The sequence below is a fragment of the Canis lupus genome, chromosome 11, assembly GCF_048164855.1.
Source record: "Canis lupus baileyi chromosome 11, mCanLup2.hap1, whole genome shotgun sequence".
NCBI lineage: Eukaryota > Metazoa > Chordata > Mammalia > Carnivora > Canidae > Canis > Canis lupus.
The window spans coordinates 23,599,881-23,712,581 of NC_132848.1; the positions used below are offsets into that span (position 1 = coordinate 23,599,881).

The 112,701-nt window shown below is 55.6% G+C and overlaps 1 protein-coding gene and 2 long non-coding RNA genes across 5 annotated transcripts; 2 read left to right on the forward strand and 1 right to left on the reverse strand.

Annotated features, from left to right (window-relative positions):
• Positions 1–13,044: 13,044 nt before the first annotated feature.
• Positions 13,045–97,313, forward strand: PHF21B (PHD finger protein 21B). 3 transcript variants are annotated; one of them, XM_072843574.1, is made up of 13 exons: positions 13,045–13,188; positions 14,133–14,198; positions 73,056–73,148; positions 75,535–75,882; positions 77,920–78,060; positions 85,701–85,752; positions 86,848–86,924; positions 88,157–88,211; positions 89,250–89,272; positions 91,240–91,398; positions 92,839–92,914; positions 93,246–93,349; positions 95,176–97,313. In XM_072843574.1, the coding sequence occupies exons 1-13, from the start codon at positions 13,135–13,137 to the stop codon at positions 95,392–95,394; spliced, it is 1,467 nt and encodes a 488-aa protein (XP_072699675.1). In that variant the 5' UTR covers positions 13,045–13,134; the 3' UTR covers positions 95,395–97,313. The 3 variants fall into 3 exon arrangements, with proteins under 3 accessions (XP_072699675.1, XP_072699676.1, XP_072699677.1); XM_072843576.1 differs by lacking the exon at positions 13,045–13,188 and adding an exon at positions 13,851–13,932; XM_072843575.1 differs by lacking the exon at positions 14,133–14,198 and having other exon boundaries at positions 13,108–13,188.
• LOC140642675 (uncharacterized) lies at positions 32,976–36,062 on the reverse strand. Its single transcript, XR_012039087.1, has 3 exons — positions 35,749–36,062; positions 34,801–35,211; positions 32,976–33,153 (listed from the first exon to the last, which is right to left on the reverse strand). It is a non-coding gene; the product is annotated as an uncharacterized lncRNA (long non-coding RNA).
• LOC140642676 (uncharacterized) lies at positions 36,071–41,878 on the forward strand. Its single transcript, XR_012039088.1, has 3 exons — positions 36,071–36,327; positions 39,643–39,904; positions 41,448–41,878. It is a non-coding gene; the product is annotated as an uncharacterized lncRNA (long non-coding RNA).
• Positions 97,314–112,701: the final 15,388 nt, after the last annotated feature.

Below are 112,701 nucleotides of genomic sequence, written 5' to 3' on the forward strand. Positions count from 1 at the left end.
AAAAATATGCTGACTGTGTGCATGAATAATTGAACTCGACTTTCTAAGCCGGCAAACATGGGCTACGGAAGCGGGAACTCGCAGGATCAGAGAACAATGGGCACCAAGGTTGCGGGCGGCTCTAAACAGAAAGTCTGGGGTCGGAAACCCAGGTGTTAGCAGAGCTGTGCTTCCTCTGCAGGCTCCTGGGCGGAATCTGTTCATGCTTCTCCTGGTTTCTGGGGTTACAGGCGCCCTAGCAGTTCTCTGCATCTGTCACCACACGATGGCCTCTGGTCACCCTCCCAGGTGACAGGATCAAGGCGGAGCTCAATCGGGGCCGGCCCCAGGAGGCCATGGGTGGGGCCTCCAACTTTGCATTCAGTTACTCCTCTGTTCTTGGATTCCAGCTTTACTGGGTTGCAATTTTATTTTATTTTTAAGGAAACGAGGCTGTTTAGAGGATTTATGGCCACATCATGAGGAGGGCCTGCTGTGTGCTGTGACTCGAGAAAGCAGTGCCACCCAGCCACCCCATTGCTCTGCTGCCCGCCCCGCTGTCGGGAGATGCCTGCTGCCCTCTCGGGGTGCGGGCCAAACACATGAGCTCGGCTTTGCTGTGGCAAAGGGGATGCCAGGCTGGCCTTGCCATGTCTCTCCTGTGCCACATCTGAGCTGTGTTGGTAAAGCCGTAGGACACTTTTTTTTAAAAAGATTTTATTTATTTATTCATGAGAGACAGAGAGAGAGAGAGAGAGGCAGAGACCCAGGCAGAGGGAGAAGCAGGCTCCATGCAGGGAGCCCGACGTGGGACTCCATCCTGGGTCTCCAGGATCATGCCCTGGGCTAAATGTGACGCTAAACCACTGAGCCACCCGGGCTGCCCCCGTAGGACACTTTTTAATAATTATTTTGAAAATAAAAATAATACTAATAGCAATAGTAAGGACACCAGTCATTGGACTTGGGGCCCATCCTCCTCCAGGATGACCTCATCCTAACTTGGGCACATCTTCATCTATTTCCAAATGAGGCCATGTTCTGGGGTTCTGGGAGTGATGTGAATTTTGTGAGGGCATATCCAACTCCGTACAGGGAAGAAAACGACCCCCAACCTCACTTCCTTTCCCCCTGCCTGCCTCCCCCAGCACTGAAACTCGGCCCTTTATGGGTCACAACGTGTCCCCCAGACAAGCCTGCCTTAGCTCAGGCCTCAGGGCCTTAGCTCCCCAACCTCATCATCTCTCCAACCTCCCCAATCCCACTCTACCGTCTAGTTACCCACCTCTCCTACCCACCATTACCTTCACCCATGGGTCCCACTGCTTCATTCCTGTTCCAGCCACCGGGGTTGGGGGCCACCACCCCTTCATCGAGGACAGCCAATGACCCACAGGTCCTGGCCCCAAACCTTTAAGGCCCATCTTCTTGGCCTCTAAAGCCAGGTCCTCTGCTAGGTGGCTGCCTCCCAGGTGTGCTGTCTACACTTTGGGATCCAGCTGAGCCCAGGACAAACAGTCCTGCGTCACCGAGAATTAGGCACTCACTCCATTGACTCACTTTACATTCCCACTGGCACATGGTGTGCACTCTCAGCTGACTCCTGAATGTCTCCTCCGCTGTGTAGGAGGAGAAATGGGGTCTCGGGGCAAGCAGCTGCCCAGACGTCATTCAGCCAGGGTGACAGCCAGGCTTCAGAACCCTCCTCCCCAGACCTCAGCCTGCTGGGCTGTCCCACTCCTTTACCTCTCAGAAAGGACATGTGCAGGGTCCCAGAGGGATGTCCCGGGAGCACCATCATCAGCCCCTGGGGAGGCTAAAATCCAGGGCAGTTTCGAGGCATCATGTCGGGGACAACTGAGCATCCCTGAGTTCGTCCCTTGGCGCTCTGGACCAAACCTGCAGCTGTCCACTCCACATCCCGCCCAGGCGCCCGGCCATCTGCCTGGGCCACAGCCCCTCCCAGACCTGCCTCCCGGCTCGCCCACCCAGGTTGTGTGGGGGCAGCTCATTGCCCACTTGGTCCCACAGTCAGGCCGGCAGAAGCATTGCGGAGCCTCTTGTCCGGGTGCTCACCACATCCATGTGGCCTCCAGCCTCTGCTTTCACTGCACAGCTCCTCGCCCCAGCTGCCTCTCCCACCTGTGCTACCGGAGCAAGGTCTAGATGGTCTAGACGGCCCCCTCACCCCCTCGTCTGAATTCCGCAGACATGAGCACGGAGCGCTTCCCCGCTTCCCCATCCATGCCTGCCACTGTCTAACTGCCTTAGGGGGCATTTGGCGTCTGTCTCCGTTCCCCGTGTATCTCTGATCCTATCTTGTTGGGCAGATGCTGCGGCACCCTGGCCCGTTCCTCCCACCCTCCTGCCTTCCTTCCGTGTGCCCTGAAGCTCCTACTGTGCTCATCTGCAATGCTGCAGCCTCGGAAGCAGGTGTGAGGAGAATGTCCCCTGGGAGCAGCTCTTGACCATTGCCAGGGAGAGAGTTGGGGGAGAACCGCCCCAGCTCTCTCCTCTTGAGTAGGACGAGTCAGAGGTGAGGGCCTCGTGGTCTCCCAGATAGAGCCTGTGGCCCTGCGAACCTGCTCCTTGTCTCACCTTGCTTGGGCTTCCTTCCTTTCCCCGGGCCATTTCCCATACCCACAGGTGCTTCCTGGGATCACCTCCCTGGATCCCCTCCCACCTCACCGCTCAGATCCTACTCGGGGCCATCTTCTGGCTTAGATCCCAGCTAAGCCACCATCGCTCTCCTCTCTTGGCACATCTGTGCCCAAACCTACCTGTGCATTCGTGCCTCTGCACCTAAATTCTCACTGACGTCCAGCAACTAGGTGACTTGTGAATAACCTAACTGCTTGGAGCCTCAGTTTCACCCAGGAAGGGTGGAGGCGACAGCAATACCCCACCTCCTCCCCAGGGTGTTGAAGGGGCCAAATGATGGTGTATGAAGGCTGCCAGTGAGAATGGGGACTCCCTCCTGGGTGCTTTCCAGGCCCTGTTCATTCCTCTCGTCAGCATCTGTTTGGGGCCCACCTGTGAGGTGGTGGGTGGGAACCTGTCCCCATCAGACTGGGAGCCCCTAGAAGCATCCCATGTCCTCATAGGTTCCAGCACGATGCCTGAAACATAGTAGGACCCACGCAAGATGCCTTGGAATGAAATCCCATTTTTCCTCCCTCTGTCCTTCAATAATTACTCCCCCAGATGCACCTTAGCTTTGTCCAAAGATGTTCCAGGGTGAGAGTCACTGCTTGGCCAGAAGCCTGGAAGTAAAAACATCACCCAGTGTGAGCAAGAAAATCAGAGAAGCGATTCTACCCTTGCGACTTCTTGAGTCTTCCAGGCGTAAAGGTGGGAGAGAAATAAGGCTTAGCCCACAGTGGGTTCCGGGGGAACTTTACTTCTCCTTATAAAGAGCATCCTACATATATGTACAACACATTGACTCATTCTCAAAAGAGAATTGAACCTCTGACTTAGAATCTACGATGTGGGTGTGAAAGTACTAATTAGGATGGTTCTGCTAATAATAGAAGCTTTGGGACAGAAACATTTTAGGCGGTACCAGGGCCTGGCTCCTGTGGGGGATTGCACTTGTCTCTGCGGCTCCTGCGGTGGGGCTGCAGGCGGTCGGGCTGCACCTGGAAAGCCCCTGTCCTTCCCTGGCCATTTTCCTACTGGATGCCCACATCAACCGCTTTTACCAGGAGGAATCTGAGCTCCCAGAGGTGAAGCCAAGAGTCCACAGGCACCTGCCAGGCCGCCAGCCCACAGTTTCTGACTCTGAGGATGATGGGATAGGTACCTGCCTCCCCACTCCCTCCTTCCCTCCAGGGAAACTCGTACTGGGAGGTGGTGAGGATGGTTCCCCCCGAGGCTGTCAGCATGGTGGCCACACCTCCCAGAAGAAAGGCTGAAGATTCCAAACGCTGGGCTCCCCCCACTCCCCCGATCACCTGCTACAACTCCCAACCCTGGGGACCGGAGACCTTTCCTTTAGCAGGTGCTTCTCTTGAATTGGGAGCTGCCATTTGGGGATCCAGCAGACCTGGATTTGAACATAGGGCTCCCACCTGATGTATAGACTGGGTGTCTTTGGGTTGTTGAGTCACATTGGTACACCTCAGTTGTCTCCTCTGTGAACAGGCACAGTGTTAAAACTTCCCGGGGCTATTATGGAATCGTCCATCACATAGCATGTGTGCATGCATGCATGCTAAGTCAGTGGTCTCCTCCCCATCCAGCTGCCACCTGGTCAGTTCTGACCCTCTCTCTCAGCCCAGTCCACATGTCTGTTCCCCCTTTCAGGGCTGAGTCCATGGGGGAATGAAGATGTTCACAGGGGGCTGAGGCAGAGGGACACAGGCCTACAGTTAGCAATACCAGCCTGTGCAATCAAAATTTTGCCAAGGTGCAAGATCCCACGTTATGTGCCGTCATCACAAAAGAAAAAAAGTAAAATTTTAAAAAGTCTTAAATAACAAGGGCAGCGGGAAATGTTTGGAGATGCTGGGTCAGTTCATGGCCCTGACTATGGTGATGGCCTCACGAGTACACACTTCCCAGCTCACCAAGTCACGCACGTTGAGTGTACAGCTTTCTACATGTGAGCCAGGCATGCTTCACTAACGTGGTTTCTCTGGGTTTTGAATCTGGCCTTTGAAAACTACTGTTGTTCGCAGGGGAGGTAAGAAGATACATCGGGGGGATAGGAAATAAACCCTTTGAAAGGCTTTTTTTTTTTTTTAAGATTTTATTTATTTATTCATAGAGACACAGAGAGAGAGAGAGTGTGAGAGAGGCAGAGACATAGGCAGAGGGAGAAGCAGGCTCCATGCAGGGAGCCCGATGTGGGACTCGATCCAGGGTCTCCAGGATCACGCCCTGGGCTGCAGGCGGTGCTAAACCGCTGCGCCACCAGGGCTGCCCTGAAGGCTTTTTGACTCCAAACTTGAAATGATACCAGGGTGGAGACCCAGCTAGAAGGGGAGGTGGCCAGAGGCAGTGGAACCGGCCTGGCTTTGCAATCAGACAGCCCTGAGTTTGAATCCTGAGTCTAGCACACACAGGCCAAGATCTGGGACGACACTTTAGCCTCCTTGGGCTTCCTTTCCAAATAGTGAGCAATTACACCTGCCAGTCAGGGGGCAGGACACAAGATTGGTATAAACGATGATGTGGTGAAACAGTCCGTGAGCCTGGGGTAGGTGCACCCAGTGAGGGGTGACCTGTCCGTGCTGGCTCCTTCCTCATCTCCTACCTCTCCAAATATCCAGGGAGGCTCAGCCTTGGACTAGACCCACCAAACATTTTCCCCAGCCTGGAAAGGGGCGCCCCCCTCCCCCGCCCTGCGGGCACTCACCCAGCCTCCAGAGCAGTTTGAAGGGGATTTTGGATGGCAGGAACAAGCCAGTCTCCAGTTCATCATCAACATACAATCCATAACACGGAGGACTTGTCTTACATCTTTAGCTGACTTAGCAATAGGTATATAGTTTAGAAATGCCCCGCAGAGCAATGTAAGCTTTGAGACTTCTGGGAATAACTGTGTTTAGAAAAAAAAAAAAAAAAAAAAGTCAAACTGTAGGGGTGCCTGGCTGGCTCAGTTGGTAGAGCATGTGACTCTTGATCATGGATTTGAGCCTAACGTTAGGTGTAGCGGTTACTTTAAAAAAAAAAATTAAGACTTATTTATTTGAGAGAGAGTAGGGGAGGGGCAGAGGGAGAGGGAGAGGAGACTCTCAAGCGGACTTGTGATGAGCGCAGAACCTGACACAGGGTTCAATCTGAGGACCCTGAGATCATGACCTGAGCTGAAACCAAGAGTTGGATGCTTAATTGACTGAGCCATCCAGGTGCCCTCAATTTATTCATGAGAGTCACACAGAGAGAGGCAAAGACACAGGCAGAGGGAGAGGCAGGCTCCCTGCCTCCTGCCTGATGCGGGACTTAATCCCAGGACCCCAGGATCATGCCCTGAGCTAAAGGCAGCCGCTCAACCACTGAGCCACCCAGGTGCTCCAGAAACAGGGTTTTCATAAAAGTCACCACATTAAAATGATGTCATTAGGGTTGCCCCTGGTCCAACAAGACTGGTGCCCTCATGAAGAGGGGAAATTTGGACACAGAGGCATGTCCAGAGGGAGACTGTCATTCAGAAGTGGAGGCAGAGATTGGGGTGATGCTAAAGACGCCAGAAAACCCCAGAAGCTGGGAGAGGCCTGGAATGGAGTGTCCCCCACAGCCTCAGAAGGAACCAGCCCTGCCTCCCCTTGTTCTTGGACTTCCAGCCGCCGAGCTGTGAGAGGACAGATCTCTGTGGATGAAGACCCCCACCCCAACAGTGTGTGGTGCTTCGTAACAGCATCCCCCCGCCCCGAACGAATACATGGGCCGGGGACTACTACTTCTGCTCTGGGCCGGTCACACACTGAGTTATTCCCATCAGGTGAGGAGGGCTCTAACCAACCACTGAGCTGCTGGATTTCTCTCTACGGAGAGGCAAGGGGTGGGGGGGATTCAGTGAGGGCCGCTGGTGGACCGACACTCAATGGAGGAACTTTCTTCTTGGGAACGTTTTGCTCGGAGAGAAAACAGCACTTTGAGAAAGAGGAGGCACAGGTATCTGTGCTTGGAGCAGATGCCCCGACCTGATGGCCACAGGGGGGGTGGGTGATGTCTGGTGCCTGGACAGGGCGGGAGCATCGGCGAGGGTCCACGGTGCGGAGGCTGTGCTATCCTGGGCTCTGGGCGATGGCGAGGGGGTCCCATTAACTTCTCCTTGCCTCAGTTTCCCCACTGGTAGCAAGAGAGCAATAATGCCTTTCCTCCTGGGAGCTGCTGTGTGTATGGATGGAATCGGTTAGAGATGCAGTGGGGCCAGCGCCAGGGAGGTGACTAAGGGAAATCAATGAGTTCTCAGCGGGCAGACTGTGTGCACGGTCCCTTATGTGTTCGTCTGAGGCCCCAAACGTGCTCAGTTTCATGCTGGTAGGTTTGAAGTTCACACTTATTTGGCAGCGAACGCTGACCTGAGCTGACAGGACGTCACTCAGTGGCTCTCGTTCCCCTTCCGGTGGGTGTTTGTATGTTTGGCTGTGGAAATACCGAGGTGTGTGATTACTGGGTGATGCACTGGTCCCCTAGAGACATTGGAAGCGTTTGGTACACACATCACATGATTCTAGAGCCTGAGAGGCTCTGGGTCACGTTGGATCTGAATATACCCCGCCCTGTGCTCGTCTCTTCTCCCCAGGAGACGCAGGAGCGAGGGTCTGGGAAAGGCCCATGAGCCCACAAGGCTGCAGGGCGGGGGGACCTGGACCCGAGCCTGTCTGCGCATCAGAAGGGAGGCCCATGCTGCTTGTGGGTTTCCCAGGCTCCCCTGATGAGGTACCACACGATGGGGGCTTAAAAAATAGAGGTATTCTCTCTCTTTTTTAAAAAAGATTTTATTTACTTATTTGTGAGAGAGAGCTTGAGAGAGAGAGAACCTGAGCAGGGAGGAGGGGTAGAGGGAGAAGCAGACACATCGCTGAGCAGAGAGCCCAATGCAGGACTCGATCCCAGGACCCTGAGATCATGACCTGAGCTGAAGGCAGACGCTTCACCCACTGAGCACCCAGGCGCCCCAGAAAGGCATTCTTTCACAGTCCGGAGGCCAGAAGTCCTAAATCCAGGTGTCCACGGGGCTAGTCCTTCCGGAGGAGGAGGATCCTACCCAAGCTTCCTCCCTCCCAGCTTCTGACAATCCTTGGCATTCCTTGGCTTATGGACTCTGATCTCTGTCTCTGTCATCACATGGCATCATCCCTGTGTGTGTCTGGGTCCCTCCTCTCCTCTTCTGACAAGCACACCGGTCCTATTGGAGTTAGGGCCCACCCTGATCCAGTACCATCTAAACTTAACTAGTTACCTGGAGTGTGTGTGATACGGGACCTCCGAGGAGAGGGTGACTCCAGGATCAGGGGATGGCGTTCCTGTCCCTCGGGGCTGGTGAGCTTAGAGCGAGGCTTGTGCAGCCACATCCCAGGAGATGCTCGCAGGCAGCTGACTCCAGGCCCAAGCCTGTCGGTGTGTGGCAGGTGCCTCCCAGATACACTGTGCAGGCTCTGAGCTGGTGCGCTAGCGACCGGATGGGGCCTGGCCACCCGTTTGCAGGAAGCAGGGTCATAGTCTGTGACGCTGAGGTTGTCCTGTGGCCCGGCCCTGCTGGAACCTGAGTCCCCTGCACCCGTGCCCCAGCCTTAGATCCTGACCTCCGGCCGCTGCTCTAGATAATGGGGCACCAGGCCGGGGTGAGACGAAGTGGAAGACAGCAGGCTCTGGAGCCATGAAAACTGGAGGGGCTTGAATTCCACCCCTTTCCTGCAGCGGGCTGGCCATACAACTAGCCATCTGGGATGGGACACGTTGGAGAGTAAAACAGGCCACTGCTAAATATCACACAGGGTGGCAATCACGAATGGGACTGTGTCGGGCACCGATGTGCGTGGATGCTGCAGCTGTAGCTATGCAGCTTGGGCAGGTCACGGAGCCACTTTGGGCGCCAGTGTACTCATCTGTAAAGTGGGGATGGCTGGACTCACCTCTTTGGGGCCACAAGAAATAGAGGGTGCCTTCTGCAGAGGGCACAGGGAAGGCTCTTGGGAAATGGAGCCTACAACAGGAACACTCATGAGAAGTCAAATCCGTACCATCCCAAGTCCCCTCCTGCTACTCTGCATGCTTCCTCTATGTGGGGAGGCCACGGTGGCCCCAGGAATCTGCACCTGCCTCCTTGCCTTCTCCTTCAGGCCAGGTATGGGGGTCTCTCTCCTGGATCTTGGCCTCCACCTCCCAGCTGACCCCACCTTGTCCTGCACCCTTCACATCACTGCGCAGTAATCTCAGAGCACAGACCTGAGCAGAAGCATGCAGAAGCCTTGGGCAGGTCCCCCTGCCTGCGTGCTGCAGTGAAACAGCAGCCTGGCACTGTTGACCATGTGGTCTGGTCCTATATCTTTTTTTTTTTTTTTTTAAGATTTTATTTATTCATGAGAGACACACAGAGAGAGGCAGAGACACAGGAAGAGGGAGAAGCAGGCTCCATGCAGGGAGCCCAACGTGGGACTCAATCCCGGGACTCCAGGATCAGGCCCCGGGCTGACGGCAGGCGCTAAACCGCTGAGCCACCCAGGGATCCTCATCCAGCCCCTATCTTGTCCATCCAACTTCTCTCCAACAGTAGAGCAGAGCTTTGAAAGGGTAAGAATGCCACTTGCCCTGGGTTTTACCATTCACCGAGCATTCTCCATATCTGTGATCTCACTGACCCTCAGCAGAGTTCCGGGATGTGGGTCACATACCCCCAATTTTAGAGGTCTCTGAGATCTCTGCCTCAGGACCTTGGCTTATGTTGCTTCTTCAGTAACGTACCCATCCCTGTCTTTGAAAACCAACCTATCCTCAGCCAACTTGCCCAAGATGACGCAGACCCTAAGCGGAAGAGCTCAGGTCTCCTCTGCCTCTGTCTATGCATCCAGCCCAGGCAAGCTGGAGCCCTCAACATTGGTCCTCCAACCTGTAAAATTGGGGGTACCCGACCCACATCCTGGAACTCTGCTGAGGTCTCAGTGAGATCACGGATATGGAGAATGCTCGGTGAATGGTAAAACCCAGGACAAATGGCATTCTTACCCTTTCAAGGCTCTGCTCAAATGACTCCTCAACAAGCCCCTCTCAGACCACCCTTCCCAGAATTAACCCTTCCCTCCCCCACTCCCCCTTTCCCCTCACTCTGTGCTATTTTTAATGCAGGGCCCCTGGGATTATCATTCCTTACATCTGTGTTTTCTTTCTTGGAGCCTCACCACACCACAGTCTCCCAGGGCCTGGGACGTGTCTAATTGGACGTGTGTCACATAGCACCTGGTGTACGGCCCTATACAATGTTGGTGCATATTCAATGCTTACTGGGCTGCTTTTGAGGTCCTCTTTCTTTTTTTTTTTTTTTTTTGAGGTCCTCTTTCAAGATGCACCTTGTTTTGTTTTGTTTTGTTTTAATAGGAAACTTTCATGCAGGGGGGAGACCGAAGACCAGTTCTTGAGTCTGAGAATCATCACCAACACTTTTTCAGTTCTTTCCAGTGTTCGAAGGGCTTTCTTAGATGTGAGCTCATTAATCCTCACCAAAACCCTGTAGCTATTCCCCTTCTTAGCCAGGGGGACCTTTGAAGACAGAGGTAAAACGAAACTTCAGGTCTATTTTTGGGGGTGCAATCCAAGGGCAGGAGGATGAGGGGAAAGAGCGGAAGGAAGGAAAGCAAAATTATGGTGATGGATTATTGCAATGCCTGCTGCTTCACACAAAGAGGATCCGACCCAGAGCATCCAACCAGCCAAGGAAGGGATCGATCCTGCTTTGCTGGCTCCCTTTCTTGAATCCTGTTTCTGGTTGCTTCAAGTTTATTCGATGGGAGTCCTAGCCAACTCCCCAGGACTCCTGCATTTGTGTGACTTGGCCCTTTTTGGGTCAGCGTGGAGGCCAAGTCCTCGTCCAGGGTGTAAAGCTTCACTCAGAAACCAGCAGGGGAGGCGGGGAACAGCCAGGTCCCCATGGGTCCACAGGGCTGGGCTAGGTGCTGGGGCTGCTGTGGCAGCCAGGTGGTGAGTCTGTCCTGCGGGCTGGCCCTCACCTCTGACTGGTTAAGCCAGCAATGGATGGATGGATGGACTGTGACTGGGTCTCCCCCAGGGAGGGGAGAGAAGAATTCATGTATAGAAACTAGAGTAAGTCTCCCAGAAAAGGTGGCATTTGAAGTGAATCTGGGAAGACGAAGAGGATCTGTAAAAGGCAGGTTCTAAGGGACGGGGCATTCCCCATGGAGGGCACCCCGCGGGCAAAGGGAGGGCGGCCTGGGTCCAGGAGGTAGGCAGAGAAGTCTGTCTGCCGTGGCAGCACCGGATCCCTGCAAGTTTGCTGGCAAGAACTTCAGCTTTGGTTTCCCTCCACATGACCAACTCCCCGGATGTCAGAGATCGCCCCAGCCCTGGGCCTTTGTTGCTTGCTCAGGAATTAGGTAGCAAGTAAAACAACAGAGGGCCAAGCAGACGACGACTACTGTGGCCTGAATTAATTAGCAGGAACTTACGGACAGCACTTCAAAGTCTCCGCAGCAGAAAACACGCTCCCCTCTGGCCAGCACCCCGGGCGCTGTTGATTTAATTACGTACGTGGCCAATGAAATTATTATGAAGTTTTACCAAAATGCCGGTGACATTTACCGACATTACAGTAGGGATGCTCTCACATGCCCACTCTCCCCGGCTCTCTCAACGCTGCTCCCCTGGCCGGTCCACTTTCCCAGGCGCTGTCCAGGCGGGCGAAAGCACTAAAGAGGAAGGATGCCACCCTGAGTTGGGCTGAACTCAGAGTGGAAGGAGCCAGAGCGTCTTCAGGATACCCAGACTCAGCCCTTTTGTTTTGCATTCAGTGAACCAACCGTGCTTCTCCCTGGTCGGTGCTAGACCAAATGGATCATGACCACTTAGAACATGGGTTAGTCCTGCGTTGGATAACAAAGCTCACCCATTAACCAGTGATCTGCTACTGAGTTTTTCCTAAAGGCTGGCTGCTGGGGGCAAAGGTGAGAGGCCCCTGGTATCCGGGGGCCCAGGGGACAAACATGTAAGTCACTTATGGCAAAAGCCCTAATGGAGGCCAGAGCCACATTGGGGTCTTGACCCAACACCCCCAAAATCCCAACAACTTCTGACAGTAGAAATGAGGTGTGGTGCGTGGGCATATGTCGAACAGAGCATTTGCTGATTGTGTGCGCCTGAGTACTTCTTGTGCTGTGCAGGAACACGAAGTTACCACGATGGGTCAGTTTAAATGCTTCCTTTGAAAGACTACTGCATCGTCCCCACCCCACCCCACCCCCGCCCCCATCGCTTTCCAAACCGTCGGGGATGCTATCAATAGGGTACCGAGCACTCCGACGTTAATTGATGAGGATGGTAACTCTACCATGGTAATATCGACTCTGGAGACACCAAGCTCCCGGCTGTGGGCTGGGAGTTTTGGAATACGACCTCGGCAGCTCTAGTTATAACTGTCTTATGTCACACTGACCGGGTGTGTTTACGATTTTTAACAACAGCCTTAAAAAAGAGTCCAGGGACATCTGTTGAGAGTTTAATTGTGAGTGTAAAAAAAAAAAAGAAAAATGAAATCATTAAAGGGACAGTCAAGAGATCAATTTTCCTACTGTTCAAACGCCACGGTGGCCATCGGGCGTCGGGAGAGGCGGGCAGTAAGGCTGAGGCTGCGGGGAGCAGCAAGGGGGTGCAGGGCAGGGAGGGGAGGGCAGGCAATTTAAATAAAGTAGGAGAGGGAGCCGGGAGGGGGGAGCAGGGCAGAGAGGGAGCACCGGGAGCCAGAGGAGAAAAGAAATGGGAGGAAAAGCAAAAAAAAGGATTTTTGTTTTTCCTCCCACCGGAAAGTCTCCAAGCCCGGGCTCGGGCCGCGCGGCGCGTCTTCCTCGCGTCCGCACCCCTCGGCGCCCCCGGCTCCGCCACTTTTGTTCTCCGCTCGCGGTGCGGGGCCGCGGCGGGGCGGCAGTGCGCACGCGCGGGCGGGGCGGGGCGGGGGCGGGGCGGGGCGGGGCGGGCGGGCTCGGCGCCGCCCCCCGCCCCCCGCCCCCGCCCCCCGCCGCCCCGGCCCGCTCCATCCGGGCACTGCCGAATTAGCATCGTGCCGAGGCACAACTTTGCCGAGGCCCAGCGAGATCCAGGCGCGCGCCGGAGGAAATATAGTCCCTGCCGGCCGGCGGCGGGGCGGGCGCGGGGCTGCGCGGGGCGGGCGCGGGGCTGCGCGGGGCTGCGCGGGCTCCCGGAGCCTGGGGCCATGCGCCGGCCAGCGCGGGCGGCCCGGGGACCCGGCGCAACTTGCCGGGCAGCCTGAGGAGTTGGAGCGGCCGCGGCGCCCGGCCGCCTTTCTTCCCGCTCTCGCCAGGCGCCCCCGTCCCTCCCGCTCGGCCTTGGGGGAGGGGGCTCGTGTCCCCCACCCCCTCCCCGGAGGCCCGGCCCGGCCCGCCCCGCCCCCCGCGGAGTCGCGCAACTTCCCGGGGGCCGGGGCCGAAGTGAGCGCAAAGTGCTGCCCAAGTTGCCGGGATGGAGCTGCAGAGCCGGCCCGAGGCGCTCGCCGTGGAACTCGCGCGCCACCAGGTAGGCGGCCGGGGGCCCCGGGCCGGGAGTGGGGGCGCCTCGGGGACCCGCGCCCGCCGTGCTCCTCCTCGTCGCCGCACGGTCTGGTCTGCGCGGCCGGAGGTGTGCCTGGCCGGGGCTCCTCCTCCAGGCTGCCCCGGGGCCCGGGGAGTCTCCAGCGTGCACGGCCCCCCCTCGCCACCACGGGCTGCTCCTCCTTCCTTCCTCTCTAGCCATTTGGCACAGTTTGGGGGTGGGGGTGGGGGTGAGGGTGGGGGTGGGGGTGGGGTCCGGAGCCCGGGGGACCTGAGCCCCGCGCCTTCGCCGCCGCGTCCGCGGGACCGGGGGTGCCAGGCGGCGACCCCTTCGCGAGCCCGCCCCGGGGTGTCTGTGGGAGAGCGTGCACCGGCCCCCACCCGGCCCCCTCCCCCGCGCAATCCCGCACAGTTTGCAAAAGTACTTTTGGCGGCCGTCGCTCGGGCCAGCGGCGGCGTGGCGGCCGGAGCCCGAGAGGAACTGCGGCGTGCGCGTGTGTGTGTTGGGGAGATTAGGACGCGACTTGAATATTTATGAGCTTTGCTCGACACGGACTCGCCGTGTTTACTTGGCTCTTTGTTCCTCCCCCCTCCCCCGGCACACAGTCACACTCGCACTCACTCGCACACGCACCCCTGCCTGCAAACTTGCACGGCTCGGGGCGCGCCGCCGGGTGGCCGCGGCCCCCGCCCCGCCCCGCGAGCTGCCCCGATGAGGCGGCAGCCACAGGTAAGCGGCCCCGCGCGGCACTGCCCGGCCGCCGCGCGTGCGGGACGCGGCCCGGGGAACTTGGGGCGCGCCGCGTGCGGACCGCCGGGCCCGCGGGCTGCCGGGCGGGGCGGGGCGGGGCGGGGGCGGGGGGCCGCGGGCCCGGGGCGCGCTCCACCCCCCGGGCGGCCGGCCTGAGCCCGCTCCCCGTGTTTCCGCAGAACGGCGACCTCAAGAAGCAGCTCCACGAGAGGCAGCCGCGGGGCGCCGCGCTCAGCGACAAACAAGTAAGCGAGCGGAGCCTGCGCCCCCCAACTCCGCCCGGGGCGCGGCGGGCGGGGGTCGCCCGGCACTTTGGCTGCACCCTGAAAAGTGCGGCCTCGGCGCCGCGCGCTCCCGCTCCCCAGGGAGCCCGGGTGCGGCCGCAAAGTTGCCCGCCCCCCTGCTTTTCTGGAAAGAAAGAGCCGGGTCCTTGGCGGCCGCGGGGGAGAGCCGGGCTCCGGCAGTGGCCGAAACAGGCGCTGCGCTCGGAAGGCGGCGAGCAGCCCGGCGTCCATTTTGAGTTGGTGGACAGGGTTTTGGAATGCGGCGATCTCTCCGGGCTCGGCCCCCCCCGGCGGGAGGGTAGGGGCGGGCGGGCACGGTGCTGGCGGGGTGCTGGTGCTGGGGGGGGGGGGACGACGGTGTTTGGGGCCTGGACGCCGCAAACTCCTTGGACGCGGTTTCTGGATTCCGTGGCAAATCCGCCTCGAAGAATCGCTCCCGCGGGCTCCCCCTCCCCGCCCCTTCTCCGGCATCACTTTTTATTCTCGGAACCTGACGCCAGCTCCCGGGGAACAAAAGAAAGGCGCCCCCGGGACCCCCCCAGTTCTGCCCCAACTTTGGTCTCTGGCTTCAGGCGGACACGGGGACCCCCGCCGAGCGCCTCGCGGAGGGGGGGCCCCGCCGCCGACCCCCCCGCGCCCCTCCCGGCCCCTCCGGGGAGGAAAAGTTGTCCATTGTGACTTAGTTGCGCTGAGCTCAGCGCTCGGGGTTTCAGCACCACGAACAGATGCCGCCGCCAGAGCGCGGCCGGCCGCGCGCCCCCGCCCCCGCTCCCTCCCCTCCCTCCCCGCCGCGCGCGCCCCTCCCCCTCCGCTCCTCCCCCTGCGCGCCCCGCTCCCCGCACTCGCGCTCCCGCCCCTTCCCCGCGCCGCCCGGAGCCGAGAACTTTGAGCGGCGCAGCCAATGGCGCTCCCGGGGCTCCGCGGCGGGCGGGGGCGGGGCGGGGGCGGGGGCGGGGGGCGCCCGCGCCCCTCCCCGGCCCTCCCCTGCGCCGGCCCGCCCCCGCCGCGCCCCCTGGCCATCGATCGCGCTTCCTTCGGAATGCCGGCGCCGCCGCCAGCTCCAAACTTGGACAGCGGCCCCCGCCCCCCGCCCCCGCCCCCGCCCCCCGCTCCCGGCCGCGGCCCCCGCCCGACGCGCCCCACCCCGCGGAGGGCCTTCGGGGGGAGGGGGAGGCGCGGCCGCCCCGCGGGGGGGGGCGGGGGCGGAGCGGGGGAACTCGGAGGCCGGGTGTAAATCTCGAGTCTTTAAAGTTGAAAAGTGGAGGGAGGGGGCGCGCGGCCGAGGGGGAGGGCGCGGGGCTGCGCGGGGGAAGACGGCAGTTCCCGCGGGTCCGCGCCCGGTCGGGGGCGCCCGGCTGGACCGGAGGGTTGGGACGAACGCGTTAACCCCTTTCTGTCGGTGCCGCGGCCCCCCCTCCCCGGCCGCGCGCGCCCGGCCCGCGCCCCCGTCCAGGCGTGGAAGCTTCCATTCCCGCCGGAGGGGGGTCCGGCGCGCGGCCCCGGCGAAGTCGGGGAGTTCGCGGGGGGAGGGGACCCAGGCCCGGCATTACCATTTTGATTGCTTTGATGCCATTTTTGGAGGGGGAGGGGTTGGGAGACCCTTCGCTGAGCACAAAGATGTTTAATCACTGTGTGCAATCAAATCAGAGACTTTATTTATTTTTTAAGAAAAAAGGAAAAAAAAAAACCCATCACCAAATCCGGTACGGTGTGATAGCTGAGGGTTGCTAAGCCCCTTTTTTTTTTTTTTTTCTTTTCCGCTGGGTAAAACGGCAAGTTGTTGACTCTTAGGCTCTGAGTGGAAGATTTAAGAGAGAGGGGGCGGGGGGAGAGGGAGAGAGAATCCAGTAATCCAGCAGCTTTTATTGCAACAATGTCTTTATGTGTGCTTCTGCGTGGCAATAGTTTTACTATTTGGAGTGGCTTTTCAGAGCTTGGGTTTGATCATGTCTTCTGTATTGTGGCAACTGTTTCAAGGCTGTTTAAAATTTTATGATGATAGTAAATGAGTAGCTATTTATTATCTGTCATGCCGGAATTTAGATGAGGCTGAGAGAAACATTTGGAAATTCGGTTTGGAGGCTCCCGTGCAGCTTGGGAGAAGGAGCTGTCCTACTCCAGGCTGCCTTCGCCTTTAAATTTGAACTCGGGGAAGGAAAGATGCTTGCGGATGGCATGTACCTCCATCTTTTTGTGTGTGTGAGTGTGTGTTCAAAAAGAAAGGAAACAAGGAAAACTTTTGTTCTCCGGTCTTTTAAAAATGTTTCTCTTTTAAACGACTAAATATAACACCTGGGAAGCAGCCAGCGCGTCGGGCCTGGCCATCGGAACTTGTGTTTGGAACTGTCGGTTGTTTTTCCTTTTCCCTTTGTGGCATTTTATATAACAAGGGCTCATAAAAGAGGGAGGGGAGGGGGCCGAGGCGGTGGTGCAGCATGCTAATAAAGCTGCCTTGTCTCTCCCAAGCTCCGCGGTGAAATCTTTTCAGAGGTCACCTATGAAATGAGTTGGGTAGACTTAACATTTACCGTCTCGCCCTCCTTGGGAGAGTTTGGTGGTGATTGGCAGCTCGGCTTGGGGAAAGGTCTAGGAAACAAGCTCTTGGAGGCGATTCTGGGCTGCACCCACGGTCTCGAAGAGGAGCAGCGGGGGCTCTGCTTGGTCACCTCGGAACCTGCCCGGGAGTAGCAGGAATGTGGGAGCAGGTACGAAAAGGCCAGTATCTCAGAGTTTGTTTTTTGACTCGACACATAAATCACAGGTAGTGCTCATTTATAGATTCGCTGGGGAAGAAACTCCTACCGTTTGCACTTCCGGAGATGTGTTTTTGTGCTGCTCCTTCTTGGAACGTGGGATGTAAAGGTTAAGTTTCAATTAAAAGTGCATAGGTGGATGATGAACTAGATAGTAAAGCGAAACGGATGACCCCATTATCCACATCTGTTAGAAATACAATAGCAGCCGAGTAATATCTTTTGGTGCCCAGCCATCAATTTCCCATTCATGCCCTTGACACTGGGATTTTTTTTTTTTCCAGCAATTTCTAGAAACATGGACAAGTGGTTTAAGGATGTTGATCGAGGACTTGTAGAAGTAAATAGATTGGTTGTGGGTCAGAAGTAGACAGATGCAGATCCTGTAGAACTCTCCAGTGTGTCTCCCACCATCCGTGGACTGGGGGATAAACAGGAAACCAGCTTCCCTAGGATCTTGCTGTTTCAGAGTTTGTATTCTTTCCTTTAAAAAGGGGGCTGGGGGGGGAGGTGTGGGGAGTTGGTCAGAGCTGAGTTTTGGCCAGGCTGCATTCCCAGGTGTGGCATGTGCCCGGCTGCCAGGTTTTGAATTCCAGTGGAGGACGGACTCCTCGTCTTTAACAAGATATGATGTGTGAAGACTCCATTAGTTGCTTCAGTGGTTTTACGCCATGAATTTGCAGCACATGCAGAGAGGCAGTAACATTTTTATCTAAATTGTCAAGCAACAAGCACTTCCATGTAAATAACAGACCCATCATAAATACTGTTTTTAAAAAATTTTTTCTTCCCTCTCTGGAGTTCTCAGTACAACGTTCAGATGCCCACGTGTAGCAGGCACCTCCAGACCTGAACTTCATGAAGTTCAGCTTCACCGCCAAGTGCGAAGAACCTTCTGTGTTCACTGTGCCCCATGCTGGTGTGGTCTCCTGCGAGAGAGAGAGACCCCGGGAGGTGAACCTGGGGCCTCTCGTGCCGCTCGATCCATCGATTTGATGGACTCTGGGTTCCGAGGGGCTGTCCTTAAGTGCAGCAATAAAAATATGTCTTCTTGAAAGGTATTATGTATGTGGCACGCACCCGGGCACTGAATCATGTCTTTGCCGTGATTCACTAGCCACGTCGGACACCAGAGGGACCCCGCCTTGGAAGTATCCACCAAATGAAATTGTAGGCTGGGTTTATTCAGAAAGCTCCCGCTGGTGTGCAGTCCTTTCGTAAAAGGACATGCTTTTTTTCCAAGATTTTCTTCAAGTCTGTCCCCATCCAGGAGGGTAAATTTTCATCTTCCTGACTTCAAGGGGAAGGTCTGGTGGTTCTCATAGCATCGTTGCACACTAAAGAGAAAGGCGTCCCAAAGCTCCACACTCCATCCCCTGTGGGGAAGAGTATGGACTAGGACAGCTGTACCCAGCCCTGGCTTCCCCTGCCACCACCCTGACCCCCCAGCAGCCCACAAGTCTGCCCCCTCCAGGCCCACACTCACCTGAGCCCTGTGCCTGGAGCGCCTCCGCCCTCCCCCTTCACCACTCTGGTCCCTCCCCTATCTTCTCTTAGTTGAAGATTCCAGTAGCCTCCTCAGTGCATCCACTGTAAAAACCCAAAACCGCATTACTGAAGTACAGTTTACCCATCGCATACTTGACCTATTTAAAAACGCACAAATTAGTGATTTTTTTGTATATTCACAGAGATTTGCAACTGTCCCCACCATCAACGTTAGAACATTTTCATCTCTCAACACCACCACCCCCGCCCCAGCTCTCACTCGCCACCCACCCCCACCCAACCCTAAGCAACCACTGATCTGTCTCTAGAGTTGCCTGTTTGGTTTTCCTGTGATGTAATCACACGATGTGTGGTGTTCTAGACCAGCTGCCCTCACCAAGTGGGACTTTTCAAGGCTCATCCAAGGTGTAGTACGCGGTGGCACTTCAGTCCTCTTTTTTTTTTTTCTTTTTTAAAGGTTTTTATTTATTTACTCATGAGAGACACAGAGAAAGAGGCAGAGACACAGGCAGAGGGAGAAGCAGGCTCCATGTAGGGAGCCCGACCTGGGACTCAATCCCGGGTCTCCAGGATCATGCCCTGGGCTGAAGGCAGGCGCTAAACCGCTGAGCCACCTGGGCTGCCCTCGGTCCTCTTTACACCTGAATAATATTCTGTGGCACAGAGGGACCACACTATGCTTGTCCATTCACCAGTTGATGGGCGTTTGGGTGGTTTCCTTCTCTTGGCCGCATGAACAACGTACTGCATTGCCTCTTGGCCCCTCTGGTATGTTCTGCTTGGTGTCCACTCAGGGCACTGTCCAGGGTATGTTCTGCTTGGGTCCACTCAGGGCACACTCAGGGCACTGTGTCCACTCAGGGCACATGTCCACTCCTGCACATGGCAGTGCCACCTCCGTGGTTGCTTTCCAGCAGCTTCTCTGGCGCCTCAGGCATTTCCTTGCCTCCAGAGAGTGCTGGCGGTTGTCTGTCTCAAGTTTTTCCTGTCTGCTTTGTCCTAGACCATAAGCTCCATGCAGGGGGGTGGCGCTCTGTCTGCTTTACCTCTCTCCCTGTATTCTCAAGGCCATGCTCTGTAGGGACTGAATGCACATTTGTTGAGCGAGTGGATGACCTTGTAATAAGATGGGCGTGAGGATAGCAGTGATTGACCTAACGGTCTTGGCAGAACGCTTGGCCTGTAGTAGACATGCAATAAATGGCAAGTTGTCACATGCTTGAGATGAGCAGACAGGGAAATGAGTAAGACCCACAGCTCCCGGCCCTTGGGAACCTCACAAAAGAGGAAGGCAGAGATAACCATGTTTCAAAAAAATCCCAGAGAAGTTCAGGGAACATCATGCTGTGGGAGCACCTGCGTTGTTCCTGGTCTGGAGACTGAGGCTAGCTTCCTGGAGAGGGTTGGGGTGGAGGTCCTCAAGGACACCTGGGGCTGTGGGCCCAGAGAAGCTGGTGGCCAAGCCTGTTAAGGGACAATGGCCCGAAGACACCTGCAGGTGCTGTGGGTTTTCTTGGCGGTAAGACCGTGGGAGTGAGCAGGAGAGGAACCTTAGAGAAGGTGAGCTGGGGCCAGAGCAGGGAAGGCATCACTTGCCAGGATGAAGGCCTGAATTTTACTTAGTAGCCTCAGAAATAGCCAAGGCCATTAGGCATGGGTCAGGATGGTACGGGAATGGTGCTGAGGGCAGGTGGGAAGGGAGGAGTGAAAGGGAGGCCCAGCCAGGCCATATGAGCTCTTTAGATGTTTGTCACCTGCATAGGAAGGCTCTCACATGGACGATGGGTCCCGTGCATGACATGGGGGAGGAGGCCGGGAGACTGCTGGCCCTGTAGCCCTGGATGACAAGCACCTAACAGGCCATGAGGGCAGGGGGCCGCTTGGTGATGTTCTTCTTCCTGTTCACTAGGGCTTCCTAGAACTGAGCAATTAGTTGGGACTGGTGGCGTTTCTGGAAACCCAGTTAGCAGCTCTGGTCCATTGGTTTAAAAAAAGTATGTATGTGCGTATATGCATATACGTGTGTTTATCAGTTATGTCTGTGTGGTCTTGTTTTGGCCTGTAAAGTCTAAAATGAAATAAGTGACAAACACGTCAATATGTACCAATAAATATATATGAAGTCTGTGTAACACGTGCATACATAAATCGGTTAGTAACTTTCCAGGAACATATGCTGAAAATGAGAGGATTTGTTTTTGAACTAAGAAAATAATTGCCATTCTCCCGAAGTGAAAACCTTTAACAGAGGAGGGTGGTGATCAATGTTATTACTTCTCTCAACAATGAGGAGCTAAAGAAGAGGTCTGCTTTTTAAAAAGTTTTTGTGGTAAATGCAACACCTGCTTGCTAGAAAAAAGGCTCACGGTACAAATCCGAAGGTCCGAAAACCGTAAGTCCCCTTCTTTCCATCCCATCCTCCCTTGAGGGTGAGAACAGTGCTGTGCCCTTTAGGTGTGTTCTGTGCGCACACAAATATCCATAACACGGATGAACACGCGTGGTGCATTCGCTAACCATACCATGCCTCAACTTGCTTTTTACACTTGACATCGTATGGTGCACATCTCTCTTGGGAAAAACTCGGTTTGATTCCACAAACGTTTAACAAGCATCCACCAAGTATTAGGGGTATGGAGGAGATGGGGGGGGTGCTGTTAGCAACAGGGATGTCTCATTTTATGAAGCTTTACGCTTACAAAATGCTTTCACCAGTGTCTGCAAACATTTTCACATAGAGTTGGGGAGACAGGTGTATCCACAGTTGCTTTTCCCTTGAAGCCCAATGAGGGGTCTGCATGTGATGTTTAACCACCAGGCTCACTCGGGCAGCAGACGCGATCGTGTGCTCTGAAGGGGTGGGTGCTTGGGGATCGCGCCAAGGAGGTGACATTTCCACCTGTAGAGAAGCAGAGAATCAAAGTGCACAGAGACACAGTGCCTTGGCTACACAGCCCCATACTCTTCAACAGGTCTGTGTGTTCCATCACCTCTTTGATGCTATCTTTTTATTTGATTGTTAGGATAATCCCATCACTTGGGTCAGGCCGGGCAGGGGAATCTTTCCTGCCCGACTGATCAGAAAAGGGCAGCTTCCCAAGGTCAAACAGCTTGGGGCCACTGAGACAATGCCCTCTGTTTCTCTGTTTTACCAATGCCTCATCGCTGACCGGTTCCCTGCACTGTAGGGTCTAACATGATATAGCCTCAAGAGCAGAAGTCCTAAAGTCACACACCAGCTCCCGCATCTGGCGGAGTAGCCTTGGACAAGTCCTTTTGCTTCCTTGAGCCTCCTATCTGTAAAGTGGGTGTAGTGATAGGACCTGTCTCCACCAGGAAGCCAAGGGGTTGATTGAAGGGACGTGTCCCTGCATCTGAGACCCCAGGGGATACCTGCTGTGCCTGGGGGAGCTGCCACCTTTCCTTTGCTGCTCCCCACTGTTCCCTGTTCCCTGCGTTCTTCTCCAAGCGAGGGTGTCCTGTTGCTCTGTGGCTCCTGGTAGAGCTGGATGTTGGCTGTGCCTTACTCTCCAGCCAGTCCAAGGTTCGCTTTGATAGTCAGTCTCTTCAGACACCTGCTGACGGAGCTGTACAATTGATATCAATTAGTTTTGAATTTTTTCAATGAGATGACTCTGATAATAACTTTGGTAATCCCACGATGCCTCATTAGAGCTGCTGGCTACGATGATGAGCCCTGTGATTTAGCAGGTTTTTCCTCCAACACCTTTGTCCAGGAACCAAGTCACGGGCTTGCTGCTGTTTCACATCACTTGTGTGAGCCCCGTACTGGATGCCCTGCTGCCCGGTCGCCCGCTGGAGCTCACCCCTGGGCCCCAGCAGGCGCCCACCTCCTCTGGCAGTGTGGACTTTTGCAGTGGAGCAGCATCTTGGCACACTTGGACAACACACGGGGGATTCAAGGCGGCCCCTTTGGGGGTATCTATTTGCTCAGCCTCCGAGGCCCTCCCCCCAGACACAGGGGGACACTGGGGGAAGAGGCGGGTTTCTGGAGGGGGGTGAGGCATGGCTGTGCTGTTAGGAATGTACACTGTTTAAGGAACTAGGACTCTGGATTTGATTTCCCTTCCAGAAGCTGGCAGCCAAGAAGGCTTTTGACGTCTGCCTCCAGGAGGCAGGTAACACGGAGGTCAAGCACAGCTTTTACAACTGGCCAGACAGGAGTTGTAGACCTAACGCCACCCTCCTGTGGCTGTCCCACATTCAGTGGCTGTAAAATGCGAATCGCGGCGCCTTATAAACCGGGTAGCAGAGAGCTGGCTCGCGGTTCGTGCTTAAGAAATGACACCAGAGGTTCCCTCGGAGGGTACAGCAAGCCCCAGATCCTCAGGTGCGTCCTCAGCAGGTGAGACCTGGTGGTCATCTTCTGACTCTCTGTCCGGAGTCCCAGCTTCCCTGTCTGATGCGAGCCCGAGCCAAGCCCCTCCTCGGGCTCTCTTGGACCAGCCCATTCAGTGTTCACATAACCCTTTGGGAAAGGCCTGCTCTTAGTTTCCATTTCGTGGCGGACAGGCTGAAGCCCAGAGGGAGCGTGTGGCTGGTTGACATCACACGGGGGTGAGTGGAGCAGGGGCTGTAATCCAGTTCCGGGCCCCATAGGCCTCACCCCTCCGCTGGAGTGCGTAGAGGACAGATGACAGCAGTTTGTGCCACGAGTTAGGAAAGTGTCTGGGGCGTGCGTTCAGATAAAAGTCGGTGCAGGGACACCTGGGTGACTCAGCGGTTGAGCATCTGCCTTTGGCTCAGGGTGTAATCCTGGTCCCAGGATCCAGTCCCGCATTGGGCTCCCCTCAGGGAGCCTGCTTCTCTCTGCCTGCGTCTCTGCCTCTCTCTGTATCTCTCATGAATAAATAAATAAAATCTTTATATAAAAAAAAAAAGTCGGTGCAGTTAGTGCTTCAGAAACGAGCACTGGCTCATTAGAAGTAGCTGGTCTGTGATGATGAGCGGGAGCTCTACTCTGAGCTAGAAGGTCGTAGAACTTCGGAGGGAGCCTGGGTCTGCATCCGGTCTCTGCATGTGGCACCAGGGTGGGGAGTGGGCGGCGGGCTGGGTGCAGGGAGGGGTCCCTGCAGCGTGGGGGTGAGGTTTGGACCGGCCCGGGAGCACATTCTCCTCCCGCTCTTCCCTCTGCCCCGTGGATCCCGCCTCGGCTGACAGTCCTCTCACTCTCCAGTGTGGGGGCCTCTTCTCGTTCTGAAACAGCCTCTGTTTTCCAGGGGAACAGCCATGCTTCCTTAAGATTTTTTTTCTTTTATTGGTGGTTACTTATTGTTCGGTAGTAGCAGTTTCCAGAGCGTGGTAAGAAATTGCTGATACAGCTCCGTTCTGGTCCGACTGCCAACAGCGGGCGTCCCGTGCGGTCTCAGATGGGCCTGTGCTTCACGTTTTGTTCTCTTTGCTTGGCACCTGTGTTGGTCGTGTTAAAACACAGCAGAAAGAAGGGCCTCCTTGGGGGATTTGGGGGTTTTTTCCTTTTCTTTTTTTTTTTTTTTTTTTTGTCCAAGGCTGAGTGGCTCCTCAGCCTCCATGTAATTACAATAGGAGGGGCAGGTGGCTGGGTCCTTATCTCAAAGTGGGGATAATGCTGCTTCCCAGGCAAGGTTGTCCTGAGGATTAGTGAGGATGCACGTCCCAAGTGCCTGGCGTAGTTCCCAGCATGCAGCAGGGCAATGGAGTTAGAGGGAGCTGTAGCAGTATCACTTTATCCACCACAATGTGAGAAGCCAAAAACTGGCAGCACCCCAAAGATGGGATTGCCATGGGGAAATAGATGGCTTTTTGTCAGGACAGAAACCTCTGGGTTGCTTTTGTCTCCATGGATCGGTGTGTGTCCACAGCTGGGATTGGGGCCTGAATTTGGGATTTGGTGGCTGTTGGGGGTGTGTGTCCCCCAGACTTGGCATGACGGCTTAGAGTACGAGACGTTAGAGCCACGGGGAGGTGGCGTTGTGGGGCACCTCTGCCAAGGCCTCATGTCACAACTTGGGAAACTAAGGCAGAGGATTAGACTGGCACCCAGGACCAGAATGAGCCCTGGGGGACGCCGGTCTTCCTGACCACACACTGCGGTCGTGCGAGAAGCCTGTTGTTTTTGTTTAAACAATTATTTTTCATCCATTGGAGGGTTTTTTTGGGGGAGGGGGCGGGGGAGGCATTCTGTCGGGTGTCCACTGTGTGACATGCTGGGGTCTGGCACAAGTAGGGGGCAGGCCACCTTGGCAGGACCCAGCACATTCCAAACTGCCCATTTTGTGAAACTCACTGAACCAGACTGACTGCAGCTCCCTCCGTGCAGGTAAGTTTTGAAAAGATGGTTCGGAAGGAGTCCCTGCAGGGGTGTTTGTCACCCAGCCGCCTGCCACCTTCAGAGCCTGTGCTCAAGGTAGAGATTGGTGTGGGCTTGTGAGGGGAGAGTCACCCTCCTGAACAGAAAAGTGCTAAGAGATGGTACTTGGAGGGGAGCGGTCGTCATTGGGGGGGAGGGGGTCATGACTGCCTTTTCACCTCTTGTGCGGAAGCAGCCAAAAGTTGCTTGAAACAGCAGGTGGGAGAGGTCTCTTGGGGTCTCCCTGGGGGGCTCCAGCAGGCTGCCCCTGGGTGATACCGTAATCCATTTGGGGAGCGGCTTTTTGCCCCACAAAAGAAAGGCAGGGCTGGGGCAGGGGGGAGAGAGAAAGAGAGGGAGATGTGTTTCTCTTTGATGTCATTCAGGCGGAAAGCCAATCTGCGCATGTAAATGAACTTGAAAATGCAATTAAAAATATATACATATTAGAGACTGTGATCCAGAATTTAATGTGAGATGCAGGTTACAAAGTGACAAGCGGCATTTCCTCCAATCAGTGATACTAACTCTTCTCTGTGATTAATGCGGCTCGTCTCGGGGGTAATAGGCACACCGCACATAAATGCTGGAATTATTTCTTAAACTACAGTCTGACAGCCCCACTGAATGCAGAGTTTTCTTTGCACACATCGCCAGCCTCCTCCCGGCTGCCACCGCCGAGGGAACGTGTTTAAGAAGGCCCCTCTGAGGGCTCGTCCTGGCTCGACAGGGGAGGCGACACAACAGTTGCGGGCATCATCGTGGGCAGAGATCCAGAGGGGCCCTGAGCGGGGTTAGGGCTGCGGCACCGGCAGGTGGGCAGGTCACAGGGAGGTTGCAAGGAGCCACCTGTGGCCTGCATTTAAAGCAGGAGCTGGGACGTGGGGATCCTGGTGTGTTCAGTGCAGGGAGGGTGCTGGAAGGGATCAGGGTAACAGAGCTCTCCGTGACTTCAGCCCCTCCTTGAGAAGGCAGCCCTGGAGCAAAGGCCTGCGGAAGCTGGAGGAGCGGGCCTCATGGCTGTCCGCAGGAAGAGTGCTCCAGGCAGAGGTAACAGCCTGTGCAAAGGCCCTGAGGTGGGGCATGCCTGGCGTTTCCAGCAGAGGCGGGTGTGGCTGGGAATGAGCAACATATGAGTATGAGGGAGCTGATGGGACAGGGCAGGGGGGCTGTCCTCTCTAGCACAACTGACCCGTATCCTTAAATCACCAGCTGGCTATAATATTTAAGAGGGAGCAGCAGCCCTTTCGTGGGGCAGAATTTTGATTAGAAGCTAGAAGTTACCAGAAGGGCAGTTTTAAAATCTTTTATTTTTATTTATTTATTTAATTTATTTATTTATGATAGTCACACACACACACACACACACACACAGAGAGAGAGAGGCAGAGACACAGGCAGAGGGAGAAGCAGGCTCCATGCACCGGGATCCCGGGTCTCCAGGATCGCGCCCTGGGCCAAAGGCAGGCGCCAAACCGCTGCGAGAAGGGCAGTTTTAACTCCCAGGTCTGGAGAAATTCTCTGGTAGAGCTGTCCCAGGATAGACTGGGTTGTTCTGAGTCCTTTGTCCACCACACCAGCACCGAATCAGCCAAGGGGAAGCAACACCAATGGCAATGAGGCGGGAGGCCAGGCCAGGTCTGCGTCTGCCAAGACGCTGTTCAGAAGTGCTGTGACTGCCTCATTACAATCCGAGGTGCTCTCCCTTGTGCAGTATCACAGACTTTGCCCCCCGCGGGCCAGTGCGTGGTCCTGCTGAGGGCCGGCCCCCCAGAGAGACCCTGCCCTGCCATGGGATCAGCGCCGTCGGTCACCACGGGGCCTGGGCCTGTGCAGCGCACTCCTCTGATACTTCAGGAGAAACCAGAAATCCTGCATCCGTGACATCTCCTGAGGTGTAGGCATGGGCTGAACATCAGGGCCTTCTCTGGATGGTGCGGGCCCAGGGGCGCCCTCCTGCAGCCGGAGCCCAGCTGAGTCCTCAGGGAGGCGTCCTCTGATGGCCTTTCCAGGTTATCTCCCTGAGGCCCCGTGTCCTTCCCTTCCATCCTCCAGGCCCAGCGGAGGCGGCCTGGTGTCCCTCCTCCCGGGCCAGCTCCATCACACTGGGTTGTCGTGATGTAGTAACATCCTGCCTCAATGTCCCCTGGTGGGTGTCTTGCGTGGCGTCCGTGTACAGAGCGCTCGGCATCTGTGACCTTGAGGTTCTCAGACCCGAGCATCTGCTGGTGAGCCCTGCGAGGCGGTGGTTCCAGGCCCCAGGGACCACAGTCCCTGTAGGGGACTGAGCGGTGGACTGCCTGGCCAGAGGACCACTGAGGCTCTTCAGGAACCTTCATCTCTCATTTAGATAAGTAAGCGGAGCTCAGATTATATTTCTGTAAATAAAGCGGGCCCGCAGCCGCCCCACAGCCCGGCCGAAGTCAGCGCCTTGTCGGGAGTTATTTTATTAACAAGTTCTGCTGAGTGGGCTCGAGTGGGGACTGCCACTCTCATATTGTCGATCTAATTATAAACATGAGGGACGGGACCAAATAAGTAGCCTTTAAAGGGAGAAGAGTCTGGCAGCTTGGTTTAAAGTGTCCTTTAATGAACTTCTTTGGCACTTGTATCTTAGCAACACATTTTATTACATCCTGGTGCAGCTGGACGCGCGTGCAGTAATTTATCCCCCTCCCCCCGGCGCTCCCCTCCCCCCGCTGCCCCTCCAGCTCTCTTTGGTGACAGCGGAGGGAAGAATGTACCGACCCGCTTTCCCAAGGCTCTCTTTGCATCTCTCTGGCTTTGTTTGGTTGATGAAAAAGGCAAACACAGCGCCAGGAGTGGGGACCTTGTGGTCTGCTTGGAGGTGGCCTGGAGGGGACCCCGGGCCTGGAAGGTGGGGGGGCCCTCCTGCAGCTGGGCTGCCCGCGAGTCCAGATGCTGGGGCTGCGGGGCTGCTCATAGATGCGCTGATTCTCTCCCGGGCGCTCCCTGGGTTTGGGTATTTTTATCTGGACTTCTTTCCTGTAATGGCACTCATTTGGATGTGGTGGAGGCAGGGACGTTTGCAAATCTTTGATCATAATCAGCAGCCTGTGAGCGGGGATGGGGAGTGTTCTGGATGAGGTGGACGCGGCGGGAAGCAGGACGAGGACACTGGGAGTGGCTGCGCTGCTCCGAAGCCCAGGGAGCTCTCGGCCAGTTACTGACCTCCGGGCTTAATTCCGCTGTTGGATGCACGAGTGTCCTGGGGCCGCTGTGACAGATGCCCACGAACTGGGCGGCTTGTGCCGTCTGGAGCCAGCACTCTGAAGTCAAGGTGTGGGCAGAGCTGTGCTCCCTCCTGAGGCTCTAGAGGAGGCTCCTTCCTGCCTCCTCCAGCTCCCAGCAGCTCCTGTGCTCCTGGGCTAGTGGCTCCCTCTCTCCGGCTTCCTGTGACCATCGTCCCTGTGTCTCTGTCCTCTCCTCTCCCCAAAGGGACACCAGCTGTTGGATTTAGGGCCTGCCCTAACCCTGGTGACCTCAGTGGATCACATCTGCAAACATCCTATTCCCACACAAGGCCACACTCTGAGATTCGGAGTGGATGTGAATATGGGGGAGACTGTTCATCCCAGCACACCTGCCAGTGGGAGGTAGTCACACCTGCCTGAGTGTTGGGCTGGGGTAGCAGAATCGGCGGTGGACTCTTGATGCCAGCCCCACGCCAGGAGCGCCTTGGGCCCCCTCGGTGTTTGCCTTCCCCACCCTTGCCCCACAGTCGGGAGCCAAGAGAGGAGCTGCTGAAACCATGCTCATCACGGGTGATACGGGTGGCCGAGTTTTCTCAATGTGGTCCCCGGCAGTGGGTGTGGCATTTGGGGTCTGTAAGAGGCTTCCCGTACCTGATGCCATGGGGTCCTCAGCATCTCAGGGAATGGCAGGCGGAGGGGGGTGTCCCTTGGGCCCGAGTGAGGAACCACGTCCCCACTGCGTTCCCCAGGGCCCTGTGGGGTCAGGCTTTGGTCTTTCTGAGTCATTTTCTGCAGCCGTAAAATGGGAATGAGAGGTCGCTGTGCACTCCACAGGGTAATTGTAGGAGTGAAATGAAAACACGGGGAAATCGGGGGATGCAGAGGGTTGAGCATGGGGCTGCGGGGGCCTCGTGACTGGGCTGGAGTGTCCACTCTCTTCCCCATCCCCACCACCACCTATTTGGCGCCTACTGTGTGCTGGGTGCCTTACGCGCTGCAGCCCCGTGGTACTCCTGGGGCTAAGCTATGATCCGTATTTACGGGAACAGGGAGCAACAGAGGAGCTCTTCAGCAGGGGCTGTGGTGAGCTGCTGGAGCCAGGCTCAGTGCGGAGCCGGGTGCGAACCCTGGAGCCCCCCTGCGACTCCACATTTGGAGTTTTCTTTCTTCATGCCCAAGATGTACTCAGTAATGACCCCTGTTCCTTCGGAGGGTTCTGAGGTTCAGCAGGGTGACGTGGTCAGTCATCGCCTGAGTTTTGGTGCTGCCCACAGGGGAGCAGGACTGGAAGGCACAGCTGGCAGGAGAGGCCGTGGGGTGGCCTCTCCCCAGCTCCCAAGCGCTGGCTGGGGCCTCAGGTCTGGCAGCCCCTAAGGCCACTCCGAGGGGCTCTGTCCCCCTGGCCGGGGTTTGGGGAGGTGCCTCATCCTGCCCCCAGGTCTTGCTACCCAAAGATACGAAGAAGCAAAGGAAGAACCCATCCCCGGACCACCATCCTGCGCCTTTTATTTTGACCCCTGTTATTACTGTACATCATGTCAGAAAATTCTGCAGGCCTAGCAGGTGTCCGTGGCTACTTGGGATGCAGAAAGAACCCAGAAAAGTGGGTCAGGAAGGGGCTGTTCTTTTATACTCCAATGGAAAGACCCACTGCATTCCCAGATGGTTCCAGCTGCCCTGTGGGGAATGGGCTGTGCTCCAAGGAGTCTTGGATGCTGTGAGGCCATGTTAGTCAGGCCCCAGATCTCTGCTTTTGCTCAGCACCTTCCTTTTGGGGCCCTCAGCCCTTGGGTTGGGTCTCGTGTCACTCTTGCTCCCATTCCCTTGGCCAGAGCATGCCACGTGGCCACACTTGCCAGCAGACAGGCCCTGAGTGTACAGAACAGAGGGCAGGGGTGTTATCCTGCCAAGTTGTGTAGCTGGCCGCCAGACAGACACCTGCTCACGTGGCCCCTTTGCACACCCGCTTCCCATCACTCCTGTGAGGTCGCAGAGCCTAGGACAGGAGGTGGTGGCAGAGGCTGGGAGGAATGGCCTCTGGAGCCCGCTGTCCTGTGGAAACCTGCCTCACCTTGCTGTGCCTTTGCTCATGAGTGCTCTCCTAGCTCCCAAATCCAGCTGGCCCGTCTGTTCTTCGGGCACGGGCTCTGGGACACCCCACTGCCCTCGGCCGGCGGTACCTGTAGCTCTCCGCTGTGGCTCTGTAGTTAGCAGTGGAGCGGGGGCTGCGGGAGGCAGCGCTGGGTGCGCAGCGGCACCTGGACAGGTGGGCCTGGTCGGCAGGGGACGCACCTCCCTGTGTTTGTTACGGGAATCCTTTTCTTCTGGGGCTGCAAGCATTTTCAGCTCTTCTTTGATTAGATTTTTTCATCTGGGGCCTGCAGCAAACGTCTGCCATTGGTTGGTAAAGGTATTCATCTTTATCATTATGTGCTTGGGCCAGGGCTCATGACCTTGTGACCCACCGGCGGACTAGGAGGGGACTGGGGGTTGGTGTCATCGTCACCATCCCTAAAAGTCTTCTTTGCCCCTATAGGCGCTTGGTTGGATATCCTTTGACCCCCCTTCCCCTCCCGCCAATCCATCCCTCCCAGTTCGCTGCCCTGTGGCACAGGTCGGCTCGTGGCTGTACACAAGATGCAGCCTTCGATGGGGAGACAGAGAGACGATAAGAGGATGTGCTCCATCAGCATCTGCAGCCGGTTGTCATAGGTGCTTTGGTACAAACCTCCTGGTGACAGTGGCAGCTCCAGCGAGGGAGCGCTCAGTTCTCTCTGGGAAGCAGCATCACAATCACGTGGTGGTGCTTCCCATTTTCCAGACAAGGAAACTAAGGTCTCGAGAGATAAGTGACCTACCTGAGGCCCCTCGTGAGCAAGGGGCAGCGCCAGGATTCCAGAAGCATCTATGTCACCAGGCTCTTATCCCCATTTTACAGATGAAGAAACTGAGCCCTGAGAGGTCAGTGACTTCCCTAAGTCACCCACCTCCTAGGTGGTGGTGCTCAGATCCCCATCCAGGTCTCCTCTTTCCCCGAGCTGTGTGGCTTCCAGATACCTGTGATGGAAGGACTCGGCACGTAGCCCTGGTCTCCAGGTCAGGTGGGCACTCTCACTGCCCTGCCCCACTGGGGGTACCAAGTGCCCTGATGGCTGAGCCAAAATGCATTCGGAGAGGGCCCACCTCCCGTGACAACCCCTGGCTCAGTATTCACCACACATGTGCTATTTGAGGAAGAAAGGAGGAAAGAGGGATTTGCCTGGGAGGATCTGGTGTTTTGGTTCAGATCGGGGCCTCCCAACCCCATTCTCCCATCCCTCCATCCACCCACTGGGGGAGACCTTTGTGACTATGAACCGATGGACAATGCTGTGCTGGGGGTGGGGGCGCTCCGTGGAATGATGAGCTAACTGCCCCCCGGGAACCCCGTGTCACCCTGACAGCCACTGTCTAGCAGCCTGGGGCGGCAGCCATCGGTGCTCCCGACAATCAGAGGACGGGGACATTTCTTGTTCTAAACCCTAACCCTGAACAATTCTCCGTGGGTTTGACCGTCAGACCCCATCTCTGACCTGTGTAAGTCTCATGACCTTGAGCAAGGTCTTGGCTATCCGTCGAGCTCCATTTGTGCCCCCGTGAGGCAAGGACGCCCCTGTGCTCGCCTCGTGAACTTCAAGCCTGAGGTAAGGCAGGTGCATGGTGAGGCTCGGGAGCCGTGTGTCTCTGCGACCTCCATCTCCCCGGGGCTCATCTCCACCCCAGCGCCCCGTCATCATCTAGCCAGTCACCTCCTCATGTTTCTCTCTCTCCTTGCCTCCCTTGGAATGTTCTGGAGCCTCCTCACTGCCCTCACTTGCCTCCCAAACCAGTCTCCCACGCCGTCCCCACGGCTGTCGTTCTGAAGTTCAGCCCTGCCCCGTTCTCTCCCACTGCCCAGCGCCCATGGCAGAGTTCTGGGGGGCTCCCTCGGCCTCTCACTGGGGTTGCGGGTTCCAGGAGGGGCTGCTTTGCCCAGAGTGGGGCTGGGGGACCCTGGGCAGCCTGCCTTCTGCCCCAGCTACAAGGCTGGTAAGTGGGGGGTGCTGGGGCTCCAGGGAACACACCGTGGAGGCCAGTGACTTAGGGAAGAAGATTCAGAAATTCTTTGATGACAGGCGTCTCGTTGTTTGACCTCGGTTCACATCTTCAGCCTCATCTCCGGACACAGAGCTGTTGACCATTTCTCAGACACATGAAATGCCTGTGGATTGCCCTTTTCTCTCTAGCCAGGTCCTACTCATCCCCCAAGGTCAAGATCATCTCTTCACCCTCGAGGAAGGCACCTCTGGATTCATTTGGATCGGATCACGGGGGTGGTAATGACGATCATGGTGGTGGTGGCGGTGGTGATGAGGATGGTGATGGCCATGCTAATAGTGGGGATGGTGAGGATGGTGAGGATGACGTCAGGGATGACGAGAGCCACTACCATTAGTGTAGACCACTTCCTACAGTGGGTGTGAGTGTTTTCTGAGCTACCTGCCCTGTCATCACCACCTGTCCCAATGGAGACGTCTTATCCCCACCATATGCTGCAGGAAACAGACGCGCATCTCGGGCCAGCATGGCCAGCCTTGGGGCCAATCACGCTATTCAGTAAAATTAAGATTGTGAGGGGTGTTGTCTGCATCTGACTCACTGGTGCACAACAGTTAAACTTTAACTAGTGAGCAGTGGATGCGGGTGTGCCTTATAAACTATAAACGGGATAGGAATGCTTCTGCTGTTATATTGTGTCCCTACCAACAACATGTTTGTGTGTGTGTGTAAAGGGAAACAAAAAGCTTTGGAAATAGTTCTAAAGTGAACAAAGTCCCTTATGCACCTTGTAGGCCTTCCTGGGAACCCCTAAAGAATTAATAACAAGATGACATAAAACGTGAAACATTGCCAACATTATTTTTAAACACCGTGAGGCTTAGATAGCATTCTCCGGGGAGGTCTGTCCTGTAGTTCTGCAGTTATTTTCAGGACACCTGGTGTCACTTAGTAGGTCCCTCTTCTGACTGAGCATGCAGTTCCGTTGGCTGCCAGCGTGGGTAACTGAGGCTCTGGAAGGAAGTCACAGGAATAGAAAAAAATATGTGATTTTTTTTTTTTTTGAAAATGACAGCCTTTTTTCTTTAAAGATTTACTTACATACTTAAGTCATGTCTATACACACAGGCCCGACCCATAACCCTGAGATTTAGAGTCGCATGCTCTACCATCTGAGCCAGCCAGACGCCCCTTGAAAATTAAAACTTTACATGAAAAAGAACAAGATAAGCAATCCTACCACCCTGCAAGTTTAATTGATGGATTACAGAGTGAGATTTAAATAAAAATAAGCATCCATGTCATTCACTGGCATAATTGCTACTTATTGTACTTAACATATAGTTTTTTTTTTTTTTAACTCGCAGGTGATACTTTCCTTTCCACCACAGTGTTTGAGGCTTTGCAAAGACTCAGGCCCTGATTAGACCTTTGTTCAAGGTCCCTTAGATTCTAGCTCCTTGACCATCTGTATGTGTCTGAATCTCCTGGGAGCTCCATCTGCCAGCAGGTGCTTGGTGCCACTCCATACTTATGGAACCAGGACTCCACCACTCAGCCCAGGAGTGTGGGTGACATGCCCCCTAATGAGATTCCAGAGCCCCTGAAATGTGAGGATACCAGGCCTGTAAGTGAGGATAACCCTTCCTCTGGCCACCTGACAAAATGGAAAGGTGTGGACAGCATGCTTCTTTAGTCCTTTTGTTCTGTGGTGATGGTGGTGGTGATGGTAAGGATGAGGATAGTGATGGTAGCGATGATGATGGTGGTGATGGTGATGATGGTGGTGGTGATGATAGTGATGGTGATAGTGGTGATGATGGTAATGACTGTGATCATGGTGATGATGGTGATGACTATGATCATGGTGATATGATAATGATGGTGATTTTCGAATAGTGGTGATGATGTGGTGGTGATGAGAACGATGAAGACAGTAGTGGCGATTATTGTGATAATGGTGATAGAGTGTTGACGGGGTGATGGGGACTTTTGTCAAAATGGTGGTGGTAATGGGTGTCCTGCCTTGCTACCCTCAGGGAGAGGTTGAGGAGATTGGGGCATGGAAGAGGGGCCCAGCCCCAGGTCCTCAGAGAATTCACCTTGCCCTCTTAAGTGAAGTATGGAAATGTTGTGAACCTCAGTTTCCCTGCTTCTAAGGAAGTAGCTATGTCTTTATAAGGTGCCAAAGCCTGTGCAAATATTCATGGTTTTATTATGACTCAGAGGATCGCATTCAATTTTATGTAAAGAGGCAGAGGGGGAAAGAGGACTGCCAGAGTGGTCTGTGACATTAGACTGTTTTCACTTATATTTTATGTCATTGGTGTTGAGACATATGCACTTGCATTCATCTTTCTTAGGTTGGATTTTTAAAATATTTCTTTAAAAATTTGTTTAAAAAACAATCACAGGGGTGCCTGGGGAGCTCAGTGGTTGAGCATCTGCCTTTGGCTCAGGGCATGATCCCCGGAGTCCTGGGATCGAGTCCCACATCAGGCTCCCCGCCCCCCCCCCCCCCCCCCCCCCCCCCGCCGCAGGGAGCCTGCTTCTCCCTCTGCCTGCATCTCTCATGAATAAATAAATAAAATCTTTAAAAAATAAAATAAAATAAAAAACAATCACAGAAAGTGCAAAGGATCAGTGATCCTGCTCCATACCTGCCCTTTGGTGTGGGGTCGGGAGAGGCCGAGGGCCCGAGTCGCACACCCCAGTTCTTGGCAGGCTCGGCTGCCGGCGGCCCCTCCCTGCAGTCTCCACTCCGGTCTCCCCACGGGGCGCCTCTGTCCGGTGCCACCACCACAGCCTCTGCCCCAGTTGGTGAGCTGCCCACGCCAAGTGGCCTGGACGGCTGGACTCCCCGAGAGGCACTGGCCGAGGCTGAGAAGCTCTCTTTTCCCATTTTAGGTGACTTTGCTTTTCTCAATCCAAATCAGATTTTGTTTTATCTGCTGGAGCCTCGTTTCATAATTCCTCTGGCTTTGATCTCGTCATCACGGTTTAGACATCTTCCCTTGCTGGCGTTCCTCTTCGCCCCAGGTGCCTCCTTCCTGACACGGGGCCTGCTGCTCCTGTAATACATACTCACCCCTAATGAGCTACTTAAAAAATAAGCATTGATTTCTAGATAAAAATCACAATTAATTTTAAATGCCCTCTGTAAACCTTGTTACAAATAATTGCCAGAAACACACAAAGTCTGAAATTAATTAAAATCGACAGCCTTGTTTGATGTGGGATGTGCTCCTCATTTTTTAGTTATGTATGTGAGCTGTGTGGATGGCGCTGGGGCAGCAGCCGTGGCTTCGAGATGCCAGGTGGGGGGATTTGCTGGAGGAGCAGCTGAGCTGCCCGTCCCCGGGTCTGGATTCATCCGGTCCCGACTGGCAGCCCTGCCGACTCTCCACACCTCCAGTGTTGCATCTGTGAAATGGGTTTACCAATGCCGGCCTTACGGATGGCTGGTGGAGGGTGATGGTGAGGTGGTGCCTGCTCAGAGGCTGTGGTCTGTCCTCCCCACTGTCCCCGCCCCAGGCCAGCCCTGGAAAGGTTAACCCACACATCTGTTGTTGGAGGGGGGAGGTCGTATTGTTCATTCATTCACTCACTCGCCTGTGCTGTGAGCTAAACAGAAGCCAACAGAAACCCAGACGGCAGGGCCGCCAGACAGAGGTCCCCTCCTCTGGACGACATCTCTGGTGCTGGAGTGAAGAAGTGACTTGATCGAGGCCAGGCTTGGCCGGCCCAGGAGTGAACCTTCCACACTCCCGCACTCTCGAGGCTGGTGGGATCCTCAGGAGTTGGCCATGGCCAAGGCAGAAGGAGCCAGCCAAGAGCCCCCGCTCTGGGGTTCCCCTGCCCCCCGCCCTGGGGTGACATAAGCCCCTGTGTCAGCAGTGGAGGGGACACGTATGGGTGAGAACAGCAGCATTGCTATAGTAACAGGTGCGTTTATGTCCGCTTGCATTCATGGGCAACCTTTTGTCAGTTTCCATTCCAGAATTCTCAGAGTCACTCCAGTGTGTCCTTGAGCACAGGGCCCCCTTCACAGTTCCTCGTTGGTGCCTGGGTGGCTATTGTTTAGGGCCACAGAGGAGCCAGTGCCCTCTCCCCCGCCCCACTTCCTGAAGGAGCACAGGTGTTGGGCCAGACCTACCCAGGACTGGTTCTCAGGAGCTACTCTTCAGGTGACAGACACCGGGCAGCTACGTAGTATCTCCTAGCACCTTGGTTTCCTCGTCTGCAGACGGGAGAGTAACACTGACCTAACTGTTCTGTTTGTTCAGGAGTTTATTGGGGAGGGGATGGCATTTCCTGATCACCTGCTGTGTGCCTGACTTTGGGCAATTACTGGGAAACAGACCCACTGCACAGGGTCCCTGACCTCTAGGAGCTCGTAGCCAGGTCTGGGGACGCATCAGGGCACCCCATTTTGGTGAGTTAAAGGGGGAACTTGGGTCTGAGGAGGTCCTGAGAAGGAGCCACCAGTCCGGCCAACGCCACAGGAGAGAGCGCTCCCTTAGAGAGTGGAAGTGATATAGGAAAAGGCTTCAGGGATCATGCAGGCCCAGGACAATACCTCGTCTCCCTCTCTCTCTCCCCTCCTCGCTCACCTCCTCCCCTCTTCTCCCAGGTTGCTCTCCCAGCCCCCAGGTATCTCTTCACTCTCTCCTTATCTCTTTGGAAGATTTGGATCGGAAGTGCCAAGTTCCTCATCAGACTTCTTCAATGCTTTGGGTCCCAGAGACAAATACATGGGCCTCCCCTCCCCCACCCCATGTCCCTGCACAGAGTGGCTGCAGAGATCAGAGAACAAAGCTTGGGAGTTATTTATTTCTCGCTTTGCAGAAATGTTTATTTGGAAGCAGCACGGCAAGGTGGAATGGTTTGATTTGATTAGCAAGTCTAAATGTATTAGCAGCAAGACAGAAACGATATTACAATTAGTGGTAATTAGCTGTGCTGATGACTCTGGGTGGCAGTGCAGGGTGACAGATGTTGCTTCCTGGTCCTGGGTTAGACTGGGAGGGCACTTTACCCTTGTGAAGGGACTTGGCTCCCTGGAGACATGGGACCCCGGCCCTGTCGTCGGCACGCCTGAGTCACAGCTAATTAGTCATTTCGCAGAGACACGTGTGTTGTGTAAAGTGTATTTGTACACTTGCATTGTGTAAATGCAATGTACACTTATATTGTGTAAAGTGACTTCTTGGTGTTCGGGGGAGTGGGGGTGACGGGGGAGGCAGTGGGCTGACTTTTGTGGAACCAGAACTTTCCAGGCTGCTTTGCTGTGGTGCTGTTGGTGACTGTAGCAGCAGATTCCTTTGTATGCTTCTCTCTCTAGGAGTCTTTATCGTGACCCAATCCCGTGTACCCCATTCACTTGGGCTTACCTGTGGGCTCTCTCCCCGAGACCCCGGCCTATGCAGTGACCCAGGTCAGCCCAGGCTGCAGAAGATGCCCGTGGTAACCTTTGCTGAGGTGTGGTGGGTGTAGGAGATGCCAGGGACTGCGTGCCCACATCTTGACAAGTTAGTTGACCCCCTACCCTGTGTTGTCAGTGACTTTGAACAAGGATGACAGGTGGGAAATGCCCAAGACCGTCTGGCCTCCAAGACTTCCCAGATTTCCAACAGGGGCCCCAGACTTGACAACATCCTGCAGAAAAAAAGTCAAGTGCTTCTTGTGGGGTGAAGAGAATGTTTCGGAGCTAGATGGACGTGGGGGTTGCCTGTGGGTGTGCTGAGTGCCACCGGATTGTTCACTTTAAAATTAAAATCGTTATTTTTATGTTATGTGAATTTCACCGCAATTTTTTTAAAAAGCAGCAAATTATTAAGAGGTATATTTTGGAAGCCCAAACACTGTAAATGGAGCATGTCTCAGAGGCTTTAGGGAGATGAAGTTTCTGAAAACAGAGCTGGTGTTGGAGATGATCCTCTGGGTGTGGAGGGAGGGAACGCAGGGGAGCGGAGGGGTGAAGAGGGGAGAGGTGGCCCCATGGCCCCCGCTGAGCCCCCGGGGTGTGGTGAAGACCCAGGTGCAAGAAATGCAACCCTTTGGGCCAGAGTGGGAAGAAGTGAAAGAAGGGTGAGCCCAAGTGAGAACCCATGAGCTTTCTGCCTCTGGCTGCCCTCCAGGGGCTGCAGGAAGGGGGCGGTGCGCGCCCCTCCAGCGAGTGCAGGTGGAGGCAGCCCCACCTGCCTTATTGCCCATCAGAGACCACAGCAGCCCCTGGAGTGTGGTTGCCCTTTCCCTGGCCTTGAGGTGGACTTGGCCCTGGGCGGTGGCATTTGCAAGACTCTTGGAGAGGTAGCCCCCAGATGGCAACTCCTTCCCATGCCCCACAGCCCCCACTGGCAGGAGCACCCTCTGGGTCCCGGATCTGTGCCAGGCTTGGTCTGCCCACAGGGGCTGTCAGCCTCAAGCCACCCAAGCCCGCATGGTGAGGTGCCTGGGGGAGCTAGAAGGGCATACAGCTAGAGGAAATGCTTTCTGGACTCGAAGTGTGATTAGAGTTTAGGGACGATTATTACCCAGGGTGGGGAGGGGATGGGCAGCAAGAAAGCCTTGAGCTGTGAACTGGGATCAGGGGCTCCAGGGACGCGAGGACCCTGGGCCGGGTAGGCGGGGCTGCCTCACTCTGGGGCCTCACTTTGGGGGCTCTGGGCAGACTCCACACAGCACATCAGCCCGTCTAGTCCCCTAAAGGCCATGCTCCAAAAGCACCCGTGGCCCAGAGCCTTTTGACAAAACCTGGACCCAGCACCCTGGGGTGCAGAAAAGATGCTTGGCCCTGCCCATGTCAGGGAAATGCCCATGAAAACCACAGTGAGATTCTATTTCCTCCTCGGGAGTGCTGATGATCTTCAGGGCCAGAGAGCACACAGACCAGCCGAAACCCCTACACAGGGCTCGAGGGCCAGAAATTGGGGGATTTGGAAGACAGTTCAGAAGTCATCCAGTAAAGCTAAAGATAGATACGCGTATCCTGTGACCCGAAGTCCTCCTTCTGGGTGTGCGCCTCCGAGAATGTCTGACACAGGTGTACCAGGACATTGGCGTGTTCCTAGCAGCCCAGACAAGACAAACAGACATGTGCTGACCATGAATGGGTCAGTAAGTACATGCATGCGCCACCGGGCAGTGAGGACGGCCGGCCAGGCCATGTGCAGCAGCGGCAAATATTAGGAATGTGGAGTTGAGTCCAGAATGGATGTTACAGAGCACTTTGGTAGGATTCTAGGACTCCATTTTTATAAAGTTCAAAAACATGCAAGGCAAAATTATTTTTCATTGCATCAAATTTGATGCAAAAATAGAAAATTCAGGAAGCAATAAATACAAAATCACAGTTACCTGGGTGTGGGCAGAGTGGGGAGGGCACCAGGGGTATTTCAAAGCTCATATTTGTTTTACTTTGTTAAGCTGGGTACTGGGTACACAGATGGTTTGTTATTCTTTAACCAAAACGCTTACTTTATCATTTCTTCCACACCTAGTGATATGCACGTACGTCTGAAATGTGAACCTGCAGGTATGGAGGGTCCTGCCTCAAATGCATGGTGAGACAATGCACTTTAGAGGAGGCAGACAGGGCTCAGTGCTGTGCCTGGCTATGCCACCTCCAAGGATGGCATTTCCAGCCCCAGAGGAAAAGTTGTGTAACTTTTGGAAGACCGAATGGTCAGCATGGCATGATACCAGATGTATAAATTGTGAAATGTAAATCCTAAATCAGCTTCCCCCCCACCTCCTCCTAAGGTAGCGTAAAGCCCACATTTTTAAAAGGTTTTCAATTTTTATTATTTATTTTTATTTTTAATTTAATTTTATTTTGTAAAGATTTTATTGATTTGAGAGAGACAGTAGAGCGAAAGAGAGAGCACATGCAGTAAAGAAGGGGTAGAGGGGCCGAGCAGGGATCCTGACCTGGGGCTAGGTCCCAGGACCTTGGGATCATGGTGTGAGCGGAAGGCAGATGCTTAACCAACTGGGCCACCCAGGCGCCTCATTATTATTTTTTTAAGTTTTGTTTTTAACCAAGGTAAATTCTGGAAGTGCAGCAAAACTGCTTAGCACCCTCTCCTGGGCAGGCCCGGGTGGAACCCTGGTGCCCCGGGTGGCTGGAGGGCCGGGCGCCTGCTGGCTCAGCACCACGGACAGCGCCGCCTTCTTGGGTCCCCCGCGGCGCAGGCTCACCTGGCCTAGTGGGGCAGGAGGACGAGCCTGGGGACAATGGGTTGGAATCCTGCTTCTTGCACTTGTTAGCTGTGTGGCCTTGGGCAAGTCTCTCAGGAGCCTGGACAGTGAAGCAGGGGAGCTACTGCCATGGCACCCAGCGTGAGCTCCTTGCTCCAGAGATGGTTTCATCCTGGTTAGAAAACCCCTTTGTGGGCAGCCCCGGTGGCACAGCGGTTTAGCGCCCCCTTCAGCCCAGGCTGTGATCCTGGAGACCTGGGATCAAGTCCCACTTTCCCAGGCTCCCTGCGTGGAGCCTGCTTCTCCCTCTGCCTGTGTCTCTGCCTCTTTCTCTCTGTCTCTCATGAATAAATAAATAAAATCTTAAAACAACAACAACAACAAAAGAAAGCAAAAAAACAAACCCTTTGTGGTGTTGAATGGGAAGGGGCTGAAGGGTTGGTCCAGGAGCTGGGATGGGCAGGTCAGGGAAGGAGGCACCAGATCAGTCCTGCTTGTTGGAGCCAGGTAACTTGTGAGGGACTCATGGTGGTGACCCGTATAACTAGGCTCTGCACATGCTCACTAGGCTGCCTGGTAGTGGATGGAGGGTGGACAGGAGCCCCACGATGGCTCTGTGGGCACCTGCCCATCCACCACCTGCACTTCCCTCTCAGGACCAGCCTCAAGGCAGCCAGAGGAGGAGCGAGGCCAGGCAGGTGCAGGCATCGCCTTGGGCTTGTCTCAGAGGTGAGGCACGGGGGGAGGGAGCAGAGGGGTCTCTTCCTTGGCCCCCTGGAGAGAGAAGGTAGCTTGATGTCCTTGGGGGAGGGTAGTAAGCTGGGTGGTGGTGGCTTCTGGAAAGTCCTTTGCTCTGTTTTCTCAACGAAAAGAGAAACAAGGCCCTCAGCTGAGTGTGGGGATGCAGGGGGAATGGGGGAGCAGGTGGAGAGGTGTGAGCAGAGATGACAAGGTGTGAGCAGAGAGGACAAGGCGGGCAGTCATTGGCCAGGAGGAAAGGCTGAAGGAAGATCTCAGGATTCTCTCAGCTTTAAATTCTAGGCCGTTTGTTTGCAGCACAACAGTCATTTGTTAACTCACATTTCTTTTTGGTTTATTTGTTCAGCGATCGGGCACTGAGCGGTATTATACGATCTAAACTTTCAGTAACAGCAAGAACGTTACACCATTAATTGGGACGAATTGGTTAGCATCTGTATCTCCATATACCACCCCGGTCTTATTAAATCTAAATCATATTCGCACTCGGCAGCTCTGATTTAAACTGTAAACCCAGCGTGGCGAAAGGATACCTGCTGTTTGAAGAGCGATCTTTCTTTCTCCTCCGATTTCTGGCTTGATTCGACATACGCTGTGCAGCATCAGGCCACGCCTGTGAGAGCCCGTGAGGCGGTGGCAGGGGCCCAGAAGCGACCTGCCGTTGGCACAGTGCATTCGTCTAGTGTGAAAACTCAATGTGAGTTGCGTGGAAGTAGGACGTGGTGCTATGAAGCACCAGCTCATTCGCGCACGTAGGTTGTGTACATGAAAATGTCAGCCTGGGGTCACATCGGGGCATTTGTGCCAACCGTCCTGTCCTTGGGCGCATCACGATCTCACACACCAACGCTCCAGTGCCAAGAATGGCACTGGTGCTTTCCTCTCTGTTGTCATGACTGCTGTGGTCCTGGCCCAAAGTTGATGGTGGTCCTGAGCAAGAGGGAGGATTTAACTTAGTCTGGGGATCTAGGGCCACAGCCCCACAAGGCTCCAGACTTAGGTGGCTCATCAGTGTCCAAAACATATGGAGTTAGTGTTGTTTCTGCTGATTCTGTGCTCTCTTTTCTTGCCTCTTCTCTTCACTTGGCACCTCCTCCTCCAAGAGGTTCTTTCTCCCTGACCTCACAGTGCTGGGCTCAGCTCTGAGAGCAGGGGTTACACAGTCTCCTCCCATCATGCCTCGCCGAAGCTGGGAAAACAGTAGGTGGTCAATAGATGTTCATATATATCAAAATGGTTACTTTTCCCCTCCTCTCTGTCAAGCATAGAGGACTTTTTTCTCCAGTATTGACTGTGGCGACCTAATGGAGGGTTCCTGGAGGTAAACCCACAAAAATATGGGGGGCCCCCTTAGACTCAGCCTTTGGGAGATTTTAACTCTCGGGCTCATCCACAGTCAGCATCTAGCAGTTCTTTGAAGTTACCACGAATGTGCTACGAGATTCATGGCTGGTGGCTTCTGCTTGCAGGTGGCTGTGACTGTCTGTAGCTCCCTGTCTCCACGCAGCCTCTGGCCTCTGTCTCTGGATTTACCAGGTCCCAGGCCTGTGCCAGGGCGGAGTCTGGCAGCAAAGATGTGGCCTCTGCTATGTGAGGAGCTCCCTGTCCAGGGGGGCAGACATGCACAGCTCTGATGCACACTGTTTTGGGGAGAGAAGCAACTGGGATCGTACTGGTCCCCGGAGAAAGTGGGATCCCCTGGCCCAGGCACGGAGAACTGTTCCTTCAGTGTTTGTGGACCGACTGGGGGTTTGTGAATGCTGGCCCTGTGCCCAGCTCTGCCCAGAACACCCCTGAGCCAACTCTCGCAGAGGAGTCCGGACTTGACAGCCTGTGCCACAAGAGCCACCACCAGCTTCCTCCGTGCACCCCGTCCACTCGTGAAGATGTGGTCTTCCAGGCTTCTTTGCCCCCACCCAAACCAACAAAATGATGAAAACGCACAATTGGCCAAAATGCCCAAATCCATAACTCATTGTACATTCTCCCAAAGTTTACAAAAAAAAAAAAAAAAAAAAAGAAGATAAAGAAAAAAAGAGTCCCCCTTAATCACCTTTCATATTTTCATTAACAACATCAAAGCGATTAGCTCTGGAAAAACCAGTCTGAATCATAGTCATCTCGGAAGAAGTGGATGAAGAACGCAAAGGAATTTGAATTTCAAAGCCAAGCCTTTATCTCTCATTAATGCTTTCTGCTGTGAGGGCTCCCCCAAGACCCAGCCGTGTCATCCATTAGGGGAGCTGGTGAATCTGTACAAACGTGGAATCTTTGCTCACTTTAAAGCGTTCGGTTCTGATGGTGTGGGTAGCCCCACTCCTAGCCCACGTGACCACCCCCACTTCCCACTCCAAGCCAGGGACTAGGGTGCAGAGAGCTGCTTGGCCTTCCTAAACGGCTGCCTTATTCTTATTTGTTTGGCAGAAGCTGTGAGGCACTTGTTGCATGCCGGACTCTGCTCTGAGCCCAGTGGGGTGCAAGGTCTGTAAGCTGGAACATGCCCTTAGGGAGCTCTCCGCCCAGTGGGGGCACACACCCAACCCCTCATGGGAAGGGTAAGCACAGACTCAAGTCATGTCACGAAGAGACACGGAGGACAGTGTCTCCCTGAAGCATCTGGGTTGAGGGTGGTGGTGGAGGTCCTGGCATGGAGGTACCAGCAGGTCTGCATTCTCCAGGGGACGGAACAGCATTGGGAGGGCAGAGCCACCTAAGGGCCGGGCCCGGTCCTGGCTGCCTGAAGTCACTGCACATCCTGGAGTCCATCAGAGCCATGTTGGGGCCTCCAGATGTCTGCAGGAACCTGGGGACACCAGGGGTGGACACACATAATTGGCCCATTTCCCCTAAAGTCAGCCACACCCAGATTAGAAAAGTAAAGCTCCTCTTCCCTTCCTCCTGGCTCTGGAGTGTTAGCCGTGTGTATATTCTGGGTGCCAGGCACATACCTCTTCTGCCAGCACTGATGGGCTCCTGAAAGAGCCTGCCATCCTGCAGAGTGGGGCTGCTTACCAGGCATGAGCACCTTCTGTCATCATATGGAAAAGAGGAGAAAACTCAAGGGAAGGGGGGGACAGAGCGGTCTCGCCAGGTGAGAGAGGCAGGTGAGGACACGAGGGGCATCCGCACTGAACTGGCCTTGTTGGCACCTAGTGGTGGTGGCGGCGGTGGGATCACTGATGGTGACTTGCTGTGTCCGGCTATGAATGAGGAGGTGTCCTGAAGTGTATCAGCAGCCCCTCTGGCATCAGGTTCCCCGCAGGGAGCCTGCTTCTCCCTCTGCCTGTATCTCTGCCTCTCTCTGTGTCTCTCATGAATAAATAAATCTTATAAAAAAAAAAAAAAAAGAAGCAGCAGCAGCAGCAGCCCCTCTGTGTCTAGTCAGGCCCTGGGGACAGGGACGGGAACACTTGAGGGGGAGGTTGGAGGGGATGCAGATGTAGAGTTTTCAAGTTCCAGAATAAAGTATTCGGACGTGTGCCGAGGCCATCATTCCTTAGAGCTGGTCCGAGGATGGGCTGCGTCACAGTGGCCAAAGGAGCGTTGGCCCACAGGTGCCCCGGCCCCACGTTGCTCGGAGCTCACAGCTGTAGGAAGTGTTAGAGAGTCAGGCGCGGGAGCTGCCGCTGTAGCAGGTGACCTCACACGGGGCCGTTGACCACGCAGTGCGAGCTGGCCTGCCTGGCCTGGGGCAGCGGGGTAGGCCTGCAGGTGTGGCTGGGGTCGCACCAGCCTCGGTGACACATGGAGTTGGCCTGAGGGGCAGGCCCTGGGGGGGGTGGGGTGTTGGTGGTTGTGCAGCAGCAGACCTGCAGGGAGGGGTGTGGGGCTGCTCCTCATCCCCTCCGATGCACTGGCTCTGTGCACTGGTCTAGCCCCGCCCTCACCTGGCACAGGTGTGCCTTTGGCACTGCAGCATGGACCTGGGATTGCTGGAGTCTGTCCTGAAGAAACTGTGCAGAAAATGATTCCCCTGCCGTTCTCTGCAGAGCAGGGGGTATGGCCAGCCCAGCGAGAAGGGAGGGGGAAACACCACAGTCACATTGCCCATGGGCTTGGGCAGGGGAGGGTCAGGCCTTGCCTGCACGTTTGCCATCTCAGGATGTTTTGATCTTTCTGTAAGCGTGCATCCTGGGCTGGGAGGCAGGGATGTGTCCTCCTCGCTCTCTGATCAGCTAGCTGTGTGGCCTTGGGCTGGCCGCGCAGCCTCTCTGGGCTCTGGTGTCCCCAAACACTGGGGCAGGGCTGTGATCCCTGGGCCTTTCCAGAGCTCACCTCCTGTGGTTTCACGAGAGGATGGTGCTGCCAGAGGGCACGAGGACAGCAGAGCAGTGACCCTGAAGGCTCTGCAGAGCACGCAGAGAAAGGAAGCAGGGTTTCAATCTCATTTCCTACGCTTAGTAGCTGGATGTCCTTGGGCCGGTTACTTAACCTCTCTGTGCCTCCCATTTTCTCATCTGTAAAATGGGGACAGTAAATAACTCCCTGAGGCTGTGGCAAGGATCGAGGGAGACAGAAATTCTGTACTTGTGGCCGTGCCTCCAGAGCGAGTCCTGAGCAAACGTTTGACTTTATTCTTTTCAAGCATGAGCTGGGTTCTCAGCTGTTCACACCTAATCTGTTATCCTCAAGCAGCTCCATGTTTCCGTTGAACCCCGCGCCGTCCTCACCCGGCTCTCCGTGCCCTGCCCGGCTCTGACCAGGGCCTCTGACCAGGAGCTGGCGCTGCAGGCAGTGGGGGAACGTGAGACGCAGGAAGCCCCGGTTGGTAGTCATTTGTGCCGCTGGCTGTGGGGTGTCATTTGTGATAGAAATGCCCTTTGTTTGTGGGGTCTCCTGCTTACTGACACGAGTGGGGCCCTGCAGCGCTGGTGCCACGTGCAGACAACGTCACTTGGACCCTGTGTCAGCTCCATGGAGCCAGGGGTGACTCTGGCTGTTGGAAGTGTCTGGGAGCTGAGCATCTCGCAGTGCTGGAGAGAAACAAAAATCACGACGATGGAAATATGTCGGAGGGACAGAGCACCCCAGGGCCACAGCTGGGACAGCTGGAGCCCCAAAACATAGTATTGGGTTATAATCCCGAGTATAAAGTTAAGCATCAGCCAGGCTATACGGATAGAAGTAAGCGACTGAATAACAAGGGCAACGAGATGCATCTCTGTCCAGAGGAGTTCCGAATAAAGGATGAGGCGAGCCCGCCCTGGAGGAGCTGGGGCAGGACCCCCTAGTGGGGCCGGGCACATGGACCCCCTTTCAGAAGGCAGTGTGGACGCCGCGGCCCTGAGACCGAGGTCACACAGCGGGGTCAGCCCGGCTGACAGCAGGTGCCCGAGCAGCGGGACCGGCGGGACAAGGAGAGCACCCCACCTGCAGCCTTCCTCCCAGACCCGTGGCCCCAGGCCGCCGCCCCCCCGAGGAACGTCAGTTATGTCCCCCAGTCCCCCAGTTCCGTTCAGCAGCATCCTGTCTGTGCCCCTCAGAACTGTCGGGGTCGTCAGACACGGGGAGAGACCGAGACCCCCGAGACCCAACCCTGTGTAGGAGGGGCCTCAGGAGATGGGACAGGTGAGTGTCATGTGGGATCCTGGATGGGGTCCAGGTAAGAGGACGTGAGGTAAAGCCCAGGAGCTCTGGATAGAGCGCGAACCTCAGCTGACGGTAGCGTATCTGTAGTCCGTAGACCACGTACTGGGCCCCGGCGTGAGGCATCAGCAGCAGGGAACACTGGCTAGGGGGGTCTGGGGGCTTCGTACTGTCTTGGCAACTCTTCTGTATGTTGGAAACTATTCTAAAATTAAAAGATTATTTTTTAAAAATTGGGATTAAAGAGAGTGTTGGGGAGCCAGCTGTTTTGCTGCTCGGGTGGTGGCCCCAGCCCCCGTCCTGCTGGTCCCTGTCCGGCTGTGTCGATGGCTGGCCTGCCTGAGCAAGGGGACGCTCTCATTGTAGGGGACTCCGTGGCCAGAAAAGTTCCCGATTCAGCCTCACACGGCCCTCCACGTGGAAGCAGCAGGGGAATCGCATGTTCTCGGGAGCACAGTGGGATGTGGGGCCTTCTTGGGGTGAACACGGGGAACTGCATGAATGTCCTCGAGGGAAGTCTGGAGGGTCTGCTAAGGAGACTGTGGTCCTTCCTCGAGCACGAATCCAAGAAGGGTGCCCCTCCTGGGCCCTTGCAGCCCGCACCTTGCTGATTCCAAGTGGCCTCCGGTCATTTCTGTCAGCCTTTACACCCTCGCTGTGGTTACAGCAGGCGCGGACCCTGCGCTTCCCAGCCACCTCCTCTCCAGCACGTGGACAGGAGGCTACGGCCCAGGGAGGTTGGAGCGCCGGCCCGGGCTCACCCAGCAGAAGGCAGTGAGAGCAGGTCCGGGCCGCACCCTCCACGCTGAGGACCGTCCCCCTTCAGGCCCCGTGTTGGGCTCAAGTGTCCAGGATGTCTGGGAAGCAGGCCTTTTCCGTTTGGTCCGTTGGTGGCTCTGGACTTTATCCGCTCACCCGAATAAATAAATCGAGGAGACCTGTTTCTTGTCTGAAGTCACATTTGCTCCAGGCAAGAACTCTCCCCCCAAAGATCTCACTCTGGGAGGTATCTCCCTTTAAAATGTAGTTATTAATCACTGTGGCTGAAATTAGCATAATCTGTTCGTTTAAATGCAGAGCGCTGTGAGTGAGGGTCTCCTCTCATGGAGTGGGGGGCATTGTCTTACCGCTGGAAGTTGGGTGCAAAGGAACGGCCCAGGGGTCAGGCCTGAGCTCCAAGCGGGAGGGGCCGGGACCAGGGGTTTGGGGGCCCAGCTGGACCTGGGGGTGAGGTGGGCTGAGAAATGAGGGGGACTCCGGGGTGAACGGCATGGGCCCCCGTCCTCTGTCAGGGCTGGGGCTCTCAGTCAGAACCGTGGCTGCTCTGGCACGTGTGCTCCAGGGTCTGAGTTTCAAGGTCAGTAACCGTAAACGACTATGGAGGCAGAACAGAGGCCGGGACCCTGATCGGTGGTAGTAGTCACAAGCGTGTTGGCCTGTTGTCATTGGTCCCCTTGTGTGGATGGGAAGCCAGGCCTACAGGACCACTTCCAGTGCATGCAGCTGGATGGGGCTGGGGTGCCGTCTGGCCCTGGAGCTGATGCCTTTCCAAAGAGTGACTACTACTTTTTTTTTTTTAAGATTTTATTTATTTATTCATGAGAGAGGCAGAGACAGGCGGAGGGAGAAACAGGCTCCCCACTGAGCAGAGAGCCCGATGCAGGACTCGATCCCAGGACCCTGAGCCGAAGGCAGATGCTCAACCACAGCCCCCCAGGTGCCCCTGCCCACCCAAATGTTAATCTCACCCAGAAAGGCCCTACCAGACGCACCCAGGACAATGCTGGCTGGCATGTCTGGGCACCCCGCATGCACCCCGTCAAGCTGTCACATAAGGTGACCCATCACCCAGGTCCCTGGGAGGCCAGAGCTTCAGAGGAGCCAGCAGCTCTGGGCGGTGCTAGCACACTCCCTAACCCGGGCCCAGAAGTGTGACAGCAGTGGCACCAGCCAGCAGAGGAAGGAGGGGGCAGGTACGGGAAGGCCTCGGGCCTGGAGACACATGAGGGCAGACGCATGGTGTCACCAGAGCTGCATTGTGCCAGCGAGTGTCTCAGTTTTAAGGCAGTGAGGGTAAAAAAGATGTCTCGACATTATCTTTTAAAGCCGACGTATGACAGCGACCTTAGGTAACCACAGAGGGAAGGGGTGTCTCTGCGGGGCCGGGTTAACTGTAAATAAGTAGCAGGAAATGGAAAAACACATCTGGGAAGGGGGTTCCTCGGTTCAGCCCGCGATGCACTGAGCATCCAGGTGGTTTTCTCCAGGCGGATGTTTATTTAGCATTTGCACGTGCTGGGCCTTGTGCTCAGTGTTGGATGCACAGGGATGAACGAAGGCCCTAGAAACCCGGGTTTCAGTGAGAGAGAGGGTCGAAGTGTAGAGAATGGCGTGGAGCCGTGCCTGCAGAGGGGGAGTGTCCGCTGCCCTGCGTAGAGCCCTGCAGCCCCCAGCCCTCGGGCGCTCTGGGCTCTCCCCCTGCTCACCCTCCCGTTGCCTTCGCTCTGGTGTGGCCACGTCCCCGCGTGTCCTTCAACACGCCAGCCTCCCTTCCTCCCTCTGGTCTTCATGGAAGTGGTTGCCTCAGTGCCTTTTCCTCCCACCGCCCATCGCTGACCCACTTATTTGCAGTTCTCAGCTCCGCCTCCAAGACTCTGGCTCTCCCTGCCTGGGGAGGCCCTGGCTCCCCCACGTCGAAGCTGCTGCAGTGTCCCTGGCACGCATCCTCCCACCCCGGGCCGTGTCCTGCGTGAGGCCTCTTGCTACCTGGCCGCCGTCCCCACTGTGCTCCAGGCACCTGCAAGCCCTTCCCGGAGGGCTCAGGGGTGGTAGGGCCCACTGAGGCCACGGTTAGGAGAGGGGAGAGGGCTCGGGAGGGAGCAGAGGTGTGGAGAGGCCCAGGTAAGACGGGACCTGGACAGAACACGGTCAAATAGACACGAACGTTGTCCATTACTGAAGGGCACACGTTTCCAGCCCTCCGAGTTCTCGGCACCAGGGATCCGCACTGTGGCACGTGACCACGAAATTCCAGAACATGGGGCTTGAACCCAGGACAGCGCAGTCACGGAAAGGATTGGGAAGGCGAGAGCGGCCGTGGCCGCCAACCCAGAACTCTGCTGAAGACAGAGGGTCTGGCATGTTGCGTTTTTCAGTAAACTCCGGAGGTGAGGTCCTTTGCCAAAATAAAGGAATTAAACCCAGAAAAATGGGATCTGAGTGCAGGAGAGGCACTCAGTAGCCTTGAGAGAAACCCATTTAGCTTGGAGCAGGAGATGGACACTTCCAAGCCAAAAAAAAAAAAAAAGGAACTGACACCTGGTTGGTTGTGCAGAAAAAGAGGACTTCTAATTCAATCAGCCAATTCTGGAAAAAATTATCAAGTGGATCTTAGAAAACCAAGCCAATGAAAAGTTGGAGCAGAAAGAAAAAGCGCTTCTGTGGGAGACCTGACTATGGATGACGGAAGTGCATTATTGAAATACAAACAAAGTTAATTTGAAAACTGCCCTGGAGGAAGGAGAACCAGCCCTAATGCACGGACCTCTCGCTCCAGCCCTTCCACGGGACTAACCGCCAACTGGGTGACCCTGCTCTTGTATCTTCATAAATTTTTTCATTCACAGAATCAAGAGAAAGAAACTTTTTTTTAAAAGATTTTATTTATTTATTCATGAGAGACACAGAGAGGGGAGCAGAGACACAGGCCGAGGGAGAAGCAGGCTCCCTGCGTAGAGCCCATTGTGGGACTCGATCCCAGGACCCCGGGATCACGCCCTGAGCTGAAGGCAGACACTCAACTGTGAGCCACCAGGTGCCCCCAGGAAAGAAACTTTTCTCTTTTTTTTTTGGAAAGAAACTTTTCAAAGAGAGTTAATCTTTGTAAGGTACACAGTCCACTGCTTGAGCCATGAAAGGGCAGTGTCCTCAACCTGGTGTTGAGGAATGTGGTCCCTCCGCAGAAGGTAAAGGCCGGGCCAGGTGGTGGCCATGGCCAACAGGGAGCATCCTCAGTGGTGGGCGTGTTGGGTCCTATAGGGAGCCAGGTCAGAAGGTCATGGGCACGGGGTGGTGGTGATCTCGGAGGGGGGTGGGGCGTGCTCAGGTAGCCATGGCTGTGAGACCACCGTGAGAGCAGTGGCCCCTGGTGGAAGGAAGACATGGGGTGACACTCTTGAATGCCCCCAAGTGTGTGGGACGCTGCTGTCCCAGAGCCTTCCCCTGTCCCAGTTCTCAATGAGACCTGGTGGGGAGATCAGGGGACCTGGAGGGACCACCCGCCCCTTCCCTCTGCCTGTTGCATTTCCAGAGGAGCAAAGTGCACCCCAGGAATGGGAACCACTGCCTGGGTGGGCACCGCCGTGGCCCTAGTGGTGGGGAAGCTCCCCACGGGCCCTGTGCTCCCCGAGCAGTCCCAGGAGGACCCCCGAGGTCTCCACCCCCTCACTCGTGGGGGCAGCGGCCGCCTCGTGGAGAAAACCCAGCAATCCTGAGTGCCGTAATGTGTGATAAATCCCAATATTTCTGCCATTAAACAATAGCGTCACGAGGGCTGGAATTGCCACCTGCAATGAGTAAATTAAATATTGACGATTTCATTGACTGTTAGATTTAATTTGGAGCCATCTTGCTGCGGCCGTAATGGGGCTGGAGATGACTTACTATTTAATCCTGGCTGTCATCCCCGTTAAGAGCTGAGTGATGAGGAAAAGATGTTCTCGTCCGGGTGAGCAAGTCCTGACTCTCAGGCCTCTGTCCTGTAAATCTGGAGCCCGCGTGGCGGGGGCTGCTCCCCCAGCGGCCTTACCTCCTCCCCCAGGAAGGGGATTGGGAAACTCCATCTTCCTCCCAGGAGACCTCCCCTCACTTTGTTTCCCTGGCGGTGCTGGGGGGCAGCCTGGATCTCCCACCTGGGGAGACTGGGAGCCTGGGCTTCGTGCCCTCCAGGTGGGGTGAGATGCTCAGCCCCTCCCTTGGGGGCTGATGGCTGGGCTCTGCGGGGAGTGGGGGTGCCCTGGGGAGGGAGGAGATGCCCTGGGAGAGTGGGGGGTGCTCATCACCTAGCTATCAAATAACTGCACACACTTGGGTTGTTCTCCTCGGCTGCGATGATGACAAGTAGCTGCTGAGCCCTGACAGCACTTAGCCTGGGGCTTGTGAACCGAGACAAGCCCCGGTTCTAAGCGCTGCTCCTGGATCAGTGCACTGAATGGCCACAACCGGTGACCTGTGAGCATCCTCATCGGTGACCTGTGAGCATCTTCATCGGCCAGATGAGGAACTGAAGGCTGCAGGGGTTCAGGGACCTCCCTGAGGTCAAGGTCACACCCCCAGGAGTGGTGAGCAGGATTCTGAGGCCATGACCAGTGCTCCTGACCCGGGACTGTGCCGCCGCCCTCTGCGCACCCCGGCCTGCCCGCCCCACGCACTGCTGTCCCCGCGGGCTCCCCAGCTCACCCCTCCTCGCCTTGGACTTGGCCTTTCCTTCTCCCTGTGGGGAGAGCCCTGTGCCATCTGTCCAGATCCGCGCCCTTGTTTGGACCTGGCTTTTGCAAAGAAGACGCTTACTTCTCTGTTACTCTGTGGACCCGCGTTGCCCAAGAGAGGCCAGATGGATGTTCTCAGAGAAGCAGGGTGAGATGGGGCGGAAAAGCGTAAAGTCGAGGCAGGACTTCATGCAGAAAAACATCCCCCGTGGCTCAGGTTGGACGGGGTGGTGCAAGGCGGTCCTGGCCACAGAAGCGGTGCTGGGGAAAGGGCAGCGGGCGCCTGGTGCCACAGTGCTGCTTCCTCCGAGGTGGCCGTGTACTCCCAACACCTTCCCGATGTGGCTTTGGCACCCGGGCCAGAGAGGATTCAGCAAGGGGCTCAGGCAAAAGTCACCTTTGTCTCTGAGACAAAGATGTGTGGGCCCAGAGGAGGGAGGGAGCCATGTGTCCCAGTGGCCGTGGATTCCTTCACGGGGCTGGAAAGTACTGAACAAGCACTGAGTGCTTGCAAAAGTATTTGCTGAGATTTGTGTGTGGGGTGGGGGAGGAACTGTAGTGGCTCAATGCACTCAGGGGGCCTCCCCCAGTCAGGAGCCCACTGCTCTGGGGTGTGACCCATACACATGGACCCCTTCGTGGGGGCCGAGGAGCACTGCAGTGGAGACTCCCCTAAGAGCTGGAGGACTCAAGCTGATCCCTAGGAGGAGCGAGGGCATGCAGGTGCAAGGAGGGAGGCTCGGGGGGGGGGGTGGCCCCGCTGATGGGAGAGGGGGCACCTTCAGAGTCTTGGTTCCACTCAGGGTTCAGAGCCCCCCCTTGGCTCCCCCACCACAGCAGAAGAGGAAACGCTCAGAGATGTTGGCTGTGTCAAAGTATCCACACCGGGGCTGGGATGATGTCACGAGCTGAGAGACTAACTAATGAATTAGAACAGGAAAAATAAAATGGAAGAGAACACAGGGAATGAGAAGTGATCACAGCCCGAAAGCCCTATGGAGCCTGTGACTGGTTGGATTTGCTCCACGAGAGTGGGGGACGATGCGGGGTTGAGGGGGTGCCCATGGGAGCTGCAAACACCTTCCGAGTGGTTGCAGGTTACATTTCCAGTTTGCTGTATACATGGGTTGAGCTTTTGCTCCAGACATAACAAGCTGGGAAGCCACACTCGAGACTAGCAAGTGCCTCCTGCCCCAGGGCGCAGGATCGGGTCCTCGAGAGCATCTCTGCCCTGGCCCGGGTCCTTGTGTCTTCGTGGAGGGTGGTGCAGTGGGGACCGTGGCTTCTGGCTCCAGTGAGCTCGGTGCAGGGAAGGGGCAGCTCACGGCTGAAGCCAGGCCTGGAACCTGGGCTTCTGGCGCCGAGCCCAGCCCACCCCCTGCCCTGCCCTGCCCAGCCTGCTGTGGAAGAAATGCCAGGGGCTCCGGAATGGGAGGTGCTAGGTCCGTAGCATTGAGCACCCACTGCTCAGCGTTTATGAGGGCTAAGGGCAGGGCGGGGGTCTCATGGGATGAACAAATGCATGACTTGGGCCAAAGGAGGGAAGGAGGGATCCCAGCAGAAGGCACAACGCAGGTGACTGAGGGAGCAGCATCTTTCCCATCTTGTTGCTGAGATGCAGAGTTCTGCTCCCCCTGGGACCATCAGCCCTCTATGGAGCCACCCCACCTGGTCCGTGCCTACTGCTGCTTGCTGAGGTTGAGATAAAGCAAGGACCAGTTACACACCCTCCCCATCCTGCCATCATTATTTGGAGGGAGAAAGTCAAGTGTTAGGAGATGAGGGGATCCCAGCATCCCCACCCCATGGATGCCTGTCCCCCCAACTCAAGCCCTCCCAGAGGCCCAGGGGCAGGGAGACAAGCCCCGGGCTGCTGGCCACTGTCCCAGGAACTGCCACATTCGCTCTCAAAGCAGTAAAGCTGGCCCCCCACTCGGGGGTGGGAGGGGCTCAGGGTCAAGGCTTGTGTCTGCCTGGGAAGCCCCAGAGCTCATGTCATCTGGCCAGAGTTAGGTTGCCCCATTTCACAGAGGACCTGGGGGGACCCAAGCAGGGGCACCAGGACCCTGGGTCAGAAACAGTATAAAGCAGGGGGGAGCCTGGCTGGCTCAGTCAGGAGAGCATGTCACTCTTGATCTCGGGGTCACAAGTTCAAACCCCATGCTGGGCATGGAGCCTACTTTTTAAAAAATTCTAAAATAATTTCCACGTGAACTAGAGCTTAATAAAACCCAGTGTTTCTGCAGCACTCCACGTGCACGAGGGCTTTCCCCTCATTAGATTAGGTTAAGTGTCATCACCAGCATTTATAAGAAATTAAAACAGGGAGGCGGCTGGGATTAAGCACCTCCTAGACCTGCAGTCGGCCCCCCACCCAACAGCCTCCTGTGATCCTGCGAGTTCAGGATCTCCCTCCCCGGTGGACCGAGGAGGAAACTGAGGCTCCGGCGGGACGAGTGAGTGCCACACCAGAGCCCTGCTCTCTGCCTGGCCGCAGAGCCTGGACGCCGCCTTGCACCCGCTCCCTCCTTCCGTGTCCGTGGCTCTCTTTCTCGTTTTAGGGCCTGCCTGGGAAGTGGGCTGGGCGAGGGGTTTGTTGTTTCTGGCGTCACACGCTCACTCATCAGGAGCCGGGTCTCCCCTTGGGCCCTGAGGACGCTGTCCCCGAGCATGCATCCCCACCCGATGGCCCGATGTTCTGTGGCGCGGCTCTGGATGGCGGAGCCTGTGTGGGCCCGGCCAGCCCAGTGTGGTGTCTTATGTATCAGTTGGTGCATTTCCTTGGAGTCCCCGGCTTGTCCCTGTCCTGATGCTATTGACCCTGGTCGGGGTCTCTAAGTGACGGGGCAGGAGGTGGTTAGAGGCACCTGGCAGGTGGGCTGGAGGAGGGGCCCAGCCCCTCGGAGCTCATCTGCACACCGCCGAGCCGAAGGGAGATGCACACGGGACAGAGGCTTATTTCCTCCCTCATTTTCTCTTGAAGGGATGTGGTTTTCAGCTTCTACACAGCGCATTTGCTGTTAAAAGTTTTAACTGCTGGGGGCGCCTGGGGGGCTCAGTCAGTTGAGCGTCTGACTCTTGGTTTCAGCTCAGGTCATGATCCCAGAGTCCTGGGGTCAAGCCCCTGCGTCTGGGTCCCCCACTTGTTGGGAAGTCTGCTCTCCCTTTTCCCTCTGCTGCCCACCCCCCCGCCTGTGCTCTCTTGCTCTCTCTCGCCAAATAAATAAAAACCTTTAAAAAAAAAAAAAAAAGAAAATTAAAAAAGAAAGTTTCAACAGCCTAATTATGCAAGGGGATAGGTGGGAGCTGTGCGATGCTGCAGGAGGACAGCAGTCCCTCCACAATCTACAAGGCATCCCCCCAACCCATGCCCCACTTGAGTTTTACCAGTGGGTGGTGATATAGTTCCCATTTCGCAGACTGGAAACTGAGGCTCGGGAGGCTGAGGACTGACAAGCTGGGTGGAGCTGTTTCCTGACTCCAAGCCCAGTGCTCTTCTTCTCTCAGGTTCAAGTGCACCATCTTCTGGAGCTGCTGAGGCCAAAGGCCTGAAGACATTTCCTGGAGCACCTACTGTGCACTGGGCACTGAGGGTTTGCATCCACGTGAGACGGAGTTGGACCCTCAGGTGGTCAGACCCACCACGCTGGACCTTGGGGATTAGCCACTGCAGCCCCACTCCCATCGTGCAGATGGGGAAACTGAGGTCCAGCTGGGTCAGTGGGTTTGCTGGACCTGAACCAGAGCCTTATACGTCTGCCTGCTGGGTGTTCTCCGAAGCTGTACTGTAACTTCCCGGGAAGCGTGGGCGGCCCTGCCCTCAGCGTGGCTTCCCTGCTCGTCCTTTGGGTCTCAGCTCAGCAGCCAGGCTTGATCCCAGCTGCATGAGCCCTGCTGTGACGCTGAGCCTTTGCCGTGCGTTCTTGGGGCCGTGTGCCTCCTAGAACAGTCTAGAGCATGCAGTGTCCGTGGCCAGCCTGCCTGCTTCCCACCCGGCCCCCTCCACCTCCCAGCTTGGGCAGCTCATTTAAGTGGAATAAGGAGGAGAACAGTAATCTCCTCATAGGCTTGTCCAGGGAATGAAATCAGCCATGGCCGTCAGGGCCCTAGGCCAGGGTGGCCAGTGTGCCTGGTGTCCTGGGGGCTGTTCTCTTGCCCCTGGGGTCTGTGTTTCGGGATACGGGGCCAAGGGTGCCCCCAGGGTCCATCTGCTGCCCATCAAATGGTGCCGGCACACGCTGCCTGGGGGCCTGACCCGTCGCCCGCCCCCACGGTCAGGTTTGGGATGATCCAGGCCCTTGATCATCGGCCTCTTTGCTGAGTCCATCTGGGAAAGGGGGGGCTGTGTCCTCAGGCATTGCTGGCACAAGCACAGGTCCCAAGCCTCATGTCCGAGATCCTTCTGGCCCCAGGCTCTCTGTCCTCCCTAGCCCTCCCAGGGCATGCCCTCCGAGCCAGGCCTTCGTCCCTGCCGTGCCCTCGCTCCTGACCCAGCTGACTCCCCTCCCCTGGGAAGGTGACATGTTCCCTCTGTCCCCACACACTGAGGGCGGATGGGTCTGTACCCCACTGAACGGTGAATCCCTGGAGGACGGGAGCTGCCCTGATTCACCCCTTCTTCCCTGAGCCTAGAATAAAATGCAGACAGGGTGGGGAAGGGAGAGAGAGGGGACAGGGAGGCCGCTCCTGTGGGCAGGTGGGCTCCCCGCCCTGGTGCTGCTCTCACACCACCCTCGCTGTCAACACCAGCAGGTGTGTCTCTGACCCTCCGAAGCCCCTTGCCTGGCACACAGTAGGTGTGCAGGTGATTTTGTGAAGAAGGGGTGGAGGGACCCTGGGAGTCGGGTGAGCTCTCGTCCCCCTACTCCTGCCCTGTTAGGGTGAAAATGAGGCGTTCTCCACTTCAGTGGGATCTTTGGTTTTCTGGTCTTGCCACCCCTGTACCTGCTTATTATCAGAATCAGAGGTGCAGGAGCAGGGCCTGAGTCGCAGAAGGACCACCTGACCCAGCCCCGGGCCTGCGGCGTGTCCGTGCCCAGCACCCCACAGCTCCTAGGAGGCCGGGGAGGGGCTGATAGCCAGGTGACCTCGGGCAAGTCACTCAAGCCTCTGAGCCTCGGTTTTCTTGCATGAAAGGAACAGTCCTTGTGAGCACTCGAGGTTCCTGAAGGATTGATGGAGTCCAGTGGGGGCTGCGTGACACACGGCAGGGGTTGGTGCGTAGTGGGAACGTTGTCATCATTTCGTGATCTCTCTACTTACCCAACAAATATTTGTCGAACCTTTACAACTTGAACAAGCTGGAATGTTCCGAAGTTGGTCGGTTAATTAAAATTAAATTCTACGAAATGACAGTAAGTTGGCCACCACCTGTGCTTCACAGGCCGGGTTGGCGTGCCCTCCCCACCCCCCCAGTACTTGTCCCTTCTGCCCACGGTGGCCCTTGAATCCACATCTGCCCCCAGCGCTGGAGGTGGTGGCGTTGGCCTGGCTGGAGCTAGCGAGCCAGGAGGTTGCGGGGGGAGACCGCAGTGATGGGGAGACCTGGGACCTTAAGGGAAGGAAGCCCCCATGGGTCTGCTGCTGCCACGGCTCACAGGGGTGGCGGGGCGGGGGGTCCAGGCTGCCCTGTGTCCCCTTAGTCCTGAGGCCGTGCGTGGGGGTCCATCAGCTCTTACCCTGGCCTCCTGCTCAACCATCTCCCTCCTTGAGCCCTACTTGGTCCTCATATCACTCTCAGCACTCGGGGGTCTCTGGCCAAGGGCGACCCTCCCTTTCCCCTGGGGGGCCCTCAGGACCGATGGGATGGGCTCCCTCTGGCCCCGCGCTGCATCCCTGTGACGGAAGGGTTTGTCCTCACCCCACCCCTAGAGCCGAGCCCTGGCTCCCAGCCTGGTCCACACCGTCTTCAGGCGGCCTCCCGGCCTCCTCCCTGCCCCTGCCGGTGGTCCTGCATCACTGGTGACCCGAAAACTTGAAATTAAAATATCCTCCCGTCCTGCCGGGCCTGCTGCTCAGCAGCCTCATTATCCTGGCTTGTTGACTGGGGACACGGCCTCTGAAGTCACAGAGCAGGCAGGCGGGGAGACCTGCCAATGCCCGAGGTTGGAGGTTAGAACCTTCCAGGTTAGAACCGGGGCCCCAGGCAGGTGCTGCAGGCTCTAGGCGCAGTTGGCACTGGGTTTCGGGTTTCAGGTGTGCAAATAGTTCAGTTGCCCGGAGGGGTAGGTGCAGGCCTGCCCAGCCCCAGCCCCCTTGCCGAGAGCAGCGGGGATGGCGTCCTCCTGAACGCTCCAAGCCGGGCGCGGCGCACGGTGTTTTCGGCACATCCACATTTTTCCTTACCTGTCCCCTTCACACGTGGGGAAACCGAGGCTCAGAAGGGCAGTGGCTTGCCTGCCATCCCGACCCTGTAACCCCGCTGTCAGTTTCTTGAGGACGGAGACCTCATCTTCTTCGTATCTTTGTCCCTCCTGCCAACTCTGGGCTTGCTGGGTTTTAATGACTCATGTCACCCTCCTGCTGAACAACCAGAGCCCCAGCAGGTCCCCATGGCTTCTTGCTCACGTCACATGTTCCCCCCGACCCCCAGCCCTCCTCCCTGGCCTCCTGGCCTCCAGTTATAGGACCTGCGGCCCATCTTGCATCTCTCAGCTCCTCTGTGGTGGCCCCGCTCACATCTCCCCGAGTCTGTCGGCCTCCCCTCCAGCCTCCCCAGCCTTGGTCCCCCGCTGCCTCTCAGCCCGTCCCCTGTGGCACCATCATCTTCTGGTCTCCTGGGCATCCCTCCGTGTCCCCACCTCTGAAATGCTGCCCGGGCGTCTCCATCCCCGCCCCTCCCGCCCATCTGAGCCGCTCGGAGGTCTTGGGGAGACAGGACCCCAGCCTTGGTCAGTGCCCGCCCCGCGGTCTGCTTGCTGCAGGTGCCTCGTGCGCCCAGCGCGGAGCTGCAGTGGGTTCAGGGAAGCCTCCATCTCTGCAGCTTCGGGTGCTTCCCTGCTTATGGGAGACGCGGGATCAGAAGCCTTCAAAGCCCCGTCGGTAATCAGTGAGGCCCGTGGGCGCTTTATCTCCGTGAGTGGCCCACAGAGACCGACGCCCTCCAGCCTGTTCGCGATCCCGTCCTCGGGGCGCGGCTTCCTCCCTGGAGATGGCGCCGAGCTTCGTAGGCCCTCCCTGACCTAACTGCAAACATCCATTCTGGTCCAAACGCAGTGAGGTGGCTGTGAAGCCTCCAAAACAGGGGACGGGGCCCTGCACCCCAGCTGTGCCCTTTCTTGCCCACCAGGGGTTGGAGCTGCAGCCCTTCCGTGTTGTAGACGGATGGTTTTTCCCTTTGAAATACAATTTACACGAGACACCTGGGTGGCTCAGTGGTTGAGCATCTGCCTTCGGCTCAGGGCGTGATCCCGGGGTCCTGGGATCGAGTCCCACATCAGGCTCCCTGCATGGAGTCTGCTTCTCCCTCTGCCTGTGTCTCTGCCTCTCTCTCCATGTCTTGAATAAATAAATAAAATCTTAGAAAAAGAAATAGCAATTTATGTACATTGAAATTCAGATCTTAGTTGTCCTGTGTGACGAGTTCTGACATCGTGTACCTCCGTGTAACTCAGACCCCATCACGATACAGAGCACTCCCAGCGCCTGGGAACGGTCCCTCGGGCACCTGTCCAATGAGTCCCCCCACCCCAGGCAGCCCCTCTTCTGACGGCATCTACCAGCTGCCCAGCATCTGTCTGTTCAGCGAGTGGCCCTCCTGTCCTGCTGTGATCGTTCAGCACTGCTTCGGAGGCTCCTCCTCGCTGCAGGTGCACCTGCCATTCACCCCCGTTCACCCACCATCCCCTAGGCCTGGATGTGCCACCACCTGTTTGCCCACTCACCAGTTGGTGGACATTTGTGTGCACGTCGTTTTGAGGACACGTTTTCATTTCTCATGTCTGTACCCAGGAGGGAAGCTGCCGGCAGGTAGGGTCCAGGTGTGTGTTTAGTTTTGTAAGAAATCACTGAACTCACTCCCAGGGGGTCACCCCGTCTCGCACTCCCCAGCAGCCTGTGAGAGCGAGCCCCGGCTGCTCTGGGTGTCGGCGTCCCAGTCCTTGGCAGCCTCGTGCCTCTGGCACCTGCGCTCAGACCCAAGTGTGCACTGCCCACCCCAAGTGTGGATGTTCCCCTCGCTGCGCATCCTTCCTCTCAGGAACTTGGGCTTTCAAGGTTTTCTCGCATCCATCGCTTGTGTCTAGCCCCATAGAAAAGGATGGTTTTGATTCTGAGGGTGTCTTCTTGTTACCATGGAACACAAGGTCATTCCTCCTCTTGCTTCCTTGTTAGGAGTGGACGTCCACGGGTTTTGTCTTGAGCTTGCAGCATCCCTTGAACAGCTCTATCCAGTACAAGTATAATGGGAGCCACGTGTGGGATTGCACATCATCTGGGAGCCTAGTAACCGGGATATCCAGAACGTTATCACTATGACACGTAACTGATTTTTTTCAAATAACAGTGAGACCTTTTACCTTTGTCATATGAAGCCTTCAAAATGCCGTGCGTGTCTTACACTGACAGCAAATCGCAGGTGGCACCAGCCACGTTTCACGTGCTTGCCAGCAACAGGTGGCTGGTGGTCCAGACCTCAGAGGTGGCTTTGGAGCTGTGGAGAGCTGAGTCGAGGTCCCAGCTCTGCCTCACTGTGTGATTCAAACAAGTCTCTCTGCCTCTCTTTGCCTTGGTTTCCTCATCTGTGAAATGGGACTCCTCTGTAGATTGTGGTGGACAGGATGGTGCCCGTGGAGTTTCTCCTTGAAGTTGCTCTTCTGTTGGGTCTTACTTGGTGGCAGGATGTCTCAGGGACCTGGGGTGGAAGGGTTGTGGGGGGAGAAGGGACCATCTGAGTATTGAGAAGTGGGGGGATCCCTGGGTGGCGCAGCGGTTTGGCGCCTGCCTTTGGCCCAGGGCGCGATCCTGGAGAACCAGGATCGAATCCCACGTCGGGCTCCCGGTGCATGGAGCCTGCTTCTCCCTCTGCCTATGTCTCTGCCTCTCTCTCTCTCTTTCTCTCTCTCTCTCTGTGACTATCATAAATAAATAAAAATTAAAAAAAAATAAAGAACATAGTTGTAAATTAAAAAAAAAAAAAGAGAGAGAAGTGGGGTGTCGTGGCCTGGAGCGTGGTTGGCACAGCAGAGGCCTCTGGGGGAAGCAGCCTTGTACCGGGTTGGGGCTGCTAGCACCTTCCCTGTCCCTGAAATGCGGCTATGCCCCTGCCCCTGGCCGGGAGGGCCACCGCCAGGAGGAGCCCCCCAGGGGCACGTGGGGTGAGGGTGACGACGCAGGCCACCGCTGTCCCGGGAGTGACTTTTGCTGGAGCATCCCAGTAGCGAAAACAGCACGTTCTTGACTCCTGACAGGTGGTCTCCACTATACTTAGCCTATTTACCCCCTCTGTTAGCTCATTTAAAACTCAAAATCTGGGATCCCTGGGTGGCGCAGCGGTTTGGCGCCTGCCTTTGGCCCAGGGCGTGATCCTGGAGACCCGGGATCGAATCCCACGTCGGGCTCCCGGTGCATGGAGCCTGCTTCTCCCTCTGCCTGTGTCTCTGCCTCTCTCTCTCTCTGTGTGTGACTATCATAAATAAATAAAAATTAAAAAAAAAATAAAAAAATAAAATAAAACTCAAAATCTAAAAACTTATTTTCAGCACATTATTCGTTTTCTGGTCAGAAGTGCTGTTTCTTCTACAAATAGCCCAGCAGAGAGAACAGAATGTTGAGTGTCTCCGAGGGCCGTGGGTCACGGGCACCCCGTCACCACACGCAGCACGGCGTGTCACTGGGTCCAGCTCAGGGCAGGCCCTGCTGAGGCCTGGGCATCCTCGACGGGGGGGACGGGGCAGGACCACTCCTTCTAGAGCCGAGCATCTTGTTCCTAATCTCACCCATCCTTCGCCACCCCCTGCAGCCGATCTCAGCATCCGCCTTTGGTAGAGAGTCTGAGGCTTGGAGTGGTTGGGCCTCAGCAAAGTCACAGCTGCCCGAGGCCTTGTTGTCCTCGGTGTAGCTCCCATGTTTTGGGGGATCCTAGGCTCCAGGTATGTGTCACCTGCTTCTCTTTGGACTGTCCGAGCAGACCTTTGTGGACCAGTTAGGCGTCCCCGTTTTACAAACGAGAAAACTCGAGGCCCAGGGAGTTGTGTGAGTTTGTGTGCATTGTGCAGGGGGTTACAGCCTATCGGTGGCAGCGCTGGGACTCGAGTCCGGTCTCTGGGTTGCTTTCCTGCAGCTCCTGGCGTGGCACCTGGGAGTGTGGCGGGAAGGGGGGCAGGAGCGACAGTGGGACCAGCCACCATTGACTCCTTGCAGCCGTCACTGGCGGCTTCCGTGTGTGGACATCTGGTCGGCGTGGCAGTCTTGGATGCTCTGCTTTTGACCTGACGAAGAGTAGACGTTGTGTTGTTGTGTTGAGTGTGTGTTTAATAACCAGGCAGGGAGGTTTCCAAGGCCCAGGAACTTGCCCAAGAGGAGCGGACACCGCCCTCACCTCCACGGCGTCTGGCCGCGTGCTTCCAGGCTGTGTTCTCCGCGGGACTCACGAGGCAAGGATGACAGCCGGGGTGGCAGCGTGAGCCGGCCCAGTGGTGATGCTCCAGGGCCCTCTGCTTTTTCCGCCTTGGAAGAGCGGCCCCAGGAGAGGACTCTGGTCCCCTGGCTCATGTGCCCGCCGTCCTGGCCACTGGTAAGTCCCAGACAACCCAGTGCTGTGATGGGCAGGTGGAGTCAGGTGTCCCAGCCCCGCACCCCCACACCCCGGTGAGTTCATAGGGATCCAGGTGAGCTTCATGGACTGTGCGTAGCGTCCTCACCCGCTCTTGTTGAGTGGGGTTGAAGCAGGGCTGGCGTGGGAGCCGGGAAGGGCGTTCTAGGTAGTGGGCACGGGGCGTGCGTGCGCGCCAGCACATGTGCACGCGGAGGCTGGAAGCCTGAAGAGAGCGTCCCCGAGTCTGCTGGCCCAGCTCATCACCGTGTTTGTATGGAATGGGCCAGGGGGCGGGGGGACTTGTATCCTGGGGGACACTGGCGGAGCCTGGTCCAGAAGGGGTGTGCGTTTCAGAGGAAAGGGCCCCCCCTAAGTCTGCCCAGCTGTCCACCCAGGGTTGACGGGGGGAGCCGCGCTAGGAAGCTCATGGACAAGAACTCTTCTCCTGGCACAGCGTCGCGTTCCCGGCCTCAGCTTTCCTCTCTGTAAAACAGGCAGCCGTCGGTTTCTCGCGGAGCGGTGGGAGGATCAGCTGAGGTGGTGTGGGGCCCGGCAGGCGGTGGGCCAGCCGTAAACCCGCCGCCCCTTCCAGTCTCGTTGGGCTGGCACTGGAGTCAGGCTGCGTGTACAGACTGGACGTGTTTGCCCTTGGCTCCCTTCTCTGGCCGTCGGCGTCATCTTTGCCTGGGCTCCGTTTCCCTGCTTGCACCGTGGGAAGCGTAGTGAGGTGCTACGAGGTGACGCCCACCGAACGTTGACTTAAGACACTCAGCAACTCTTGGTCTGTGTTCTTTTAATTTGCTTTTCAAGGTTTTATTTATGTATTTCGAGAGACAGAGAATGAGCACCAGCAGGGGGAAGGGCAGAGGAAGAGGGAGAGCATTCCAAGCAGGTTCCGTGCTCAGTGTGGAGCCCCACACGGTGCTCGATCTCATGACCCTGAGATCGTGACCGGAGCTAGAATCAGGTCACACGAATCGCTTACCCGACGGTGCCACCCAGCAGCCCTTGCTGGTTCGTGTTCTCATGAAGAGCCTCTCTCCTGAGGCATCTGCCCCCGTGACGTCTCAAAGCCGCTGCCAGGCCCCCATCCTGTGGGGTATAAAGGTTAGCCTGGACGTCCATGTGGCACAGAAGTGCTCCCGAGATGGCCTTGGCCCCTTCCTGTCGCCTGCAGAGTCGAAGGGGATGCTAGTGCTCCTGAGAAATGTCCTGTGGGCTGAACAGAACCTGGAGGGAGTAGTGCAGAGGGCCTGTGTCCCCAGCAAGCTTGCGTGGCCCTGTGCCTGTGCCCCCGGACAAACCTGCCCCCGTCCCCTAGCCGATGGGTCATCCTGGGCAGGTGGGGAGGTGGGGAGGTGGGCAGGCCAGAGCTGGGTTCTGGGTGGGCTTTAGTGCACCCCGGCACGGCATGCTGCAGCCAGCCTCCCTCTTGTGCACTCGCCCTTCCCTGAGGCAGGGCTCCGCAAGGTGGGGTGCTCCCCGGACGTGACCTGGGTGGGTGAGCCCGCTCGGCCTACAGTGGGTCTGGCATCCGGAAACCAGTCAGGGAAGGAATGGGGATCAGACGGGTGGGGGGTTCTTTCCTGCAAAACGAGCATGTTGGCTCATGCCTTGAGACGCAGCTGCGGGGCCCATCACCACACCTGGCACCTGGAATGCTCCGTGGCCAGGCTGTCACTGCTCCCACCACACTCCCTCCCCGAGGCCTGGCTCATTGGTGTCAAGGTCAGAAGATACCTTCTGGTGGTCGGCCTGCCCGTCTCCTCTAGATGCTGGTGAGCCCCTCATAGAGATGGGGAAACTGAGTCAGGACATGAGGCAGTGGTCTTGGGCCACTCTGAGGTGGAGGCAGCACCAGGACTGTTTCCATTTGGCATGAGAGATCCCTGGAGTCCCTCCCCTCCTGCCACACGGGGCCATGTGCAGAAGAGTGACACCTAGTGTGACCCCACCATGGCCATCACCTCACAGGTCCTGAAGTGCTGCCACCAGGTGTCACGGTTCCTCTCTGCCCCGCTCTGGATAGGCTGGTGTCGGGATGTACCTGAGGGGGGAAGGGGTTTGGTTCGTGCCTTTATTAGCGCCTCCTGTATGCCAGGCACCGTGTTTTTTGTTCAGTCCCCAGCATGTCTGAGATGGCCAAGCTGGCGTGGGTGATGCTGAGCCCCTCTGTGTGTCCTCCCTCCCTCCCCACAGCCGGGTCTCATCCTGTGGGATGGGGTTGGGAGGAAGAGAGGGATGGGTGGGGGCAGGGTGGTGGGAGGACTGTGAACTTGAAGCCTGAGGGCCAGGGCCCCCTCCCGACCATCTCTCACCAACCGCCACCTGGGGTAGGTCACTTCTCCCCGCTACGTCCTCATCATCCAAGCATCCCTCGGGGTCCTGATAACTCATCTCCCGGAGTTGTGGACACCAGCTAGCGACAGAGGGGCTTCATCACCATCAAACCACACCCCCACGCCCTTCCCTGTTGGCGGGAACCTCACATCCTCCTCCCTGTGCTGACTCGGTGGGTGCCGAGTGGGGGGCCAGCGGGGGCAGGCTCACCAGCCAGCGCCTCCAGGTCTGCGTTCACATCCTGGCCCAGCACCCGCTGAGAGCCCGTACCCCCGCAGACTGGGTGGGAACCTTGCCTTGCTTGCATCAGTCCACACGGGGTGCTGCTCCCCGAGTGAGAACCCTCGGGGCAATGTGTGGCCCTCCTGTGGGGGGCGCTCAGGAGCCCCTGGGCTGCTGAAAGGTTCTGTATCTTGGTCTGGGTGGTGGTTACTTGGGTGTAGACGTTTGTCCCCACCCATCGAGTTGCAGGCTGAGCTCCGCACCATTCGCTGTAAGCAGTTGGTGTCTCTGTTTCACACGGTGGTCCCCCCCCACCCTTCAGGAAGCCAGGGGTGTCTGGTCACTGCCCGCGGGAGCCTCACTCCAAGAGAGAGAGAGGAGTGCTTCCCGGGGCTCCGTGCAGAGGTGCGGCCCTAAATTATATTCCAGGGCGTCGGGGTTGGCAGGGTGGTGAGGCCGAGGCCAGTGGGAGCGCACGTCCGCGGATCACATGTGGAAATCAGATTTCCTGACCAGCTGCTGCGTTTCCCGGGGTCTGAGCCGTTGGAAGTACTCCCGTGGATCGGGTTCCGAGGTCGCTGTGATCTGTTTGTAGACGTGCGCTTGGCGGCGGCCTCGGGATCCGGGGGCCCAGGTAGCTGCTCTGGGGCCTCCTGCCCAGGAGCACACACAGGTGCTCCACATCCCCGATAGCGGGGGGCCTGTGGCGAGGGGACAGGGACAGGTGGTCTGTGAGGACCAAGGCCCGGGGCCCCCGTGCGCCTCTCCTGACGGCCGTGGAGACGAGCCCCCCCCCCTTCCCTCCTGCACGTTCTGGGTCACAGCAGGGTCCGGGGGACTGAGGACAAGGAAGGGACAGGAGCCCCAGGCTCTCCCTGCGGGTGTGAGGCTCCAGCCGCTGTCCCTGGGGCCTCTGTGCCACAGGCCTATCCGGCTCTGTCCGATTGCGAGGCCACATCTTCACGGGGGCCACACTCCTCCCCGAGGGGACCCCCCCAGAGGGGGCCGGCAGGCCTTCTAGCCAGCGGCTACCATCTCAGGGAGCAGGGCCATCTGGCGGGCCAGGTGAGCAGGGGGGCCCGGGGCGGGGTCCTGGGCTCGGGTCCTGGCTGGCTTCTGTCCTTTTGAGCGTGTTCCCTGAAATGGCACTTCTGTCCCAGTTTTGTTGATGTGATGCAGCTGCTGTAGCTGGTGTCACGGACACCCAGAAGCACAGCACAGGCGCGGCGGCCTGGGGGGCCGCCAGCTGTGGGGAGGTTGCCAGCAGGCCCCACCCCCACCCCCACCTGTGGTTGCCAGGGACTGGAGGCTGCTTTTTTTTTTTGACTCACCCTCAAGATCACAGCCCCCAGTCCTCAGTCCACGATGCCATTTAGAGTATTTCCTACTAAATAGCATAAAATTACACCCTTTCAAGTTAATGAAACCACTTTGCAACACGGGCTGCTGAGAGGGGTTTCTAAATGTCAGTGCAGAGTAGCCACTTGAGTTTTCTGGGCCTTTTTGATTAAGAACGACCTCCCCCAGAAGGACCTCTGCATTGGTTAAGTGGCCCTGGGCAGCCTGCCTCGGCCGGCCCGCTCGGTCAGGGTCACCGGGACCCAGGCAGGCAGGAGCTGGACGGTTTCCCCCGCGGCGCACTCAGGAAGGGGTTTGCTCGGAGGCGCAGTGTGTGCAGCGTCCCCGGGTCTGAGCTGCAGAAAACTCCCGGTGGGGTTTGGAGAAGCTAGTTTCAGAAAAGTGGGCTTGTTTTTAAAAACCCAGTGTCACAGTCTCCTGCGAGCCCCCGTGGGCTCCCGTCTCCCCGGAGCTGCTACACACCCACCGGGGACCCACCACTGCCTGGGCCCCAGGAGACACAGGGTGCCCAGGGCAGCGTCGGCAGGTGTGGGTGTCCCTGGGCAAGAGCCTCACAACACGGCCAGTCCTGGGGGCAGGTCTAAACGGGCCTCCGCACCACTGGGGGCTGCTCGGAAGCTCCGCCCCTTGAGGGACGCGCCAGCCCCCAGTCCCGTCAAGTCACAAGAGGTGAGACCCACCTACCTACAGCCTCCTGTCTGCCCCAGAGGGCTCCCCCATGGCTCACTGTCCACACCTTACCTACCGCCTGGCCTCCCCTTCCTGCCCTGGCTATACCATCCAGGAGCCTACAATAACTCATGGCTCCCCCTCACCCCCAGGGATGGCCAAGCTCCTGGGTGTGGCATTCAAGACCCTGCCTGGCCCTCCACTGCTCCTTCACTGCCCACCTTTGGCTTTACGGTCCAGCCCCCAGTGCTTAGAGCCCCTCCATGTCCCTGCTACTGGTGCCCTGCTCCTCCCACCACCCACCTGTCCCTCCAAATCACCGTGCACTTACCTGGCCACCCACTTGAACATTCTGGTCCATCCTTCAGGGCCCAACTCAGATACCACCTCCTCCAGGAAGGCTTCCCTCTCCCCCTCTGTACAGACCCCTCTCTGCCTCCTTTTATGCTTATTTTTAAATTACAGATATGCAAAGGGTTTTATAATGAGTCTCCATATGCCCTCTGCCGAAATGAATAAATGGGCATTTTTATTTTTTTTTGTTTTTTGTTTTTTTTAAATGGGCATTTTTAAAGACTTTATTCATTTATTCACGAGAGACACAGAGAGAGAGAGAGACAGAGACACGGGCAGAGGGAGAAGCAGGCTCCATGCAGGGGGCCTGACACGGAACTCGATCCCAGGACCCCCGGGTTCTACGCTGAGCCGACGGCAGATGCTCAACCACTGAGCCCCCCAGGGGCCCCATAAATGGACCTTTTATCCCATGGCTCTGATCGTTTTGTGAAGAGGTGAAACCTGCGGAGGAAGGAGGGTCCTGCACACCCCCTCTCCTCTCCCTGCCCCCCCCCCAGGGCAGCCACAGTCATGGATCGGTTTTGCGTGTTTCCTGTACATCAGCGAACCACGCCGTAGTGTGGTGCTTGCTAGGTGTGAATGGTACCGGGTGGCGTGAAGCACCGGTGGGTGTCACCCAGGGGCGTGTCCCCAGGCCCTGTGCCAACTCGTGTACGTCTGGCTGCTGGGAGCTGGAGAACGTTCTCCATCGCAAGGACATTACAGCTGACCCGTCCCCTGCCCATGGACAGTCCGATTTCCCCGAGGCAGGTGGTGGTGTGCACCCGCTCCCAGCTGTGTCCCCGGCACGAGGCACGCGTGGCCCCGGGGCGTGTGTCCAGAAGGGGCCCTGCAGACCTGGGCATGCGTGTCTTTGCCTCATCAGACAACCCCATTGCCATCGTCTGCACGCTGGCCTCTCCCTCTCTTCCGTGTCCCAAGCTGCCCTGGTCCTGGACGCATGTTTGTGAGCGGAGGAGCCCACACCCCTGCAGCCCTGGGCCGGGTGCCTCCACCCTCCCCTCTGGTCCTTGGAACAGGGAGGGTGGGTATGGCTCTACCTGCTTCAGACACAGGAGTTGAGAAGAACGCTTGGCCTGACCCCAGCCTGCAGGGGAGCGAGCTGCCCACGCAGGGTGGCTGGCCCCAGCTGTGACCCTTGCTCTGGGGTGGGTGCCCGGTCACAGGTGTCGACACTGGCGACACGGTCTGAGAGGAGCAGGGACTCCCAGGTCAGGGCAGCAGAAACACGGGGATGTTCACACAAACCTCAAGGGGCCCCTGACAGTGACGTGTGGAGGAGCTTGGGGCCAGTGGGGGCCGGTGCGGGGGCACCAGGCCGGGTGGGTGGTCGTGGCCAGGCCTCGCGGGGGCCCCACGCTGGCTTCACGCGGGGAGGCCGGACCCGAGCCCTTCCCCACAGCAGTGAAGGCGGCGGGCGGATTCCACCGGTGAGTAATAAATTGGTTTCACAAGACACCAAAGTGCTGCCCCACTTTGTCGCCCAGCTCGGGGGAGGTGGGAGCCACGGAAGGCGCGGGGAGCAGGCCGCCAGCTCCGTCAGTTCAGTGCGTTCCCAGCTGCTGGAGAGGAGTTCCCTGCTATTCTCGAAGCTGCACTTGGCACTCTGGCCCGCCAGAGAGTGTTCCAGACCCGTGTCCCCTCCTGGACGTCACCCTCCCAGACGGAGGTCACGGGATGGGCCTGGATTCGGGCAGGCGGGCTCCGGGGCAGCTCCTGCTTCTGGATCCACTGGGCAGAGGCTGTGGGGGGCCCCATACGGGCCTTGGCCCTGGCGCTCGGGTGCCCAGAGAACTGTAGCCCCACTGGGTGACGCCCTTTGGAGCACATAGGGTGAAATAAGGAGAGGACAGTTGTGCATTGCAGAAACACTTGTCCCTCTGTGATGTGACCTCCTTCCGCGAGGCCACTGCGCCTGGGATGAATTCCGAGGTCCTTAGGGGTCCACCTATGACCCGGCCTCGTCTCCGTCCCCTTCACAGGGTCACCTTTGGCACTGGCCGCTGACCACGCCATGAACACACAGCCCCACGCCCCGGCCAGCGCTGTCGGCTGTCCCTCCTCCTCCCCGTCCGCCCTGTCCCTGAAGTGGCCTGGGGAGGAGCTCACTGTGACCCCATGCCCACCACCGTCCTGGGGGCCATGGCACACGCAGGAGAGGCAGCCGGCCACCGAGGCCCTGCGTGCTGGTGGCACTGGATTCTCCATCGATTCTGGTGCTTTTTGTGCTGCTGGCTGTGGCTGCCCGTCTCCCGCCCTGCTGCCCGTGGGCCAGGTGGAAGGCACCAGCAGACACCTGCCCGTGGACACCTGCCCCTCTCCAGGCCTGGAGGGGGGCCAGCTCCCATGACTGGGCTTCTGTCTGCTTCTGGAACACATTTACATGGCCTGGACGGGCCGCCTCAAAAACCTCCTTGGTGCCACGGAGAGGGCAGCTCTGTGAGGTCTCGAGTCGCTCTGGGTGTGGGAACTAGAACCAAGGCCCCGAGGTTGGGGAGCAGGTTTGCACGTGTGGGGAGAGTGACAGTGGGACTCTGGGTGGCCGTGTTTGCAGGTGTGAGGGAAGAGCCCCTGTCCCTCGGCAGCTCCCCGAGCGGCACTGGCAGGGTCCCTGGTTGGACCCTGGAGGCCTGAGGCCCTGCTTGTCTGAGGGCCTCCGTCCCATGCTCTCCCTAAGCTCCTGTTCCACCGCGACCTGGGCTGGACTACAGAAGCTGCCGTCCCGCAGGGGAGCAGAGATGCACAAGCGGGTTCTGATCCACCAGGTCAGAGGCTGGGATGGGAGCAGCTGACGTGAGGCCGGGCCACCACCCGGTTCCCAGAGCCACCCAGTGGGGGCTCTGGGAGGTCTGCTGAACGAACAAGGGAGTGAAGGGGGTTCCCTGTGGGGGGTAGGGGGCACCTGCTGCTGCCCAGAGGTCCTGGGAGGCCATGGAGGGGAGGGTCTTGGCCACCAGCGTGGGACCAGCCGCAAGCCAGGGATGAAAGCACGGTTGCCCAGCAGGGGCGTGGCCTGAAGCCTCCCCCAGGCCTGGGGTTTAGGGGAAGCCCAGCAGGCAGACTGGCCCCACTGTCTATCCTCTGACACAGAAGGAAACCCGTTGATGGGGACAGAGGCAGGAAGCCTGAGACCCGTGGCGCTGGTTTCCTTCTCTACTGTCTCACGCCGCCAGGCCCCGGGGTATTTTACTCTGATTGAGGGTGAAGGCAAGTATGTATGCCCCGTCCTGAAGTCAGGAGGTGCAGATGAGACTTCCCCAGGTTTGCCCAACAAGAAACAGGACCGCTCCAGGATTGGTACCTGGACGGGCTGGTGACGCGAGTCCTGTCCCTCCCCGATTCCGGGCAGGCTGGACCCCCTCACCCCTCCTAACGCTCACCATGTGGACCCCACAGCACCCACTCCCTCTGCCCCTCAGGAGCCCCGAGCAGCAGGACCCCTTCCTGTTGCAGGTACGGGAGTGGGCCTAGAGAGCCAGGGGGCCGCACGCCGCTGGTGTCAGAGCTGGTTGGTCCCCAGCATGTGTAGGAGCAGCCACGACACCTGACACCTGTCTCACCACGTGGGAGCTTCTCTGAGGCTGCCCCAGGGACTCCGCCGATGCAGGAAAATATTTGAAGTTATCTTTGACTTTTATGGTCCCTTTTTTTTTTTTCCTATTAAGATGCTTAGAGCCGTAAGTGTTGTCATAAGGAGATCATTTATCTTGACGGAAGCGTGGCTATAAACTATGTGGTGCTCGTGAAAGAGCCACTGAGATGATTGTTTCTGCTGCTATCGATAAATTCTGACGCGGAGCAGAAAGGTCAGCCCCTGCCAGATAAAACGTCTTTTCAGCTTGTTAATTAAAGCTTTATAAGGACGTGGAATAACGCAGTCTGGGAGCAGACCTGGAGAGAAGCGAGTAGATGGGACTTGGAGGAGCCTGAAGCCTGCCTGGCACAGGAGGGGAAACAGACGGTGGTGGTGGTGGCAGGTGACTTGGGCGTTCCGGGACCAAACCCACCATTCCTGGAAGCAAGAGTTAGAGGGACCGGGCCTGGCAGCCTGGGACTTCAGGTTTTGTTTTTTTTTTTTTTTTAAGATTTTATTTATTTATTCATGAGAGACACAGAGAGAGGCAGAGACACGGGCAGAGGGAGAAGCAGGCTCCCCATGGGGAACCCGATGTGGGACTTGATCCCAGGACCCTGGGATCACACCCTGGGCCAAAAACAGATGCTCAGCTGCGGAGCCCCCCAGGTGTCCAGGTATTTTCAACTTTTTGAGAGATGGCCAAGCTGTTGGTCCGTGTTGTTTTACCATTTTATGTCCCCAGGAGCAGCGGGTGAGCTGCTCTCTGTGGTCACCAGCTCTGGATTTCAAGTGGAACCAGCGCAGTAGTAGGTGGGCAGGGGCAGGGGTAGTACCTGAGTGTGGTGTTGATTCGCATTCCCCTAATAACTAACGCTCTGTAGCATCTCTTCAGGGGCTTATTTGCCATTTGTGTATCGTCTTTAGTCAAGTCTCTGTTCAAATCTCGTGTTCAGTTGTGTTAACTGAGCGGTTCTCCGACGATTGCGGTTTGAGAGTCCTCTAGAGAGTCGGGATGCCAGTCTTTTATCAGACGGGTGACTTGCAAGTGTGTGTTCCCAGTCTGGGGCTTTTCACTGTGTTCACACTTAAGCTTCAGGAGCTTTTAAATTCTTTTGTAGTCCCGTGTGTTCATCTGTCCTCATATGGATCAGGTTTTGCTGGTGTTATATCTAAGGCTCTTTGCCTAACCTAGGGTCCCAGAGATTTTTCTCCTGTGGGTTTTTTTCTCTAGTTTGCTGGTTTTTGGCTTTATGTTTGTTGTTTTTAAAAACAACTGTGCAAGGTATGGATTAACATTCATTTTTGTTGGTTTTCAGTAGACGGGTATCGATATTTAAAAAAAAAAAAAAACAACTTACTTGTAAAAAGGAAGCCGAGCTGCTACGGGGCTAAGTATCTTCTGAACAGTGCCATCCTTTCTTTCTCTGGTTTCCAAAATTTCCTGCATGACGGGAACATGCTTTTGTGGTCGTGAACTCCTGATGGAGAAAGAGAAGAGCTGAGTTTGCTGCGTCTGGGGTGAGAGCTGCGCACCTGCCGGGCAGCCCTGGTGGCCTCAGTGCAAATGTCCCCGGTCCCGGCTCAGCGTCCCCTCCTGTCTTCCAGGCTTTGGGAGCCATCACTGCAGTGCCTGTCACGGGTCCTCAGGTCAGCTCCTTGCAGAGGTTGGCCGGGCAAGGAGCGGCGGTGCTACCTCAGGTAAGCAGCTCGTGGGTGGGCCCGGGGGATCTGTCTGTCCCCAGCACCTCAAGTGCTGCAGGTTTAGGTGGGCCCTAGCCATGGTGGGCAAGAACCCGTTGGGTGCATCCCTTCCCCCTCCTGCCTCCTCTGCCCGTCAGAAGAAGAGTCAGACATTCCAAGTGAACCCAGTTTTTACAACGAGGAGTTGGAAAATCATCTCAGTGGGTCAGGACTAGGATTTCTTTTTCTTTAGCGGAATCAACAAAGCTGGACTAGAATAGAACAGAAAATAATCAAGATGCACCATCAACGTTGTTTCTTGAATAACTCGTTTGTGGACTGGGTCATGAGGTAGTAAAGATTTTGAACCAGGGGTCACAGTCCAAACAGCGCACAGACCCTCTGCACAAGATGATTCATTTGGGGAGGCAGCAAGATACTAAGCCATGCTCCCTGGGTTCAGTCCCCGGCCTCTTGACCTTCCTGGGCCAAGGCTCCTCTCCTGCAGAGGGGCTGGCGCAGGTGCCTCCTCGGTGGCTGTGAGGATGAATCACATGGCACAGAGCCTTTACAGCCATGCCTGGTGCAAAGCAAACGCCTACTGGTAGCTCACCAGCACTCAGCCTTGTTGAGCGAGTGTTGGGTACGCCCTGCCCTGCTGGCTTCAGAGGCAGAGGCAGAGGCAGCTTGTAACCGATGCCCCGTGCTGGAGGATGATGAAGGACAGCTCCTGTCCTGTGCAGCCTTTTCCGGCTGCCCACTTGTGCTGACTCCCAACAGGGCCCCAGAAGGGAGAGAGCATGGAGGGCAGGAAAGGGCCCCCGAGGTTCCTGTGGGAGGAGGACATCCGGCCTGGGTCTGCACGCATCTCCTCTCCAGGTGGCACCGGCTGAAAGTCATGAGCTCGGGGTTCTCCCGAGTAGGTTTTCTCTGGGTTGGAGCCTCACCTGTTCAGAGCCCAGGCCCTGCAGTCTGGGCACGGCTCACCCACATCCAGAGTTGGGATTCTGTGGTGTTGCCCGGCCAGTGTGAACCAGAGCACGTGGGCAGACCCGGAGTGACCCGGAAGGAGCCCACAGCACAGTGCAGCCTCCCTTGACCTGAACTGGACATCACAGCTTGGCTGCGCACTGACCACTGCTCGCCCCACCTGCCCCCACCCTGCCTCTGCAGCAGCAGAGCGCAACTGTCCCCACACTGGTGGCCATCCCAGGCTCCCACATTCAGAATTGGTGTTTGTGGGAGGCTCTGACCCTGACCCCACATGCCAAGGACACAGAGCAGGACAGGATCATACAACTCGGCGTGGGGAGGGGAGGACACAGTTGAGGCCGGCTCCATGGTGGACACTGGTGAGGAGCGGACAGACATGATGCCAGCTTGACTGAGGGGCACGCTGCCCCCAGCTGACCTGCTCCAGGTCACAGAGCCCTGTGGGAGCCACCCCGAACCCCTCTTTCCACCATGGTCACTGGCGATGGATGGGGGTGATCGGTGGGCCCACAGCGCACTACCAGCTTGCACTAACTCTAGGCAGGCTGTGGAAGCCCCAAGTGCAAGTCCCGCTTCCCCACCAGCGACAGCCAGGGCGTTGTTTTCCTCCTCGGGTACATCTCTTCCTCTCCAGGCCTCAATTTGCTCATCTGTGGGATAGGCCGATATACCCGCTTCACGGTGCAGTCACCGTGGGGCTCAAATAAAGTAAGACCCGGGCCAGTCCACTCCGTCTCCTTGTCCCTGAGAAGGTGGCACTAGCGCAGATCTCACGGGCTTGGCGCGAGATTCATTTCTGGCTGCAGGAATGCTGGGAGGCTGGTGACAGCTGACAGTGGAGATGCACGCAGCCGTTTGTGGGTTCTCTCGACCCCTAGTGCACAGAGGGGGTGTGTGCCCGAGACCGCACAGGTCCTGGGGCAGGGGCGAGGGCAGGATCCACCAGCCGTCCGAGCCCTGGCCACAACCCCGTCATAGCTGCCTGCACCTGCTGTAACTCGTTGCGTGTGGGTCTCTCAGAGTGACAGGCCATCTCTGGCTCACAGCACGATGGTTTCCACGGGAGCCCCACCCAGATGGAGGGGCCCCCAGGACCCCTCCCGGTTCCTCCCCAATGACAGCGCTCTGCGGACTTGTGACATCAGAGGGAGCTCACTGCTCTGTGACTGGAGTCAGAGGACACCTGACCGGTCCACGTGCAGCTTTCCCATCGCCCTCCTTCTCTGTTCTTCCATCTCATCTGAGATGAGCGGGAAGGGGCTTGACCCAGAGTTGAGCCCATGGCCTCTCCCCTGCTGTCCCCTCACCTCTAACATGCGAGGCATCGGTGCCCGGGCTGGGCACGCCGCCCCTCCCCCCCACCGCCTGGTTGTGTGTCTGTCTGACTGTGCACCTCTCCCTCCCTCCCCAGGTTAGGCCAAAGACTCTGATTCCAGACAGCCTCCCCGTCACCCCGGGCCGAGACCGGCCACCCAAGCAGCCCCCAACGTTCCAGAAGGCCACCGTGGTCAGTATCAAGAACCCCAGCCCAGCCCTCCCCACCGCCAACAACACCGTGAGCCATGTGCCAGCGCCCGGCAGCCAGCCCCAGGCCCTCGCTGAGCCCGCCGCCATCGCCTCTCCCCTGAGCAGTGCCGGGGTGGCTTATGCCATCATCTCCACCGCCCCCAGCAATGCCGCCATCGCCCCCAGCACCGCCGTGTCTGTGGTCAGCGACAGCGTCAAGGTCCAGCCCCTCCTCATCAGTGCCGACAAGAAGGTGGGTGCGTGGATGCACTCGCGGGGCGGGGGTGGGGGACGGTGGCCCGAACAGAGCGCATGAGTGCGTGGCAGGAGGACCGAGGAGCCTCTGGAATGAATGGGGTGCAGACCCAGGAACGACTGAGCAGTCGCTGCCCAGGGGTGACCCGCAGTCGGAGGGCTGGTGGGCTGAGCGGGGAGGTGAGTGAATCGGCAGGTGAACGGGTGTGTGACGGAGGGAACACGTGGCTGTGTTCATACCAGTGGAAAAAAGAATGGGTGGTCAGTGAGTGCATGACCTTGTTCTGGAATAATTAACCAGTGAAGATGGGTGGCCGGGTGAATGCCCGGAGGAGGCCAGGCCTGGCGGTCGGTCTCTGGCTGGGGTAGTTGGGTAGTTGAGGCCTTTGGTGGGTGCCAGGTGCCCGAATGGAAAATCTGTGATTTCTGGCCACTGAGATTTCACATGGAAACTGAGCTCAGTGGTGACGGTGAGGCCTGAGCTTTCGGGGCTTCTTCTCTGTAGCCTCCTTTCCTCTGTCTCCATTTTGGGGCCTGCCAGGCCGCCCCTCTCTTTGTGGCCAGCGTCCCTCCTGATTTCCAGCCTCCAAGCTGGTGCTCCACTTTCGAGCCCCTGGATGTTACTGCCCACGGTGTTTTTCTGGGAGTATTGTGCTTCTGGGCCTTTCCACCCATGTTCAGTAGCCCCAGGGATTCTCAGTTACCATAGGATGTGCTCGGATGGGGTGACCTGTACCTCAGGAGCATGCCCGGTCCCCAGAGGGCCCTCAGCAGGTGCTTGGGGGATGCATGTACCCCTTTCCCTGCAAGCTCGCCAGCATTCAGTGCTATCACTTTCAACACTTTTTGCTCATTTAATCGGTTGAAGCAGATGCTTGCTGTTCAAAGTTGAATTCCTCTGGTTATTATGAAGCTTGAATGTTTTTCCCCCATACTTTTCAAGAATTCTGTCTCCTTCTGTGTGACTCGTTTGAGGATATTTTTTGCCCTGTTTTCTACTGGGGATCTTAATGTTTTTCTTCCCATGAATATAAAGAGGGGCATTTTTTTTCCATCCAGAGAATTCTGGGGTTTTAAAATTGTGATACAAAGGCGAACAAAGAGCCCTCCCTTAAGCCGGCAGCAAAACAGATGCATTTTTTCTTCCTGTTTAGGAGCTTCAAATTCACAAGACAGTCACGTTCTTAGGGGGGAAAGAAAATACAAGTTCCAATTATTCCTGGCTTGGGCGAGACCCTGGCTGACTGCTCCTGGTGAATTCCTTCCCCTGGATTCATGAAAGATAATGATTCCTTCCCAATCCCTCGCCCCCAAAATTAATAAAGTAGTTGAGCCACCGATGGAGGGAAGTCCGGCCCAGGGAGGGGCTGGGCTGCATGCATTGCTTTTGGACCTCTCAGCCTCAGACCCTTCGATCAAACCAGATGAGAGCTGGGAACCCCGAAGACAGCTGGCTGAAGTGGGGCCACTCTGACCGGGTAGCCCTACCACCCCCACCTCCCCACCCCAGGCCAGGTTTGAGGGTCTCAGACACGATGGCCTGGGCGCCCGAGGGGCAGGCTGGGGAGGGGACAGGCTGGGCAGGCACTCAGACAGAGCCCTCATGACCCCAAGTGGCAAATCTGAGCCCTCTTGGCCTCAGTTTACCTGCACTTGAGCTAGAGATAAAGAAACCAACTTCTTTTGAGTCTTCACTTCCCGGATCTTCGTGACCTCCCTGGAGGTAGGATTGCAAGGAAGCTGAGGCTCAGGGAGGCAAAGTGACCTCCCTGAGCTGTGACAGTAGCACAGGATTGAGCCAAGGCCCCTCTGGTTCCTAAACCGGACTCAGTCTCACGCAGACCCTCGTGTAAAGAACTATCTGGAGGCACACGCCCGGGGTGCAGGCGCCCCGAGGACTAGAGGGCTTGGTGCCAGCCTCCTCACACCTCTGTGATCCCACCTTCCGAGGCCCCCACCCCTCTGGCCCTCCTAGCTCCCTTCTCCCTCCCCAGCTGCCACCCCTCACCCTCACCCTCAGTGCCGTATCTTCCAGGTCATCATCATCCAGCCTCAAGTACAGACACAGCCGGAGAGCACGGGGGAGTTGCGGCCGCCCACGGAAGAGCCATCTCAGGGAGCTCAGGCGACCAAAAAGAAGAAGGAGGACTGGCCCCCGAGCCAGGAGAACCCCGAGGTAGGGTGGCTGGGACCTGGGGGTCACCGTAGGAAGCGGGGACAACGGTGCAGGGCACAGCTGCCCTGTTCAGTGGGAGCTCCTGGTGGGGGGGACTTGCTCAGGGAGCCTCGGATCCCCAGCCCTGCACCTCACAGATTTGCTCACAACATGCAGGGGTTAGCCCAGCTTCTAGAACCAGGAGCCTGGCTTTGCATCACGTGTGGCCACATTACTAGCAGTTTCTATGTCTGTAATAGGAGTGGTAATTCTTCCTTCCTCGTGGTGTGGTGGGGAGGATCCCATGGGTCAGGGTCTCCCCTGTCAGGGGACAGCACATGGCCCTGCCCCTTCTCCCTGCCCGTGGCCACTCATGAGCAGCTGAGGGTGGGGAGAGCAGGACCTCAAATGCCTTGGAAGTCAGAGGCAGTCAAGGCTGACACGGGAGATGCAGCTGACTCCTGAAAGTACCTGTAGAACTTTCAAGAAATTGCATATTAGTACCACCTCCTCCATCTCCAATGATGGTGGCGGGACAGATAGGTCCTCGTGGCGCCATCCTAGTCGGCGACCGCTCTCGTGTTCCTGCTTGGAGCCTCTGCATCCTACGCCAGAGTCAACCCTTTGGGCCTTTCTCCCTGCAGCTGCCATCACCCGGCCCCCTTTTCTGTCCCTACCAAATTCTTATTCATCCCACAGTAAGATTCATTTCAGGCATCCTCTCCTCCAGGCAGCCTTCCCTGACCACCTCACCTCGGTGGGCAGAAGAGGCCCCTGTGTGGACTCCCGGGGCTCTTGATGATTCTTTTTATCAACATGCTGTCATTATGGAAAGAAGTCAGTCTTTCATCCATTCATCCCTTCATTGATTCGTCAGACGTGTCATAGAGTTTGCTCCGCGCCAGGCTCCGTGCTGAGGGTAGGGACCCTGAGGTGGGATGGGTGGAGTCCTGGCCCGAGGGACACTCACTGCTCCTGGCATGACCACTAAGACTTCAGCTTTGGTGAAAAAAAAATCCCAAGCGTCCTCAGAGAACTACAAAATCAGAGCTCTGGGAGGTGCAGGGAGAAGGAGAGAGCGTGTTTGCACCTGGAAGGACAGGGACGGGGGGCGGGGGGTCAGCAGGGTCAGGGAGAGGTGGGGCCGGGGCGGAGGCGGGAGGGATGGCGTGGGCACAGAGGGCACTGCCTGGGCAATCACATGCATGCCAGCTGGTCTGCTTGGAGCGCGGGTAGCTCGTATGCATGAGAAATTCTGAACACAGAGTCAGAGAGGCATCGGGACCTGACCCTGGAGGACCTGCATGCTGGCTGCCGGGGGCGGGGGGGGGGGGATCTTTATTCCTTGGGCAGTGGAGAACCATGGAATATCTTTGAGCAGGAGAGTGACTTGACTATTGTCCTTTGACGTGTCCAAAAAGCCTGCGGAGATTCTGAGTCCCTGAGGCTGAAATGGAACCAAGTCTGGGCTGTGGCCCCAGGCACCATTCCTTGGGGTGGTGTGAGCCCCTGCTGTGTGCATGCTGGGCCCCGGGCCGGCTCGCAGCCCGAGGCTCCCACATGCACACCCCTCTGTCCTCCCATGGGGTCACGTTGCACCCAGTGCAATCTCCAAGGTTTTCTGGGTGAATTCTCTGTGTTCTCTCAAAGTACATCGAAGCCAGTTATTGTGCATTTATACAATTAGTATAATTACATTTAACTACATAATTAGTGTAAATACGTGTAATGACTTAAATAGAACTTGTAATTAGAACATGTCCTGGTGTAAAAATCCTTATTAAACTTTCTTTTTAAAGAGGTCTGGGAGCAGTTGTGTGGTGCAGACACGGGGCTTTGTGGCAGCCTTTGAACCTGTTCACGAAGAGCCCAAGTTAGGAGCACTTGAGGCCTGAGCAGCCACTGGCCCAGAAACTTCATCAGATGGGACAGTTGGTGGCTCCCGGGGCAGTGTGTGCAAGCCCTGCACGCCACAGCTGGGAGCTCGAGCAGCCCCTGATGGGCCAGCCTGGTGGTGGAAAGGAACATCGAGTTTACCAGCACCCCAGGATGACTCCAAGGCTCTGTCCACTCTTCCCTGTTTCGAGGCCCGTGGCTGCCTTTAGGACAGAACTGTGGCCTTTTCTGTGCCACCCGTAGTCCTGGCCTCGGGCAGCATCTCACGGAGATTGGCCCTCAGATCAGCATGTGCCTTGCAGGGGGGCAGCCAGAGCAGGGATCCCGGCCCCATGAAAACCCTGATGGCAGCCCCAGGCCCAGTCACCTCTCTGGAAAAGACTTGTGCACACAGATGCTCCTTCCTCCACACCATCCCTGTTACCATGTCCCTGTTCCTGCCCCATCCCTCCCCAGACTTAGGGCTCCCCATGCCCAGATGGAATCCTCCCCGTTTATTCTCCCGGCAGTTAGAAGGATGTTTCTAAAATTCAGAAATAACCAAGTCACACCCCCCCCCCCATTCTCAAATCCATCATGGGCAGCTCTGGGTTCTGACTCAGAGGCAGCCTTCTCCTGCAAACCCACAGCAGCAACAAATAAAATGTAGGAATCTAATGGAAAATGAGTTTGCTTCTTGGCGAGTCAGATACACCAGGTGGTGTGGTCTCAAAAAGTAAACTTTATTTGCAGCAAATAAAGAGATCCAAGAGAGGGTGAATGGGTACCTTTTATTTAGGGTTAGGATGAATATTTAGATGGGGAAGCCTTGTCATCATATGTACATAGAGGAGGGCATAAGATCTTGCATGTGTGTTAAGGAAACACATCTGTACATACATTGCATGTTATGTAAATGGGGCTGAGGCTCCTCCATGAGCAGAGATTTCAGTACTGCAAAAATTTTAGTACCTTAATGGAGTACAGTCACTCATGGTCCATCTGCACAGGCATGAGCCAGGTTTAGGTCAGATGGTCCAGGTAGTCTGGGCAGTGGCCATCCCCTGAGGGCTGGTTTCGGGTTTCCTTTGCCTGAGTTAAGAGGTAAGTCAGAAAGGAATGCTTAAGGAAAAATGTAGGACAGAGGTAGGACAGAGGTTATGAGTACAGGTAAGTGGAGTCAAGGTCAGGTCTTGGGGTCTAGCTGGTGACAAGAAGAGACAACAGAGATGCAGCTGTGCATTGCTGTGTCCCAGAAACACCAGTTGTAAGCAGAACTGATGCTCAGGCCACCGGGCCCCGGGGCCACAGTCGGGTACGGGTGACCAGGAGAGGGGGCGACTCACACGTGGCAGTAGGTCCCCAGAGTTCTCCAAGACAGAAAGGAGCCAGGTTGAGCCTGAGGCCACAGCTACCCCCAGAGAAGGGGCCAAGGCCGAGGTGATGGTAGTCCTCCCCCAAAGAGAGGTGAGCAGGAGGCAGAGAAAACAAAAATGCAAAATAAGGAGAAGAAGGAGTCGTACCCAAAAAGACCCTGTGGACATAATTCTGGAATCCATGAAGCAGCCCCCACTAAGGCTGACAGAGTCAGCATCTGGAGCTTGCGTTTATTCAAGATGAAGTTAATCTTGTGGCATACTGTAGCAACGACTTGTATGTTTAGGATACTCAGGCAAGTTTTTGCATTTTTTTACCATAAGATAAAGAATACTCACTAGATTAAAAAAGAAAAATCAACATGTTACTATAAATTCAAAGAAAGAGAACAGTAAAATCACCACCACTAAAGAAGAAGCTCCTAAGGCTTAGGGAGGAGATGGCTAAATGGCCACCAAACCAGAGAGAATGAAGTGTGAGCTGGAAAAAGGGAAAAGCAGTAAAACCATCGTGAAAATAATTAACGGAATTGGATGAGCTCAGGGGACCCTAGACACAGCAGAAGACACAGTAAGGGGCAGAGGAGGCAAAAGTGAGCAAAGTGCACCCAAGTAAAAAAGGAAGAATGAAGGGCCTCTGGGTGGCTCAGCAGTTGAGCATCTGCCTTCGGCTCAGGTCACCATCCGAAGGTCCGGGGATCAAGTCCCGCATCGGGCTCGCTGCAGGGAGCCTGCTTCTCCCTCTGCCTGTGTCTCTGCCTCTCTCTTTCTCTCTCATGAATAAGTAAAGTAAAATCTTTAAAAATAAAAATTTAAAAAGGAAGAATGAGTTTTTAAACATTGAAGAGTGATCTCTACAATGACAAGCAAAGAGGACACAGTAGATGTATAAGTATAGGCTTCCAGAAGGGATCCCAGAGTAGAGGAAGTGACACTTCCCATAAGACCTGTGGTGATATGGGTTTGGCTATACCGTGTAGGCAGTTGGCTCCCATTTCTGTCCCCAAGTGAATGTGGGGTCACGTTACCTCCTGTGGAGGAAGGGGGAGACTGGATGGAGGGCCAGGAGGCGGGAGCTTGGTCTCCATGCTGCTGATATTTGCCCAGCCCAGTCTTTTCCAGGTGGAGCCAGCAAGGAAGGGAAGGTGTCAATACTGGGGGGTAGGGGGTCCCTAGAGTCCCTGCCACCGTGCATTCAGCCCCAGGGCCCAGAAGCAGTGCTGAAGCCAGGTGGCCCCAAACCACAGCCTGGACCACTATTGGCTGAATCTACTGGACCCCAGAATGCCCTTTGTGGCAGCTCCATGGCCACATTAATTGTTAGTCTTGCATTCATGTGAGCACACACCTTCCAGGAGAGAATTTATGGATCACACATTCCATGGTGTGGTCATGCTTCTCGACTTTTTTTTTTAAGTAATTCAAGAAAGTTTACTAAAATTGAAGACAACTTATGTGCATGTTGCATGGACTGTGTCCCTGGTACCAGGCACCAGGGAAAACGAACATGTGCGCCAGGGGAGAACGGTCAACACTGCCACAAAACCCAGCACGACCACTGGCCTGCAACAGAAATGGAAGGATCTGGAAGACATCCAGGCAAAAGCAATCACATCATGAGGGCAAACAGCCTGCCTTCTGGCTTTTCCACCCAGCATTCAAATCCAGAATACAGTAGAACCACATCTACAAGCTCCTGAGAAAACAAAGGAAGAGCCAAGGCTTTTATGTCCAGCCAAGCTGGCCTTTGGACTGAAAGGCTCCACATAGGAGGTTTCAGTTCTGCCCAAGAGCTGGAGAAATGCTGCTCCATGGGCCTGGCTCAACCTCAGTTGGCTGAGTGACAGCTGGGGATCTCTGGGAACAGCCCTGGGGTGGCAGCTCAGTGAAACTGAAATGGATAAGGATGTCAGGTCAGAGTGCAGCTATTACGTTCTCTGATAATGTCCGAAGACTTCACCTGTAACCCTGCGGGGAGAGCACGGGAGGTGGGAGGCAACGTGAGCTCTCGGCCAGTAGTGGCTGAGGTTTGTTTTGCAGCAAGTCAAAGAATATCATGGAAAGCTGACAAATTGAGGAGGAGAGCTATTTTTAACAGTGTAGAAGTAAAAAAAAAAAAAAAGGAAAGAAAGGAACAGTGGGTAGTTGCTATTTGCAAAGATGTAGAAAACCTAAGAGAATCAATAAAAAAAAAAATACTACAGACAGGTTTTGGCACAGCAGTGGGGTTAATGTTAGTGTAAAACGTCGATCATCACAGAAACACAGAGCAACCTGTTATAAGCCTTATAGATAATCCTATTTACAGTAGCAACAGAAAGATTAAATATCTAGGAATAGGGGTGTCCAGGTGGCTCACTTGGTTGAGCGACTCTTGATTTCGGCTCAGATCGTGATCTCAGGATCTTAAGATCAAGCTCCATGTTGGGCACCACACTCAGCAGGGAGCCTCCTTGAGATTCTCTCCCTCTCCCTCTGCCTCCCTTCAACATTTCTTAAAAAAAAAAAAAAAAAAAACTAGGGACACCTGGTGGCTCAGTTTGTTGAGTGTGTGCTTCTCTTTCTCGCTCTCAATGAGTAAGTTAAAAATCTTTTTAAAAATCTAGGAATAGGGGATCCCTGGGTGGCTCAGCGGTTTGGCGCCTGCCTTAGGCCCAGGGCGCAATCCTGGAGTCCCAGGATTGAGTCCCGCATCCGGCTCCTGGCATAGAGCCTGCTTCTCCCTCCTTTGTCTGCCTCTCTCTCTCTCTCTCTCTCTCTCTCTCTCTCTCTGTCTATCATGAATAAATAAATAAAATCTTAAAAAAAAATCTAGGAATAGTGATCCCTGGGTGGCTCAGCGGTTTAGCACCTGCCTTCAACCCAAGGCATGATCGTGGAGTCCCAGGATCAAGTCCTATATACATCGGGCTCCCTGCATGGAGCCTGCTTCTCCCTCTGCCTATGTCTCTGCCTCTCTCTCTCTCTGTCTCTCATGAATAAAATCTTTTTAAAAAAATCTAGGAATAAACATACTGGCAACAGTCAATACCCACTGGAGGGTAAGTTCGAAACCCCCAAAGGCAGAACAGAGAGGCGCACCACGGTTTTGGAGAGGAAAATTTTATATCACAAAGTCGTCATTATGCCCTGAGTTAATTTATCACCTTAACATCATCCCAGTAAATATACCTCCGTCTCCTTCATGGTTTCCAAATTTCACATGACACCATAAGCAAGAGGAGCCAGGGAAATGCTGAGCAAGAAGAAAAGGGAAGGCTATGACCCCACCAGTGCCACCATAGGTCCCACGCAGGTAGGAACGGATGAAGAGACACAGAAGACGACCACATGTGCACGTGATAACTTACTATACCATTAAAGGGGCTCCTTGAACCAGCGAAAAGTGGAACAATGGAATTTCCAATAAATGAAATTGGAACAAACGAGACGTAGCCATACGGAATAAAAGCAATCTCTACTTCACACCATGTCCACCAGGGCAAATTCCAAATGGGTCAAAATTTAAATGTAAACAGCAGAGCAGCCCAGGTGGCTCAACGGTTTAGCGCTGCCTTCAGCCCAGGGCCTGATTCTGGAGACCCCGGATCGAGTCCCACATCGGGCTCCCTGCATGGAGCCTGCTTCTCCCTCTGCCTGTGTCTCTGCCTCTGTCTCTCTGTGTCTATGAATAAATAAATAAAATCTTTAAAAAAAAAAAGAAAATATATAAATGGATAGTCAAGACATTAGTGACTTGCTTTATAACCTGAGTCTGTAGAGCTAAGGTTCAAAAATCGAAACACTGAGAAAGAGAAAAATGATAAATTCTCCTACACAGAAGTTCTTTTTTTAGTCTCCATGGCCAAAAAAAAGCATAATTCCCAGCTCCTTACGTGGGGGTGGTGCACGGCCAGTTGATGAGGACAGTGTGGACTGGATGGGGAAAGAGGGATTTTGCCATGGAGGCGTCTGACCCGCTGGCGCCCCCGCCAGGTATCATCAGTGTGATGAGTCACCTTGATAACACGCACCCCCGGAGATGGAGACGCGGGCTGGGAAGGGCACGTCACCTCTGTGGTCTTCCTCCTGCAAGCCCATGATCCGGTCTAACCACGAGAGCCATCAGATCGCGGCAGAGGGGCATCCCACAGAGCACCTGACCAGCCCAAGCTCAAAACTGTCAAGGTCACCACCACCAAGGAGAGCCTGCGAGTCTGGCACAGCCCCTGGGAGCTAAGGAGACACAGCACCTAGGTGCAGGGTGGGGTCCTGGGACAGAGAACAGACAGTAGGTAAAAACTAAGGAAACCCGAAAGAGAGAAGCCGGCCCCATGAGTAGGTGCTCAGCAAACACTTTTTGCCTGAATGGATGAATGAATGAATGAACGTGCACAGCGGTGTTAACACTTCTCTGTTTCCTTCCCTCAGAAAATCGCCTTCATGGTAGCTCTAGGCCTGGTCACCACGGAACACTTGGAAGGTAAGGACGCGCGCGGTGGCAGGCTTGGGGTGGTGGCCACGGGGTGGTGGCCGGGGGAGGGCAGTGCCCACGAGTGATCCGCCTTCTGGGGCGTCTGTCCCAAATGCCAGAGGCTGTCAGCAAAACACCAAGAAAGCCGTCCTGCTCTCTCTCCCTGGCTTTGTGGCTGTCCGCACCAAGCCCACCATGGCACTTCCTGGGCTCAGCGGAGGCACCGCGGGGGTCCCCTGCTCCCCTGTGGCACAGGGCACAGTGAAGGTGGGGGGGGGGGGGGATGCTGGAGCGACGGCCCAGCCCTGCCACTTGCTAACCACTCAGGCTTGGGCCCTCCCAGTCACATCAGAAAGTCTGCGATTGAGTCCCCATCATGCTCTTAGAGCTGGGTGACCTCGGGCAAGCTCCCTCCACCCTGAACCTCGGTCTCCTCTTCCGCCACACGAGGAGAGAACGACACCTTGAAACTTAGCAGCGTTGCCATGAGCGCCAGGACAAGAAAGCTCTGCTGATACGCTCGTGACTGTCATGACGATTTTTACAAATCATCCTCCTTGTAAAAATTCTACCCCCGCCTGTGAAACCCTCGACATTTATTTATGCGGACCCTGTCTGCCTCCACGGAGGCTCTGGGGTGCCTTACGTGGAACACGAACGAGGCGGCAAGGATCTGGAAGGAGAAATTAGGTCCAGAAGACAAGTTAGGAAAAAAAGTCAAAACAGCTGCACCAGGGAAACCGGTCACAGGTTCCACCCGGCAGGCAAAGCTGAAAGAAGGCAGAGGGGGGACCGTTCCTTAGAGGCTACCTTAGCGGCAGGTGTACCTGGTCCTCGCAGGTGCGCGGAGCCAGCCAGCAGCCCACGGGAGACGGGCCAGGCGGGATGATGGCACACGGGGAAGCCCGTGGCGAGAGTGGGTCCCCGCCACCCTCCGGCCCGCAGCCAGCACCTCTGTCTGCCTCGGAGTGAGCGATTCGGGGGCCGCTCAGGGGCGGGGATGCTGGGCAGGAGGGGACAGGGACAGCCGGGCCTCGCAGAGGAAGAGCTCGGGGTTCCCCGGACAGGGTGGAACCGGTAACTGCCGTGTCCGGGCCTTTCCAGAAATCCAGAGCAAACGCCAAGAGCGGAAGAGAAGAAGCACAGCCAATCCTGCCTACAGCGGCCTCCTGGAGACCGAGGTGAGGGGCCCGTGGGTCTGCACCCGTGAGGGGCCCGTGGGTCTGCACCCGGGCGGGGAGGTTCCCCCGGGCTGGCCCCCCCACCTGCCCCACCTGCCCCGGGGAGTGGAGTTCAGGGCGTGATGGCAAATAACATCGGGGAACGGACACGAGAGACCCGCACGTCCTTGGGTTCCCCACTCAGGCTGCAGGGGGGAGCGTGGCTCGCGTGCGGGGTGCGGCCAGCTTCCAGAAGCGTCGCCCCAATGATCAGGCCTGGCGCCTGTCACAGACGCTGGGGAGCAACCCCAGAATCGTCCCCCAGCACGGAAGCAGTTTCTTTTTAGGGCCGTGAGGTCCGATGCGTGGGGCAGCTCTCTGCAGCCGAGCCGTGTCCCCAGGGGCCTGCAGGAGGCTCAGGGGGCTGCTGCCCTCACCTTCCCTGGCGGTGACCACTCTGCGCCATTGTCCCGAGTCCGTGGCTCATGAACTCTGCGGGGACAGAGGGATCTCGCCTGGCGCGGTGATCACCCGGGTTCGGGGAGCCCCCACCCCCCATGCCAGCCGCCCCCTCCCTCTGCTTTATAGCTTCCCCAGCAGAGAACACGTCCCAAGTGTCCATCCCAATACCCGAGACCTTCCTGCTCGGTTTCCTGGGCGCGCCTGGTCCCCGAGATGGGTGTCCCCAGCACCGTGGCCCTTCTGTAAGAATGTCACCGACAGGGCCTGGTGCCCTCTGCGTGCTCGCTGCTGAAACCACCCGGCGCTCTGGGCGCAGAGCCACACCCTGGGGTCCGAAGCCCAGGGCCGGGCCCGGATGATCTGATGCACGAGTCCAGAGTCCGCCCACGGCCGTGACCCTTCACCCTGGACACGACATAGGCCCCAGAGCGGCCCGGCCGCCCCGAGAGAGGCGGGCGTAGTCAGTCATCCGTCTTTCCGCCCCAGCACAGCCATGCCCAGCTGTGGTCTGACAGGCTGGGCTGTGCCTCAAGCCCCCTTTTAGAATGTACCAGAAACCTGATCTGGGGTCTCTGACGCATCCTTCCTGAGGGAGGCGGATGTACCCACGGGGTAGGGGGCAGCGGTGGATCCCAAGCCTCCCTCGGGGGAGGCTGGGTGCTGACTCCTCGCCGCCCCCCTACCCTGCGTCCCCTGGGTGGGGCCTGTCCCGGGGGCACCTTGGGCAGGAGCCGTGTGGCCAAGGAGGGCTCCACGTGACATGGCTTTGTTTTGCTTCCGGTCCCCTGCAGAGGAAACGGCTGGCATCCAACTATCTCAACACCCCCCTGTTCCTCACAGCGAGAGGTAAGCGCCACGGGGCCGTGGCTTCTGCGGCCAGGGCTGCTCCGGGGCCCGGGGCAGGGTCGGCCTGGGTGGCCCTCTGCTCCCGGCCTGCGTGCGGCTGGCCTGGCCCGGCCACGGTGGGACGGAGTTGCTCTCTGGGGGACGGTGCCTCCCAGCCCCCGCGGCCTCCTTTGCCCCGACATCTCTGGGGAGGATGCTCCGTGTGGCAGGTGTCAGAGCCGGGGCTCAGAGCTGGGACAGCGACACGAGGGCTGAACGTGACAGCACGATGTCACCTGCCCAGCATTTCCGTCCTTCCCATTGGGCGGTGTAACCCACGGACAGCTCTGACCCAGTGACGGCAAGGAAGACCGTTTGCTTTGTGCCATCATTGTTTTGAGTGGTTTGGCGTCACTTACTGGAACTGGGTTACAGACAAAACAAACAAAAACCACAGTCGAGAAGAAGTTTCTCTGAGAAATCCTAGAATGATGCCCCCTCTGGGCAGCTCCCTGCCGTGCCACGGTGGGTCCTGGCCATGACCAGGGCAGAGATCCCTCCTCCCATGATGCCCCTGGTGAGAACAGGGTGTCCGGGGGCCTATGATGCTCCCATCTTGCTCCTGGTGAGAACAGGGTGTCCCGGGGCCTGTGATGCTCCCGTGATGCCCCGGGTGGGAACAGAGTGTCCTGGAGCCTGTGATGCTCCTGTGATGCCCCGGGTGGGAACAGGATGTCCCGGGGCCAGTAATGCTCCCGTGATGCCCCAGGTGGGAACAGGGTGTCCTGGAGCCTGTGATGCTCCCGTGATGTCCCAGGTGGGAACAGGGTGTCCCAGGGCCTGTGATGCTCCCATGATGCCCCTGGTGAGAACAGGGTGTCCGGGGGCCTGTGATGCTCCTGTGATGCCCCGGTGAGGACCAGGTATCCCGGGGCCTGTGATGCTCCCATCATGCCCCGGGTGGGAACCCCTGCCACACGGGGCCTCGTGGCCTCCACTCCTGGTTGGTGCTCCTCCAGCGCCCACTAACGTGTTCTCCGCCCTTCTTCCCCGTGCTAGCCAATGAGGACCCCTGCTGGAAGGTAGGTGCCCCCTCCCTGCACACCTGGGGGGCGGGGTGTGCTCTCCATGGTGCAGGTACGGGTGCTCCTGGCAGGGGCGGGGCGGGGCGAGCAGAGAGCCTTCGGGCTCCGTGGCGCAGCCTGCCAGGCAGGGCCGGGCATCCCCACGGGGTCAAGCACGAGCTCTCTCCACACTCCTGGGGACGCAGGGACCCGGGAGCCAAGGCCCAGGAGGAGGCGCTGGCGGCCGAGCTCTGCTGTGGGAGCCCAGGCGGAGCTGGCTGTCTCAGGCCCTGTTGCCCACCTGGTGAGGGTCAGACCTAGTAATCCTCAGGGTCTCACCCCCCAGGATTGCATTTCTGGGATCCTATACGACGCCAGCCACCTCCTTCCCAGGACACGGGCTGGTCGTGACCTCAGTTGTTAGGATTTTGTGTATTTATTTGAGCAAGTGAGAGAGAGCGTGCAAGTGGGGGTGAGGGAGGCAGAGGCAGAGGGAGAAGCAGACCCTGTACTGAGCAGGGAGCCCGACATGGGGCTCGACCCCAGGACCCTGAGCTGGATGGAGGGAGACGCTTCACCGACTGAGCCCCCAGGCGCCTCGTGACCTCATTTTTCAAAAAAGTTTTGGATCTAATTCTAAAAGCACCTTCTAGCCCCCGCACGCCCATAATGGCCAGGCCCCCAAGCAGCAGCCGGGGTTGGGCATAAACTCCGGTTACACTGTGCTTTCTGCCACCAGAGCCGTGTAGTGTCACAGGTCGGTTTTGGTGGTCCCCACGCTCGCCCCCGGCCACCTGCATGCAAGCCACCCAAGCCACACGGGCGCAGGACATGCCTTGAGCAGAGTCCCACTTCCGCAGACCCCAGTCCCAGAGGGTCATCGGCTTCGAGGCGGGAGTGCCCGATGCTGGTCGTGCTCCTGCCCCCAGCTCTCTGAGCGACCCTGGGCCAGTGGCTCACCCTCCCTGGGCTCTTGCACTGACATGGGAGGTGACCGCAGGTCTCTTAGGCCTCATCTCGGGCTGCGGCCCCCTCCGCCAGGGGTGGCTTGGGGTCCACTGTCCTCGTGGCCTGGGTCATTCCGGATGGGAACCCTCTGGCCCTTCACCACTCTGACGTCAGAGGACGCTGCTGACACGCGGGTAGAGGACAGACATCATGCACCTGGAGAAGGTGTTCTCGTGGGTGGTGGGAAACTGCTCAGACCTCGCAGGCTAGGGGGGCAAGGGGTTATGAGAGGCTCTTCTGTCTCCCAGTCAGGGCTGTCCACAGTGCAGCCGGCTGGCTGGAAAGGTAGTGAGCTCCCCGTCCCTGCAGGTGTGCAAGTAGGAACTGAGCAAACAAAGGGGTGGGTGACCGTACAAGGGATATTTGAGGTTCCTTTATCCTGTGGAAAGAGTCAGCTCCTCCTTGCCTGGATCCTTCACGGATTGTACTTCGTGTACCCTGCACTGTTCATCTTCCCAGCATCCTGTGGGGGCAGGTGTCATTAGCCCACATTGCAGCCGTGGCTTCAGAGGAGCGCAGTGACCCACTGGGGTGTTGGGAGATGCCCGGTTAGACCAAGGTGCCGTCAGGAGGACGGGAGAGGACCGTGACCCTGGGCCTCCCAAGGCCGTGTGCGCCTAAAGAGCGTGTGGAGGGAGGCTTTGGGGGCACGGGCCGGGGGCTCCGCTGGGATGTGGCCCCGTGGGGGCCCCGGGGGACCTGTTTCCTAGGACCTGTTTCCTAGGCCATCACCCACACCCCATGTCCCAGTCTCAGCCGGGCCACACCCCGGCCCTGGTGAACATGGCCCAGGTGGTGCCCCTGAGTCCACCTGCCAGGTAGCTGCTCGTCCCCCCGGTTCCCGGGTTCATCCCTCCCCCTCCCAGAGCTGCTGAGAAACAGTGGGGCACGAGCAGTTCGGGGTGGCAACTGCCCGGGGGGGCCCCCGCTCCCTCCCGGCCCTGCCGACCCGCCTCCCGCCCTCCCTTCTCTTTCAGAGTGAGATCACCCACGATGAGCACTGCGCCGCGTGCAAGCGAGGGTCCGACCTGCAGCCCTGCGGCACCTGCCCGGGGGCATACCACCTGGGCTGCCTGGACCCGCCCCTCAAGACGGCGCCCAAGGGCGTGTGGCTGTGCCCCAAGTGCCAGCAGAAGGTAGGGGAGGCTGTGCTGCCAGGCAGTGGGCTCTCCCCCCCGCACCCTGACTCTCTCCCTGCCCCAGGGGACCCCCCACCCCCGGCACAGCTCGGGGGGCGGCCCAAACCTCATTTCAGAGGCTGGATGGTCTGCTGGGCTGGCCCGGGCACTGTAGGGTTTCAGCAGCGCCCCCCTTGTGGCCATCTAGACACAGCCAGCTGAGGCCCACGGGCCGTGACTGAGCAGACGTCCCTCTACAGCTCTGACCCACCGACCACCTCTGAACCCCAAAGGCCCCCTGGGGAGACCTGGACTAACATCGCAAACCGCAAAAACCGTGATGCCTGATGTGTTCCATCTCCCTGCCAACACACAAAACCGAGCCAGTTTGAGAAAACAGTAACCCTCCCTTCTGGTGATGATGCAGGGAGGCAGACGCTCTTCACGTTGTAGGATTTTATCAGGAGCCTTAGAAACCTGTGTACCTTGTCAACGCAGAATCTAGCTTTGGGGAATGTAGTCTCGAATAATCCAAATCCGGATAAAACTCTGTGTACGAAGAAGCCTCCCGTCCCTTATTTGTACAGGAACATATACAGCTACCTCGCAGCACTTAGGAGACCGCGAAATAAATTCCAGCGTGTGTACCGAGTGCGATATGTGGACATTGAAAACGATCTTGGCCAAGATTTTGTGATTCTTTGGGATTTGTTCTTTATATGGAACTAAGTTGTTTTTTTAAATGAAAACACCAGGCTTTATAGTGGTTGTATAGTTTAATTGTCGGCTCCCCAAGAAAAGCTGCAGGTTGAATAAAAAACACCAGGGGACATTCTTCCAAGTGTTAGACTCAGTTTGGGAAGTAGCAGTGTTTTTTTTTTTTTTTTTTTGGTGAAAGATGTTTCACTATATAATGTATATGTATTACTCATAAAAATCATAGAGAAATCATCTTAATTTCAGAAAACACTGATTCTCGTGGGTTCGCATCCCGGGGACCTAGGGAGAGGATGGGTACAGTGGGCCGTATGTCACAGTCTCCTGTGGGAGCCACCAGCCCCTGTACTGTGACTGCCCCGGGGGGTCACAGCTCTTTGAGGGAAGATGGAACAAGATTCCCTTCCCCACTTTAGCACGATGGTGGGGCCTCCCTGGGCCCTCGGTTTGGCCCTGGCGTGCCTGGGGCTGCCCTCAGGTCCCCAGGACAAGGGAAGAAGACAGGCGGTCATTCATGTATGCACTCAGTCAAGAAGGAATGGACCCTCCTCCAACCAGCACTTTTTTGGGAGTCCTGGGTAGAAGCAGGTTCCTGCCCTCAGGGAGCTCTGTGAGGCAGCCCACGACGCAGGGGTGGCCCCATCCCATCACAGTTGAGGACCCTAGAGCTCAGAGAGCTTGGGCCTCCCCCTGGGGTTGCTCTGGCCTGCCTGCTTGTTCATCTCCCCATCCGCCCTCTAGGCCTTAAAGAAAGACGATGGTGTGCCCTGGACCGGGATGCTGGCCATTGTGCACTCGTACGTCACCCACAAGACGGGTAAGACAGCCTTGGGATGTGGAGAAGCACCTACTCCCTTCTCCCAACCCCAACCCCGTCCTCTGGACTCACTCTGGGCCTGTCTGAAGCTGCACCTAGCCAGAGCTCTGCAAAGAGGGACCCCGTGACTGGTCCTGTGTGCAGGGCAGGGGCTGTGGAGAATGTCATTTCCGGTCCCTTGTGTATGCAGCCAGGGCCACTGGCTTCTGCAGGAGGACATGGCCAGGATGGCCTGGAGGCGTAGACCTCGGGTTCTTTCTGCTTTTCCCAGTCACCCACGGGCCAGCCTTTTTGCTTACCTTGCTTGCTTACCTGGCCTTCTCTTTGCCAGTCAAGGAAGAGGAGAAGCAGAAGCTGCTACAGAGAGGCAGTGAACTACAGAGCGAGCACCAGCAGCTGGAGGAGCGGGACCGGCGCCTGGCCTCGGCCGTGAAGGTGCGCTGGGAGTGGGGGGCAGGAGGCTGGGGCACTCAGAGCCCCAAGATGTAGATCCAGAGCTTCACTGTCCTGTCACTGAGGCCCCAGGAGAAGACAGACTCACCAACATCACTCAGAGAGTCAGGAGGTGGAGAATGCAGCTCTGTGATCTATTCAAGAAATAGTTATCAAGCAACTGAGCACCTAGCTCTGCTCCTACTTAGCTCTTCGTCTTTGGCAAAGCCGTGTCTCTGAAACGCAGTTTCTTTTTGTGTAAAGTGAACATGATTTATCTTCTGTAGTGTGGTGGTGGTGGTGGTGGTGGTGGTGGTGGTGATGGTCATGATGGTGTGATGATGGTGGTGGTGGTGGTGATGGTCATGGTCATGGTCATGATGGTGCTGGTGGTGCTGGTCATGATGGTGCTGGTGGTGGTGGTGATGATGATGCCAGTGGTGATGGTCATGATGGTGTGATGATGGTGGTTATAATGCTGATGGTAATGGTGATGATGTTAGTGGCAGTGTTGGTGGTGATGGTGATGGTGGTTGTGATGATGATGCTGGTGGTAATGATCATGATGGTGTGATGATGGTGGTTATAATGCTGATGGTAATGGTGATGATGTTAGTGGCAGTGTTGGTGGTGATGGTGATGATGGTGGTGATGATGGTGCTGGTGGTAATGATCATGATGGTGTGATGATGGTGGTGATGATGATGGTGGTGATAGTGGTGGTAATGATGGTGCCAGTGTTGATGGTCATGATGGTGTGATAGTAGTGGTGATGGTGGTGATGATGGTGGTGGTGACAGTGATGGTGATGGTGGTGGTGATATTGGTGATGATGGTATCGGTGATGGTGGTGATGATAGTGATGATGGCCATGATGGTCATGATGGTGTGATGATAGTGGTGATGGTGATGGTGATTGTCATGATGAGGTGGTGATGGTGGTGGTGATGGTGATGGTGGTGAGGGTGGTGGTAATGGTGATGGTAAGGGCAATGCCAGGCTATAGTGAAACTCTTTAAACATACCATCTCACTTAATCCTCTGAATAACCCAAGAGAAGGCTCTGTGATTATTCCCGTCTCGGAGTAGGGATGGAGTCCCAGGGAGTTAAGTGATTTCCCTGAGCAGCAAGTGGCCTGCACTCCAGCGTGGGTCGCCGTCCCGACCGCTTACATGCACTGCCACGATGTGTACAAAGCCAACCAAAAGACAGGAGCACGGCAGGCAGGAGAGCTGGCCCCCGGCTGTGGGTGAGCCAGAACTGGCTCCCGGCTTCCTCCAGCTGGAGGAGGAATGACCTGGTCAGTGAGGTAGCAGCATAGCCACGAGGAAGAATGTTCTGCACTCCTGCCCAGGCCTGCCATTTGTAGGCCTGATTTTTTTTTTAATTTATTTATTATTCACGAGAGATACAGAGAGAGAGACAGAGGCAGAGGCAGGGGAGAAGCAGGCTCCATGCAGGGAGCCCGATGAAGGACTCGATCCGGAGACCACAGGCTCACGCCCTGAGCCGAAGGTAGACGCTCACCCACGGAGCCACCTGGGTGTCCCTGTAGGCCTGATTTCTACGAGGAAGAATGTTCCGCGTTCCTGCCCAAGCCCTCTGTTTCTAGGCCTAATTTCTGAAACAAACTTCTGTGTGTCTGGCAGCAATTCCGTTTTTTGTGGCTGCCTGGTTTTCGTTAAGGCCCTCGGGCTGGTTCCTCTCAGGCCTCTGCCCAAAAGAGGGGAGGGGCATTGGGAGAGGGGGCTGAGAGGGTGGCAGCCCCAGGATGCCTGCACGGTGGGTTTCTGAGACACCCCCCCCCACCCCTGTCTCCTCCCGACAGAAATGCCTAGAGCTTAAGACGAGCCTGCTGGCCCGGCAGAGGGGCACCCAGTCATCCTTGGACCGCCTGCGGGCCCTCCTGAGACTGATCCAGGGCGAGCAGATGCTCCAGGTCACCATGACGACCACCAGCCCTGCCCCGCTGCTGGCCGGGCCCTGGACCAAACCCCCAGCAGCAGCCATGCACTCTGCCCTCCAGCATCCCCAGGGGCACAACTGACCCCGCGGGACCAGCTTCACACCCACGGAAGGTTCCTGGGACCCCGCTCACCAGACCTGAGGGTTCTGTCCGCCTTAATTCATAAACACTATGAATTTCAGACAAAAATAAAACCAGACCGAGAGAGACAGAGGAAAGGGAGAAGGAACTGGGCGGAAGTCCTAGAGCCAGGACGGGTGGGGATGGAGTCCTGCCCTCCACGTCTGGACGGGACGCCAGGAAGCCAGGTGGGCATGTGACGGACGGGCACACAGTCAGCCCCCCGGCTGTTGGGGGGCTGCCCGGGCCTCTGGCTCCCAGACACAGCTGTGTCCTCGGCCCCCTGCTGCCCCTGGGAGAGAGCAGGGCGGAGGCTGGGAGGGGAGCCGGGAACCCGAAGACCTAGCTGAGTAGTAGGGGTAGTTGGGACGAGCAGTGGGTAGCAAACTAGGTAGGACTCGGCGCCCCTCCCGCCCGGGGGCCCGGGGGCCCTGGGGCTCGAGGCAGGGGCGCTCCAGCGCCTTCCCGCAACACGGGCCCCGTCTGTCAGTATTATTAGCATTAAGAGTCACAGCTGTTGAACTTGAAAGAAACTGCGAGGCGGGTCCCTCAGGGGAGGGACCCAGCATCCACCTGCCAGGGCCTCCGCGTGCCCCCCGCCCCCGAGTCCTCGGAGCGCCCGCACCGCGCGCCTCCTTCCCTTGGCTCACGTTCTGGACTCGCTTTGCCGCCGGTGTATTTTTCTCATGGAGTTTTTGGGGCAGGATGGAGCTGCGGGCCTGCAGGGGAGGCGTCTGGCAGGTTTTTCTATTCGGGGTTGAATCCTTCAACTTAACGACCGAAGCCTTTTCTTTTCTCCTTTCGAAGAGCCGCTAAAGTATTCCATTCCTCTTTTCTTGCCAGTACAGACACTATGCCAAAAAATAACTTTACATTTTTGTATGGCGTTTTTATTGTAAGATATTTAATGTGAAGGGGAGGGAGGGGGGACGCTTGCCGACTTCTTTTCCTGCTTCCAGTAGCCTCTGCTGCAAGGTACGAATGCGAAAACCCCTCCTGGGGGACCTGCCACACTGGAGAGATCCAGAGGGTTCTTTCAGAAGGGGGGGGCGAGGGCGGGGAGGGAGAGGGGGCTGTGGCCTCGGGGTGGGGGGTGTTTGGCCTTCGGAGACTCGGGAGTCCCTGCTCTTGTGGTCTCCTCGAGCGAGTGAGAGCGGAGGGCGCACACGCGTCATCGTAACAAGGGCTCCCGCGTCCCCGGGGTGGGATGTGCGCCACCAGCTCCTCCAGTCCCAAGGGGACATAGCACAACAGGACAAGCATCCGGAAGCCACCGGGCTCCCACCCCAGCCTATCACACGGTGCCGAATTGCATTAAACACACGTGCGCGTGTGCATGCGCGGCCCCAGACACATGCACGCACGCGCACGCATGCAGACAGGTGCAGAGCAGGGAGGTTGGCCAGTATCCCGCAGACTGCCATGGTCCCTCCTGTCATCTTCTCGACTCCGGGAGAAACTGTGCTGTACGATACAGATCTATTTTAATACACTTACCACTGGGTTGAACAAGATTTTTATATTCTTTTATTGATGAACAAAGTGAACTGTGAGACACACGTCTTCTATATTGGTTACTCTAGATGCCGATTATGCATTACCGCGTGGCTTGCGATGTAAATGTCTTCAGGTTCCTTTTCGTTGGTTTGTTTTTCTTGGATGGACTCAATTAAATTAAAAAAAAAAAAATGTAAGGGGAGGCTATGAAAGGTTGGACCCGGGAGGGCTAGCTGCCGACGTGTCTTGAGACTTTAGTGTTTGGGACCAAGGAGGACCGTCCAGTGGATAGTGAGAATAGGAAAAAAAAAAAGTGTTTGTCTTAAATATGCCAATGTAGTTCCCTTCTGTACGATGTATTAAACTCGATTGATGATTTCAAAGACGCGTGGCTTGCCTTGCCTTCAGCAGAGAGGGCCTCCGGGAGTCCGCGGGGTGGGGAGGTGGGACTTGGGGGGGTGAGGTCCCGCCCCTCCCCTGGGAGGGAGGGAGGAGAGAGCTCTGGGGTGCCCTCCACTGCTCCCACCCTCTCACCCCCCCCACCCCGTCACCCCCCCCACCCCCCCACCCGCCAGCCCAAGGTGGCAGGTGCACCTGCTGCCAGCCCGTGGATGGTCCCCAGCAGCAGAAACCCACCAGGCTGGGCGCTGTGCGCTGTGGACACTGCTCCCTCACTCATTCCTGCTTGACAAGCACCTGCTTTTTTTATTATTATTATTCTTTGTTTTTTTGCACACGAGGCCCTGCAACCACCCTGGGGCTTAGTCCTTGGCCTTTCAGGACAGCAGCCAAACTGGGGCGCCAGGCCCCCTGCATCCTGGCTCCAGGCGCTTCAGAGGCCTACACACGGCCCCGTCAGGTGGGGAGCCCGTCTCTGGACACGCGGGTGTGGCCAAGGGGGGATCTGACGCTAGGGGCCAGCCCGCTGGAGCCCCGGGACACGGGAGGGGCGGGGCTGGGGTCCCTGACCGTCCTGGGCTGCTTCCAGGTTGGCCCAGAATCACAGCACTTGGGGTGGGGGCGCCTAGAGCCCGGCGATGCCCCGCACGCGGCCCACGGCCAGCTCCTCCGGCCAGGTCCCAGCCCCGGGGGCTCAAGCTCCCCTCAGCCTCCCTGTTCCTCCTTTCGGGGTCCTTTCCGCCCAGGCGGCCCCTCCCCAACGGCCCCCCTGCAGCTGCCCGATGGAAGGTCAGTAGTGACCCCATGTGGCAGATCCAGGTGGGGGCACGCTGAGCCTGCCCGGCTACCGAGGGGATCGCCAGCACCACCGTGGTCTCGGGCGGCCACCTGGCCTCAACTACCGCAGCCGTGGCCTTAACACGTGCTCCTCCCCACCCCAGCGGCCAGCATGACAGTGCCTCTGCTAAAACCCGGCCGGCACCGCTCACCTGGCTCAGCAGCAAGTGTCCAAGGCCACAGTCACTGTGTTCTCAGCCCCTTTGGCTTCCCTTCCCGCCTCTCTCCACTTCCCTAGCTCTCTTCCAGCCACACGGCCTCCCTGTTCTACCTGGAACCCACTCGGCATGCTCCTGCCACAGGGCCTTTGCACGTGCTGTGTCCTCACCAGGCACGCCCCGCCGTCTCTCAGACTTCCCCGCTTGCTTGGGAACTTTACCAGAAGCCCCTGTCGATGCCGCTGTCCCCAGCCACCCTCATTAGACCTGACACTTCCTCTCCTTCCCTGTTGGAGGCCTCAGACCTCAGCAACTTTTTGTGATTCACCGTTTGGTTTCGTCTGCTCCACAGAGGCAGGAACTTGGGCAGTTTCGCTCCTGATTCTCAGCATCTAGCAGAGCGCCTGGCACCGACCAGCAGGTGCCCAGTAAATACTCCTGGAATAAACGAGGCAGCCTTTTGGGACAGAGCTGCCAGCCTTGGGGCCGCCTGCCTCGTGGTTCGGGGCTCTGCTCCCTCGGCTCCCCGGCTCCCCGGCTCCCAGCCCAGCTGCCAGGTCCACTTGGCCAGGGAGGGTCAGGGGGCGGGGATGGGATCGTTGAGGCCAGGGAAGAGGCAGGGCTGCCAGGGCCCCCGTGGCTGCAGAGGGGGTGCATCCAGCTGCACCATGTCCTTGCCCTCCCATCCTGCCGGGATTCTAGGCCAGCCCGCCTTGCTCCCATCAAGAAAGGCCGGCGCCAGGAGAGGGGGGTCCAGCACCCCAACACAGGGCAGGAATTCCCTCCAAACCTGGACGCACCCCCACACCGCCCCTGCTCCCAAACGTGATGAGAATTCCCTCCCTCCTGGGGAAGCCCCTCGTGGGACAGCTCAGTCATCAGAAAGGCCCCCAACGCACACGAACACCTGTTGTCCCTCCTGTAGCAGCAGCACCACCGCCACCACCACCAGCACAGAGGGGACCCCGTACCCACGTGCCACCACAGCCTCGTGCCACTGTGGTCCCCAGCACCCGCCATCAGCATGGCCATCCCCTGGGTGCTCTTGGCTCACAAGGCTACGGTGACCATGAGTCACCGCTTCCCAGAGGGCTCCCCCTGGGGCACCGAGTTTCTAGAAGCTGTGACGACAAAGCACCACAGGCCACACGGTGTAAACAACAGAAACGCCTTCTGTGCCAGCGGAAGGTGCCAGCTGGGCTGTGTCCCTGGGGCTGGGGGCCAGAGCCTGTCGCAGGCCTCCTCCCAGCCTCCGGGGGCGTCAGGCGAGGCCTGGCTGGCAGGTGGCCCTCTCCCTGTGTCCTCTCGTCTTCTGTCCCTGCGGATTGCCAGCAGCCTGTGGGGTCCTCTGCCTCCCCATCCTGTAGCTGCCCCCGTGTGTATGTCTCCCCCCTCCTTCCCGAGGGCAAGGACACCGCACTGGCCTGATGATTTCATTTAAAGTCGGGCACCCTGTTTCCAGATAAGGTCCCGTGCGCAGGGCCTGGGGGTAGGACCCCAACCTCTTTTCTGGAGAACACGATTTGCCCCTAAGAGATCTGTCCTTGGGTTGTCTGGAAGCTGCTTCCCTCTGGCTTCTGTTCCCCGCCCCTGCCTGGGCCCTCAGCACCGCCCCCCCTGCCCCCACACAGCCCACAGTGTGGACCCCACGGTGCCATCCCGCCAAATAGCTGGCTCCACGCCTGCCTCGCCCTGCCCACCTCCTTCCCCGGACCCACTCCGGCCTGTCACAGCCCCTCCCAGGGGACTGAGCACAGGGACCCGCAGGGGCACTCCAAGGTCATGCAGCCAGCAGGTGACGTCAGCCTGGGCTCTGTGGGCTCTGTGCCCATGCTCCCAGCACCTCTGCTACTCTGCCCGCTGGACCCCTGGTCACCTCTCAGGGCACAGGCAGACAGTTGGAGGCCACCCTTCCAGCCTGTGTGCACACACATTCCTGCCCTAGCCACCTGGCCAGGCTGGGGCTGCAGGTGACCATGCACGGGGCCAAGGGGACAGATAGAGGCAAGTGGCGCCCCAGGCCCTGGTACAAGGGGGCAGACAGAGGAACACAAGCCAACCACTGACCACACCGGCCAGCCCTGGAATCCAGCCCCTCCCCACCCGTGGAACTCAGCCCTTCCTCACCTCCCCACATGTTGGCATGTGGCTGGGCCTCCCGCAGGGGTACCCATGCGCATCCTGGGGAGAAGTCTGAGACTGAAGAGTGCGAGACCACCCACAGAGCAAACCTCAGGCAGCTGTGGCTCACGTGGCCCTCACCCCCTGCCTGCTGGGTGGGATGGGGTCCCTTTCCCCAGTACAGGACCCCTGGAGGATCCCACACCAGGCCACAGAGGGTGCTGACTGCGGCTGTTGCTTCCACTGGCCACTTCCCCGCAGCGAGCCCCAACACCCACCCCCAACACCCAGCCAGGGAGCCCGATGTGGGACTTGATCCGGGGTCTCCAGGATCATGCCCTGGGCTGAAGGCAGATGCTCAACCACCAAGCCACCCAGATGTCCTTATACTGATGTTTATACTAAACTTTTCTTTTTCAAATTATTGTGTGGTTTCTGTTTCCCTGATGGAACCCTGATACACCTTATATTCTGAAACCTTGCTAAATCCATTAGTCACAGCAGCTGTTTTGTAGATCCCATTCGGCTTTCGAAATAAACAATTATGTCATCTGTAGAGACGGTTTTCCTCTGCTTTCCAATCTTTGAGCCTATTATTTTTTCTTGCCTTATTCCAATAGCCAGGACCTCAAATATCATTTGAATGAAAGCAGTGAAACTAAGAAACCCTGTGATTCTGATTTCAAAGAACAAGTGTCAATAGTTCGACCATTAAGTAGATTATTTAGTAGATAAAAGTTGTTCTTAGTTTGCTTTTTTTGTGTGTGTGTGTGCTTACATTCTAAAAAAAATGAATGGTAGAGATGCCTCCACCATTGTGCAGTCAGCTAAGCATCTGGCTCTTAGTCTAGGCTCAGGTTGTGGTCTGAGAGTCATAGGATCGAGTCCTGTGTAGGGCTCTGCACTCAGTGTGGAGTCTGCCTCAGTTTCTCTCTCCCTCTGCACCATTCCTAAAATAGAGAATTCTTTTTATTTTTTTTAAAGATTTATTTATTTATTCATTCAGAGAGAGCAAGAGAGAGGTAGAGACACAGGCAGAGGGAGAAGCAGGCTCCATGCAGGAAGCCCGATGTGGGACTCGATCCCGGGTCTCCAGGATCACACCCCGGGCTGCAGGCAGCGCTAAACTGCTGCGCCACTGGGGCTGCCCGAGAATTCTTTTTAGAACTCATGCAGCAATTTGGCAACGTGGCAGGATACAAAATCAATGCCCAGAAGTCGGTGGCATTTCTAATACACTAACAATGAGCCTGAAGAAAGAGAAATTAAGGAGTCAATCCCATTTATAATTGCACCCAAAAGCATAAGATACCTAGGAATAAACCTAACCAAAGAGGCAAAGAATCTATGCCCTAAAAATTACAGAACACTTCTGAAAGAAATTGAGGAAGACACAAAGAGATGGAAAAATATTCCATGCTCATGGATTAGAAGAATTAATACTGTGAAAATGTCAATGTTACCCAGGGCAATTTACATGTTTAATGCAATCCCTATCAAAATACCATGGACTTTCTTCAGAGAGTTGGAACAAATTATTTTAAGATTTGTGTGGAATCAGAAAAGACCCCGAATAGCCAGGGGAATATTAAAAAAGAAAACCATATCTGGGGGCATCACAATGCCAGATTTCAGGTTGTACTACAAAGCTGTGGTCATCAAGACAGTGTGGCACTGGCACAAAAACAGACACATAGATCAATGGAACAGAATAGAGAACCCAGAAGTGGACCCTCAACTTTATGGTCAACTAGTATTTGACAAAGCAGGAAAGACTATCCACTGGAAAAAAGACAGTCTCTTCAATAAATGGTGCTGGGGAAATTGGACATCCACATGCAGAAGAATGAAACTAGACCACTCTCTTGCACCATACACAAAGATAAACTCAAAATGGATGAAAGATCTAAATATGAGAAGATTTCATCAAAATCCTAGAGGAGAACACAGGCCCTTTCTGAACTTGGCCACAGTAACTTCCTGCAAGATACATCCACGAAGGCAAGAGAAACAAAAGCAAAAATGAACTATTGGGACTTCATCAAGATAAGAAGCTTTTGCACAGCAAAAGAAACAGTCAACAAAACTCAAAGACAACCTACAGAATGGAGGAAGACATTTGCAAATGACCTATCAGATAAAGGGCTAGTTTCCAAGATCTATAAAGAACTTATTTAACTCAACAGCAAAGAAACAAACAATCCAGTCATGAAATGGGCAAAAGACATGAATAGAAATCTCACAGAGGAAGACATAGACATGGCCAACAAGCACACGAGGAAATGCTCCGCATCACTTGCCATCAGGGAAATACAAATCAAAACCACAATGAGATCCCACCTAACAGCAGTGAGAATGGGGAAAATTAACAAGGCAGGAAACCACAAATGTTGGAGAGGATGTGGAGAAAGGGGAACCCTCCTGCACTGTTGGTGGGAATGTGAACTGGTGCAGCCCCTCTGGAAAACTGTGTGGGGGTTCCTCAAAGAGTTAAAAATAGATCTGCCCTACGACCCGGCAATTGCACTGCTGGGGATTTACCCCAAAGATACAGATGCAGTGAAATGCCGGGACACCTGCACCCCGATGTTTCTAGCAGCAATGTCCACAATAGCCAAACTGTGGAAGGAGCCTTGGTGTCCATCGAAAGATGAATGGATAAAGAAGATGTGGTCTATGTATACAATGGAATATTCCTCAGCCATTAGAAATGACAAATACCCACCATTTGCTTCGACATGGATGGAACTGGAGGGTATTATGCTGAGTGAAATAAGTCAATCGGAGAAGGACAAACATTATATGGTCTCATTCATTTGGGGAATATGAAAAATAGTGAAAGGGAATGAAGGGGAAGGGAGAAAAAAATGAGTGGGAAATATCAGAAAGGGAGACAGAACATGAGAGGCTCCTAACTCTGGGAAACGAACTAGGGGTGGTGGAAGGGGAGGAGGGCGGGTGGTGGGGGTGACTGGGTGGCGGGCACTGAGGGGGGCACTTGATGGGATGAGCACTGGGTGTTATTCTATATGTTGGCAAATTGAACACTGATAAATTTATTATTAAATAACAAAAAATACTAAATGATTATTAAATTCTGTCAAGTGCTTATAACATTATTTAAAACCATGTGACCTTTCTCCTTTATTCTGTAAATATATTGAGTTATATTAATCTTCAAATGTTAAGCCAACCTTGAATTCCTGAAGTAAATTCTACTTGCTCATTGTGCAGTATCCTTTCATATTGTTTTACTGGATATGCTAATATTTGCTAAGTATTTTTGTATTTGTTTATGAGGGATATGGATCCACAGATATTTTTCTTTGCAATGTCTTCATCAAATTATGGTATTAAAGAAGTTGGAAAGTACTCTATTTTTTGAAAGAGCGTCTTTAAATTTGTTAGAATTCACCAGTGAAAACATCTGGGCCAGGAGTTTTATTTGTGGGAAGATTTTTTTTGTAATTAAAATTTTTCAATGTATTTAATATACAATGCCATTCGATCTATATTCCATTTTTTGTCAGTTTCAGTTAAGTTAAATTATTCAAGGAATCTGTCATCTCATCTATATTGAATTTTTGGCATGAAACTGCTCATAATATTTTTACTTATATTACTAGCTGCAGACTCCAAGTGATAATTGCCTTTCATCATTAATTTGGGGTTTCATTTATTTTAATATGCCTAGCAAGGGGTTCTTGAATTTTTATTTATCTTTTCAACATGCTAACTTTTTGGCTTTGTTAATTTTCTCTATTTTTTTACTTTCTTGTTTTTTATTTCTGTTATTATTTCATCCTTTCTATTGATTGGGTTATTTTGATATACATGTATATCAGATTGGCTCAGTAGGGTAAGGACCCCACCCCTGGACAATCAGCTGTGACTAAAGTTGGGGTCAAATACACACACAGTATACAATATACACAGTGTATATTGTATATTGTGTGTGTGTATGCGTATTGTATACTGTGTGTGTGTATGGTTTTCTTTTTTTTGTGTGTATGGTTTTCTTAAGTTAGAATATTAGTTATTAATTCTAGACTGTTCTTTATTTTCTATTATAAGTATTTAGATTTTCCTCCAAGTACTATTTTGTTTCCCAAATGTTGATATTTTGCATTAGTCTTCAGTTCAGATTATCTTCTTACTTCCATTATGATTTTTTTCTTTGACACGCGAATTGTTTCAAAGTGTGGCTCCTTTTTCTATCTTTTAAACAAAATTTTCACATATTTAGGTTTTTTCTAGGTATTATTTTTATTTTATTTTTTTTTAATTTTTTTTAGTTCTTATTTATTTATGATAGTCACAGAGAGAGAGAGAGAGAGAGAGAGAGAGAGAGGCAGAGACACAGGCAGAGGGAGAAGCAGGCTCCATGCACCGGGAGCCCGACGTGGGATTCGATCTCGGGTCTCCAGGATCGCGCCCTGGGCCAAAGGCAGGCGCTAAACTGCTGCGCCACCCAGGGATCCCTAGATATTATTTTTATTACTAACTTGATCCCATTGTAGTAGTCCCATGATTTCAATTCTTTGGAATTTACTGGAACTTATTTTATTTTATTTTTTAAGATTTTACTTATTTATTCATGAGAGAGAGAGAGAGATGGTACTCCAGGTACCACGCCCTGGGCCAAAAGCAGGCACCAAACCGCTGAGCCACCCAGGTGTCTCTGGAATTTATTTTATGTTCCAGATTCTGGTCTATATTGGCGATCATATCATGGGCATATGAGAGGAATGTGTATTCTGTTCTTGGGTGTAGTACTGTATAAGTATCATTTAGGTCAAGGTGATAGGTAGCATTATTCAGATTATCTATTACTTTATAACTTTTTGTTGACCTGGCTTTTCAGTTGCTGAGATAGGGTGCCAAAATCTCCAACTATGTATATGGAAATGCCTGTTTATCCCTTAAATCTGTTGTGGGTTTTCTTCCTCCATGTACCTAAAGTTCTATTATTAGATGCATTTCCATTTATGATTGCTCTGTCTTCTAAATAAAATGACCATTTTGTCATTATAGAAAGGTCATCTAGATCTAGTAATACCTTTTTGAAGTCTGTTTTAGGTGGGTAGGGGGTTGGGTGAAATCGGGGATGGGGATTTAAAGCATACATTTATCATGATGGGCACTGGATGATGTACAGATTGTTGAGTCACTATATTGTACACCTGAAACTAAAATGATATCATATGTTAACTATACTGGAGTTGAAATTAAAACTTCCTGAAAAAATGAAAAATAAAAGTAAACCAGGTTGGGGAATCCCTGGGTGGCTCAGCGGTTTAGCACTGAGCCATGCCTTTAGCCCAGGGCATGACCCTAGGGTCCTGGGATCGAGTCCCACATTGGGCTCCCTGCATGGAGCCTGCTTCTCCCTCTGCCTCTGTCTGTGCCTCTCTCTCTCTCTCTTTCTGTGTCTTTCATGAATAAATAAATAAAATCTTTAAAAAAAAAAAGTAAACCAACTTAAGTTCCTGGAAAGAATTAAGTCTATTTTGTATATTATTCATATAGATTCCCTGGAATTTTGATGCTCACTGTGGGTATAGTATACTTCTTTGCTTCTGCTTCTGTTCGTTTTCAACCCATCTCAATAAAGTGCACACAGTTATGTCTTGCTTTCATATCCATTTTGACAATATATGTTTTGCCTCTTACTTGTAAAGTTTAGTACATTAACATTAGAAGATAATCATTGACATGGTTGGATTTAGATTTACCACTTTATTTATTTTTTGTCTGTTTGTCCTGTTTTGTTTTTTTTTTTTTCTTTTCACATAAACTTTCTTGCCTTATTTTGGATTTTTGAAATATTTTTTGGAATTCACTTGCAACTTATCTATTTTTAAAGCTCTTTTTGTATCATTCTTTAGTAGTTGTTCTAGGGATCATAATGTTCATTCATATCTTTTTAGTTTATTTGGGATGACTCCTGTCATACTCAACCTAAAAGGTAGAAACCCTGACCCCATGCATCCTCCTCTGTTGAACCTAATACTAAAGCTGTTGTATGAAAAAATAAATAAAAATAAAAATAAAAATAAAAAAATAAAGCTGTTGTATGTATTACATCTACCTATAAAACTAATAAGACAATTTTATAACTTTTGCCTTAAACAGCCCTGTTCATTTCTTTAAAATTAAGAGAAGGGGATCCCTGGGTGGCGCAGCGGTTTGGCGCCTGCCTTTGGCCCAGGGCGCGATCCTGGAGACCCGGGATCGAATCCCACGTCAGGCTCCCGGTGCATGGAGCCTGCTTCTCCCTCTGCCTGTGTCTCTGCCTCTCTCTCTCTCTCTGTGTGTGACTGTCATAAATAAATTTAAAAAAAATATTAAAAAAAATTAAGAGAGGAAAGTACTCCTTTATACAGCCCAGTTAGTTACTGTTGCCAATGATCTTCATCATTTCCAAAATATTCACGTTTCAAAGTGTTCTCACTTCTTACTGCCTTGAAGAATTTCCCTTGGCATTTTTTCTGTAGTGCAGGTCTGCCAATGAAATAAACTCCTTAGGGGCACCTGGGGGGCTCAGTCAGTCAAGCATCTGCCTTTGGCTCAGGTCATGATCTCAGGGTCCTGGGATCGAGCCCTGCATCAGGCTCCCTGCTCAGTGGGGAGTCTGCTTCTCTCTCTCCCTCTCCCACTCCTCCAGCTTGTGCTCTCTCTCTTGCTCACGCTCTTGCTCTTTCTCAAAATCTTAAAAAAAAAAAAAGCTCCCTAGTTTTCTTTTATCTAAAAAAAGTTTTGATTTAACCTGCAGTCTTAAATATTTTTGGCTGGTAGAGAATTCTGGTTTTGACCCTTTCCCCCTCCTTTGGCAATTTATTGTTCCTTTATTGTATTGAAACAAGATATTGTTCCACTGTCTTCTGGCCTTCATAGTCTCAGCTTGTAGGTCAGCAAGTCTCAACTGCTGGTTTTCCGTGTCATTTTTCTCTGGATGCTCTCAAGATTTCCTCTTTATCTTTGGTTTTCAGAAGGTCCATTACAGTGTGCCTGTGTGTAGTTTTCTTTGTATTTTATCCAGCTTCGGGTCCACTGAGATGACTAAATCTGACAATTTATGTCCCTCACCAAACTGGAAATATCCTTAGTCATTAAATGTTTTGTATGCCCTATTCTCTCTTCTCCAGAACTCCAATTACATGTATGTAAAATATTCTGATAGTGTCCCACAGATCTTTGAGGCTCTGTTCATTTTTTTTTCAATCTTTTTACTCTATTTCTTACTTTTTTATTTAAGTAATCTCTACACGCAATGTGGGGCTCAAAATCACAATCCCGATTGTGAGTCACATGCTCTAGAGATTGAGCCAGCCAGGTGCTCCCATTTTGCTTTTTATTTTAGAGATTGGGTCATTTCTATTAGGCTACCTTCAAGGTCACTGACTTGCTTCTGTCATCTTCATTCTTCTATTAAACACAACCAGTGTTTTTATTCTGCTTTGGGGGGTTTTCTCTCCCCCCTCCCCGTAATTTCAGATATTGTATTTGGTTTTCTAGAATTCCTCCTTTGTTTCCTATGATTTCTATGCTTACTTTTTACTGAGATTTCCTATCTTTGCATTTATGTAAGCCTATTTTCCCTTATATACTTGAAGATGTGTATAATAGCTACTTTAACATCCTTTACATTGATTTCTTTTTTTATTTTTTAAATTTTATTTATTTATTTGACAGAGAGAGAAAGAGAGAGTGAAAGAGCACTGATGGGGGCCAGGGAAAGGGGCAGAGGGAAAGGGACAAGTAGACTCCTTACTGAGCAGGGAGCCTGACACAGGGCTCAATCCCAGGACCCAGGGATCATGACCTGAGCTGAAGGCAGACGCTTCACCAACTGAGCCACCCCAGCACCCCAACATCCTTTGTCATTTTAAGGTTGGTGTCCGCTGATTGTTTTCGAGTAGGTTGTGTTTTCCTGGTTCTTCATATCATTTTTCATTGTATGCTGGACATTGTTAATATGTTGTAGAGGCTTTGGGTTCTGCTGGAATCAAGCTGCAGACCGTATCTACTGGTAGCTCAAGCCTCAGGTTGAGTCTGCTGCCCATAGCTGATGTGTGCCCCACCATGCAGGCATGGCTCGGGGATCGGGCAAAACTTTGAGCAGAGTTTATGCACAGAATTTAGGCTCTCCCAAGCTGGCTTTCTCCCCTGTGGAATTCCCTACCCACTTTCTAGCAACTGTGCTTGTCCCAAACTCTGTCTTCCATTCTTCAAGCCAAAAAGACTGTCAATTTCTACTAGGGATATAGCCACTCTAACAGAAGGGCCAACATCAGCCCGACTCAGCTGAAAAGCTACATGATGGAAGCTCATCCTGCGCCATTCACTTTTCCAAGTGTGGACTTCCCTCCAGAATCTGTCCTTGCTCATTCTTCACTGCCTTCAAGTCATTGCTGATTTTTTAAATTTAGTTTTGCTCTTTTGTATCTTGTCCAGAGCTCATAATGCTGTCTGAGGGAAGGTCAAGTCCTGTAGGTGCTATTCAGCCAGACCGGAAACAGAACACTTACGTACATGAAACATGACAAATAATTAAAGACCCTTTTGTTCTTCTCCTCTCTGAAGAATATGGTATGTCTCTTACCTATTCACTTTTTATGTGAATATGTCTTCTATGTATATTGTTCAAAAAGTATAATACTGGGGAACACAGCTGGCTCAATTGGTGGAGCATGTGACTCTCAATCTTGGGGGTCATGAGTTTGAGCTCAATGATGGGTGTAGAGATAACTTAAAAATAAAATCTTTTTTAAAAAAGCGTGATACTGGGGCACCTGGGTGGCTCAGTGATTGAGCATCTGCCTTTGGCTCAGGTCATGATCCCAGGGTCCAGGGATCGAGTCCCGCATTTGGCTCCCTGTGAGGAGCCTGATTCTCCCTCTGCCTGTGTCTTTGCCTCTCTCTCTCTGTGTCTCTCATGAATAAATAAAATCTTTTTTAAAAAAGCGTGATACTGTACAATTCATGAACTACGTATAGGATGCAGGACTTTTAGAACTTTACACAAGCCAAAACACATGGTATTTACCACCCTCTGATTTTTCTTTTCCCCTCTCTCTTTTTTTAAACATTTATTTATGAGAGAGAGAGAGGCAGAGACACAGGCAGAGGGAGAAGCAGGCTCCCTGCAGGAGCCTGATGTAGGACTCGATCCCGGGACCTTGGGATCATGCCCAGAGCAAAAGGCAGACACTCAACTGCTGAGCCATCCAAGCGTCCCATTTTTCCCCCTCTCAATGTACTATTTGGAGATCCACCCATGCTGAGACCTGCAGTTCACTTCGTTCATTTTTACTATTCAATCACATGGATGTAACCCCTTTATGTGCCATTTCTTCAACTGATGGGGACTCAGGCTCCATCTAATTATCTGCTCTGACAAGAACACTGCAGGGATGCTCTTGTACCTACCCCTTCGGTTATTTACCTAGACACACAATTGCTGGATCAGCTTTACCTTCGGCCAGCTTGCTAAATTGCTCTCCCAATTGACCGGACCAATTTATATCTCTACTGGCAGTACATAAAAGTGCCCATTCCTCGAAATATTAACAGTGGTTATCTATGGGCAGTAAAATTTCAAGTGATTTTCACCTTCTTTCGACACATTTTGTCATTGAATTTTTTCCCCCTTTCTGATCAGTTGTTCTTACAACACAACAGCAGACTTCCTGTTATCAAACCAACAGCGGAAACTGCCCTTCCTCTCGCACCCTCTCCAGGTCAGGGAAGGCTGCCGCCATCAGCTGCCTGCATATCTCAAGTGAGAAAGCCAGTGGGGGCCCAGGACTCTCTCCTCTGTCCCCTCCCCGCACGTGCCTGTGTCCTGTGCACCCTGCTTCAACTCTAAATGCACTTACTTGTGCATTTCTTTGCTTATTTACTCCCCAACTATTCTGCAGGCCCCCTGGGGGCAGGCGGTGCATCCTCCTCCTCTGTGTATCTATGAGACCGGTGCCGCCGGGTGCAAAGCAGATACTCAAGAGCATGCAGGGGATTGCAGAGTGGACACAGCCTTCCGCACTCCACAAACGAGAAAAAGCTCGGAGAACTTAGCCCGCTCACACACCCACAGTGGGGGGGACAGAGCCCCAAGCTGAACCCCCTGACTTTGAACTCCCTGCACTGGCCAAAATGACTGGCCCAAGCCATGCAGCTGTGACTCTGAGCCAGCAGCAGCAGTGAGGTGCCCGGTCCCTGCTCCTGGCCCCCTGGTGATGGCAGCCTGGCTTTCTTCAGGGCAGACCGACCACTTGCTTTGCCACCGGCTTTTATGTTCTGGCCGGATTCAATAATTCATCGTGGATATCAGCTCCAAGTTCTGGGCAGCCGGCGCAATCTCTGGAGTCACTTAAAATCTCTGTCGTTTCTGCAAAAGTGAATGTTTGAACAATTTATGACATGTGTCTTGTCACCAGGGACGCCCTGGAGTCCTCGTTTCCACATCATGTTTCATTGTTTTATGCTGAAACGCACCACGCGCGCTCGCAACACATTACCACCATGGTTGCTTTCGTCTGCTGCGGAAATGATGGGGAAAGTGGGCTTCGATACAAGGCGGGGTGACCAGGCCACACCATGCTGGAGCTGGGATTCCACGATCGTCCTCTGTGAAAGGGAGACTGTTATCAAAGCAGCTGCAGGAACACACCTTGGGGCCACCTCTCAGAGTCAGGAAATTTGAGACATACATTTCACAGACGTGCGTCACACCGTAAACCCTTCTGCATAATGCACGAGATGTGATTTAATGTTGTTGTTAATTCTGCTGTTCACAGCGGTGCACTCTTGAGGGACTCATCATTTTTATTTCTTTTTTTTTTTCCTGGCAACCAAACTCTGAGGCTTTTCTGGGGTTGTGCTGAACTGTGGGAGCACAGACCCCTTCCCAGGGGCAGGGGAGCGGATGGCAAGCAGCTTCTCCGGGCGCCGTGGCCGGTCTCAGCTCTCTGCCTGGCTCCGGCGGGTCAGAGCTGGAGGGCTGGGTTCGAAAAACAGAAGGAAGGAAAAAACTAAAAGAACAAGGTTTGGTGGCAAAAGAGGGAACAAATGAAACCATGGTCACCTTCCAAGCTGCGCATGAGGACCGTTCTGGCCTGGGTTAGCCGAGGGCGCATGAAGGAGCCGGAGAGCTGGTGCATGGTGAGGGTGGGGAGCGAGCAAGAACCACCCCACCCGCAGCAGGGACCCGGCAGAGGGAGACACCTGCCAGCCTGTGACCCCGCATCGTCCATCTGCTGTCCTCCGGCCTCCGACCACAAGCAACCTGACGCACGGAGCCCTCCTCTCCAGGGAAGATGGTTCAGTGAGCGGCAGGGACCCCCTCGCAGCAGCCCGCAACCCAGCGCCACCTCCTGTGCTCCGCGGACTTTAACGGGATCCACGTCCTTACGAACTGGATGGACGGCCAGGACCCAGGGACGCCGCGCTCCGACCCTGACTCAGGATGGAATCCGTGCCAGCGAATGGCTCAGAGAAAGGAGCTGGGCACTGTCCCACTCTTGGGTCCAACTGATCCGCAGCAGCAGGTGCCAGCGTCCACTGACACATGCTGGGAGGTGGCACCAAGGTCACACGTCCCCTTCTTTAGAGACAGAGAAGATAAGCAGAGCAGAGGACTGCACACCTGCGGGTCAGGGCGTGGAATTAATATCGTGAAGGTGAGAAGAAAGGGCACCTGCTCGCTCCAAGTCCCAGAGTGGAGCCCTGGGCGACCCCAGGACCCAAACGGGCACCTGGTGGGGGGCACCGCTCAGTGGGGGCTCAGCACCCCATCCCAGGCCTGCACAGGCTGATGGGAAACCTGCAGCAGACATTTATTCTTTGCTCCCCTCTCCTCTGCACAGCAAGAGCTTGGGGTGCTTGGCACACAACTAACACTCGGTGGAGGGGGGCAGGATGCCTGTCACCATTCAGTCTGGAGCTATGTGTCCCCTCACCCCTGCATCCATACATGGAGCTCTAAACCCCAGTGTGGCTGTAAGTGGAGAAGGAGCCCTTGCGGAAGTAATTAAGGTTAAATGAGGTCCCAAGAGCGGGTCTCGAGCCAGCAGAATCCGTGTCCCCATGGGAAGAGACTCCAAGGGCTGGCTCCTTCTCCATCTCTCCCCGTCCCGCTGTGCGAGGACACTGTGAGAAGGTAGCCGTGTGCAAGCCAGGAAGAGGGCTCTCACCCGGTGCCGGGCCTGGGGCTTCCGGACTTCAGCGCATAAGAGATAAACGTCTATCGTTTAAG

Excerpts from the sequence above, each read along its gene's own strand:
- PHF21B (XM_072843574.1), top strand. The coding sequence starts at position 13,135 with ATGGAGCTGCAGAGCCGGCCCGAGGCGCTCGCCGTGGAACTCGCGCGC. Across the intron at positions 75,883-77,919 it reads TCATCAGTGCCGACAAGAAG|GTCATCATCATCCAGCCTCA; the intron begins GTGGGTGCGTGG and ends CGTATCTTCCAG. Across the intron at positions 89,273-91,239 it reads ATGAGGACCCCTGCTGGAAG|AGTGAGATCACCCACGATGA; the intron begins GTAGGTGCCCCC and ends CTTCTCTTTCAG.